This window comes from Zea mays, chromosome 10 (assembly GCF_902167145.1).
Source record: "Zea mays cultivar B73 chromosome 10, Zm-B73-REFERENCE-NAM-5.0, whole genome shotgun sequence".
Taxonomy (NCBI): Eukaryota; Viridiplantae; Streptophyta; class Magnoliopsida; order Poales; family Poaceae; genus Zea; species Zea mays.
The window spans coordinates 10,311,574-10,448,478 of NC_050105.1; the positions used below are offsets into that span (position 1 = coordinate 10,311,574).

A 136,905-nucleotide genomic window follows, 5' to 3' on the forward strand; every position below is an offset into this window, starting at 1 on the left:
CCCGGGAGCCCGACAGGTAGAGGCCTTCCGAAGCCCAGATGCGGTGGCCCCGGGGCGCGCTTGGTGGTTGTTGGATGCAGGGTTCATAGGTCTCCCAAGGGGTTGGGGTCCCAGTGGGGCCTCGAGAGTGAGAGCACCTAGAGGGGGGTGAATAGGTGATCCTGTAAACTTGAAACTTAATGCCACAAAACTTGATTAGTAGTTAGCACAGTAAAGCCAAGTGGCTAGAGAGGAGTTCTTGCAAGATACGATAACCACAAGAAGATCAATCACAGATAGACACAATGGTTTATCCCGTTGACGACGAACAATCCGAGTCTCACTCCTTTCCAAGGTGTGCCTTGCCCTTAGCCTTCTTGTAAGCCTTCTTCTTTTCCCTCTTGTTCCCTTGTTCCTGGTCACTATCATTATCGGGACAATTAGCGATAAAATGACCAATCTTACCACATTTGAAGCATGAGCGCTTCCCCTTCGTCTTGGTCTTGTTGGGGTGCTCCTTGCGACCCCTTAGCGCCATCTTGAAACACTTAATGATGAGGGCCATCTGAAAGGGAATTAGGCTTACACCTAGTCCCTAATTAATTTTGGTGGTTGAATTGCCCAACACAAATCTTTGGACTAACTTGTTTGCCCAAGTGTATAGATTATACAGGTGTAAAAGGTTCACACTCAGTCAATAAAAAGACCAAGTTTTGGATTCAACAAAGGAGCAAAGGGGCAACCGAAGGCACCCCTGGTCTGGCGCACCGGACTGTCCGGTGTGCCACCGGACATGTCCGGTGCACCAGGGGGACTCAGACTCAAACTCGCCACCTTCGGGAATTTCCAGGGGCAACTCGGCTATAATTCACCGGACTGTCCGGTGTACACCGGACAGTGTCCGGTGCGCCAAGGGAGGTCGGCCTCAGGAACTCGCCAGCTTCGGGAAACTCCAACGGCTAGTCCACTATAATTCACCGGACTGTCCGGTGTGCACCGGACTGTCCGGTGCGACTCCGGAGCAACGGCTATCTCCGCGCCAACGGCTCTCTACCGCGCATTTAATGCGCGCTCTGCGCGCGCAGAAGACAGGCGCGCCCATACTGGCACACCGGACAGCAAACAGTACCTGTCCGGTGTGCACCGGACACCCAGGCGGGCCCACAAGTCAGAAGCTCCAACGGTCAGAATCCAACGGCAGTGATGACGTGGCAGGGGCACCGGACTGTCCGGTGTGCACCGGACTGTCCGGTGTGCACCGGACTGTCCGGTGCGCCATCGAACAGACAGCCTCCCAACGGCCACATTTGGTGGTTGGGGCTATAAATACCCCAACCACCCCACCATTCATTGCATCCAAGTTTTCTATTTCTCAACTACTACAAGAGCTCTAGCATTCAATTCTAGACACACTAAAGAGATCAAATCCTCTCCAATTCCACACAAAGCCCTAGTGACTAGTGAGAGTGATTTGTCGTGTTCATTTGAGCTCTTGCGCTTGGATTGCTTCTTTTCTTTCTCACTTGTTCTTGAGATCACAACTCCATTGTAATCAAGGCAAGAGGCACCAATTGTGTGGTGGCCCTTGCGGGGAAGTTTTGTTCCCGGCTTTGATTTGAGAAGAGAAGCTCACTCGGTCCGTGGGACCGTTTGAGAGAGGGAAGGGTTGAAAGAGACCCGACCTTTGTGGCCTCCTCAACGGGGAGTAGGTTTGCAAGAACCGAACCTCGGTAAAACAAATCTCCGTGTCTCACTTGCTTATTCGCTTGGGATTTGTTTTGCGCCCTCTCTCTCGGACTCGTTTATATTTCTAACGCTAACCCGGCTTGTAGTTGTGTTTATATTTGTAAATTTCAGTTTCGCCCTATTCACCCCCCCTCTAGGCGACTATCAATTGGTATCAGAGCCCGGTGCTTCATTAGAGCCTAACCGCTCGAAGTGATGTCGGGAGATCACGCCAAGAAGGAGATGGAGACCGGCGAAAAGCCCACTACAAGCCATGGGAGCACTTCATCAGAAGAGTCCCGCACCAAGAGGAAGGAGAAGAAGAAGGACTCCTCCAAACGGAAGGAGAAAAAGTCTTCCTCCTCTCACCACAAAGAGAAGAAGGAAAAGTCTTCTTCTCACAAGCCGCATCGGAGAGGAGACAAGCACAAAAGGATGAGGAAGGTGGTCTACTACGAGACCGACACTTCATCAACATCGACCTCCGACTCCGATGCGCCCTCCGTCACTTCTAAGCGCCAAGAGCACAAGAAGTATAGTAAGATCCCCCTACACTACCCTCGCATTTCCAAACATACACCTTTACTTTCCGTCCCATTAGGCAAACCACCAACTTTTGATGGTGAAGATTACGCTAGGTGGAGCGATTTAATGCGATTTCATCTAACCTCGCTCCACAAAAGTATATGGGATGTTGTTGAGTTTGGTGCACAGGTACCGTCAGTAGGGGATGAGAACTATGATGAGGATGAGGTGGCCCAAATCGAGCACTTCAACTCTCAAGCAACAACAATACTCCTAGCCTCTTTAAGTAGAGAGGAGTATAACAAAGTTCAAGGGTTGAAGAACGCAAAGGAGATTTGGGATTTACTCAAGACCGCGCATGAAGGTGATGAGCTCACCAAGATCACCAAGCGGGAAACGATTGAGGGGGAGCTCGGTCGGTTCCGGCTTCGCAAAGGGGAGGAGCCACAACACATGTACAATCGGCTCAAGACCTTGGTGAACCAAGCGCGCAACCTCGGGAGCGTAAAGTGGGATGACCACGAGGTGGTTAAGGTTATTCTAAGATCACTTATTTTCCTTAACCCTACTCAAGTTCAATTAATTCGTGGTAATCCTAGATATACTAAAATGACCCCCGAGGAAGTTATCGGGAATTTTGTAAGTTTTGAGTGCATGATCGAAGGCTCGAGGAAGATCAACGAGCTTGATGATGCCACCACATCCGAAGCTCAACCCGTTGCATTCAAGGCAACGGAGGAGAAGAAGGAGGAGTCTACACCAAGTCGACAACCCATAGACGCCTCCAAGCTCGACAATGAGGAAATGGCGCTCGTCATCAAGAGCTTCCGCCAAATCCTCAAGCAAAGGAGGGGGAAGGATTACAAGTCCCGCTCCAAGAAAGTTTGCTACAAGTGTGGTAAGCCCGGTCATTTTATTGCTAAATGTCCTATATCTAGTGACAGTGACCGAGGCGACGACAAGAAGGGGAGAAGAAAGGAGAAGAAGAGGTATTACAAGAAGAAGGGCGGCGATGCCCATGTTTGTCGCGAGTGGGACTCCGACGAGAGCTCAAGCGACTCCTCCGACGACGAGGACGCCGCCAACATCGCCGTCACCAAGGGGCTTCTCTTCCCCAACGTCGGCCACAAGTGCCTCATGGCAAAAGACGGCAAAAAGAAGGTTAAATCTAAATCCTCCACTAAATATGAATCCTCTAGTGATGACAATGCTAGTAATGAGGAAGATAATTTGCGTTCCCTTTTTGCCGACCTTAACATAGCTCAAAAGGAAAAATTAAATGAATTGGTTAGTGCTATTCATGAAAAGGATGACCTTTTGGATTCCCAAGAGGATTGTCTAATTAAAGAAAACAAAAAACATGTTAAGGTTAAAAAGGCTTATGCTCTAGAAATTGAGAAATGTGAAAAATTATCTAGTGAGCTAAGCACTTGCCGTGAGATGATTGACAACCTTAGACATGAAAATGCTAGTTTAAATGCTAAGGTTGATTCACATGTTTGTAATGTTTCAATTCCCAATCCTAGAGATAATAATGATTTGCTTGCTAGGATTGAAGAATTAAACATTTCACTTGCTAGCCTTAGAGTAGAAAATGAGAATTTAATTGCTAAGGCTAAAGAACTAGATGTTTGCAATGCTACCATTTCCAATCTTAGAGATAAAAATGATATTCTTCATGCTAAGATTGTTGAACTTAATTCTTGCAAACCTTCTACATCTATTGTTGAGCATGTATCTATTTGTACTAGATGTAGAGATGTTGATGTTAATGCTATTCATGATCATATGGCTTTAATTAAACAACAAAATGATCATATAGCAAAATTAGATGCTACAATTGCTGAGCACAACTTAGAAAATGAGAAATTTAAATTTGCTCGTAGCATGCTTTATAATGGGAGACGCCCGGGCATTAAGGATGGCATTGGCTTCCAAAGGGGAAACAATGTCAAAATTAGTGCCCCTCCTAAGAGATTGTCCAACTTTGTTAAAGGCAAAGCTCCCATGCCTCAGGATAACGAGGGTTACATTTTATACCCTGCCGGTTATCCCGAGGACAAAATTAGGAAAATTCATTCTAGGAAGTCTCACTCTGGCCCTAATCATGCTTTTATGTATAAGGGTGAGACATCTAGTTCTAGGCAACCAACCCGTGCCAAGTTGCCTAAGAAGAAAATTCCTAATGCATCAAATGAACATAGCATTTCATTTAAGACTTTTGATGCATCATATGTTTTGACTAACAAATCCGGCAAGGTCGTTGCCAAGTTTGTTGGGGGCAAACACAAGGGCTCCAAGACTTGTGTTTGGGTACCCAAAGTTCTTGTTTCTAATGCCAAAGGACCCAAAACCGTTTGGGTACCTAAAGTCAAGAACTAAAATTGTTTTGTAGGTTTATGCATCCGGGGGCTCAAGTTGGATACTCGACAGCGGGTGCACAAACCACATGACAGGGGAGAAAAGGATGTTCTCCTCATATGAGAAAAACCAAGATCCTCAAAGAGCGATTACATTCGGGGATGGAAATCAAGGTTTGGTCAAAGGTTTGGGTAAAATTGCTATATCTCCTGACCACTCTATTTCCAATGTTTTTCTTGTTGATTCTTTAGATTACAACTTGCTTTCTGTTTCCCAATTATGTCAAATGGGCTACAACTGTCTTTTTACTGATGTAGGTGTCACTGTCTTTAGAAGAAGTGATGACTCAATAGCATTTAAGGGTGTGTTAGAGGGTCAGCTATACTTAGTAGACTTTGATAGAGCTGAACTCGACACATGCTTAATTGCTAAGACTAACATGGGTTGGCTCTGGCACCGCCGACTAGCCCATGTTGGGATGAAGAATCTTCACAAGCTTCTAAAGGGAGAACACATTTTAGGATTAACGAATGTTCATTTTGAGAAAGACAGGATTTGTAGCGCATGTCAGGCAGGGAAGCAAGTTGGAGTCCATCATCCGCACAAGAACATCATGACGACCGACAGGCCACTTGAGCTACTCCACATGGATCTATTCGGCCCGATTGCTTACATAAGCATCGGCGGGAGTAAGTATTGTCTTGTAATAGTGGATGATTATTCTCGCTTCACTTGGGTATTCTTTTTACAGGAAAAATCTCAAACCCAAGAGACCTTAAAGGGATTCTTGAGACGGGCTCAAAATGAGTTCGGCTTAAGGATCAAGAAAATAAGAAGCGACAACGGGACGGAGTTCAAGAACTCTCAAATTGAAAGCTTTCTTGAGGAAGAGGGCATCAAGCATGAGTTCTCCTCTCCCTACACCCCTCAACAAAATGGTGTAGTAGAGAGGAAGAATCGAACTCTATTGGACATGGCAAGAACCATGCTTGATGAGTACAAGACACCGGACCGGTTTTGGGCCGAAGCAGTCAACACCGCCTGCTACGCCATCAACCGGTTATATCTTCACCGAATCCTCAAGAAGACATCCTATGAACTCCTAATCGGTAAAAAGCCCAACATTTCATACTTTAGAGTTTTTGGTAGCAAATGCTTTATTCTTGTTAAAAGAGGTAGAAAATCTAAATTTGCTCCTAAAACTGTAGAAGGCTTTTTACTTGGTTATGACTCAAACACAAGGGCATATAGGGTCTTTAACAAGTCCACTGGACTAGTTGAAGTCTCATGTGACGTTGTGTTTGATGAAACTAACGGCTCTCAAGTAGAGCAAGTTGATCTTGATGAAATAGGTAATGAAGAGGCTCCATGCATAGCGCTAAGGAACATGTCCATTGGGGATGTGTGTCCTAAGGAATCCGAAAAGCCTCCAAGTGCACAAGATCAACCGTCCTCCACCACGCAAGCATCTCCACCAACTCAAAATGAGGATGAGGCTCAAGTTGATGAAGGGCAAAATCAAGAAGATGAGCCACCTCAAGATAATGGCAATGATCAAGGGGGAGATGAAAATAATCAAGAAAAGGAGGATGAGGAAGAACCAAGGCCGCCACACCCAAGAGTCCACCAAGCAATACAACGAGATCACCCCGTCGACACCATCCTCGGCGACATTCATAAGGGGGTAACCACTCGATCTCGTGTTGCACATTTTTGTGAACATTACTCTTTTGTTTCCTCTATTGAGCCACACAGGGTAGAGGAAGCACTTCAAGATTCGGATTGGGTGGTGGCGATGCAAGAGGAGCTCAACAACTTCACTAGAAATGAGGTATGGCACTTAGTTCCACGTCCTAATCAAAATGTTGTAGGAACCAAATGGGTCTTCCGCAACAAGCAAGATGAGCATGGTGTGGTGACAAGGAACAAAGCACGACTTGCGGCCAAGGGATATTCCCAAGTCGAAGGTTTGGATTTCGGTGAAACCTATGCACCCGTAGCTAGGCTTGAGTCAATTCGCATATTATTGGCCTATGCTACTTACCATGGCTTTAAGCTTTATCAAATGGACGTGAAAAGTGCCTTCCTCAACGGACCAATCAAGGAAGAGGTCTATGTTGAGCAACCTCCCGGCTTTGAAGACAGTGAGTATCCTAACCATGTTTATAGGCTCTCTAAGGCGCTTTATGGGCTCAAGCAAGCCCCAAGAGCATGGTATGAATGCCTAAGAGATTTCCTTATCGCTAATGGCTTCAAAGTCGGCAAGGCCGATCCTACACTCTTTACTAAAACTCTTGAAAATGACTTGTTTGTATGCCAAATTTATGTTGATGATATTATATTTGGGTCTACTAACGAGTCTACATGTGAAGAGTTTAGTAGGATCATGACACAGAAATTCGAGATGTCGATGATGGGGGAGTTGAAGTATTTTCTAGGATTCCAAGTCAAGCAACTCCAAGAGGGCGCCTTCATTAGCCAAACGAAGTACACTCAAGACATTCTAACCAAGTTTGGGATGAAGGATGCCAAACCCATCAAGACACCCATGGGAACTAATGGACATCTCGACCTCGACACGGGAGGTAAGTCCGTGGATCAAAAGGTATACCGGTCGATGATTGGTTCATTGCTTTATTTATGTGCATCTCGACCGGACATTATGCTTTCCGTTTGCATGTGTGCAAGATTCCAATCCGACCCTAAGGAATCCCACCTTACGGCCGTAAAACGAATCTTGAGATATTTGGCTTACATACCTAAGTTTGGGCTTTGGTTCCCTCGGGGATCCACGTTTGATTTGGTTGGTTATTCGGATGCCGATTGGGCGGGGTGTAAAATCAATAGGAAGAGCACATCGGGGACTTGCCAGTTCTTGGGAAGATCCTTGGTGTCTTGGGCTTCAAAGAAGCAAAATTCGGTCGCTCTGTCCACCGCCGAAGCCGAGTACATTGCCGCAGGTCATTGTTGCGCGCAATTGCTTTGGATGAGGCAAACCCTGCGGGACTACGGTTACAAATTAACCAAAGTCCCTTTGCTATGTGATAATGAGAGTGCAATCAAAATGGCCGACAATCCCGTCGAGCATAGCCGCACTAAGCACATAGCCATTCGGTATCATTTTCTTAGGGATCACCAACAAAAGGGAGTTATCGAGATTTCTTACATTAACACTAAAGATCAATTAGCCGATATCTTTACCAAGCCTCTTGATGAACAATCTTTTACCAGACTTAGGCATGAGCTCAATATTCTTGATTCTAGAAATTTCTTTTGCTAGCTTGCACACATAGCTCATTTGAATACCTTTGATCATATCTCTTTTATATGCTATGACTAATGTGTTTTCAAGTCTATTTCAAACCAAGTCACAGGTATATTGAAAGGGAATTGGAGTCTTCGGCGAAGACAAAGGCTTCCACTCCGTAACTCATACTTCGCCATCACTCCAAGCATCTCTCTATTCTTTGGGGGAGAAATAAGCATCAAAGAAAAGGACCTCGTCTTTGGTATAATCTTAACTCATTTACTTATGACCAAAGGGGAAGAAATTACTTCGTGGGCTCTAATGATTCCGTTTTTGGCGATTCATGCCAAAGGGGGAGAAAGTATGAGCCCAAAGCAAAAGGACCGCACCACCACCAATTTCAAAACTTAGTGTTTTCCAAGAAGGTATTTATCAATTGAGATCCTGTTGTGTTCAAAAGGGGGAGAAAGTAGTATTTCAAAATGGTATATCAAAACTCTCTTGAACACTAAGAGGAGGATTTAATTTTAGGGGGAGTTTTGTTAAGTCAAAAGAAAAGCATTTGAAACAGGGGGAGAAAATTTCAAATCTTGAAAATGCTTTACAAACTCTTATTCATTTACCTTTGACTATTTGCAAAAGATCTTTGAAATGGATTTACAAAAAGAATTTGCAAAAACAAAACTCGTGGTGCAAACGTGGTCCAAAATGTTATATAAGAAAGAAACATTCCATGCATATCTTGTAAGTAGCTATATTGGCTCAATTCCAAGCAACCTTTACACTTACATTAGGCAAACTAGTTCAATTATGCACTTTTATATTTGCTTTGGTTTGTGTTGGCATCAATCACCAAAAAGGGGGAGATTGAAAGGGAATTAGGCTTACACCTAGTCCCTAATTAATTTTGGTGGTTGAATTGCCCAACACAAATCTTTGGACTAACTTGTTTGCCCAAGTGTATAGATTATACAGGTGTAAAAGGTTCACACTCAGCCAATAAAAAGACCAAGTTTTGGATTCAACAAAGGAGCAAAGGGGCAACCAAAGGCACCCCTGGTCTGGCGCACCGGACTGTCCGGTGTGCCACCGGACATGTCCGGTGCACCAGGGGGACTCAGACTCAAACTCGCCACCTTCGGGAATTTCCAGGGGCAACTCGGCTATAATTCACCGGACTGTCCGGTGTACACCGGACAGTGTCCGGTGCGCCAAGGGAGGTCGGCCTCAGGAACTCGCCAGCTTCGGGAAACTCCAACGGCTAGTCCACTATAATTCACCGGACTGTCCGGTGTGCACCGGACTGTCCGGTGCGACTCCGGAGCAACGGCTATCTCCGCGCCAACAGCTCTCTACCGCGCATTTAATGCGCGCTCTGCGCGCGCAGAAGACAGGCGCGCCCATACTGGCACACCGGACAGCAAACAGTACCTGTCCGGTGTGCACCGGACACCCAGGCGGGCCCACAAGTCAGAAGCTCCAACGGTCAGAATCCAACGGCAGTGATGACGTGGCAGGGGCACCGGACTGTCCGGTGTGCACCGGACTGTCCGGTGCGCCATCGAACAGACAGCCTCCCAACGGCCACATTTGGTGGTTGGGGCTATAAATACCCCAACCACCCCACCATTCATTGCATCCAAGTTTTCTATTTCTCAACTACTACAAGAGCTCTAGCATTCAATTCTAGACACACTAAAGAGATCAAATCCTCTCCAATTCCACACAAAGCCCTAGTGACTAGTGAGAGTGATTTGCCGTGTTCATTTGAGCTCTTGCGCTTGGATTGCTTCTTTTCTTTCTCACTTGTTCTTGAGATCACAACTCCATTGTAATCAAGGCAAGAGGCACCAATTGTGTGGTGGCCCTTGCGGGGAAGTTTTGTTCCCGGCTTTGATTTGAGAAGAGAAGCTCACTCGGTCCGTGGGACCGTTTGAGAGAGGGAAGGGTTGAAAGAGACCCGGCCTTTGTGGCCTCCTCAACGGGGAGTAGGTTTGCAAGAACCGAACCTCGGTAAAACAAATCTCCGTGTCTCACTTGCTTATTCGCTTGGGATTTGTTTTGCGCCCTCTCTCTCGGACTCGTTTATATTTCTAACGCTAACCCGGCTTGTAGTTGTGTTTATATTTGTAAATTTCAGTTTCGCCCTATTCACCCCCCCTCTAGGCGACTATCACCATCTCTTCCTCATTGAGTCCCGCCACCTCAACTTGTGCCACCTTGCTAGGTAGCACTTCCTTGCTCCTCGTTGCTTTGAGAGCAACGGTCTGAGGCTCGTGGATTGGGCCGTTTAACGCATCATCAACGTATCTTGCCTCCTTGATCATCATCCGCCCGCTTACAAACTTTCCAAGTATCTCCTCGGGCGTCATCTTGGTGTACCTAGGATTCTCGCGAATATTGTTCACAACATGTGGATCAAGGACAGTAAAAGACCTTAGCATTAGGCGGACGACGTCGTGGTCCGTCCATCGCGTGCTTCCATAGCTCCTTATTTTGTTGACGAGGGTCTTGAGCTGGTTGTACGTTTGGGTTGGCTCCTCACCCCTGATCATTGCGAATTCCCAAGTTCGCCCTCCACCAACTCCATCTTGGTGAGCATGGTGACGTCGTTCCCCTCATGTGAGATTTTGAGGGTGTCCCAAATCTGCTTGGCGTTATCTAAGCCGCTCACCTTATGGTATTCATCCCTGCACAATGAAGCTAGAAGAACAGTAGTAGCTTGTGCATTTTTGTGAATTTGCTCATTAATGAACATGGGACTATCCGTACTATCAAAGTGCATTCCATTTTCTACTATCTCCCATATACTTGGATGGAGAGAGAACAAGTGGCTACGCATTTTGTGACTCCAAAATCCGTAGTCCTCTCCATCAAAGTGGGGGGGGGGGTTTACCGAGGGGAATGGAAAGCAAATGAGCATTGGAACTTTGCGGAATACGAGAATAATCAAAGGAAAAGTTTGAATTAACCGTCTTCTTTTTCTCGTAGTCGTTGTCGTCGTCCTTTTGGGAAGAGGAAGATTCGTCGCTGTCGTAGTAGACTATCTCCTTGATGCACCTTGTTTTCTTCTTCCTCCCGTCTTTTCTTTTTGTGACCCGAGCCTGAGTCAGTAGGCTTGTCATCCTTTGGATCATTGACGAAGGACTCCTTCTCTTTATCATTGACCACCATCCCCTTGCCCTTAGGATCCATCTCTTCGGGCGATTAGTCCCTTTCTTGAAGAGAACGACTCTGATACCAATTGAGAGCACCTAGAGGGGGGTGAATAGGTGATCCTGTAAAACTTGAAACTTAATGCCACAAAACTTTATTAGTAGTTAGCACAGTAAAGCCAAGTGGCTAGAGAGGAGTTCTTGCAAGACACGATAACCACAAGAAGATCAATCACAGATAGACACAGTGGTTTATCCCGTGGTTCGGCCAAGTTCAACACTTGCCTACTCCACGTTGTGGCGTCCCAACGGACGAGGGTTGCAATCAACCCCTCTCAAGCGGTCCAAAGACCCACTTGAATACCACGATGTTTTGCTTTGTTTACTATATCCCGCTTGCGAGGTATCTCCACAACTTGGAGCCTCTCGCCCTTACACTTTGATGTTCACAAAGAAGCACGGAAGTAAGGCTGAGATGAGCAACACACACAAGACGCAAAATCAGAGCACAACCACGCACACAAGTCACAACTCGAGCTCACAACACAACACAAAGAGTTCTCTACTCAAATGGAGCTCTAGTTGCTATCACAAAGAATCGAATGCGCGGAATTGGAGTCTTGGTGCTTAGGAATGCTTAGAGAATGCTTGGTGTATTCCTCCATGCGCCTAGGGGTCCCTTTTATAGCCTCAAGGCAGCTAGGAGCCGTTGAGAGCATTCCAGGAAGGCAATTCTTGCCTTCTGTCGCCTGGCGCACCGGACAGTCCGGTGCACCACCGGACACTGTCCGGTGCGGATTTCTTTCCTTCTTTGGCGAAGCCGACCGTTGGAGATTCAGAGCCGTTGGCGCACCAGACACTATCCGGTGCACACCGGACAGTCCGGTGCCCCCTTCTGACCGTTGGCTCTGCCACGCGTCACGCGCGGATTACGCGGCCGACCGTTGGCTGGGCCGACTGTTGGCTCACCGGACAGTCCGGTGCACCACCGGACAGTCCGGTGATTTATAGCCGTACACCGCCGTCGAAGTCCCGTGAGCAGCCAATTGACAGACGCCAGCCTGGCGCATCGGACACTGTCCGGTGCCCCACCGGACAGTCCGGTGCACCCAGACCGAGCAACCTTTTGGCTATACACAACCAACTTCTCCATAATTGTTTCTCCTGTTTCTAGCACTTAGACCCAATACATTAGTCTTCAAAACAATGTACTAAGTCTAGAAACATACCTTTAATCTTGATTTGCACTTCTTGAGTCCTTGGCACAATTTAACACTTAGGCACTTGTGTTGGACACTTAATCACCAAAATACTTAGAAATGGCCCAAGGGCACATTTCCCTTTCAGAGAGCAGATGGAATCATTGGGTGGAAAAGGCCCTTTGGGGTCCGGGGCCCTCCTGGAAGAGGTCCGAGGCCCCTAGAGGGATCGTGAGAACAAGTGGCAGTGTTAGACCCCATCATGCGCATGGGGCGATCGAGCCACGTGGCACATCCAGACCCTGCCAACAGGTTGGCGAGAGCTATTCAGGAGGCAAACCAAGTGAAGTCTTACGTGACAATGGGCCTTGCGATGACGCTTGCATGTCCCTTTAAGGTTGTCTTGTCTACCTGGCCTACCTTGAAGGCGGTACCCATAGTCCGCCCTTTCCGCGCAGGCCTAGTTTGGTGGTAGCATCTAGGGTACTCGTACCCAAGGGAACTGACAATGGCCGAGGAGGCACATGCATCAACAGACGCAAATACAAAGAAATGTGAAGAAGTGAAGAGACAGTTGGAGGAAAAAGAAACAACGAAGAAGAATCTCGAGTGCGCCCTATGTACGTTAATTTTCGGTGGCTTGTCCCGACCGCCAAAAAAAAGTCAGCTATTTTCGACAGCTAGCACATAGACATCAAAAGTAAATTAATTTTTGACGGCTAGCACATGGTCGTCAATTATTTTTGACGGCTAGCACATGGTCGTCCAACATATGGCCGAGAAAGGAACTGGCCGGAATAGTTCAGTGCATCCATCCTTACCTGCCAAGTCACGTTCACGTGTAGTAACATGCGCCAACATGAACCAACCTTGGCGACATGCCAGTGCCATCGCATGCTGCCTTTATTTGTAACCGACTATTAACTGTCGCTCTGTATATATCCAGTTGGTTTCACGGCGTTCATGTAACATTAGCTACAAGAAATTTTTTTCTGTCAGAAAAAAAGGAAGGGCGGTAACGAACGAAGAATCATGGAATGCAGCAGAGGTACGGTCCAGAGAGACATGCGCGCGGCACAGAGAAGACGAAGAGCAACCGCCACGCCACGGTCGTCGGTCGATCCAACCGCCACGTACGTGCTGGCGAGCAGCGACTGCTGCTGCTGCGAGCGTAAACGAACGACAGAAAACATAGTAACACATATTGACGCACCGTACAAATGAATACATTTGTAATTTGGAGTGAGGAATGTGGCTTAGAGTTAGCAGCAAAGAAAGCAAGGTCATTTACGTAAACCAATAAATTATAATGAATTTTGGTTGAGAAGTATCTCATGCATTCATTTGTAACTAGAGTGGACAATGAGGGGGGCTATGGGCAAAACACCGGGCCTGTTTGGTTCAATTTTTGTCTAATAATCTTTTCTGAGATGCAGAATCTGAGTTGATTTTTTGAGGATATAGAAAGTGGTGGTTTTCTACTATCGTAACGACTCGGCCGGTTATATGGCCACGTTGATTTTGGTCAGTTTTAACTAAAGTGATTCTTATAGAAACAGACTGAAAATCTAGTTGGTAGTCTGCAACAGCTTATGGTGGCCAGAAGCTAAAAAAGGCCGAAACAAACATGATCATTATAGGAGCACATCTTCATATCATCCCAAATGTCACATCCGTAACCGAGCATATACCAGTCACATTCTTACCCAACACGAGCACCATGGCACCGGTCTTGTCCCTAACCCTAGCCACCTGATGTCTGGCACCCACACTTCCTATCAGTTGTCGTTGTATGGCCGACGATTGTCCTGCATTTCTTCTATGGCGCGCCCACGGTCGATAGTCACCCACGCCCAAGGTCTAGGTCGATAGGCAGTGTAGCTTGAAAGGGAATTAGGCTTACACCTAGTCCGTAATTAATTTTGGTGGTTGAATTGCCCAACACAAACAATTGGACTAACTAGTTTGCTCCAGTGTATAAGTTATACAGGTGTCAAAGGTTCACAACAAGCCAATTAAAAAGACCAAAGTTGGGTTTAAATTAGAAAGCTAAAGGCATCCCGAAAGGCTCCCTGGTCTGGCGCACCGGACTGTCCGGTGGCGCACCGGACAGTGTCCGGTGCACCAGGGAACCGCGCACAGAACTCCTCAGCCTCGGGAATTTCTAGGAGCTGGCGCACTATAATTCACCGGACTGTCCGGTGTACACCGGATAGTGTCCGGTGCTCCAAAGGGACGCGACTCTGGAACTTGGCAGCCTCGGGATTTTGCAGTGGGCGCTTCGCTATAATTCACCGGACATGTCCGGTGTACACCGGACTGTCCGGTGTAACAGCGGGGCAACAGCTACTTCGCGCCAACGGTCACCTGCAGGCGCATTCAATGCGCGCCAGAAGCGCGCAGAAGTCAGGCACGCCCATTCTGGTGCACCGGACATTGAACAGTACATGTTCGGTGTGCACCGGACATCCAGGCGGGCCCAGAAGTCAGAACTCCAACGGTCAAATTGCAACGGCTTTGGTGACGTGGCTGTCGCACCGGACATGTCCGGTGTGCACCGGACTGTCCGGTGCGCCATCGAACAGACAGCCTCACCAAACGGCTAGTTTGGTGGTTGGGGCTATAAATACCCCCAACCACCCACCATTCATGGATCCAAGTTTTCCACTTCCCAACTACTTACAAGAGCTCTAGCATTCAATTCTAGACACACCAAAGAGATCAAATCCTCTCCAAATTCCACACAACGCCCTAGTGATTAGAGAGAGTGATTTGCTTGTGTTCTTTCGAGTTCTTGCGCTTGGATTGCTTTCTTCTTTCTTGATTCTTTCTTGTGATCAAACACTCACTTGTAATTGAGGCAAGAGACACCAATCGTGTGGTGGTCCTTGCGGGAACTTTGTGTTCCAAGTGATTGAGAAGAGAAAGCTCACTCGGTCCGTGGGACCGTTTGAGAGAGGGTAAGGGTTGAAAGAGACCCGGCCTTTGTGGCCTCCTCAACGGGGAGTAGGTTTGAGAGAACCGAACCTCGGTAAAACAAATCCGCGTGTCTCACTTCATTATTCGCTTGCGATTTGTTTTGCGCCCTCTCTCGCGGACTCGATTATATTTCTAACGCTAACCTGGCTTGTAGTTGTGATTATTTTTGAGAATTTCAGTTTCGCCCTATTCACCCCCCCTCTAGGCGACTTTCAATTGGTATCAGAGGCCGATGCTTCATTAGAGCCTAACCGCTCGAAGTGATGTCGGGAGATCACACCAAGAGGGAGATGGAGACCGGCGACAAGCCCACTACGAGCCAAGGGAGCACTTCATCGGAAGAGTCCCGCACCAAGAGGAAGGAGAAGAAGAAGGACTCCTCCAAACGGAAGGAGAAAAGATCTTCTTCCTCACACCACAAGGAGAAGAAGGAAAAATCTTCTTCCCACAAGTCGCATCGGAAAGGCGACAAGCACAAGAGGATGAGGAAGGTGGTCTACTACGAGACCGACACTTCATCAACATCCACCTCCGACTCCGATGCACCGTCCGTAACTTCTAAGCGCCAAGAGCGCAAGAAGTTTAGTAAGATCCCCTTACACTATCCCCGTACATCTAGACATACTCCATTACTTTCCGTTCCATTAGGCAAACCGCCAACCTTTGATGGCGAAGATTATGCTAGGTGGAGTGATTTAATGAAATTTCATCTAACCTCACTCCACAAAAGTATATGGAATGTTGTTGAGTTTGGAGCACAAGTACCATACATAGGGGATGAGGATTATGATACGGACGAAGTGGCCCAAATCGAGCACTTCAACTACCAAGCCACAACCATACTCCTCGCCTCTTTAAGCAAGGAGGAATACAACAAAGTGCAAGGGTTGAAGAATGCAAAGGAGATTTGGGATCTACTCAAGACCGCGCACGAGTGTGATGAACTCACTAAGATCACCAAGCGGGAAACGATCGAGGGGGAGCTCGGTCGCTTCCGTCTTCGCCAAGGGGAGGAGCCACAAGATATGTACAACCGGCTCAAAACCTTGGTGAACCAAGTGCGCAACCTCGGGAGCAAAAAGTGGGACGACCACGAGGTGGTTAAGGTTATTCTAAGAGCTCTCATTTTCCTTAACCCCACTCAAGTTCAATTAATTCGTGGTAATCCTAGGTACCCACTAATGACCCCCGAGGAAGTTATCGGGAATTTTGTGAGCTTTGAATGTATGATTAAAGGATCAAAGAAGATCAACGAGCTTGACGAACCCTCCACGTCTGAGGCGCAACCGGTGGCCTTCAAGGCGACGGAGGAGAAGAAGGAGGAGTCTACACCGAGTAGACAACCAATTGACGCCTTCAAGCTCGACAATGAGGAGATGGCATTAATCATCAAAAGCTTTCGCCAAATCCTCAAGCAACGGAGGGGGAAGGACTACAAACCCCGCTCCAAGAAAGTGTGCTACAAATGTGGTAAGCCCGGTCATTTTATTGCAAAATGTCCTATGTCTAGTGACAGTGACAGGGGCGACGACAAGAAGGGAAAGAGGAGAGAAAAGAAGAAGTACTACAAGAAGAAGGGCGGCGATGCCCATGTTTGCCGGGAGTGGAACTCCGACGAGAGCTCCACCGACTCCTTCTCCGACGACGAGGACGCCGCCAACATCGCCATCACCAAGGGACTCCTCTTCCCCAACGTCGGCCACAAGTGCCTCATGGCAAAGGACGGCAAAAGGAAGAAGGTTAAATCTAAATCCTCCACTAAATATGAATCCTCTAGTGATGATAATGCTAGTGATGAGGAAAATAATTTGCGTACCCTTTTTGCCGATCTTAACATGCAACAAAAGGAAAAATTAAATAAATTGATTAGTGCTATTCATGAGAAGGATGATCTCTTGGACTCTCAAGAGGACTTCCTTATTAAGGAAAACAAAAAGCATGTTAAGGTTAAAAATGCTTATGCTCTAGAGGTAGAAAAATGTGAAAAATTGTCTAGTGAGCTAAGCACTTGCCATGAGACCATTAACAACCTTAGAAATGAAAATGCTAGATTAATTGCTAAGGTTGATTCTCATGTTTGTATTAATTCAACTTCCAATCCTAGAAATGATAATGTTGAATTACTATCTAGGATTGATGAATTGAATGATTCTCTTGCTAGCCTTAGAATAGAAAATGAAAATTTGATTGCTAAGGCTAAAGATTTTGATATTTGCAATACTACTATTTCCGACCTTAGAACTAAGAATGATATGTTGCATGCTAAGGTTGTAGAACTAAAATCTTGCAAACCCTCTACATCTAATGTTGAGCATGTTTCTATTTGTACTAGATGTAGAGATGTTGATATCAATGCTATTCATGATCACATGGCTTTAATTAAACAACAAAATGATCATATAGCATTATTAGATGCCAAAATTGTCGAGCATAACTTAGAAAATGAAATGTTTAAATTTGCTAAAAGTATGCTCTATAATGGGAGACGCCCTGACATCAAGGATGGCATTGGCTTCCAAAGGGGAGACAATGTCAAACTTAATGCCCCTCCTAAAAACTTGTCTAACTTTGTTAAGGGCAAGGCTCCCATGCCTCAGGATAACGAGGGTTACATTTTGTACCCTGCCGGTTATCCCGAGAGCAAAATTAGGAGAACTCATTCTAGGAAGTCTCACTCTGGCCCTAACCATGCTTTTATGTATAAGGGTGAGACATCTAGGTCTAGGCAACCAACCCGTGCCAAGTTGCCTAGAAAGAAAACTCCAAATGCATCAAATGATCATGTTATTTCATTCAAAACTTTTGATGCATCATATGTGCTTACTAACAAATCCGGCAAGGTAGTTGCCAAGTTTGTTGGGGGCAAACACAAGGGCTCCAAGACTTGTGTTTGGGTACCCAAAGTTCTTGTTTCTAATGCCAAAGGACCCAAAACCGTTTGGGTACCTAAAGTCAAGAACTAAAATTGTTTTGTAGGTTTACGCATCCGGGGGCTCAAGTTGGATACTCGACAGCGGGTGCACAAACCACATGACAGGGGAGAAGAAGATGTTCTCCTCATATGAGAAAAACCAAGATCCCCAACGAGCTATCACATTCGGGGATGGAAATCAAGGTTTGGTCAAAGGATTGGGTAAAATTGCTATATCACCTGACCATACTATTTCCAATGTTTTTCTTGTAGATTCTTTATATTACAATTTGCTTTCCGTATCCCAATTATGTCAAATGGGCTACAACTGTCTATTTACTGATGTAGGTGTTACTGTCTTTAGAAGAAGTGATGATTCAATAGCATTTAAGGGAGTGTTAGAGGGTCAGCTATACTTGGTAGATTTTGATAGAGCTGAACTCGACACTTGCTTGGTTGCTAAGACTAACTTGGGTTGGCTCTGGCACCGCCGACTAGCCCATGTTGGAATGAAGAATCTTCATAAGCTTCTAAAAGGGGAACACATTTTAGGACTAACCAATGTTCATTTTGAGAAAGACAGGATTTGTAGCGCATGCCAAGCCGGGAAGCAAGTTGGCACTCATCATCCACACAAGAACATCATGACTAGTGACAGGCCACTGGAGCTCCTACACATGGATTTATTCGGTCCGATTGCTTACATAAGCATCGGCGGGAGTAAGTACTGTCTAGTTATTGTGGATGATTATTCTCGCTTCACTTGGGTGTTCTTTTTGCAGGAAAAATCTCATACCCAAGAGACCTTAAAGGGATTCTTGAGACGGGCTCAAAATGAGTTCAGCTTAAGGATCAAGAAAATTAGAAGCGACAACGGAACGGAGTTCAAGAACTCACAAATAGAAGGCTTCCTTGAGGAGGAGGGCATCAAGCATGAGTTCTCTTCTCCCTACACTCCACAACAAAATGGTGTAGTGGAGAGGAAGAATCGAACTCTATTGGACATGGCAAGAACCATGCTTGATGAGTACAAGACACCGGATCGGTTTTGGGCCGAGGCGGTCAACACCGCCTGCTACGCCATCAACCGGTTATATCTACACCGAATCCTCAAGAAGACATCCTATGAACTCCTAACCGGTAAAAAGCTCAATATTTCATATTTTAGAGTTTTTGGTAGCAAATGCTTTATTCTTGTTAAGAGAGGTAGAAAATCTAAATTTGCTCCTAAAACTGTAGAAGGCTTTTTACTAGGATATGACTCAAACACAAGGGCATATAGAGTCTTTAATAAGTCCTCAGGACTTGTTGAAGTTTCTTGTGACGTTGTGTTTGATGAGACTAACGGCTCTCAAGTAGAGCAAGTTGATCTTGATGAGATAGGTGAAGAACAGGCTCCATGCATAGCGTTAAGGAACATGTCCATTGGGGATGTGTGCTCTAAGGAATCCGAAGAGCCTCCACATGCACAAGATCAACCATCCTCCTCCACGCAAGCATCTCCACCAACCCAAGATGAGGACGAGGCTCAAGTTGATAAAGATGAAGAACACCATGATGAGCCACCTCAAGACGACGGCAATGATCAAGGGGGAGACGCAAATGATGAAGACAAGGGGGATGAACAACCAAGGCCGCCACACCCAAGAGTCCACCAAGCAATCCAACGAGATCACCCCGTCGACACCATCCTCGGCGACATTCATAAGGGGGTAACCACTCGATCTCGTGTTGCACATTTTTGTGAGCACTACTCTTTTATTTCTTCTATTGAGCCACACAGGGTAGAGGAAGCACTACAAGATTCGGATTGGGTGATGGCGATGCAAGAAGAGCTCAACAATTTCACAAGGAACGAGGTATGGCACTTAGTTCCACGTCCTAACCAAAATGTTGTAGGAACCAAGTGGGTCTTCCGCAACAAACAAGACGAGCATGGTGTGGTGACAAGGAACAAAGCTCGACTCGTGGCCAAAGGATATTCACAAGTCGAAGGTTTGGATTTTGGTGAAACCTATGCACCCGTAGCTAGGCTTGAGTCCATTCGCATATTATTAGCCTATGCTACTTACCATGGCTTCAAGCTTTATCAAATGGACGTGAAGAGTGCCTTCCTCAATGGACCGATCAAGGAGGAGGTCTATGTTGAGCAACCTCCCGGCTTTGAAGACAGTGAGTACCCTAACCATGTTTATAGGCTCTCTAAGGCGCTTTATGGGCTCAAGCAAGCCCCAAGAGCATGGTATGAATGCCTTAGAGATTTCCTTATTGCTAATGGCTTCAAAGTCGGCAAAGTCGATCCTACTTTATTCACTAAAACTCTTGACAATGATTTGTTTGTATGCCAAATTTATGTTGATGATATTATATTTAGGTCTACTAACGAATCTACATGTGAAGAATTTAGTAGGATCATGACAAAGAAATTCGAGATGTCGATGATGGGGGAGTTGAAATATTTCTTAGGATTTCAAGTCAAGCAACTCCAAGAGGGCACTTTCATTAGCCAAACGAAGTATACTCAAGACATTCTAAGCAAGTTTGGAATGAAGGATGCCAAGCCCATCAAGACTCCCATGGGAACAAATGGGCATCTCGACCTCGACACGGGAGGTAAGTCCGTGGATCAAAAGGTATACCGGTCGATGATTGGTTCATTGCTCTACTTATGTGCATCTCGACCGGACATTATGCTTTCCGTTTGCATGTGTGCAAGATTCCAAGCCGACCCTAAGGAATCACACCTTACGGCCGTAAAACGAATCTTGAGATATTTGGCTTATACACCTAAGTTTGGGCTTTGGTACCCTCGGGGATCCACATTTGATTTAATTGGTTATTCGGATGCCGATCGGGCGGGGTGTAAGATTAATAGAAAGAGCACATCGGGGACTTGCCAGTTCTTGGGAAGATCCTTGGTGTCTTGGGCTTCAAAGAAGCAAAATTCGGTCGCTCTTTCTACCGCCGAAGCCGAGTACATTGCCGCAGGCCATTGTTGCGCGCAATTGCTTTGGATGAGGAAAACCCTGCGGGACTACGGTTACAAACTAACCAAAGTTCCTCTTCTATGTGATAATGAGAGTGCAATCCGCATGGCGGATAATCCCGTTGAGCATAGCCGCACTAAACACATAGCCATTCGGTATCATTTTCTTAGGGATCACCAACAAAAGAGGGATATCGAGATTTCACACATTAACACTAAAGACCAATTAGCCGATATCTTTACCAAGCCTCTTGATGAACAAACTTTTACCAAACTTAGGCATGAGCTCAATATTCTTGATTCTAGGAATTTCTTTTGCTAATTTGCACACATAGCTCATAAATATACCTTTGATCATGTCTCTTTTATATATGCTATGACTACTGTGTTTTCAAGTGTATTTCAAACCAAGTCATAGGTATATTGAAAGGGAATTGGAGTCTTCGGCGAAGACAAGGCTTCCACTCCACTCTACTACTCATCCTTCGCCGTCGCTCCGCTCTACTCTCCAACTTTGGTATAATCTTCACTCATTCATTTTATGACCAAAGGAGGAGAAAGTACTTCGTTGGGCTCTAATGATTCCGTTTTTGGCGATTCATGCCAAAGGGGGAGAAAGTATGAGCCCAAAGCAAAAAGACCGCACCACCACCCTAATTTTAAAATTGATGATTTTCAATTGGTAAATTTCAAAAATGGTATCTCTTTGTGTTCTAAAGGGGGAGCAAGTAGTATTTTCAAAATTGATGTCTTAAAACCCTCTTGAACACTAAGAGGAGAATTTATTTGAGGGGGAGTTTTGTTTAGTCAAAGGAAAAGCATCTCAAACAAAAGGAGAAAATTTCAAATCTTGAAAATGCTTTTCAAAATCCTATTCATTCACCTTTGACTATCTTGCAAAGGGACTTTGAAAAGAATTTACAAAAGAATTTGCAAAAACAAAGCATGTGGTGCAAATATGGTCCAATATGTTAAAAACAAAGAAACAACCCATGCACATCATGTAAGTATTTTTATTGGCTCAATTCCAAGCAATCTTTGCACTTACATTATGCAAACTAGTTCAATTTATGCACATTTATCTTTGCTTTGGTTTGTGTTGGCATCAATCACCAAAAAGGGGGAGATTGAAAGGGAATTAGGCTTACACCTAGTCCCTAATTAATTTTGGTGGTTGAATTGCCCAACACAAACAATTGGACTAACTAGTTTGCTCCAGTGTATAAGTTATACAGGTGTCAAAGGTTCACAACAAGCCAATTAAAAAGACCAAAGTTGGGTTCAAATTAGAAAGCTAAAGGCATCCCGAAAGGCTCCCTAGTCTGGCGCACCGGACTGTCCGGTGGCGCACCGGACAGTGTTCGGTGCACCAGGGAGCCGCGCACAGAACTCCTCAGCCTCGGGAATTTCTAGGAGCCGGCGCACTATAATTCACCGGACTGTCCGGTGCTCCAAAGGGACGCGGCTCTGGAACTTGGCAGCCTCGGGATTTTGCAGTGGGCGCTTCGCTATAATTCACCGGACATGTCCGGTGTACACCGGACTATCCGGTGTAACAGCGGGGCAACGACTACTTCGCGCCAACGGTCACCTGCAGGCGCATTCAATGCGCGCCAGAAGCGCGCAGAAGTCAGGCACGCCCATTCTGGTGCACCGGACATTGAACAGTACATGTCCGGTGTGCACCGGACATCCAGGCGGGCCCAGAAGTCAGAACTCCAACGGTCAAATTGCAACGGCTTTGGTGACGTGGCTGTCGCACCGGACTGTCCGGTGCGCCATCGAACAGACAGCCTCACCAAACGGCTAGTTTGGTGGTTGGGGCTATAAATACCCCCAACCACCCACCATTCATGGATCCAAGTTTTCCACTTTCCAACTACTTACAAGAGCTCTAGCATTCAATTCTAGACACACCAAAGAGATCAAATCCTCTCCAAATTCCACACAACGCCCTAGTGATTAGAGAGAGTGATTTGCTTGTGTTCTTTCGAGTTCTTGCGCTTGGATTGCTTTCTTCTTTCTTGATTCTTTCTTGTGATCAAACACTCACTTGTAATTGAGGCAAGAGACACCAATCGTGTGGTGGTCCTTGCGGGAACTTTGTGTTCCAAGTGATTGAGAAGAGAAAGCTCACTCGGTCCGTGGGACCGTTTGAGAGAGGGTAAGGGTTGAAAGAGACCCGGCCTTTGTGGCCTCCTCAACGGGGAGTAGGTTTGAGAGAACCGAACCTCGGTAAAACAAATCCGCGTGTCTCACTTCATTATTCGCTTGCGATTTGTTTTGTGCCCTCTCTCGCGGACTCGATTATATTTCTAACGCTAACCCGACTTGTAGTTGTGATTATTTTTGAGAATTTCAGTTTCGCCCTATTCACCCCCCCTCTAGGCGACTTTCATAGCTAGCTAGCCAGGTTGCCCACTATAAGTAGGGATGGCAACGGGGATTTCCCCGTCGGGGAATGGCTTCCCATCCCCGTTTCCGCGGGGACAAAAATTCCCTGTCCCCGTCCCCACGAATGCTTATGGGGGAGCTTTTTCTCCCGTCCCCGTCCCCATCGGGAAATTTATCCCCGTGGAGAACCCCGCGGGGAATCTGTTCCCGCTAGAAGTATAATATTTAAAGATAAATTTAAATTGATTGTATCAAATTAATACAAATTTAACAAACAAGATTGAAAATTACAAGAGACATCTACTTTAGAGTTTAGTTTTCTATTTTACAACATGCCATGCACTGAGTTCTTACTATAATTTTAACAAGTAAATTAACTAACTTGGATAAAATAGTTTCGTGGGTTGGGTACACGGGGAACGGGGATGGGGGATGGTTCCCCGTCCCCGTCCCCGCGAACCCAACGGGGATTAAATTTCCCCTATTTAGATCCCCGCGGGGACTAAATTAGTCACATACCCGTCCCTTAATAGGGGAATTCCCCGCGGGGAATCGGAGATTGGGTCCCCATTGCCATATCTAACTATAAGGTACCAATCACCTCTCGCCAGGCCACCAGCACCACGATTGGTCGGCTACGGGTTGTCGCTGCCTTTTGCTCTTGGCTTTCTCTGTTACGAAGATTATCAAAACCGAAAGAAGGGATAAAATGGGTGATGAGTGGATGAATAATAGCATCATATGCTATATTGAGCGGGATATGTCTGTAGACGCTGAAGACGAAAAGATTTTTGAAGCATTTTTAAGACATAAGAACTTGGAAGTTAAATTTGCCTCGCAACTGCAACTCATGAGCTGTATGTATTGAGTATTGTAATTATAGATTACATACCTAGTTATTTACTCTACATGTTTCTTAAATATTTAAACTTTACTGTATTTTGTTACTTTGACCTATTAAACATCGGTGAAAGGGCCTCTAGCTGAGTTAGTTAGACATTTTGAGTAGCACTCAGATCCCGAGTTTGACTCCCCGTGGGTGCAAATTTTAGGGTATAGTTAAAAAATATCTTCGTCTGTCCCAAATCAAAGCACATGTCTAAGGCCCGACCCGATTGTGGTCGCTCTTACATGGGCTACGATACTGTGTATGGTTAGAGGAGGGAGTTCGGTGTTTTTATCGACCTATCATATTAAACATCAATTTTATCATTTAGCATGCTAAAAAAATTAGTCTTATCTTATTAGCCCTCCTTTATCCATTTCTGGACCTGCCACTATTTGTAACTAGTCTCTTCAGAGCAACTCCAAGAGATTTTACATAACAAGTATAGGCTAATCCAACAGACTCGTTAAACCTACAGATTGAATAGAGAGTGAAGCAGACTATCAAAAATGGAGAACGAAGGTGGAGGGATAGAGTGCCACTAAATTTGAAGAGTATTTTATCGAGTCTATTAGATACGCTTTTCTTCTGATATTAGCTAAATTTAATTTTATAAAACCATATACCTAGTCTCTTGAAGTTGCTCTTAGGAAACTAAAACATTGTCATCAAAATTTTATCAAATTAAAAAAAATAGCCGGGACCAAATAATTCAAAAAAAATTGGCTAACAACGTAAAAAATATGAATGCAAATATAAAGGCCTTTATGCAAAAAAAAACCTCCAACGGTATTTATTTATCGACGGACACAACTAGAGCAAACTCTGTTTCCGGGCTTTCGGCACTCTCATCCGTGTATCGCTCAACACAAGCCAAGTCATGCGGGCATCTCAGCACCACGCACCACCGCAGCCACTGCCGCTCCCTCCGCCTCCGCTGTCTCTCCCGTCACCGTCCGCGGCGCCTCGGCGTGGGCGCCACAGCAGCACCCACTCATCCTCCTCGTCGTCCTCCTCCTGCATCTCCGGCCCGTCGCCGTCCTCGGCTCCGTTCCCGCACGCCAGCACCACCTCCTCGCTCGTGCCATTCTCGTGGGAGCGCCACGCGGGCGTGCCCAAGAACTCGTCCCGTCACCCGTGGCGGGCCGCCTCGCCCACGTGCACCCCGCTGCCGCCGCCGCCGCCGCTCCGCCCGGCCCCTCGACGCCGGCGCGCCAAGGCCCCGGCCACGTCGTCCTCCGACGCCAAGGAGGACCCCTTCGTCGCCGCCTTCGCCGAGTGCACCAGGGACGACGACTACGCTGCCGACGTCGACGGCGACAGCAACAAGCTCGCGCCGGTGCCGGCGAAGAAGGCAGCGGTGGTGTCACCAGGCCGCGCCGAGCGCCGGAGGTGGATGGCCGGCGGCGGCGGGCTCGTGGCCTTCCTCGACATGCACGGGTGCAAGAGCGCCATGGATGTCGTCGTCGCTGACGGCACCTTCCAGCCCCGCGCCGGCTCGTCGCTGCTGCGAATCATCGATCCCAGGCCGCGCCGGCCCGGGGAGCCCCAACCCCAAGCTAAGTAACATAACAGAGGCGCCAATCTGATCAAACTTTATTATATTACAGTGATTATTGTAGCATCATTCAAGGCATATAGGACTATAGATATGTTATGGATCAGACGAATTGAAGGATTGAGAACGCTCTGCTGAAGGAGGATTGGATTGGGAATCGGATCAACCTCCAGGCTCAGCTCCATCTCCTGAACTGGTGTTAATTCCGCTGTTGACGTTCTTGGGAAGTGGGAACACTGGAATTCGTGATCAGACTGAGACGGCAGAAGATATGTATGTGCTCCATCTTTTGAGCATGCACCATGCGGAACCGGAGCGCACAATCTGGCATTTGTATTGTACTCCTACTCCTACAGAAGGATGGAGCTCTTTCCTACCATCGACGACGTCACCAGTATAGGTGCCATGTACATGTCACTCCATAACTCGGCAACAGTTTTGGCGCGCATTGTACCATATGAATAGTGGCCGTCTCGTCTCACTGAATAGTAGGAGTACGTTGTTGTACGTCGTCGTCGTGTAGTAATCATTTAGAAATGCATGCCTGTTGGCTGTTGCTGCTGCTTGGCCGGCCGGGCTGCATCAGCATGATGATGGTGGGCTGGTGGCTGTGGTCTGTGGATGCTGGTGCCTGCCATGCATGTTCCCAGGCCGGGCCTTGTGTGGCTGCCTCCTCCATGCGTGTCCCTATAGATGTCCAAACAGTATGGGTCGTCCGGTTTTACCTGTGGCCTGTCACGTTTTTGGTCCCGTCCGATCAGCATGCTGGGTTTGGGCGGCGTATGAGGCCCACGTGCTATGCATGGCACGGCCCGACACGAACAATGGGTTGGCCCGTTAATGGCACGATGGCTAATAAGTCACAACCGCCATCAGCCCCCACCCCACATTCCACATTTCCACAACCCTAATCCCTCGACCCCTGGCTCAGTGTACTAGCGATTGGCGATTTCTCCCTCCCCGTCGCCTCGGTGCCTCCTCTCGAATCTCGACGTCGACGACGACTCGAGATCGATCTCAGCCGACGGCTCGCCATCACCGACGTCTCTGGTGCTCCCTGCCTGCTTGCAGAGTTTGGGGTTCTTTCCTCTCGTCCCTCCCTCTGTCTCCCTGTGCCTAACCCTAACCCTTATCCCATCCGGATCTGGTGACTGGAGGTCCTCATTCCTCGGTGTGTCGATTGTGCAAGGTTAGTTCACTGGTGTCTCCTCGGCTCCTCGCTGGTGCTCCTCGAATTGGGTTATAGCTTGTAGGCACATGCTTGCCTTCTTCACTGTCCGTGGTCTCCGCCTATTCAAGATCCAGTTGCTGGTCTGATGCCCTGCTTGAACATCTATATTTTTTGTTCTGTGCTCATCCTCCTCCCATTCTCACCCTCCTTCTATCATGTCTTGTTGTTCGACTGTCTCTGGCGCTCCCATTCTCTGCTCCTCGGCTCCATACCGTTGTCTCTGGTGCTCCATCTTGAAAAGGTGTGTTTAATCGCTTGCCCTTATTCCTGTTATCGTCTTAGATCTAAGTTTAATTCCATTTTTGGTGCCTTGAACCTTACAACCATTGAGGAGCTAGAGGCGACAGTCCGTTGTAGCTAGAGGAGCTAACCAAGCTCCTCGGGCTCGTGGTTGCAATCAAGTTCATGGACCTTGACGCGACTGCAGAGGAGGAGGAGCGCCGATTTGAGGACCACAATGAGGCAGAGGATGCTAGGTTCTTCATTGGTTTCGATGACACCCATGGAGATTCTATTGAGATCGATATTGTCGTCGGCTCCGGAATAGGTACTGGCACAGGCTCTATGAGCCCACCAGATTCAGTCCCTAATCCTGATGCCGGTGGTAGCAATTCAAACTCGAACTCGAAGAAAAGGTCTAAGGACTGGAATGACTTTGATGTATTGACTAAGATTGTGATTGGTAAGAAAATCAGGTATGCTGCTTGTTGCAAGCACTGTAAGCAAACACTTAGTGTTCGATCTACTTCTGGTACTGGACATTTGCTTCGCCATAATTGCCTTGCTAGGAAAGCACATGAACGCACTGGGCAAGCCCAATCTGTGCTTAAGTACAATGCTGATGGTACTTTGTAGCGTTGGGAGTACTCTGCTTGTGTTGCTAGGACTGAACTGTGTCGTTTGATTGCTAGGGATGATCTTCCTTTATGGCATGTCTCTACTGATGCTTTTCAATGTTATATCGATCGTGCTCATAACCCTAGATTTGTGCATGTTTCTAGACATACCACTACTAGAGATATGGTTAAATTTTATAATGAACGTCTGGTGAACTTAATTGGAACTTTTAAAATGCTGCTGGTTTTGTTTCTCTTACTTCTGATATTTGGTCTCGCAAGGCAAAGGAGGACTAATTGAGTGTAGTTGCCCATTTTGTTAATTCTAAGTGGGAATTAGAAAAAAGGTTAGTTGCACTTAGGCTAATTGATGGTAAACATAGTGGTGTTAACATTGTTAATCTTGTTGCTACTATGATGATTTTGCTTTATCTAATAAAGACTTTGTCATCATTTTAGACAATGCTTCCTCAAATAATGTTGCATGCAATGAAATATCGTAGGTCTTTCTTAACTGGTTACCTTGGTGCACCTGTTCCTACTTTGCATAATACTAACCTTGATGCACCTAATGATGACTTATTTACCATGTTTTTTTGCATCAACGCTGTTCATGTCATGTGATTAATCTAGTGGTTAAAGCTGGTCTGGATCCTATTAGAACTTATCTTGATGATTTTAGAACCGCTATATCATTTTTAAATGCTTCCAACCAACATATAGCTGCATGCAAAAGGTATTGTATGAGTATATTTGGTGCAATAGCTTGTAATCTGGTGTAATAGCTTGTGATCTTGTATCTGATATGTTCTTATGGCTTAATATGATGTAATAGCCTGTAATCTAGTATAATCTTGTGATCTGATGAATTCTGCTAAATATATGTATTTCTATTTTGTTGCTTGTCGGTTCGTTCTAGTGGGCGGTCCGGTTTGTTCAAGCCCATCATGCCATCGGGCTGACCCGACACGTTCTAGCCCTAGTCGTGCTGTGTCTGGGCAGATCCTTAGGCACGTAGGCTAGCATGTCCCGGTCCGAAGCGTCAAGCCGTCAACGAGCCGTGCCTGGCCCGGCACTATTTAGATGGTCTTAAGCAGGCTTGGACCATGCTCGTGCCGGATGGTCCATTTGGACATCTATATGTGCGCGCCACTAGTAATATAAACGATATCGATATTATTCGCTCATATTTAAACTTGATCTGCCTAAGAAGCCCGAGATCCGATCCGTATTTGAGTCTTGGTATTTAGTATCTGATCCGTATTATATTTGTTTTACATCCGTATTATATTTGTTTTACATCCGTATCGGTATACATAAAATTAGATATTTAAGATGTGGGTATATATTTGAATCTTATCTAACGCAACTCGATAATATCGGTATCTAATTCAAATCAGAAGAAAAAATAAAAAAACATAGAACAAGTAATATACATTTGTATCTGGTCCGATTACGTACTGCTAGTTCTGACGGCGTTGAAAATTTGCACTAGTACAATTTGGCTCTATACAAGCGGTAGGCTTTTTATATCACAGGCGGTTCGGTTAGAAAACCGCCTGGGATGTCTAGGCTATTCGAACCGCCTGTGATGTATTAGTATCACAAGCGGTTTTTGTTTAGGACCGCCTGTGGTGCTCTATTCTTTTCACAAATGGACCCTAATGAAAAACTGCCTGTGATTGCGATTTGATTTACATATTATTAATATTTTAACCATATTAATATTTTAATTTTTAACAGAAATATGCAAATACAATTTAAATGAATTAATATTTAATTTTTAACATAAATATGCAAATACAATTTAAATGAATTAATATTTTAATTTTTAACAGAAATATGCAAATACAATTTAAATGAATTTTAATAGCACACATAGATAACTAGAGAGATTTTAAATTAATTGGCAACCACAATGCATATAGTCGATCATACATGATAACAAATACAATTTGATTCATACAATTTTTCATGAACTACCATTTTTCCGCATGTATGGCTTTAAGTTCTTATTAATTTTCTTTTCCACACGCTTGATTCTCTCTGGACCGTTAAAGACGAACATCTCTTCATACTTATTGTATTCCTCATCTCCGTCTCCCACATTCTCAACTCCAACAATTTTTTGCTTTCCAGAAATAACTACATGCATCTTCTCATCTGCTGGATCGAGTACATAGAACACTTGTGCAACACATTCGGCGAGAACCCACGGGTCATCTTTATATCCTACTTTCTTTAAGTCTACCAGTGTGAGTCCGTAGTTATCCACTGTCACCCCCACAGGATGTTGTACCCATTGGCACTTAAATAAGGGTATTTTCATGCTTGGGCCATAATCAAGTTCCTATATTTCCTCTATGAATCCAAAATATGTGGTCTTCTGTCCATGTAGGTCAAAAGCATCGATACGAACACCGCTATTTTGTGCAACACTTTTCATGTCTTTTGATTTAGTGTAGAATAATGTGTACCCATTGATGTCATATGCTTGCCATGATGTCACAAAACACGATGGCCCAGAAGCTAAATTCTTCATTGTTTTCTCTTCCATAGAGTCTCCGAATGGGATGTTTTTGTCCATTAACCATTCGCTGAAACGATGTTTGTGCTCCCTCATGATCCAGTCCTCTGTGCGGTTCTGATTTTCTTTACGAAGCTCATCCAGGTGTTCCTCTATGTAAGGCTTGGCTATCGTGAGATGTTGTAGTACACTACCATGAGCACAATGTACTAGCTTGTAATCCTCAACGCGAAAAGTTTTCCTGCCCATTCTCCCTCTCCCACATAGTTTACCCTCATGTTTAGGTACAGGCACACCTATCATTGTTCTGTCACTGATGTAATCTATACAGCTCTCAATCACTTCTTCTGTAGTGTATCCCTCCATGATTGAACCCTCTGGGTGAGCGCGATTTCGCACATAACCTTTTAATACTCCCAGGTATCGCTCCAACTGAAACATATGATGTAAATATAGTGGCCCTAATATTTTTATATGATCCACGAGATGTATGATTGGGTGTACTTGCATATCAAAAAATGATGGAGGAAAACACATTTCAAGCTTGCACATAATCTCGATGATGTATGCCTTTAGATAGTCCAAGTCTTCTAAAGCTATTACTTTTTGTGAAACCGCATTGAAAAAGTAACACAAGCGTGTGATGACAACTTTGACATGCTCTATTTCGAGGGCTCTTACCACAATTGGGAGGAACACCGTCATCATCACATGGCAGTCATGAGAGTTGTAGCCAAATAGAGACAAGTCCTTCATCCTGACTAGTTTGCTGATATTGGATGAGAAACCTGTGGGCACTTTGACCCCACGCAAACATTTGCAAATCTTTGTTCTCTCCTCAACTGACAAGTTGTAGCTAGCTGGGGGGAGGTAAGGCTTCCCTTTGCCACTATCCACTGGATGAAGTTTCGGTCTGATTTGAAGATCTACTAGATCATTGCGTGATTTAAGTCCGTCCTTTGTCTTATTCGGCATGCCCAGCAAGGTTCCAATGTTGCTGTCAAAAACATTCTTTGTTACATGCATCAAATCAATGCTGTGGCAAATTTCCATATCCTTCCAGTATGGGAGGTACTTGAAAAAAATTGATTGCTTCTTGAAAGTTGTGTAAGTTGAAGGGTCAGTTCTCTTTCTCTTTTCTCCTTTGTTTTTTCCCTTTCCGAATAAAACATGAATGTTCTGTACAATTTCAAAAACAACTTTCCCACTATAAGGCTTTGGTGCACCTTCACTTTCCAGTTCATTGTTAAATTCCTCTTTCATCTTTTGGTACTTATGCTGCTTCATCAAGAACCGTCTGTGTCCCATGAACACCAACTTCTTGGATGATTTAAGGTACATGGAAGCAGTTCCATCGACGCACACTACACAACCATTCTTTCCTTTAGTCTTTTGCCATGATAGTGTGGCGCCACCGGGAGAATCATGGATGGTAACAAATATAATTGCTCTTAAGTTGAAATACTCATGGCAATACTCATCCCATATTCTAACTCCTTCATTCCAGAGCTTTGTCATATCTTCCATAAGAGGTTCTAGGAACACATCAATATCAATACCAGCTGATTTCGGACCTTGAATAAGAATAGTCAACATAATGTACTTTCTTTTGTGACACAGCCAAGATGGAAGGTTGTACATCGTTAAAGTCACGGGCCAGGTGCTATGTACACTTCTTTTTTTCACCAAATGGATTCATTCCGTCTGTACCCAAAGCAAATCTTACATTTCTGGTTTCTTTGGCAAACTCAGGATACATAAGATCGAAATTTTTCCATTGTGATGCATCAGCAAGGTGTCGAATCTGTTTGTTATTCTGCTTGCGATTTTCAGCATGCCAACGCAATAAGCTCAGCCTCCCTAGGATTTGAGAACAAACGTTTTAAGCGATCAATTACTGGAAGATACCACATCACCAAAGCTGGGATCTTTGACTTGTTTTTCCCATCCATGTCATCAAAAGTGTTATCGTCACTTTCAGGTCCAGTAGTGGATTTCTTGTTTTTATTTTCCTCGGGAATTTTTTTACACAGTCTTGATTGTAGCTCTTCTTGTATCGACTGACATTGCAAACTGGGCATCTTGATGCGTTCTCAAAATCGCCACGATACAGAATACAATGGTTCGGACATGCATGAATTTTTTGCACAACCACTGCTATGGGAGATATAAGCTTCTTCGCTTTATAAGTGCTTGTTGGTAGTTTGTTGGGTTTTGGTAGTAACTGGGACAAAAAATTCAAAAGATCTGTGAAGCTACTATCAGACCATCCGGCGCTAGCCTTCAACTTAAGAAGTTCTAGAACTATACACAGTGTAGTAAACTCTTTGTCACAACCCTTTGATTCATCATATAAAGGTTCTTTTGAGGCACTTTCCAGTCCCTCCATTTTAGATAGCCCTTTCTGCGATCCCACAGGACTCAACATTTCTGGTTCCATATGGCGCAACATCTCTTCGCAATCAAATTCTTCAAAATCTTGATTAGCATCCACATAATCCACTTTACCATCAACTTTAAGATCTAAAATTCCGACAACTCTCTCGTCATTACCAGGCACTTCACACGGATCCAACTCACCATGTTCTGACCATATCGTGTAATTGTCTTTAAACCCTCTTTTTAGTAGATGTGATTGGATTACTCCTGTACCTCTCTAAGCTATCTTATTATCACAATCGATGCACGGACATAATATCTCCTTACTCTTTCGCAAATTCGCGTGCTTGTTGGCCGCTTCAATAAAGCTTCTCAAATTTCGAATGTACGACGGATGTGGTCTTGGCACATTGTACATCCAACCTCGGTCCATTACCTATCCCTATAAAGATTAACATCAATAAAATCATCAATTAATTGAATTCATCCATAAAACATGAAACGAATTGATGTGCATGAAAATGAAACAAACATTGCAGCAATAGGTACCTTGAGGTGAGACAACTGTGTTTCTAAATAATCTTTAAATTAGATCAACTACTACAAGTCCAAATCTTGGAATTCCTAAGCTTTTCTTCAAATCCGATCTATATTACAAAATTGAGGCAAAAAATTGCATCAAAATGAGAAAGAAAACAAACGGAGATCATATATATGCATAAACTATTGAAATCAATCAATAAATTCAAAAACAAAACCTTCTCCCTGTAGATCTCAAAAAACACCCGCCACCGCTACAGTGCTGCGACTGTTCTGGGAGTTAGGGTTCTGGAACCCGTGGGCTAGTCCTTTTATAGTGTACACACATCGCAGGCAGATTTTTAGAAAAACCGCTTGTGATATATAACATCACAGGCGCTTTTTTATTCCGACCGCCTGTGAAGTTAATCTATCACAGGCGATCGGAATAAAAAAGCGCCTGTGATGTTATATATCACAAGCGGTTTTTCTTAAAATCCGCATGTGATGTGTGTACACTATAAAAGGCTTTGGTTCCGGCAGGAACCCTAACTCGTCCCGCTCGAGCTGACACAGTGAAAGGGAAATGTGCCCTTGGGCCATTTCTAAGTATTTTGGTGATTGAGTGCCAACACAAGTGCTTAAATGTGAATATATACCCATGGATGGACAAAGTGCAAATCAAGAGTAAAGGTATGTTTCTAAGCCTTAGTACATTGTTTTGAAGACTAATGTGTTGTGTCTAAGTGCTTGAAACAGGAGAAATCGAGTCAGAGAAAAGTTGGCTGTGTACAGCCAAAAGGCTGTTCGGTCTGGAGCACCGGACTGTCCGGTGGTGCACCGGACAGTGTCCGGTGCGCCAGACTGACTCGGGCGAACTGGCAGCTCTCGGGAATTTACCGGCGACGTGCGGCTATAATTCACCGGACTGTCCGGTGTGCACCGGACTGTCCAGTGAGCCAACGGTCGGCCGGGCCAACGGTCGGCCGCGCGATCTGCGCGGGACACGTGGCCGAGCCAACGGCTAGAAGGGGGCACCGGACTGTCCGGTGTGCACCGGACATGTCCGGTGCGCCAACGGCTCTCTGGCGGCCAACGGTCGGCTGCGCCGTTTAAGGAAAGAAATCAGGCACCGGACAGTGTCCGGTGTGCACCGGACTGTCCGGTGCACCAGTCGACAGAAGGCAAGATCAGCCTTCTAGATTTGCTCTCAACGGCTCCTAGCTTCCTTGGGGCTATAAAAGGGACCCCTAGGCGCATGGAGGAACACACCAAGCATTCCTACAACATTCCTAAGCACCAAGACATCGATTCCGCGCATTTGGTTCATTGTGATAGCATCTAGAGCTCTTGTTGAGTTGTGAACTCATTGAGTTGTGTTGTGAGCTCTTGTTGCGACTTGTGTGCGTGCTGTTGCTCTGATTTTGAGTCTTGTGTGCGTTGCTAGTTCCTCCCTTACTCCGTATTTCTTTGTGAATCTCAAGTGTAAGGGCAAGAGGCTCCAAGTTGTGGAGATTCCTCGCAAACGGGATATTGAAAGGCAAAGCAAAACACTGTGGTATTCAAGTTGGTCTTTGGACCGCTTGAGAGGGGTTGATTGCAACCCTCGTCCGTTGGGACGCCACAACGTGGAGTAGGCAAGCGTTGGTCTTGGCCGAACCACGGGATAAACCACGGTGTCATCTCTGTGTTTGATCTCTTGTGGTATTGTGTTTTGTTGAGACTCCTCTCTAGCCACTTGGCGTTTATTGTGCTAACACTTAACAAGTTTTTGTGGCTATAAGTTTAAGTTTCACAGGATCACCTATTCACCCCCCCTCTAGGTGCTCTCAATTGGTATCGGAGCCGTTCTCTTCACAAAGGGACTAACCGCCCGAAGAGATGGATCCTAAAGGGAAGGGAATCGTGATCAACGACAAGGAGAAGGAGTCCTTCGTCAACGAGCCAAGGGATGACAAGTCCAACGACTCAGGCTCGGGCCACAGACGCAAAGATGGGAAGAAGAAGAAGACAAGACGCATCAAGGAGATCGTCTACTACGACAGCGATGAGTCTACTTCCTCCCAAAAGGACGACGACGACTACGAGAAAAAGAAAACGGTCAATTCGAACTTTTCTTTTGATTATTCTCGTATTCCTCAAAGTACTAATGCTCATTTATTATCTATTCCACTTGGTAAACCTCCTCATTTTGATGGAGAGGACTACAGATTTTGGAGTCACAAAATGCGTAGTCACTTGTTCTCTCTCCATCCTAGTATATGGGAGATTGTAGAGAGTGGAATGCACTTTGATAGTACGGATAGTCCCATGCTTATTAATGAACAGATTCATAAAAATGCACAAGCTACTACTGTGTTGCTAGCCTCTTTGTGCAGGGACGAGTACCATAAGGTGAGCGGCTTGGACAATGCCAAGCAGATCTGGGACACCCTCAAGATCTCTCATGAGGGGAATGATGTCACCTTGCTCACCAAGATGGAGTTGGTGGAGGGCGAGCTTGGACGATTCGCGATGATAAGGGGCGAGGAGCCAACCCAAACATACAACAGGCTCAAGACCCTTATCAACAAAATAAGGAGCTACGGAAGCACGCGATGGACGGACCACGACGTCGTCCGCCTAATGCTAAGGTCCTTTACCATTCTTGATCCTCATTGGGTGAACAATATTCGTGAAAATCCTAGGTACACCAAGATGTCGCCCGAAGAAATTCTTGGGAAGTTCGTAAGCGGACGAATGATGATCAAGGAGGCGAGATACGTGGACGACGCGTTGAACGGTCCTATTCATGAGCCTCAACCCATTGCTCTCAAGGCAACGAGGAGCAAGGAGGCGCTACCGAGCAAGGTGGCGCAAGTTGAGGCAGTCGGGCTAAATAATGAGGAGATGGCCCTCATCATTAAGCGCTTCAAGACGGCGCTTAAAGGTCGCAAGGGACAGCCGAGCAAGACCAAGACAAAGGAGAAGCGCTCGTGCTTCAAATGTGGTAAGATTGGTCATTTCATTGCTAACTGTCCCGATAATGAAAGTGACCAGGAAAAGGGGAACAAAAGGGAGAAGAAGAAGTATTACAAGAAGGCCAAGGGCGAGGCACATATCGGAAAGGAGTGGGATTCGGATTGCTCTTCCTCCGACTCCGACAATGAAGGACTCGCCGCCACCGCCTTCAACAAGTCATCCCTCTTCCCCAACGAGCATCACACTTGCCTCATGGCAAGGGAGAAGAAAGTAAGCACTCATGATACTAGTACTTATGCTTCTTCAAGTGAGGATGAGTCTAGTGATGATGATGAGATAGATTACTCATGCTTATTCAAGGGATTAGATAGATCTAAAATTAATAAGATTAATGAGTTGATTGATGCTTTGAATGACAAGAATAGATTACTAGAAAAACAAGAGGATCTTTTATATGAGGAGCATGATAAATTTGTTAGTGCACAAAATTCTCTTGCTCTAGTGTCGGGGACCATAATTAGGGGTACCCTCAAGACGCCTAATTCTCAGCTGGTAACCCCCATCAGCATAAAGCTGCAAAGGCCTGATGGGTACGATTAAGTCAGGGATCAGTCCACACGAGTGACTCGATCACGCTTCACCCGAGCCTAGCCTCGGCCAAGGGCAGCCGACCTCGAGAGACTTCCGTCTCGCCCGAGGCCCCCCTTTTTACGGCGGACACATCACCGGCTCGCCCGAGGCCTTGGCTTCGCTCAGAAGCAACCCTGACTAAATCGCCACACCGACTGACCAAGTTGTAGGAGCATTTAACGCAAAGGTGGCCTGACACCTTTATCCTGACACGCGCCCCCCGGCAGAGCCGAAGTGACCGCCGTCACTCCACCGCTCCACTGACCAGTCTGACAGAAGGACAGCGCCGCCTGCGCCACTCCGACTGCGGTGCCACTCGACAGAGTGAGTCTGACAGGCAGTCAGGCCTTGCCAAAGGCGCCACGGCGAACTCCGCTCCGCCCGACCCCAGGGCTCGGACTCGGGCTAAGACCCGGAAGACGGCGAACTCCGCTCCGCCCGACCCCAGGGCTCGGACTCGGGCTAAGACCCGGAAGACGGCGAACTCCGCTCCGCCCGACCCCAGGGCTCGGACTCGGGCTAAGACCCGGAAGACGGCGAACTCCGCTCCGCCCGACCCCAGGGCTCGGACTCGGGCTAAAGACCCGGAAGACGGCGAACTCCGCTCCGCCCGACCCCAGGGCTCGGACTCGGGCTAAGACCCGCAAGACGACGAAACTCCGCCTCGCCCGACCCCAGGGCTCGGACTCCGCCCTGGCCTCGGCCGAACGACCTCCGCCTCGCCCGACCCCATGGCTCGGACTCGGCCTCGGCAACAGAAGACAGACTCAACCTCGGCTTCGGAGGAGCCCCCACGTCACCCTGCCTAGGGCACAGACCCGCCACATCAACAGGGAGCGCCATCATCGTCCTACCCCGAATCGACTCGGGTCACGGAGAACAAGACCGGCGTCCCATCCGGCCAGCTCCGCCAGATGGGCAATGATGGCGCTCCACAAGCTCTATGACGACGGCGGCCCCCAGCTCTCTTACGGAAGCAGGGCGACGTCAGCAAGGACTCGACCGCTCCAACAGCTGTCCCTCCGCCAGGCTCCGTCGCACCTCCGACAGCCACGACATCACGCCAGCAAGGTGCCAAGACCTCTCCGGCTGCCACATTGGCATGTACCTAGGGCGCTAGCTCTCTCTCCGCTAGACACGTAGCACTCTGCTACACCCCCCTTTTTTGTACACCTGGATCCTCTCCTTACGACTATAAAAGGGAGGACCAGGGCCTTCTTAGAGAAGGTTGGCCGCGCGGGACCGAGGACGGGACAGGCGCTCTCTTGGGGCCGCTCGCTTCCCTCACCCGCGTGGACGCTTGTAACCCCCCTACTGCAAGCGCACCCGACCTGGGCGCAGGACGAACACGAAGGCCGCGGGACTTCCACCTCTCTCACGCTCGGCTCCGGCCACCTCGCCTCTCCCCCCTTCGCGCTCGCCCACGCGCTCGACCCATCTGGGCTGGGGCACGCAGCACACTCACTCGTCGGCTTAGGGACCCCCTGTCTCGAAACGCCGACAGTTGGCGCGCCAGGTAGGGGCCTGCTGCGTGCTGACGAACAGCTCCCCGTCAAGCTCCAGATGGGCAGTCTCCAGCAATCTCTCCGGCCCGGGACGGTGCTTCGTTTCGGGACTCTTGAGTTCATGTCCTTTGACGGCAGCTACGACATGATACTTCTTCCACCGCCGCGCGACAACGACAATGGCGGCCAACAACCCGCCCGCCGGCGGCGGAATCGACGACATCTTCCCCGCGTGGTGGAAGAGCAACATTCGAGCTCGCTCCGTTCTCTCCCCCGCCAACGGAGGAGGAGGCGGGGCCATCAAGGCCAAGCGGGAGGCCGCGCTTCGTTGGCCGTCGAGCGAATCGACGCCCCCGACGCCCCGACGGAAGGCACGCCGGACGTCGACCTCGCGTTCAAGACGAAGGCAAGCGCCGTCCCCCCGCGACACGCTGACCCCGAGCAAGAAGACAACGCCGGCGCGCTCGCGGAAAGCCTGCAGGACGTCGCCCTCGTACCTGAGATGACGGTGCAACCAGTCCCCGATGTGACTACGTCGCTCCTCGTCGACCAAAAGGTACCGACTAACTCCCATCTTGCGTCATTTCGACTCGGCCTCAACCCGCCAAACGACCTCGTTTTGGCGGGCGCTCTCATTGAGGCGAGTGCAACCCCACTGGGGTTTCGTATGCGGTCGCCTTGGGACCGGCTGACGGACGTCTCGACCTACGGGCCCTCTGGGTCCGAGGAAGATGACGATCCCAGCATCTGTTGGGATTTCTCCGGACTTGGCAACCCCAGTGCCGTGCGGGACTTCATGACCGCATGCGACTACTGCCTCTCCGACTGTTCCGACGGAAGCCGCAGCCTTGGCAACGAGAGCTGCGGCCCAAGCCGCGAATGTTTCCACATCGAGCTAGGGGATCCCTCCGAAGGCAACCATCTCGGCATGCCGGAGGACGGTGATCTTCCTAGGCCGGTGCCTCGCGCCGACATCCCACGGGAGCTAGCTGTGGTCCTCGCTCCGGCGGGGGGTTACGACCCACAACTCGAGCAAGTCCGTGAGGCGCAGGCCAGGCTCAACGAGGGAACAGGAGCGCTTGAGCCGATCCGTCGGGACGTCGGGCAGGTATGGGCGGGCCAACCCTTGGCCGGAGAAATACGTCACCTGCCCCAAGGTCTCCAGCACCGCGTCGCCAACGATGCCGGGGTCAGGCCGCCGCCCGCATCCAGCGGGGTTGGTCAGAACCTGGCAGCCGCAGCGATGCTCCTCCGCGCGATGCCGGAGCCATCAACCACCGAGGGTCGGCGAATCCAGGGAGAGCTCAAGAATCTCCTGGAAGGCGCTGCGGCCCGACGGGCCGAGAGCACTGCCTCCCGAAGGCAGGGATATCCCTCGGAACCTCACGCCGCGACTTCCCGATTCATGCGGGAAGCCTCGGTCTACACCGGGCGCACGCGCAACACCGCGCCTGCGGCCCCGGGCCACCTCGGCAACGAGCACCATCGACGCGACCGTCGGGCCCACCTCGACGAAAGGGTGCGCCGAGGCTACCAACCCAGGCGTGGGGGGCGCTACGACAGTGGGGAGGATCGGAGTCCCTCGCCCGAACCACCCGGTCCGCAGGCCTTCAGTCGGGCCATCCGACGGGCGCCATTCCCGACCCGGTTCCGACCCCCGACTACTATCACGAAGTACTCGGGGAAACGAGACCGGAACTGTGGCTCGCGGACTACCGCCTTGCCTGCCAACTGGGTGGGACGGACGACGACAACCTCATCATCCGTAACCTCCCCCTGTTCCTCTCCGACACTGCTCGTGCCTGGTTGGAGCACCTGCCTCCGGGGCAGATCTCCAACTGGGACGACTTGGTCCAAGCCTTCGCTGGCAATTTCCAGGGCACATACGTGTGCCCCGGGAATTCCTGGGACCTTCGAAGCTGCCGGCAACAGCCGGGGGAGTCGCTCCGGGACTACATCCGGCGATTCTCGAAGCAGCGCACCGAGCTGCCCAACATCACCGACTCGGATGTCATCGGCGCGTTCCTCGCCGGCACCACTTGCCGCGACCTGGTGAGCAAGCTGGGTCGCAAGACCCCCACCAGGGCGAGCGAGCTGATGGACATCGCCACCAAGTTCGCCTCTGGCCAGGAGGCGGTCGAGGCTATCTTCCGAAAGGACAAGCAGCCCCAGGGTCGCCCATCGGAAGAGGCTCCCGAGGCGTCTGCTCCGCGCGGCGCCAAGAAGAAAGGCAAGAAGAAGTCGCAATCGAAACGCGACGCCGCTGACGCGGACCTTGTCGCCGCCGCCGAGTACAAGAACCCTCGGAAGCCCCCCGGAGGTGCAAACCTCTTCGACAAGATGCTCAAGGAGCCGTGCCCCTACCATTAGGGGCCCGTCAAGCACACCCTCGAGGAGTGCGTTATGCTTCGGCGTCACTTCCACAGGGCCGGGCCACCCGCCGAGGGTGGCAGGGCCCGCGACGACGACAAGAACGAAGATCACCAAGCAGGAGAGTTCCCCGAGGTCCGCGACTGCTTCATGATCTATGGAGGGCATGCGGCGAACGCCTCGGCTCGGCATCGCAAGCAAGAGCGCCGGGAGGTCTGCTCGGTGAAGGTGGCGGCGCCAGTCTACCTAGACTGGTCCGACAAGCCCATCACCTTCGACCAAGCCGACCACCCCGACCATGTGCCGAGCCCGGGGAAATACCCGCTCGTCGTCGACCCCGTTGTCGGCAATGTCAGGCTCACCAAGGTCCTGATGGATGGGGGCAGCTGCCTCAACATCATCTACACCGAGACCCTCAAGCTCCTGCGCGTCGATCTGTCCTCCGTCCGAGCAGGCGCTGCGCCCTTCCACGAGATCATCCCTGGGAAGCGCGTCCAGCCCCTCGGGCGACTTGACCTCCCCGTCTGCTTTGGGACGCCCTCCAACTTCCGAAGGGAGACCCAGACGTTCGAGGTGGTCGGGTTCCGAGGAACCTACCACGCCGTACTAGGGAGGCCATGCTACGCGAAGTTCATGGCCGTCCCCAACTACACCTACCTGAAGCTCAAGATGCCGGCCCCCAACGGGGTCATCACTGTCGGCCCCACGTACAAACACGCGTTCGAATGCGACGTGGAGTGCGTGGAGTACGCCGAGGCCCTGGCCGAGTCCGAGGCCCTCATCGCCGACCTGGAGAACCTCTCCAAGGAGGTGCCAGACGTGAAGCGCCGTGCCGGCAACTTCGAGCCAGCGGAGACGGTTAAGGCCGTCCCTCTTGACCCCAGTGGCGACACCACCAAGCAGATCCGGATCGGTTCCGGGCTCGACCCCAAATAGGAAGCAGTGCTCGTCGACTTTCTCCGCTCAAACGCCGACGTCTTTGCGTGGAGTCCCTCGGACATGCCCGGCATACCGAGGGATGTCGCCGAGCACTCGCTGGATATTCGGGCCGGAGCCCGACCCATCAGGCAGCCTCTGCGCCGATTCGACGAGGAGAAGCGCAGAGTGATTGGCGAAGAGATCCACAAGCTAATGGCAGCAGGGTTCATCAAAGAGGTATTCCATCCCGAATGGCTTGCCAACCCTGTGCTTGTGAGGAAGAAAGGGGGGAAATGGCGGATGTGTGTAGACTACACTGGTCTCAACAAAGCATGTCCGAAGGTTCCCTACCCTCTGCCTCGCATCGATCAAATCGTGGATTCCACCGCTGGGTGCGAAACCCTGTCCTTCCTCGATGCCTACTCAGGGTATCACCAGATCCGAATGAAAGAGTCCGACCAGCTCGCGACTTCTTTCATCACGCCGTTCGGCATATACTGCTATGTCACCATGCCGTTCGGTTTGAGGAATGCGGGCGCGACGTACCAGCGGTGCATGAACCATGTGTTCGGCGAACACATCGGTCGCACAGTCGAGGCCTACGTCGATGACATCGTAGTCAAGACAAGGAAGGCTTCCGACCTCCTCTCCGACCTTGAAGTGACATTCCGATGTCTCAAGGCGAAAGGAGTCAGGCTCAATCCTGAGAAGTGTGTCTTCGGGGTGCCCCGAGGCATGCTCCTAGGGTTCATCGTCTCCGAGCGAGGCATTGAAGCCAACCCGGAGAAGATCGCGGCCATCACCAGCATGGGACCCATCAAGGACTTAAAAGGTGTACAGAGGGTCATGGGATGCCTCGCGGCCCTGAGCCGCTTCATCTCACGCCTCGGCGAAAGAGGTCTGCCTCTGTACCGCCTCTTAAGGAAGGCCGAGTGTTTCGCTTGGACCCCTGAGGCCGAGGAAGCCCTCGGGAACCTGAAGGCGCTCCTTACAAAGGCGCCTGTCTTGGTGCCCCCGGCGGATGGAGAAGCCCTCTTGGTCTACGTCGCCGCGACCACTCAGGTGGTTAGCGTCGCGATTGTGGTCGAGAGGCAAGAGGAAGGGCATGCATTGCCCGTTCAGAGGCCGGTCTACTTCGTCAGCGAAGTACTGTCCGAGACCAAGATCCGCTACCCACAAGTTCAAAAGCTGCTGTATGCTGTGATCCTGACAAGGCGGAAGCTGCGACACTACTTCGAGTCTCATCCGGTAACTGTGGTGTCATCCTTCCCCCTGGGGGAGATCATCCAGTGCCGAGAGGCCTCGGGCAGGATCGCAAAGTGGGCGGTGGAAATCATGGGCGAAACGATCTCGTTCGCCCCTCGGAAGGCCATCAAGTCCCTGGTGTTGGCGGACTTCGTGGCCGAATGGGTTGACACCCAGTTGCCGACGGCTCCGATCCAACCGGAGCTCTGGATCATGTTTTTCGACGGGTCGCTGATGAAGACAGGAGCCGGCGTGGGCCTGCTCTTCATCTCGCCCCTCGGAAAGCACTTGCGCTACGTGCTGCGCCTCCATTTCCCGGCGTCCAACAATGTGGCCGAGTACGAAGCTCTGGTCAACGGGTTGCGGATCGCCATCGAGCTAGGGGTCATACGCCTCGACGCCCGCGGTGATTCGCAGCTCGTCATCGACCAAGTCATGAAGAACTCCCACTGCCGCGACCCGAAGATGGAGGCCTACTGCGACGAGGTTCGGCGCCTGGAAGACAAGTTCTTCGGGCTCGAGCTCAACCACATCGCTCGGCGCTACAACGAAACCGCAGACGAGCTGGCCAAAATAGCCTCGGGGCGAACGACGGTCCCCCCGGATGTCTTCTCCCGGGATCTGCATCAACCCTCTGTCAAGATCGACGACGCGCCCGAGCCCGAGGTACCCTCGGCTCAGCCCGAGGCACCCTCGGCACAGCCCGAGGTACCCTCGGCCCCCGAGGGCGAGGCACTGGACGTCGAGGAAGAGCAGAGCGGGGCCACACCAGATTGAGATTGGCAGGCCCCGTACCTGCAATATCTCCGTCGAGGAGAGCTACCCCCCGACCAAGTCGAGGCTCGGCGGGTAGCGCGACGCGCCAAGTCGTTCGTCCTGCTGGGCGATGAAGAGGAGCTCTACCATCGCAGCCCCTCGGGCATCCTCCAGCGATGCATCTCCATCGCCGAAGGTCGGGAACTGCTGCAAGAAATACACTCGGGGGCTTGCGGCCATCACGCAGCGCCCCGAGCCCTTGTCGGGAATGCTTTCCGACAAGGCTTCTACTGGCCAACGGCGGTGGCTGACGCCACTAGAATTGTCCGCACCTGCGAAGGGTGCCAATTCTATGCGAAGCAGACCCACCTGCCCGCTCAGGCTCTGCGGACGATACCCATCACCTGGCCCTTCGCTGTATGGGGTCTGGACCTCGTCGGTCCCTTGAAGAAGGCGCCCGGGGGCTACACGCACCTGCTGGTCGCCATCGACAAATTCTCCAAGTGGATCGAGGTCCGACCTCTGAACAGCATCAAGTCCGAGCAGGCGGTGGCGTTCTTCACCAACATCATCCATCGCTTCGGGGTCCCGAACTCCATCATCACCGACAACGGCACCCAGTTCACCGGCAAAAAATTCTTGGATTTTTGCGAGGATCACCATATCCGGGTGGACTGGGCCGCCGTGGCTCATCCCATGACAAATGGGCAAGTAGAGCGTGCCAACGGCATGATTCTACAAGGGCTCAAGCCTCGGATCTACAACGACCTCAACAAGTTCGACAAGCGGTGGATGAAGGAACTCCCCTCGGTGGTCTGGAGCCTAAGGACGACGCCGAGTCGTGCCACGGGTTTCACGCCGTTTTTCCTGGTCTACGGGGCTGAAGCTATCTTGCCCACTGACCTGGAATACGGCTCCTCGAGGACGAGGGCCTACACCGATCAAAGCAACCAAGCTAGCCGAGAAGAATCGCTGGACCAGCTGGAGGAGGCTCGGGACAGGGCCTTACTACACTCGGCGCGGTACCAGTAGTCCCTGCGACGCTACCACGCCCGAGGGGTCCGGTCCCGAGACCTCCAGGTGGGCGATCTGGTGCTTCGGCTGCAGCAAGACGCCCGAGGGAGGCACAAGCTCACGCCCCCCTGGGAAGGGCCATTCGTCATCGCCAAAGTTCTGAAGCCCGGAACGTACAAGCTGGCCAACAATCAAGGCGAGATCTACAGCAACGCTTGGAACATCAAACAGCTACGTCGCTTCTACCCTTAAGATGTTTCCAAGTTGTTCATATACCTCGCACCTACGCAAAGTTTAGTCGTCAAGGAAGGGTCGGCCTAGCCTCGGCAAAGCCCGACCCTCCCTCGGGGGCTAAAAGGGGGGAGACCCCCTCTGCGTCGAATTTTTCCTCGAAAAAGGATCTCTTTTTAGCAGGATTACTTTCGTGCTTCTTGACTACTTCGGAAAGCGGATCCTGGAAACGACGGAGTACACGTAAGCGGCCAAGGCTGACCGAGCCGAGGGACTCCTACGCCTCCGGGATACGGATACCTCACTCATCACCTTCTGCGATAAGTAACTCGCGCTCGGATAAAGCGACTCCGTGGACCGAACAAGTCTTCACGTTCGGAAGCTCTCCTGCCGAAGTAGTCCTTCAAGCTTTCTCGACTAAGTCGAGGACAGGGCCTCATGAACGGGTGAAAGTACGCGTAAGCGGCAAGGCCGACCGAGCCGAGGGATTCCCACGCCTCTGGGATACGGATACCTCACTCGTCCCTTCCGCGAGAAGCAACTCTCGCTCACACAAACATCCCTGTTACCGACAGAGTCCAGATGCTCGAAACAAGAGGAAAAAAGACGCAGCTTCGCGAGCACGGCGAGGGTGTGTTTTCTGGCCTCGGCGGCCGCAGAAGGCACACGCTACAAGACGATCTGATCCTGCAGGCTCGGGTCTTCACGCTGAAGGGAGCCGTAGCACCCTCGGCATCGACGACGTCTTCAGCAAAGTCCGACCAGGCCTCGGACGGCGACGCGGTCCAGGAACTCCTCCGGGAATCCGGCCCGAGCAGGCGGCTCGGCCGGTTACCCCTGGGGCCTCGGCCAACCGGCCTCCAAGGGCGCCAGCCCGACCCGAGGCCTCGGCTGATCGACTTTGGCGTCGGCTCCGCTGACGGACAACACGGCTAGGCTCCGGCCAACCAGGTTCCCATTCTCGAGCCAACTCCGCCTCTGTTCATACTGATATCGCTACCCCTGGCCTCGGCTCATCGAAGGGCGGCCGAGGGGTCTCTTTAACTAAGCTAGAGGAGCCCCAGACAACAAGGCCGATCGGGCCGAGGGATTCCTACGCCTCCGGGATACGGATACCTCACTCGTCACCTTGACACGGGGCGACTCATGCTCGGTAAAGCGGTTCAGATAATCAACAGACGAGACTTAGTGCTCGAAAATGAGGAAAAAACACGGCTCCGTGCCGAAATTACATACATGTTCAGGCCCCGACAGCCACAATGAACAAACACACCGGCATTCGAGATGCCATTACAAACGGAACTCCGGTTCCCCCTCCGCAGGTACGAACGACCCCACTCCATGGGGGAGGCCTGCGGAGCAACAGAAGACTGACGAGCGGCTCGCCGCCGCCCGTTCTGACTACGGCGACAGTGGACCGGCGTTGCTGCGATCTTGCCCTCGCCCCCGCCGACGCTCGAGGGGCGAGGACAAGTACGCCGGCGCGATGGCCCGGGGCGCGGGTGGTGGCAGTGACCCCGTCGGCGACGAGGACTTCTCGAGCCGCCTCCGCCTCGGCGCCGATGGCAGGGGACACCAGCCCCCCGGCAGATCCCCACTCAAATCCTCCCGGACAAGTGGGGCACCGGCCTCTGCGCGAGGGCGCCGTCCCAGTGCAAAAGCAGGACCACCCCAGAACACGAACGCCGCCCTAACGGCGCGCGACATCGTGGGTGGTCCTCCCGTGCACGCGGCGCGGCGGTCGCCCTCCGGTAGGAGGGGCCGCCGGAAGCCCGACCGACGACTCCGACACGCTGGAGGTGACGACGCCCGCCGTCGATCAGCCCCACGTTGTCTAAGTCCGCGCCGTCCGCAGGGCCAGCGAGCGCCTCCACCCCCGAACGCCGCGGAAAAGGGTGACCCGCAGACCCGCGCGGGAGGTAGGGCGCCGGCTCAGCGTGGCCCCCACCTCAGCGAGGATGATGAACATCCTTGAAGCTGAGGGTGGGACCATGATCGCAGCCCGGCTTGCTCTTCCCCACCCAGAAACTGGTGGTCACCATCCTGGGTGATCGCCGGCGTAGGGGTGCAGCCGGGCCGGCTGATGAAAATCCTTGAAGCCGAACGATGGCTGAAAGGTACCCACTCCCATGGAGTTGCGTTCCTCCAACGAGGAGGCGGAAAGGCGGCGGATACCCCCCATCCGGGGGCCTGGAAGATGGAAAGACACGACGCATAAGGGAGGAAGAAGACACGGTTGCCTTCTGAAAGGAGTCTCCCTCCTTTTAAAGGCAACTCTCCCTACGTGCGCTCCCAGACGCCACGGGCTGAGTCTTCTCCAACACGCTCCAAGGCCCTCCCCTGCGACTCGGGGGCTGGGTCCCGCATGTCATGCAAACCAGCTCAGGGCAGAAGAAGCCAAACCGCCGCGTGTGGTGCGCACGACCGTCCAGCGGTTACAAGCGACCCCTCACTTTTGCCTAGACCAACGGGCGGAAGGGGCGGGCAGCCATGCAGGCGGCATGCAACCGCGCCTGGTGGACGCGCTTCTCCGACTTCTGACACGCCAGCTTGGAAGCCCAGGCCCACGCGTCAAGCAACCGGCGCGCCAGTTGCTGCATGCAAGCAACCGCACCACCACTTGTGCCGCCGTCGCGCCTCTTCGGTTGCGGAGCCTATGCCTCAACTCGAGGCGACCCAGCAGCGCCAGCCTGGCGCGTTGGTCAAAGCGACCAAAAGTGGGCCGGCAGTAATGGCGGTGGCAGGCGGGCGGGCGCAGCAGTCACGTCGTCAGCCAGGCTCACGTCTCCTCCTGGGACAGCAAGAGAGCCTCCTCCCACGGCGTGAAGACGGTGCACCCGTGACCCGTTCCTTGAACGGATCGCGCACGCGCAACGGCCGCCCCGCCAACCACTCGCCCCGTCGCATTAACTCCGCGGCGGGACAGGCGGCGCCTCTGACGGGAGGAGCGCGCGACGCTTCACCTTCGCCGTAATAACCGCGTCAGAGAAGGTACGCCACGTCGTTCGATTTCGTATCCTTTTCCTTTTTCCTCTTTCTCTATCTCTTGCAACAGGGACCGGGAAAGGGGGATACCCCAAAAAGGATCCTTCTCCGCGAAGGAACCGGGCTCCGAGCCCCCCCTACTGATCAGGGGTTCGAAGACTGGCCCTCCGAAGGGTTCAACAGTCGCCTCAGATCGCGTGGGCCCGACACCCACTACTGGTCAGGGGTTCGAAGGCCAGCCCCCCGAAGGGTTCCATGGCCGCCTCAGGCTACTCGGGCTCCGCGCCCATTACTGATCAGGGGTTCGAAGGCTGGCCCCCGAAGGGTTCACAGTCGCCTCAGACACCGAGCGAGGGATGACCAGGGGTACGTTCGATACATAACCGAGGCTCGGGCTGCGCTCCTGAGGTACCCTAGGACATTTCCGAGACCAGCGGGAACGATCTTGTAACGGAATCCCATCGGAGGGAGGCATCGAGCCCTCGGACCCCGTCGCCAGGGGACCGGGTCCGGCAAATCACCCACAGGTACTTTTGGGCGTGCCTCTGGGCCCCTAGCCGACCCCCAACGAACGGGCACGGACGTCCACTCGGATTACCCGCTTGCAGCTCACCGGAGACACCATGTTCGGTGCCCATCGAGGGTAACATGGCGCACTCCCCCCCTCCTCCTTGCGGAAAGGCGACGTAGGGGCGTATGTAAAAAGTCGAGTCTGTCCCTGATCGTCCTCTCGCCCTGTGCAGAGGCTCGGGGGCTGCTCTCGCAAAAATCGGCTCCGGCCAAACCGTTGACAGCGTCAACATACCAGCCCGAGAGCTTGGGCCCCGACCGTGCACCCGGGCTACGGCCAGTTCGCATGAGGGAACGACCAGACCAGCCGAAGCATTACGCGAGGTATTAAGACCTCGAAGGAGTGTAACCACTCCTCCGAGGCCTCGGGGGCTACACCCGGCGGGTGCGCTCGCGCGCACCCACCGGAACAAAATGCAACCGAGAAAGGCTGGTCCCCTTGCAAAAAAGTGCGACGAAAGCCTCCAAGCGAGTGCTATCACTCCCTTCGAGGCTCGGGGGCTACTGTCGGGGACCATAATTAGGGGTACCCTCAAGACGCCTAATTCTCAGCTGGTAACCCCCATCAGCATAAAGCTGCAAAGGCCTGATGGGTACGATTAAGTCAGGGATCAGTCCACACGAGTGACTCGATCACGCTTCACCCGAGCCTAGCCTCGGCCAAGGGCAGCCGACCTCGAGAGACTTCTGTCTCGCCCGAGGCCCCCCTTTTTACGGCGGACACATCACCGGCTCGCCCGAGGCCTTGGCTTCGCTCAGAAGCAACCCTGACTAAATCGCCACACCGACTGACCAAGTTGCAGGAGCATTTAACGCAAAGGTGGCCTGACACCTTTATCCTGACACGCGCCCCCCGGCAGAGCCGAAGTGACCGCTGTCACTCCACCGCTCCACTGACCAGTCTGACAGAAGGACAGCGCCGCCTGCGCCACTCCGACTGCGGTGCCACTCGACAGAGTGAGTCTGACAGGCAGTCAGGCCTTGCCAAAGGCACCACGGTGAACTCCGCTCCGCCCGACCCCAGGGCTCGGACTCGGGCTAAGACCCGGAAGACGGCGAACTCCGCTCCGCCCGACCCCAGGGCTCGGACTCGGGCTAAGACCCGGAAGACGGCGAACTCCGCTCCGCCCGACCCCAGGGCTCGGACTGGGGCTAAAGACCCGGAAGACGGCGAACTCCGCTCCGCCCGACCCCAGGGCTCGGACTCGGGCTAAGACCCGCAAGACGACGAAACTCCGCCTCGCCCGACCCCAGGGCTCGGACTCCGCCCTGGCCTCGGCCGAACGACCTCCGCCTCGCCCGACCCCATGGCTCGGACTCGGCCTCGGCAACAGAAGACAGACTCAACCTTGGCTTCGGAGGAGCCCCCACGTCACCCTGCCTAGGGCACAGACCCGCCACGTCAACAGGGAGCGCCATCATCGTCCTACCCCGAATCGACTCGGGTCACGGAGAACAAGACCGGCGTCCCATCCGGCCAGCTCCGCAGGATGGGCAATGATGGCGCTCCACAAGCTCTGTGACGACGGTGGCCCCCAGCTCTCTTACGGAAGCAGGGCGACGTCAGCAAGGACTCGACCGCTCCAACAGTTGTCCCTCCGCCAGGCTCCGTCGCACCTCCGACAGCCACGACATCACGCCAGCAAGGTGCCAAGACCTCTCCGGCTGCCACATTGGCATGTACCTAGGGCGCTAGCTCTCTCTCCGCTAGACACGTAGCACTCTGCTACACCCCCCTTTTTTGTACACCTGGATCCTCTCCTTACGACTATAAAAGGGAGGACCAGGGCCTTCTTAGAGAAGGTTGGCCGCGCGGGACCGAGGACGGGACAGGCGCTCTCTTGGGGCCGCTCGCTTCCCTCACCCGCGTGGACGCTTGTAACCCCCCTACTGCAAGCGCACCCGACCTGGGCGCGGGACGAACACGAAGGCCGCGGGACTTCCACCTCTCTCACGCTCGGCTCCGGCCACCTCGCCTCTCCCCCCTTCGCGCTCGCCCACGCGCTCGACCCATCTGGGCTGGGGAACGCAGCACACTCACTCGTCGGCTTAGGGACCCCCCCTGTCTCGAAACGCCGACATCTAGAAATTAAAAGGAATGAAATGCACTCTAGTGAATTATCTACTTGTCATGAATCCATCTCTAAATTAAAAAGTGTTAATGATGATTTGAATGCTAAATTAGAAATAGCTAGTAGATCAACATCTTGTGTAGAAATTGTTGAAACTTGCAATAGGTGTAAAGATTTTGACATTGATGCTTGTAGTGAACACCTAGTTTCAATTTCCAAACTTAATGATGAATTGGCTAGTCTTAATGCTCAACTTAAGACTAGCAAGAGTAATTTTGATAAGCTAAAATTTGCAAGGGATGCCTACACAATTGGTAGACACCCCTCAATTAAGGATGGACTTGGCTACAAGAAGGAAGCCAAGAACTTGACAAGCCATAAGGCTCCCATCTCCGCCAAGGAGAAAGGGAAGGCCCCTATGGCTAGTAGTGTGCAAAAGAACCATGCCTTTATGTACCATGATAGGAGACAATCTAGAAATGCTTATAGGAGATGTAACGCATATGATGCTTTTGATTCTCATGACATGTTTGCTTCTAGTTCTTCTTATGTGCATGATAGAAATGTTGGTAGGAGAAATGTTGTTCATAATATGCCTAGGAGAAATGTTGTTAATAGGAAAATAATGAATGAACCCTCTACAATTTATCATGCTTTAAATGCTTCCTTTGCTATTTGTAGAAAGGATAGGAAAATAGTTGCTAGGAAGTTAGGGGCAAAATGCAAGGGAGACAAAACTTGCATTTGGGTCCCTAAGGATATTTGCACTAACCTTGTAGGACCCAACATGAGTTGGGTACCTAAGACCCAAGCCTAAATTTGCCTTGCAGGTTTATGCATCCGGGGGTTCAAGCTGGATTATCGACAGCGGATGCACAAACCATATGACGGGGGAGAAGAAGATGTTCACCTCCTACGTCAAGAATAAGGATTCCCAAGATTCAATTATATTCGGTGATGGGAATCAAGGCAAGGTAAAAGGGTTAGGTAAAATTGCAATTTCTAATGAGCACTCTATCTCCAATGTGTTTTTAGTTGAGTCTCTTGGTTACAATTTGCTATCTGTTAGTCAACTATGCAATATGGGATATAATTGTCTTTTTACAAATGTAGACGTGTTTGTCTTTAGAAGAAGTGATGGTTCATTAGCCTTTAAGGGTGTATTAGACGGCAAGCTTTACTTAGTGAATTTTGCAAAAGAAGAGGCCGGTCTAGATGCATGCTTAATTGCTAAGACTAGCATGGGCTGGTTGTGGCATCGCCGCTTAGCACATGTGGGGATGAAGAACCTTCACAAGCTTCTAAAGGGAGAACACGTGATAGGTTTGACTAACGTACAATTCGAAAAAGATAGACCTTGTGCAGCTTGTCAGGCAGGTAAACAGGTGGGAGGAGCGCATCACAGCAAGAATGTGATGACCACATCAAGACCCCTGGAGCTGCTACATATGGACCTCTTCGGACCCGTCGCCTATCTAAGCATAGGAGGAAGTAAGTATGGTTTAGTTGTTGTTGATGACTTTTCCCGCTTCACTTGGGTGTTCTTTTTGCAGGATAAGTCTGAAACCCAAGGGACCCTCAAGCGCTTCCTCAGGAGAGCTCAAAATGAGTTTGAGCTCAAGGTGAAGAAGATAAGGAGCGACAACGGGTCCGAGTTCAAGAACCTTCATGTGGAGGAGTTCCTTGAGGAGGAAGGGACAAGCACGAGTTCTCCGCTCCCTACACACCACAGCAAAATGGTGTGGTAGAGAGGAAGAACAGGACGCTAATCGATATGGCGAGGACGATGCTTGGAGAATTCAAGACCCCCGAGCGTTTTTGGTTGGAAGCCGTGAACACGGCTTGCCACGCCATCAACAGGGTCTACCTTCATCGCCTCCTCAAGAAGACTTCGTATGAGCTACTCACCGGTAACAAACCCTATGTATCTTACTTTCGTGTATTTGGGAGCAGGTGCTATATTCTAGTGAAGAAGGGTAGAAATTCTAAATTTGCTCCCAAAGCTGTAGAAGGGTTTTTGTTAGGTTATGACTCAAATACAAAGGCGTATAGAGTCTTCAACAAATCATCGGGTTTGGTTGAAGTCTCTAGCGACGTTGTATTTGATGAGACTAATGGCTCTCCAAGAGAGCAAGTTGTTGATTGTGATGATGTAGATGAAGAAGATGTTCCGACGACAGCTATACGAACCATGGCGATTGGAGAAGTGCGGCCACAGGAACAAGATGAACGAGATCAACCTTCCTCCTCAACAACAGTGCATCCCCCAACTCAAGACGATGAACAGGTTCATCAAAAGGAGGCGTGTGATCAAGGGGGAGCACAAGATGATCACGTGATGGAGGAAGAAGCGCAACCGGCACCTCCAACCCAAGTTCGAGCGGTGATTCAAATGGATCATCCCGTCGACCAAATTTTGGGTGACATTAGTAAGGGAGTAACTACTCGATCTCGATTAGTTAATTTTTGTGAGCATTACTCCTTTGTCTCTTCTATTGAGCCTTTCAGGGTAGAGGAGGCCTTGCTTGATCCGGATTGGGTATTGGCCATGCAGGAGGAACTCAACAACTTCAAGCACAATGAAGTTTGGACACTGGTGCCTCGTCCCAAGCAAAATGTTGTGGGAACCAAGTGGGTGTTCCGCAACAAACAGGACGAGCACGGGGTGGTGACGAGGAACAAGGCTCGACTTGTGGCAAAAGGTTATGCCCAAGTCGCAGGTTTGGACTTTGAGGAGACTTTTGCTCCTGTGGCTAGGCTAGAATCAATTCGTATCTTGCTAGCATATGCCGCTCACCATTCTTTCAGGTTGTACCAAATGGATGTGAAGAGCGCGTTCCTCAACGGGCCGATCAAGGAGGAGGTGTACGTAGAGCAACCCCCTGGCTTCGAGGATGAACGGTACCCCGACCATGTGTGTAAGCTCTCTAAGGCGCTCTATGGACTTAAGCAAGCCCCAAGAGCATGGTATGAATGCCTTAGAGACTTTTTAATTGCTAATGCTTTCAAGGTTGGGAAAGCCGATCCAACTCTTTTTACTAAGACTTGCGATGATGATCTTTTTGTGTGCCAAATCTATGTCGATGACATAATATTTGGTTCTACTAACCAAAAGTCTTGTGAAGAGTTTAGCAGGGTGATGACGCAGAAATTCGAGATGTCGATGATGGGCGAGTTGACCTACTTCCTTGGGTTCCAAGTGAAGCAACTCAAGGACGACACCTTCATCTCCCAAACAAAGTACACGCAAGACTTGCTGAAGCGGTTTGGGATGAAGGACGCCAAGCCCGCAAAGACTCCGATGGGGACCGACGGACACACCGACCTCAACAAAGGAGGTAAGTCCGTTGATCAAAAAGCATACCGGTCAATGATAGGGTCTTTACTTTATTTATGTGCTAGTAGACCGGATATTATGCTTAGCGTATGCATGTGTGCTAGATTTCAATCCGATCCTAAGGAGTGTCACTTAGTGGCGGTGAAGCGAATTCTTAGATATTTGGTTGCTACGCCTTGCTTCGGGCTCTGGTATCCAAAGGGGTCTACCTTTGACTTGGTTGGATACTCAGATTCCGACTATGCTGGATGTAAGGTCGATAGGAAGAGTACATCAGGGACGTGCCAATTCTTAGGAAGGTCCCTGGTGTCGTGGAACTCTAAGAAAGAAACCTCCGTTGCCCTATCCACCGCTGAGGCCGAGTATGTTGCCGCAGGGCAGTGTTGCGCGCAACTACTTTGGATGAGGCAAACCCTTCGGGACTTTGGCTACAATCTGAGCAAAGTCCCACTCCTATGTGACAATGAGAGTGCTATCCGCATGGCGGAAAATCCTGTTGAACACAGCCGCACAAAGCACATAGACATCCGGCATCACTTTTTGAGAGACCACCAGCAAAAGGGAGATATCGAAGTGTTTCATGTTAGCACCGAGAACCAGCTAGCCGATATCTTTACCAAGCCTCTAGATGAGAAGACCTTTTGCAGGTTGCGTAGTGAGCTAAATGTCTTAGATTCGCGGAACTTGGATTGATTTATAGCATACATGTGTTTATGCCCTTGATCATGTTCCTTATGCATTTCGACGCTTACTTATGGTGCTCAAGTTGTACAAACACTCCCCGGATCTCACAAGTCCTTTGTGCAAGTGATGCACATATTTAGGGGGAGCTGTGCTACAACTTGACCCTTTGAGACTAACCATGTGCTTGAGTTTGCTTGTTTTAGTCTCAAAGGAGGATTGGAAGGGAAAAGGTGGACTTGGACCATGAAAGACTTCCACTGCACTCCGTTGAGAGGGTAACTTATTCCAAGTTCATCTCATGTACTCTCATTGCCTTTGTATTCTTATTGAAGATTTTGGTGAGGCAATGGGGTTAAAAGGGCCAACATTAATCCCGTTTTGGTGCTTGATGCCAAAGGGGGAGAAAATAAAGGCCAAAGTGATAAATGGATCAGCTACCACTTGAGAGATTTTGAAAATAGTAGAATAGAGTTTTTGTTTGTCAAAACTCTTTTATTGTCTCTCGTGTCAAAAGTTGGCTTCTTGTGAATGTTGATTATAGGAAAAAGGGGGAGTTTTTGGAATCCTGAATCAAATACTCCTGAAATGACTCTCTTTATGACTTAACATGTGTGTTTGACTTAGAGATAGAAATTGGAGTTTTGATTTGCAAAAACAAACCAAGTGGTGGCAAAGGATGATCCATATATGCCAAAATTGAATCAAAATAATTTTGAGTTTTATTTGAAGTGATATTGCACTTGTTCTAGTTGCTTTATGTTGTGTTGGCATAAATCACCAAAAAGGGGGAGATTGAAAGGGAAATGTGCCCTTGGGCCATTTCTAAGTATTTTGGTGATTGAGTGCCAACACAAGTGCTTAAATGTGAATATATACCCATGGATGGACAAAGTGCAAATCAAGAGTAAAGGTATGTTTCTAAGCCTTAGTACATTGTTTTGAAGACTAATGTGTTGTGTCTAAGTGCTTGAAACAGGAGAAATCGAGTCAGAGAAAAGTTGGCTGTGTACAGCCAAAAGGCTGTTCGGTCTGGAGCACCGGACTGTCCGGTGGTGCACCGGACAGTGTCCGGTGCGCCAGACTGACTCGGGCGAACTGGCAGCTCTCGGGAATTTACCGGCGACGTACGGCTATAATTCACCGGACTGTCCGGTGTGCACCGGACTGTCCGGTGAGCCAACGGTCGGCCGGGCCAACGGTCGGCCGCGCGATCTGCGCGGGACACGTGGCCGAGCCAACGGCTAGAAGGGGGCACCGGACTGTCCGGTGTGCACCGGACATGTCCGGTGCGCCAACGGCTCTCTGGCGGCCAACGGTCGGCTGCGCCGTTTAAGGAAAGAAATCAGGCACCGGACAGTGTCCGGTGTGCACCGGACTGTCCGGTGCACCAGTCGACAGAAGGCAAGATCAGCCTTCTAGATTTGCTCTCAACGGCTCCTAGCTTCCTTGGGGCTATAAAAGGGACCCCTAGGCGCATGGAGGAACACACCAAGCATTCCTACAACATTCCTAAGCACCAAGACATCGATTCCGCGCATTTGGTTCATTGTGATAGCATCTAGAGCTCTTGTTGAGTTGTGAACTCATTGAGTTGTGTTTTGAGCTCTTGTTGCGACCTGTGTGCGTGCTGTTGCTCTGATTTTGAGTCTTGTGTGCGTTGCTAGTTCCTCCCTTACTCCGTATTTCTTTGTGAATCTCAAGTGTAAGGGCGAGAGGCTCCAAGTTGTGGAGATTCCTCGCAAACGGGATATTGAAAGGCAAAGCAAAACACTGTGGTATTCAAGTTGGTCTTTGGACCACTTGAGAGGGGTTGATTGCAACCCTCGTCCGTTGGGACGCCACAACGTGGAGTAGGCAAGCGTTGGTCTTGGCCGAACCACGGGATAAACCACTGTGTCATCTCTGTGTTTGATCTCTTGTGGTATTGTGTTTTGTTGAGACTCCTCTCTAGCCACTTGGCGTTTATTGTGCTAACACTTAACAAGTTTTTGTGGCTATAAGTTTAAGTTTCACAGGATCACCTATTCACCCCCCCTCTAGGTGCTCTCACACAGTTGCGCCGCCAGGCTGCCGTGCCCGTCCACGAGCCCAAGCGCCGCGCCGTCCCCGTCCCCGAGCCCGAGCGCCGCCGAGCCCCAGCGCCGAGTGCGCCGCCGTCCCCATCTCCGAGCCTGAGCGCCGCCGTCCCCGTCCTCGAGCCCGAGCGCCGCCGTCCCCGTCCCCGAGCCCGAGCGCCGCCGAGCCCGAGCGCCGAGTGCGCCGCCGTCCCCATCTCCGAGCCCACATGTAATGTCTTGTTTATTATAATCTGCTTGAACACACCTACAACTACAAGAAAAATATGTGTCTTGTTACCTCTTCTGAAAGCAAGTGATGAATCATCCATTGGAGAAAATGATGATGATGTTATTATTCATCAGCAGCATTTTAATTGCCCTTCATCATCCACATTTGTCTTGATTTAGTTAGCCTTTTTCTTAGTTCAACTTATATTAAGTTACTTTTACTGTTCGTGCTAGCTAATTGAGTTTTTGTACTAAAAAAGTATGTTACATTAGCTGCTTCAGATTCTTTTTCTTCGGATTTAAACATGTTGATTTATACTGAAAGTGCTCCTGTCTCCAACTTGTTTCTCTCAGTTGTGTGTTGTATCCAACTTTTACTGGTTTTAAAATAATAAATATGGCAAATGACTTTTCTAAATCAAGTGGTAATTTCTCAGGTGTGGCGACAACAAAAATAAAAACTTGATATTGTCTTGTTTATTGCAGGCCTTGAAAGTTTATAAGCGCCGAGTGCTTGTTGCCATCAATTTGTAGATTACTTGTTAATTGATGGCCCTTCAACACATCATGTCCAAAAGCCTCTTGATGGCAGATTACTTGTTAATTGATGGCAGATTACTTGATGGCAGATTAATTGACTTGCTAGAATCAGTGGATTACTTGTTAGAATCAGTAGATTAATTACTTGTTAGAATCAGTGGATTAATTGAATCATAGCTTTCCAAATTTCAGAAGTTAATTGATGGCAGATTACTTGTTACAGACTTTGTGTTGTTACTGTATTGTTCCCCTGATTATCAGTGCTTAGATTAATTATTGTTAATCTTATATTGTTACTGTTGGTCATTATGCTCATATTGTTGGTGTTTTCACTTACATATTTTGTTAAGGTCACCATTTTTGCTTTAGTAGCTTGTTGCCAGTCAGTTATAAGATACTTGCTAGCTGTGTATGCTTATTGCTTGGTTGTCAATTACTTCTCATGTATCAGTTTTTTATTTCTTTTATCCCTTCTGATTAAATGTTTGTATACAATTAAGGTGTTAGTATCCTTCGAATGAAGAATTTTGTGTCCCTCCATCGATGTCAGTTGTTTGATCTTATCATGGATAGTTGATGCAACTACTAGGACCCCTTCTTGGTAGAAAATCTCCATAGTGATTGGGGCAACAAGTCTATTTTTAGTGTTTTTTGACTACCTATCTTTGTTTGATAATAATTAGGGCAAATGTGCTTATGGCCACATACATCATGGAACCCCTTATCGAGCACTGAGTATGTGCATTGTTGGCACACATGAATTCCCTGTGCTTCCCAACCCTATGTTATATATAAGCCACATGACAGTGTTATTTGGACCCCTCTTTTTCTTATCTCCCTTCTTTGACTTGTTCATAGCCATGACAGTGTTATTTGGACCCCTCTTTTTGCCCTATAAGCCACATCCTTGTTTTCCCTCTGATCCCTGCCTTTGTTGCAATCTCAATTTTGATTGTGAGACTTGGTCATTTTCAGTTTCAGAGATGGAAAAAGAGCCACTTGACATGGTTGAGAGCTCAGTTCGAGTCATCGAGACACATGTTGACATCATTCGCAGTCTAGTGACTGATGGGGTTGTGGATACTAGTGAACCGGAATCAGTGTACACACTTAAGACCACTTTGTTTCAAATTGGAGATGTATGCGACATGCTTGAGAAGTGTGCTTTGTCCATCAAAAAGTATGCTGACTCCAAGAGGGCTAAAATTATTCAAGATGAAGCCCTGCAATATGCTGAAGATGATGAAGCTGCAGATGATTTGGAGGAACTCCCAAGCCTAGATCTCCTTACTCAAGCCGACATATTGGAAAAATATTTTGGAATTGAGTATGATAGCGACCAGTCAAGGGGTTGTTGATGTTTAGTCCTAAACAACACGATATGAGTATCGTAGGTTTCACTCTTTGAGATAATGTATTTTGTATGAACCTCTTAGAGAGTGTCAAGTCAATGAACTATCTTCGAGTAGCACCAAATTTGGACTTGTGTCCATATCTATATATGCTAGTAGTTGAGCACTAGCGCCTATAATCTTGACTACCTCATCCCTATTCTCTGTTTGGGACTTATATGGAGAATGGCATCGGCTGAATGCCTGTATCGGGTCGGGAAGCACGGAGCAGATAGAAGTGCACTTTCCAATGCAGTTAGGCAGAGAAGGCATGGTTGTGATGTTATAATGCTGAAGGACCCCAAGAAGAGATTATGGCCTATCGTCCACCACCACTGCCCGTTATTTGTGGGCTTCACCGAGGGCTGGAAACATTTGGTGGCAGCAAACGACCTTCGGGCTGGGGACGTCTGCGAGCTTGTTAAGGGGCCAGACGATGGTGAGCCAGTGTACTATGTCCGGATGTGTGGTCACAAAATTTAAAGCCGCTCCGGCTTCATGTGTGCGCTTCTCTTCTCTTAGGTGGGCTGCTAAGTGATCTTAGCAGCCGACATAAGAGAAGAGAAGCGCACAGATGAAACCGGGGCGACTTTAAATTTTGTGACCACACATCCAGATAGAGTACACCGGCTCACCATCGTCTGGCCCCTTAACAATCTCGCAGACATCCCCAGTCCGAAGGTCGTTTGCTGCCACCAAATGTTTCCAGCCCTCGGTGAAGCCCACAAATAACGGGCAGTGGTCGTGGACGACAGACCATGATCTCTTCTTGGGGTCCTTCAGCATTATAACATCACAGCCATGCCTTCTCTGTCTAACTGCATTAGAAAGTGCACTTCTATCTGCTCCATGCTTCTCGGCCCAATCCTGCTCCGGAGGCGGGTTTGGGCTTTCTGTTTGGGGAGGAAAGGAGGGACACGGAGGCGGATTTGGGCTCGATTTCTTTTGAATCACCTTTTCTCCAAGTTCCCTTATTGATGGAACCAGTATATCAGACTAACAGTATATCCTACTAGGTACCTACTAGGATGGATGTGGTCTGCACCGGTGCGTCTAACAAAGTTGATGAAGACGCGACCAAACTTGAATGGCAGACAACGAGCAGCTCCGGTGAAGGGAGCGGTGAGGATAGTTCTAGTGACAACAATCCTTGTCCTCCTATACCTCCAAGGAAGAAAAAAACATCAGATGAGCTTGATGCCAACTATATTCCCAATGATGAAGAGGTAAATAGAAATATGCCGACTATATTCTAAAATAATGTTCATATATGAAAGGCCATTAATTGTTTCAATACATAGATTTCAAATGAAGAGAAGAAAGAGGATGCATGTTCTACACGAAACATAAAGGATGCTCCGATGCCTGAATCATCTGTTTCACATAAGCGGAAACGAGGGCGACGAGGTCCGAATCAGATGAAAGAAGGTGCAGTCATGTACGTAACAAAACTAAATGCAGAGGGGTTTCCTGAAGAACCACTTGACGTGGTTACAAAGTTTCGAAATTCCTGCGGGTCTACTGTTAGAGATATAGTGCCAATCACACTTCAAAAATGGAAGGATTTAGATGAAGACACCCACAATAAGCTATGGGCTAAGTTGTCTGAGTCATTCAAGGTCCCAAAAGGCACAGAGGATGCAGTAAGGAAGTCGATGCTCTCTGCTATGGCCAAGATGTTTCGTGGGTGGAAGGCTGAGATGAATAGGGAATTTGTTAAGAAGAATAAGGTTCCTCTGCCCAAGAAAATGGGGAAAACCACTCAAGCTCAGTGGGAGGAATTTGTTCGTTAGAAGACCGAACTGAAGGCCAAAGAACTAGGCGAAACTAATTCTTAGAGAGCGAAGATGAACAAACACCCCCATCGCCTGGGGTCAACCGGATATCACCATAAAGTTGTGCAGTGGAACAGGATAATCGAGGAATCTATAGCTAACGACACTTTGGACCCGATATTAAAAGATATCGATGAGTGAGCTATTCGTTGGATCTTAGGTTGGGCAGGTTTGAGTGAGGACGGCAAACTTTTGCATCCAGAATTGGTAGGCAAAGTTTCGACAAAAATTCAAGAATATGCAGATAAGAGAAAGAAGGGCGAATTTAAGCCTCGGAGGGAGAATGACATACTAACTGCAGCACTAGGCAATCCTGAACACACTGGACGGGCTCAGGGAATCTCTTCTAAGATTTCCTGGAGAGAGGCGTTTCCAGAGTATGCGGCGTCATATAGGTAACGCGAGAAGTCAAAAAGGACCCTTGAAGAGACTATTGATGAAAGGGTACAAAAGGCTATTAATGACGTGATGAACAAAATGAAGAAAACAGAATGCATATCATTTGAACTTAAGCCAGGCCACATGAGTCCACCTATAGTCCCTAGCAGCGTAGGATCTGTGCAAGACTTCACCAAGTACCCTGTAGACGATATTGTTGAGGACAAGCCTTGCTTTCTTCATATTCCAATCAATCGATCTGGGACAAAAACAAAACAAGCTGCTACTGGTTTGGTAAAACCAGGACTTGTTAACTACAAGGATAATCCTGTCCCACCATACTATGCTGTGGTCCAAGTTCTAGAGATCACAGACAGTGGTTGTGAAGATTGGGAGATAGATTTTCCAGTTGAGGCGATCATAACTTTGCAGGAGGCAATGAACGAGTTGGTCCTTTGGCATCGACGCGACATCAAGTTGGGTGATGAGCCGATCTTAAGCCGTGTATTGCGTCATAAGTCACCAACGCCGAATTCAACACCAATGCAACAGAAAGATAGTTCGATCATTCCATACCCCATGGTGCAGGAAAATATGACACCGACCTCCAAAAAAATCGTTGAAACAATCATATCACCTCTTGCGAAGGAACTCGACGAGGGGGACGCAAACATCAAAAAGGAAGCAAAGGTTGACACCAATGTTGAAGGGCCAACTATTTCAAAGAAAATTCATCAGCGAATCGCCACTGACGATGTCAAGAAACCGTTAGAATCAGTGGCACGCTACCTGCATAAATTGCAGAGAGTTATGACAAATCAATCAAAAGCGGAATCAACATCTCATGGAGTAGACACACGGTCCCAAATAGACAATTTCGAAGTATGGGAAGAAGATGGAATGATTCATACTCGAGAATCATTACATCTTAAAACCAATATCTCGATATACAAGAAGGAGGATGTTCCTCCTAAATTTGTGAATGGGAGGCCGTTCTTGACGACGGTGCAACTTTCTAAGTTGTCGACTCCGGAGATTAGAATGCATGAGTGGTACATGGTGGCTAGCAACAAATACAAACTCGAGGACTTCACGATTGTTGTGCCAGAAGATGCATTTTGGAGCAAAGATAATATAGATCCTGTGCGACATTTATTCTTTGACGATCTCTGGTCGTTGTACCACCGACAAAGGATGGAAACCAACTACTTAACCCTCTTTTGCTTGTAAGTACCTCTAAACTTTCATATTTGTTAGTTTTGTACACGCACACATAAACGAGAGTCTAACGATTAACACTTTTACACGTAGGATGCAATACATGGATGATAAGAAGAAACAACTTAAGACAGGGTTTCTTGACCCGTTGATGATATCCCAAGCTCGCTACAAAGAAGTTGCTCGGAGACATGGAGAAGAATACAAAGACTTGGATGATGCTGAATTTGAGAAAGCCGTCAAACAGAATCAGAGAAAGAAAATGAAGGTAATGGCGGCATACATTGGACGAGCCATGTATAATCATGTACAACATGGCAAGGACTTAATAATAGCTCCGCACCACTTTAAGTAAGTTCTCGACATGGTTTTGAACTATAAATTATGGCAATCGTGATCTTAACATGTGTTTTCGTCTATGTCTATATAGTGACCACTACATTTGTATCATGATCTTTCCAAAGCATGGTAAAGTCATGGTCTTCGACTCACTGAGAATGGAAAAGACTACATATAATGACTTCTTGAAGATTTTAGAGAAGTATGATTATTATTGCACACTTGTACTTATTACAACTTAACAAATGTATTCTTAATCTCACAATGCTATTCTTATATGCAGTGCATACCGTTTTTATTGGAAAGATCTTGGCGGCGAACATCCAGAGGACAAGCCTAATTTGTCAATATCATTATTTCCATATGGTGACAAACAACCTCCGGGTACTGTCCTGTGCGGTTATTATGTATGCGAATGGTGTCGTGTCACCTTCCATTACATGGTCAATCGTGAGGATGTAAGTTCGCTATCATTGTCTATGTTACAATTTTTATGTTATATTGTTGCTCATCACATTACTCTTAGCACTGCTTGCTTTTTGCTTTCATTGCAGGTTCCTAAATCCAAGATCAATGCTGAATGGTTAGAAAGAGATATGGTTTCCGTCGGCGTGGCTAAGGTTGTAAAAGACTTGCTTTACTTTATGCGCCGTGAATTTCTTCATCAACAAGGGCTATTCTACAATACAAATGGAAATTTGCAACAATTCCCAGAACTAAGTTTGTATACGATATCACACAATGTTTAGATCTTTAGTTAGGAACTTTAGATGTTTAGTTGTCTATGGAACTTTGAGATGTTGAGTTGTTATGCAACTTGATATGTGTATAAATCTGTGTATGATGGAACTTGATATGTGGATGAATCTGTGTATGGAATCTGTTATGGAACTTGATATGTATAAATCTTTGTATGGAATCTGTGTATAATCTGTGTATGGAATCTGTGTTGAATCTGTGTTTGAAAATTCTGTATATTGAAAACCGCCTATGATTTATATTGAATACAGACGGACTTATATTAAAAACCGTCTGTGATGTGTGGCTAACACAAGCGGCTAAGATTAGAAACCGCCTGTGATGTGTGTTTATCACAGGCGGTTCCTTTAAACTGGAACGCCTGTAATGTGTGTCTATCACAAGCGGTTTTTGATTGACCGCCTGTGATGTTGTTCCACAAGCGGTTCCGGGAACCGCCTGTGTAGAGGCTAACCGGACCGCATGTACAGAGGTTTATTGTAGTAGTGTTGAATAAGAAGGCGATCGATGGCCCCAGGCCCGTCCAATCAGGCCACCCCGCAGAAAGTGTTCGGCGTGTCCATCATTCCATGTGACCCTCGATTCGTCTCCTTCCACATGGTACGTCCTCATAATATTTTTTTCCAGATAGCAAAACTTTTGCGCGTCATTATGCTAGCAGCATAGCTTCGATAGTAGAAGCACCGCGCGTCTTGCTCGTACAAGTAGGGATGAAAACGAACGGGAACGGACGGGAAACATCATCAACCGTTTTCGTTACCATATTTTTTTCATCGGGAACGGGAGCGGGACAATCGGAAGTGGGAACGGGAGCAGGTTATATGGGTATACGAAAACGAATAAATACGAACGAAAATTAAACGAAAACGGACGGTAACCGAAATATCTTCTAGGACTTAGCGAAGAAAGGAAGCTATATGTTATTGTTTAGTGTTTACAATCAATCAACCAAAGAGTTACTGGCTTTCTGAACTGCACGGGCACACAACAGGCCAAATGATCAACAGACAACAACCAACGAAGCGAAGCTTCAACGTTACACAACCACATACGACCACACTGACCAACAGCTGGAGCAGCAACACAGGCACGTATCCTCAGCCCAAGTGTACAAGTACAGCAGCAACAGCGACACAACCCATAGGCCAACAACAATACAATAGCAGTATGTGCATCCGTAAGGCAGTAACAGCATAGGCGGATTGCTTCGTGCTTGGGCCTGGCTACCTGGGAGGCTAAGTGGGCCAATCGGGCCATGCCAAATAGATTTTCCGGTCTACTGTAAAGCGGGATAATACGGGAAAATACCGGATCCAAACGGGATACCGGAAATACGGGCGGGAAACTACCTTAACTGTTTTCGCACCCGTTTTCGGTTGGTCCCATCCCGTTTTCGTATTTTCCCGGAAATACGAAAATAGTCGGGACAAAATGGGAATACGGAGTGGGTCGGGACGGGAAATTTCCCGTTCGTTTTCATCCCTACGTACAAGTGCTCTAGATTGTTGTTGCTTCCTTATATTTCTACATATAAGATATTAATAAGACGTTTGGTTTGAGGAATAAGCTAGTTCATCATCTTCTCATTTCTCATTTTTTTTGGTTTGCAAAATAGAATAAGTTGATCCATCACCTCCTCATTTAATCATTTCTCATAATTAATATGAGAAATAAGGTCATCCAACTAAATTTATGGTGTGTTTGGTTTGTGAAGTCAACTTATGCTTCATAAGTTGATGCATCATGGGTTCATCCTGTTAGAAAATAAAATAGACACAAAGATTTACGTGGAAAAATTCCTTGCAATATAGATAAGCAAACAACTACGAGGAAACAGATCCACTATCAAACGCAGAGTACAAGTTAAAGTGAGGGCCTATATTTATAGACAGGAAAACATATTCCAAGATATATTCCAAGTATATAAAAGAAATTAGAGGCATATTCCAACGCATCCTATAAATTTTGGTGGAATCAACTTATTCCTCGTGTATGTACTAATTATTAACTTATTAGAAATGAGGTGGTGATGGATCAACTTATTCTATTCCACAACTAAATATAAAACTGATGAGTGAGAAGAAGTTGGACCACTCCATTCCTCAAACCAAACACACTCTTAAGAAACGGACTTATACTGCGTGATTGGTTGTCCTGTATGGCCACGGCCATACTCGCTGCGTGTGTTGCCCACACGAGAGCACATGATTGGCTTCCTGCGCGTGTAGAAGTTGGGCTGCACGCGCGGGTGCGATGTAGAATATTTTTTCATCCATTCGCTGTATCCGTGGAGAAGCCAGGGAGGGACGTTCCCCACCGGCCAGGATGGCGCGTGCCTGGCGACGGTGAGCGTGCGAACCAATCACGCGTATAATGCACCACCTAATCTTGGATGAAGTGTTTTCTCAAACCAAACAACCTCTAAGTGGTCTACTCCGTCCGCCCTAAAACAATGTTAGTACTATTTTTTGATGAATAAAACAATCTCAAGTTTAATTGTATTTACATAAAAAATATACGTACCATCAAATAGATTTAATATAAATTTATTTCACAAGCATAATAATAATAATAATAATAATAATAATAGTAATAATAATAATAGTAATAATAATAATAATAATAATAATAATAATAATAATAATAATAATAATAATAATAATAATAATAATAATAATAATAATTGTTACGTACCAAAACATAATAAATGTTTTAGGAACAGCAGTCAGGCACTTCATACAATGTGACACACCAAAAGCATGTTTTAGGGGCCTGATTCAAAACACTATTGTGAAATATCTGTTGGCCATTTCTGTCGTCAGCACAGCACTCTTATTTGACTGTTCTTGTAACATTCTACTTTGTTTCTTCTGATAACTGTATGCATTGCAATGTGTGGTTTTGAGTTGGCACAATCCAGACTATATATATATATATATATATATATATATATATATATATATATATATATATATATATATATATATATATATATATATATATATATATATATATATATCTTTACTACTCTATTAAGAGTACAACGAAGGCGTCCACACCCCTTGCCCCCGCCTACTGCCGCCCGCCTGCCCCTGCTCACGCGTCCGCCAGCTCGCCCACAGGGCGAGGCAATGCCTCCGCCCCGATGCCCCCCGCCCTCGTCTTCACCCTCAGCCACGCAATACCCACCCCTAGCCTTCGCCCCAACAGATGACGCGCGACTGCCGCGCCCCGCCCGCTTGTGGTTACCTCCCCCCTCCCCCGCTCGCGACACATGCCCCTTGCACCGCGTGCGTCGTCTCCCGTCACACCACCCCCTCGGCCGCCTCGACGTCGGCGCGAGGCTCCAGGCCATCGGGGACGGGCCCGGGACGGGGCAGCCCGAGCAGGCCATGGTCTACGACGGTGCCTACGATCCCTGGACCCTAGAGGACACCAACGTGTGTGAGGTCCTACCCTGCCCCCGCCCGTGTGCGTCGTCTCCCCTTGTGAACTTGTGATCTATTTTGTTTAGATACTCTATGATTTGAATTTTCCCTCTTTTTTTGTTATTTGTCTTCCTTAACTATAATGATTGTGATGAAACTTTATTGTTGTGGAATTTCTCATCTATGTTACAAGATAGCTATTCACCACTTTGAGGTCTGAAATAAAACATAACAACACTCTTAGGCTCACTTTGAGGTCTGAAATAAAACATAATAGCACTCTTACATGATTACCACATAGCTATTCACCACTTTGAGGTCTACAGGTCTCAGGCTCACTTTGAGAGGCTAGCAGATTTGCTTACTTCAGATATTTTGAAGCCTTGTACCAAGCCACCAAGGAGCAGGGTTGCATCGGTCTTACTGCCAATGATGATCCATATAATGCTAATGAAATGAGCCCAAGTGACCAAAGACAAAACCATGTTTCAGCATCGAGAAAAAAGCCTATTTCCCTCCCAAAAAGTGAAGAAGCAAAAACTGGTAAACCTACATTTGTAGAAATAAATTTGATACTGGAATGTTATTGTTTATCCATATCAGTTAAGTTTGTCAAGATAGTTATTACTTATTCTCCACTTTTCCCTTTTATTGGTTGATGCTTGACATATCTCCTGTTCTAACACATTTTATCACATTTTTCCATGCACAAAATTTTCTTTTTCAGGGAAGAGACAGAGAGAGAATGACGATGATATGATCCCAACACTAGAGAACTATAGACCTGAAGATGTTGTAGCTATTCACCACTTTGCGGTCTGCAGGTCTCAGGCTCACTTTGAGAGGCTAGCAGATTTGCTTACTTCAGATATTTTGGAGCCTTGTACCAAGCCACCAAGGAGCTGGGTTGCATCGGTCTTACTGCCAATGATGATCCATATAATGCTAATGAAATGAGCCCAAGTGACCAAAGACAAAACCATGTTTCAGCATCGAGAAAAAAGCCTATTTCCCTCCCAAAAAGTGAAGAAGCAAAAACTGGTAAACCAACATTTCTAGAAATAAATTTGATACTGGAATGTTATTGTTTATCCATATCAGTTAAGTCTGTCAAGATAGTTATTACTTATTCTCCACTTTTCCCTCTTATTGGTTGATGCTTGACATATCTCCTGTTCTAACACATTTTATCACATTTTTCCATACACAAAATTTTCTTTTTCAGGGAAGAGACTGAGAGAGAATGACGATGATATGATCCCAACGCTAGAGAACTATAGACCTGAAGATGTTGTAGCAAGGGAACTGATCGACCAGAATCATTTACAGGAAAGAAGTTAAGGGAGGGTGACTACGATGATGAAGGAAACATTGTCTCTTCAAGCAATATTTTTGCGTATAGGGTGATACGTCTGCCTTGTGTGAACTCATTTAGCGAAATTGTGTATAATCATCTATTAAATATAGCATGATCTGTTGCCTCATTATGTTATTAGATGTTCTATTTAGTGCTCTTTGTTATCCTACATCTTCTATTTAGTGCTCTTTGTTATCCTACATCTACTGTAGTTCTGTAAATGAGTGAACCTTACCATACATGTCTCAACTTGTATTGTCTCTCTGTTTGTATATGGAGAGATTTCTGAATGTGAATCCAGTGTCTGAACAGACTTAATTAATCGTTGTCTGCACAGGACTATGTTTAAACAAGATTTAGCTTTATGATATATATAGAAACCGTAGTAACGCACGGGCAACTAACTAGTATATATATATATATATATATACAGCAGTCAGTCACAGCCATACGTGGGCCTTACAGGAAATTATCAGCCTCGTACGTCGGCTAGATCTCGGTTACAGATCTCCGTGTGACGACGTGCTGATGAGTGTGATGCGTCGTCTTCACTAATCAGGTGCGAAAAAAGTGTGCTTATGTTGTCAACTATAGTACTAATAGGTCAACGAGGAAGATATTGTCATGCCAAAGTGGCTTGTTTGAAGTCAGGGTAAAAGTGGCGATGCAGCTAGCACGCCTGGGAAAATACTTTGGGTAGTGCCGTAGTGGTAGACGTGGACTAGCGCTCTGCCTTTTCTTGCTTGCACGGTCATTGCATTTCTAGCTCCTTTTGATGCCATCTTTTGGTTTCCTAATTCTGCATTAATCTATCCGACACAACCGGCAAAGCGTATAAAACTTTCGACAAAGTCTTCGCCGAGTGTAATTCTCGACAAAGTGACTAGAAACCCCCTTTTTTATTTGTTTTTATTATTCAATCCAAACAAATAAAACATAAATCACATAATCATCACATATACATCACAGAGTTCATAGAATCATCACATCATAGAGATAGATCACATACCTCACAAAAACCATAAATTTCACAAGTTTTTTACAAACATAAGTATCGCGGCCACAAATCTCACAAGTTCGGGCCAAGTTTCACAACACATAAGTATTGTTGGACCCACACAAACATAAGTGAGGATAGGTCCTAATCCCACTCACAGTTAAGTAGATGGGGTTAATTTCCATGCTCTACTCCAATCTGAGACAGAATTTCGGCAGCACATCCCTGCTGCTCTCCGGATACACGTCCTAGAAATGAGAGTGTGTATCCGGAGAACAACAAGTAGGTGACGCATAAACTCTGTTTCGGATTGGAGTAAAGCATGAAAACTAACCCTATCTACGTATGCAACCACGGGTTGTTCAAAAACATGGACAATTCGAAACAGATACATTTGTAGATATGCAAAGATTTGTATATGTACACCATATTTCTTTCGAACGGGAGACACCTAACTTTGTTACGTGATCTACGACCATGATACGGAAATTGAGGTTATACCTAAGGTGGCGGTGGAGTCAGGCTAGCGAGGCTGTGTCGGGTCAGTGAAGTGGCGACGCGACGCGGTGCAAGCAGACATCCAGTGGTTAAGAAGACCTCTGCAAAAAAAGAACACAAGCATGTCAACAAAATAATTCGGCAGCACCTCCCCCGTACGGAGAGGTTTCCCAAACCTGCAAATAAAACTAACAGCATGATGGCTGACATCCACAGATATATCACGACATATATTCTATGCTCGTGTTGACACGATGGGTTTCGTCTTGCAATCGCCATAATCGCCTCACTCTGTGGTTTTCGAAATCGCAATCCTCGATGCATTAGTCTTGGATTTATATATGCATTTTTATCTTAACTATCAAGGTAAGTTGGGATAGTTAACGACCGTCAACTATAGACGGCTGCTGACGACCCTTTGCCGAGGGTCACATTTCGCCGAGAGCCTGACACTCGCCAAAGACGCCTTCGCCGAGCGTTTAACGCTCGACAAAGGTTGTCTGTACCGAGTGTCATTTTTCGCGGAGAGTGACACTCAGCAAAGCGTGTTCTGCCGAGTGCTCGATAAATTATACTCGGTAAAGACCTTGACACTCGAGAAAGAGCCAGATTCCGATAGTGTATACTACCACGAATCTATATCTATACAAATCTAAAAAAGGTTCCCGCGCAACACAATCCTAAATAATGAAATGCGGCAGTCAGACACGAGCCAAACGTTTCCTTTTCAGAACTGAACGTAAGCCAAATACTAGGAGTTGTTTGGTAGCAAGTGGTTGTTTGGAAAATTCTTAATTTTAAATTTTAGAACCAAAGAACTCGAAACATAAATGTAGGACTCTACAACTACAAATTGTAGTGTGTGTTGAATACCGCAACGAACTGTGGTATGTACCATGTTAACATCTGAGGTTGTTCAAATTTATTTTTTGAATTATAGATTTCAAAATCCGAGAACTTAAAAAATATTTCCGGTCTCAGAAAAGTATCAAAATATATTGTGCGGAGAGCTATAGTTTCCATATAAAGTTTGTCTTCGTATAAATTCTATAGAAAAGGTTATGAATTATTTTTCAGAGGCATACTTATCTCTTAAGATATCTGCATTTGTTAATCAATTTGTAGCGGTAAACCCTTAGAACACTAGCCGTTGTTAACAGCGATGAATTTTCAGAGGCGGGCATTAAAGTGGAGGCTAGTTAAGTGACCATTTAACATTTACAGCCGGCCGGTCGCTTAACATGCCCTCCCCTCGTCTGTTAGTAAGAAAAGGGTTGTCTTCTAAAACCATTTTCGTAGCAGTGACATATGGAAGAAGTAAACTTTATTATTATCGAGTAACTGGCCGGGAAGACTTTACGTGAATTAAACTGATACTCCCTCCGTTTCCTTTTACAAATCGTTTCCAACAGTCAATTTATGAATAGCGGCGACATCTAAAACGAAACGAAAGGAGTAACAAATTATATGGATAAAAACAGCGGTTCTTTGTGAGTTTACATCTATCTCACGTTTTCAAACTGAGCAGTGAGCGGTACCACACCAACAGCGCAAGCACGCATGGTGTAGATGGCGATGGGACGATTATTATATGCACTGCGGCTTGCTATTAATTGCTGCAGTTTGGAGGTGCCATGCCAACGCAAGCAAATCAAGCGAGCGCTTACTTGATTTGACAACCAGGATCGTCCTGCATCCCCGTGCTACACGCCCGTTGACTCTGCAGCTGCAGTTTTCTTCTTCTTCTTCCGACGAGCTTTAAACAGCAGCTCATCAGATTTGCATCCGTTTCCGCGCGCCATGCATGCTTGGTCTGGTCTCTCTGCCGTGTTTTACCGTGGGTCTTGGAGTGAGACCAGATCAAATTGGTCGCACGTCTCTGCCACGTTACGTACTCCCTACAAGACCTGTAGTACTACAGCAGATAGAGTCGAGCTACTGACCAGCGATCAGACCGGTCACCAAGCAAACCAACCCCACAACAACACCAACACGCCTCTGACTTCACGTCTGCACGTCACGCGAGGACACGCCCATACAAATATCGTCGTCCTCACGTTCCTTTGCGGCTTTGCCTCATTTTGCCCACACGATACGTGAAGATATTAGGCCATCTCCAGTCACGTAAATTCCATCACCTGAAGTAATATTACCTAGCTATTCTTTACAACACATTTTAAAAGATTTTGTCTTCTATATCTTCTCAGTCTCCATCATCATCCTCTAAATTTGATCCTCTAAAGCTACAGTATCAACGGATTTTCTTTTTTCCATTGGTCACATTTAGTATGGAATTAACCAACAAAATATAATAAAAGAAGGACACGACATGAGCTAGTATCAGCCAAAAGAAGCATCACGTACATTTACCGAACGCACAATACACCTCTACCTCTAGCGGCTGCTAGAGACGTCCGCTATTTTAAAGAACACGGTAGCCGACCTTGTTGGAGCGCTTACAGACAGCAAGAAACGCTAAATATACGATAACGGCTCCTTTAGCGCGTGCTGCTGGAGACAAGGCAGCCTTATCAATTCATATTAGACGTCATCTACAGTTCACCCATATGAGTAGTTATTACTTAATAGAGTAGTTTATTTACTTTAGAGTTTGGTATTCCACCACTTTCCAAAGTTTAGTTAAAAGTCTATCTCAAATTCATAGGATGAGGGAGTGAAAATCTATTTTATGTATTACTAGTCTATATTTCTACTCTATAACTTGTAGCACGCTCTTCGATTTGCTTTCCTATCGTAAAATATAACATATAAATATATTTCATATAAAAACTATATTACCTTAATTGATCTATGTCTAAATCACAGTTATTAGAATGGAATTCAATTCTAAGCATCTAAACGGGGCTACAAAATCTAAACCCACATCGGACTGATAATAATTAATTCCTAGATTTTTTTTAAAGAACCACGTGGGCCACGACAGGCCTAATTGGAATCACCTAACGAAGATGATGATACTGCAAGATTAATGACCATTGGAGAAAGCATAGGTTTTTCCGGTATGCTTGATTCAATTGGTCGTTTATTTGCATTGGAGGTGGAAACGTTGTCCTTCGACTTGGTAATTATACTTGATGTTCCAGATAAAGATATTTGGATTTGGCATACTTTTCTAGGATACCTAGTTCCCACAACGGTATCAATGTTTTGCATCGATCATCTTTATTCGCAAGGCTAGCAGATGATCAAGCTCCAAAGGTGAATTATACAATAAATAACAACAATTTTACAATGGGTTATTATGTTGCCGATGACATGTACCCCTCATGGTCTACTTTTGTGAAGACCATTCCTGAACCACAAGGTAACAAGCAGAAATATTTCGCTACTACACTAGAAGCTTATAGGAGGGACGTGGAACGAGTGTTTGGAGTTCTACAATCTCAATTCATAATATTTAGGGGTCTAGCTTGGTTTTGGGATGAAGACACCCTCAGAAAAATTGTAAGAGCTTGTATCATTATTCACGATATGATCATTGAGGATGAGCGAGATGATGAACATGATATAAGTTACGAGGGGGTCAAAGAAAAGTTCAATATTTCACACGAAGGAACAGCGGAACTTTAGGAGTTTACTAAAAACTACAAGAGTATAAAAGATAAAGATATTCACAATCAGACCACTACATATGATTTCGTTTACTTTATTTTTTGTTACTTATAATAATTTTGAATTCTTTGTAAAGTTTGAAATTGGCACAACGATGTTTTCTAGACATAGACTTCTTTACAGAGACCGGCTTATCGGCAAGGACACTTTTCAAATGATCTAACATTTATTTCGCTTGTGAAATTTATAAGTTACAATACAAAACTAATTGACAAGTACCTAGTGACTAACTACCAGCTACAACGATATATCATGTAAAAATTACAATACAAAACTAATTGACAAGTACCTAGTGACTGGCTCAAAATGTGTTTTCTTCCCTATAAATCTTTTTTGGGTTGGTTTACAAGTTTTCTTAGAGCTGCTCTAACATACTATTACTGAGATTTCAATCAGAATTTCTATGTTAACTTCCATTATATTTATATATAAAAAGAAAAGATAAATTCTAAAAATGCTCATAAAAATAGTATGGTTCAGTCAGCCGACTAGAGTGGACATTGGTAATAACAACCATCGTAAGTGTTTTACTTTTCCTAAAACTCCCATTATAAAAACAACATATACTAACCTCTAAACCAGTATATATGAAGATTACCTACCTATACCATTATATAGATAGATACAACAAGTACAAGAATTCTAATTTAATTTTAGGACAAAAAGTCAAAGTAACTAATATTATATGCTCAGGATTAAAACTTAAAATCTATACCATGATGCCATAAGATATATATGAACCCACTATAACTTATAAAAAGAAGGTTTCAACAAAATGTATATTGAAGACAAGCAGAGTGGTGCCATGTATAAACATAGATGTGTAGTTGGCAAGTTTGTTGAAATAGGGATCACAGGAGATTTCAACAAAATGTATATTGAAACAGTAGGATTATGGCATCTCACCGAATATTTCAGCGAAAGCAACCACCCTAACACGCCAAGCACATTCTCCGGCCACTTAACAAAACTGTGGTCTTCCGAGAGCATTCTCGCTAGCACCATTACCCCCTCCATCTCGCGCGTGCATAAAAAGCCGCGTGCGTACACGCCATGAGCACACACACCACACACGTACGCCCACACCAGAGAATACACAGCACAGCACCGACAACACCTCTCAAGTAACCCAGCAGGCACCATGGCCGCCGCCGTGCCCCTCGTCCTCCTGCTACTGCCAACGACCCTGATGGCCGCGTCGGCGGCGTCCGGCGGCGAGAAGAGCACGCACATCAAGCTGTACTGGCACGACGTGGTGAGCGGGCCGAGCCCGACGGCGGTGCCGGTGGCGCAGGCGGCGGTGACCAACACCTCCAAGACCGCCTTCGGCATGGTGGTGGTGATCGACGACCCGCTGACCGAGGGCCCCGACCTCAAGTCCTCCAAGCCGCTCGGCCGCGCGCAGGGCACCTACGTCGGCGCCGGCAAGGACGAGCTCTCCCTGATGATGAACATGAACTTCGTGTTCCAGGCCGGCGAGTACAACGGCAGCACCGTCGCCATCATGGGCCGGAACGCCGTGTTCGACGCCGTCCGCGAGATGGCCGTCGTGGGCGGCACCGGCGCGTTCAGGATGGCGCGCGGGTACGCGCAGGCCCGCACGCACACCTTCGACCTCAACACCGGCGACGCCACCGTCGAGTACAACCTCTACATCAAGCACTAGCTAGCTAGCCCATCGGCTTTGTGTTTCTGATTGTTGGTGCTCATATATGAACACGATCGAACTCCATAATTGTCTTGTGAGCTTAATTTGTGCCACTAGCTTTTGCAGTTTTGGTGAAAAAGAAGGGGGTAATTAAAGGACGATAGCTTCGGTCGTTGTAATGTAAGCTGACTTCGATTTAACTTGCACAATAATTGAGGACTTAAAGAATAACTAGGTGTGTGTCTGTGCGTTGCCACATGAGTTAAAAATTAGTGTATATATATATATATATGGAGAAACAGATTGTAAAGTTTATATCAGGCACATCTGCAAGGAGAAGGCCTCCCATTTAGTTGCTACATGTAGAATTGCATCATAAACTGTATTATAAAACAAATAAAGAATTATACCGTGACAACAAAAACATCGCATGTCTTGCATATATAGAAATGCTGAATGGTAGTGGTTGACTTGCATCTAAAACATATTGGATGAATGGAGAAGGGAAAGGAAGATCGAAGTCTAGAACCCAAACAAAATCAAGAACTTCTCATTTGCTTCGCCTAGACTTCCATATGCACATCAAAAAGTATAACGAAACATTACATGATACAAAATGCATTGCTTTTATGTAAGAAAGACAAGCCCTCAGCTTAAGCAGAAAAAAAACACCTACACTTTGCTCATGACATCACAAGACTTCCTTACCAATTCAATGCCGAATATTAGGACAACAAATCACAGGCTTCAAAGGACCAAGCAACATCACATGTACTGTCAACAACAGAATTCACAGGTACTGTCAACAACAGAAGTAGACAGTAAACTAAATACTACATATGATAGCCAAACAGGGCCCTCCCAGACGAGCAAGCCCACGCCGCCGCCTCCTGAAGCCTCTACAGCGTCATCCCTGACGGAGGATAATTAACCGAAGCATATTTCTTGGCGATGATATACCATATCTTTCTAGTAGTTTCATTGTTGTTGCTTCATATAATACATCTTTGTTGTCACTGAGAAAAGCACAGAATTCACTTACTACCTAACAATATTCCGAGCTATTAGGCTCTGCTACTCAATTTATGATGGTGACAGTGGTATCCTCCATTAGGTGATTAATCTACAAAATTACACAAATAATGAATAAGATCTGGAAAGGCAGTTACTCAACCCAATATTGAAGCTGGGAAACAAAATGGCAGGCACCTTGTCTAAGTACAGCTCAATAGCCCAAGTTGATATCATCGTTATCTGCATCTTGTCCTCTTTGGTGAGGTTATCGAGCCTTCTCAATAAGAAAGTTCTGAGAGCATCCTCTCAAGTAGACATGATCGATAAATAAATTTATATACCATTGTACTACTATTTGATAAAAAAAATATCAAGCATAGATAACGACAACATGATTACAATATTTGTACACAGCCATGACATGTTCATAGTAATATAAAATAGCAATGACGGAAAGCTCCAAACATCGTCATGATAAAACAAAATTCAAATAAATAGTAAAACAAAATTCAAATAAATAGGAAGGACTAAACCTACTAACTGAAAGTAACATCATCTGATGACTTAGCTAATTAAACAGATAAATCATATCCACATCATCTGTCAGTTTTTAGATAGCAGTGACCAGTAAAACTGAATCACCTGTATTGAGCAATAACTCTAGAGTTTCAGAGAGAGAGAAAGGGAGAACTAAAATCATGATCGGTGCTCCTTTTCATACGGCGTTTATTCAGACAATCAATGTAACAGACTTTGTACCATGATAAAAAAAATAGAAACCAATAAATCTTGCAAAATTATTCAAACACATGTAGAAGCTCTAGGATTAAGCTGCGTGAACTTTGGTTTAGTGATTCATGTCGATGGTGCAATATTTTGGCTAACTGAAGATGATGGAGCTACTGGGAAGCATGTGAAGCTACTGGAGGCCACATATGAAGAGAAAAAAGTACAAACATGGGTATTTTTATTTCATATGTGGAGAAGAGGTTTGACCTTAGCTTCTATGAGTTTCTGGTAAATAAAAATAGAGAGAAATAAAGGAATCTAGAAAGAAATTAATTAAAGGTTGTACAACCTTAACTTCTATGGGTTTCTGAACTGAAAAAATTTAAAAACAGAGACATAATAATTAAAATGAAATTTGTGAAGCATGAACATGGGATTTAAACGCAAAATTGTGTTTTACCTCAAAAAAGGAAATCAGAGACACAATAATGAAAATGATCCAGTTAGAAATTTGGTTACTTATAAATTTTAAACAAAACTCAGAGAGGAGAATAACCTGAAAAATTCACCCTTGAATCTGGCACCACCATGAGCAATGTTGTAGTGTTCTGTAATCTATACACTTCCTTTGTAACTGAAAAAGGGCTGTTGTTCTCAAAATGCACAATCACATGTACGTAGGAGAACAGTGGGAGATCATGAAATGGTCCATATTTCAGTTCTAAATTTACAAGTTCTGCTTTGGATGTCTTGTGTATGATTCAACCTTCCCACCAAGTAACCTGATAGCAAGTGTCTGTGCCTTAACAGGGTAAAGTGACAGATAGTGAGCACTACCGTGAATTCGTGATAGACAACATCACACCGTGCAGATCACAAGGACTCAAGCGTAGGAAATACAAAGTGTAGTTGGTTGTCGGACCATTATTAAAAGACAATCAGATGCCGCCTTTCCTAAAAAAGGGCAACTATAGATTTTTAAATAAATCATCGAGCTCGTAGAAAAAACATCAACATCTATGTTTTTAATTAAATTTTGTTATTAAATTTTGTTCTGTAATGAATCTAATAATACCTATTTATTATTCTAAATGTTAGCAAATTTCTATAAATTTTGTAAAACTTAAAACGGTTTGACTCACCAAGAAAGTGATATTTGGGATGGAGGGGGCAAGTGCTATGCGTTCCACCAGTAAAAGCTACATTCTAGCTTCCTAAGAATGTAGCAGGCACGTTTACGGTTGATTCGTGGCGAGCAGCGCCACCGGTGGATAGCGAGAGGGGTGCTTGTGAGGTGACGTCGCACCCGGGCGAGGGACGCACGACGGGGGCGATGTGATGCACGAAAGTGAGATTGCGGGGAGAGTGATGTATATTGACATGCCGAGTTGGGTGACTGGGGAGAGTGGAGATGGTCTTGGGACAGGCGCATGACCGAGTTGACTGCGAGACGTGGAGGAGAGACTGGTTGGAGGGAAGCGGTGAGAAGAGACGGATCTAAGAAAGCCTAGAAATAAACGAAAGCTCCTTTGTGTAACAGAGAAGAATATGGGTGCTATTGGTTAGGAGTGGCGAGTTGTGTCTCCTTCGTTTTGGTCAGGGTTCGATTCCCATGTGGTGTCCCTTTTGGTCATTTTATTATCAGCCGCATGGCTGGTGGGAGAAGCAGGGAATGGCAATGGCAGTGTGGGCCTAAGAAAGAGGACCGGGAATGGGAATGACAACCGGCGTGAGAGAAGGGAATGGCAGGGAACGAAACGACATGGGAATGGCAGGATAGGAATGGCAGAACAGGGAATGGCAGGCTACTCTTAGAGCCTTAATAAGTAGTAGAGATATATATGATGATGATGATATATAAGCAGTGCCTTCCGCACCTCCTGTACCTAGGACACCTCTAGTGCATCAGCTAGCGAGGCGCACGGGGACGCACGGGAGTCTTCGAGGGGCTCGCCCTGAAAATAAAAACAGCGAGATGCAGCAGTAGGCCGGCTCTGTTATATACACTGTCCACTAATACCACTACAGAGTGAGTGTGCCTAATGGTCAGAGTTTTTACCTTATTGGCAAGGATCCCAGTATCACGCCACTGCAGTTCAGGGCAGCGGTAGCACTTTCTGCCTGAAATATTAAGAAGCAAATGTCTCTTACCATCGGGGTTTGTTTCTTGAAAAAAAAGAGAGAGGTAACAGTTATGTTACAACAAAAGGGGGCCCAGCAGATTTTTACAAATACATTGAATTGAGCCCCTGCCATCACAAGTTACTGGGAAATGTCTTAATTAGAAGAAAAAGGAACACAGTGACAAGGCGCGGGTATTAACATTTCTACCAGAGTTAGGACCACTAAAAAGGCTCAGTCTTAGACAGTCAGCGTAGATTAGCACGCAGACTTAGACATTTGAACAACAGACCTTCACTTGGAGGCACTGACCAACCAAACTTGATCCACTCGAATCTCAAGCAACGTATTCTTATCATTTTTAAACCGCTGAAAACATAACGCTAAAAACATATTTAAATCGCGCACTGCAGGCGATTTCTACGCAAAGTATTTCCCTCAAAATAAATGCACAAATATGAAGAAGGTTTGCTAGCTAACCATCACAAATTCCACAAAAGCGATGCGAGTAGAATGATGGTAGTCACCAAGCAACCTCAGCCGAAAGACCTGTAGCAGTCATTGCGATGAGCCAATTATACTGTGATGGTTGAATTGTCATTTTCTGCAAACATTTAAGCAACACAAACTGTACACCAGGGAAAGGAAGTTTGAAGTAAAGAATGACCAACCTCTCCACATATAGACTCAAAGAACAATTTTAGATCTGCCTGAGTGACCTGTAGCAAGTGCATATATTAAAACAGAACAATGACAGAATGAACACCTAGTGGTATAGCATGAGTGTAGGTAGGGAACCTTCTTGTCAATGTTTGTGCAGTAAATAGTCCTCGCACACATTTCCCGTTCATCATCAGACTGCAGATCACAGAAAAATGGCAAACTTTTTTTTAAAGAGCATACCAGAAACAAGCATGAACCTTGAGCCATGAACTTAAAACAAAGTATGTTGATTCCTGAAGGTTGCATACCCTGGGTAGGAATGTTGGATTGACTGGTGCAATGGCAGTTTTTGATGGCAGAACCCTGACAGGATAATATCCGAGCATAGTTCCTGACAGATTTAGAGCAGCCCTTGCACCCTCTGGAACATGGATGTTCATTACCCAATGAACAGTAGATTCATTACACAAAGTAAGCAAATTGAAATCTGGTTGGATATGGATATATTACCCTCATCAGTGAACTCTATGAAGGTGAACCGAAGGACTGAGTTTGGGTCTCCACACATGTGACAGTCCACAACCTTCAAACAACGTATCCAAATATTACACACGGTTGCAACAAAAACAAATGGGGAATGTAATGGGATTTACAAGTGTTCCACAAATTTGTACCTGTCCACAATTTATAAATAGTGCTGCCAGGTTTTCTTCAGTAACCTGAACAACAGAAGACAAATTAGCACCCAAACTACATATAATTGCTAGTTAGCAACTCAACATTATGTGACCTGGAGACACTAATTTTGAAGTGTGGTGGATACAGTGCAACATGATGGTCGGTGCGCAGAGCAGTAAGGGTCTCAACTCTTTGATCATGTTAGGCACTTGGACTATTTGGAAGCATCGTAATAACTGTGTGTTTCAGGACAGGCTCCCAATGTGTCCTCTGCCTTTCATGTGGCTAAAGATGAAATTTTCCTTTGCCGTGTAGCTGGAGCCAAGGGCATTGCTGCCCTGCGGGTTGTGGTTGTAGGTTGAGCTGATCCTTGTTATGGATCCCTTTATGTATGTTAGGTTATGGCCACCGTGAGGTGGCTTTGTATACTGTCTTGGTCCATTTTGGACCTTTTTTCCTCCTTAATATAATGATGTGCAGTTCTCCTGCGCGTTCGAGAGAAAAAAATGTGTACTACATAGTACATACATAAGCTAACATATAGAATATAACAGTTAGATAAAGAATTAAAGATTGCCCTAATACATTACCCAACCTTTTCAACTTCAATTGGAAAAAAGTAACACAATCATGTATGACAGAAAAGAAAGAAAAGGGCACAACAATTAAAAAAATATGGCAACAACTGCATGTACTAAGAAACGTTGACTATTCATAATCACTTTGTATTTCACATAAATCAGTAGTATGATTAACTACATCAGCAAACACTATCTTAGTAGTCAAGCAGTGAGCCAGACTTAAATATGTGCACTGCAAAAGGTTTCTATGCTCTGCATCCACAACAATGACAAAAGCCTTTTGTCTCAAACTCCCAATGCAAGGTAGTGTAGGCCTTTTCATGTTCCATATGTTGAGAAAGAACAGGGCATATGCCCATTAACGTTTTACACCAGGAGCAATACCATAGGTGCAAGATCAAAGACAAGACACGGTGTTGATCATCTAAGTGGCCAAGAGCCAAGTGCAACAAATCAATATACTATTAAGGCCTTAACATAACAATGACTTTAAAACAACATTAGAGATCCATAATGTGCGTCCTACAAGCTAAAGCTCAAGCAAACCTATGAACAGGTTGTAGAAAACAAGATAGTATTGTTTCCATAAGTTGCGAAGCAACAAGGGTATGGTGAAACACAGGGCAGGGCCTGTTAGTACCAAACAACTTTCTCCCAGGCATAATCACAATCAAATACAACCTAGTTATGACAATGAAGAAGACATTGACTTATACTAACTTGCATCATATACATTTTCCTCAACAGAATTAATTTAAGACTGAAATGGTGACCATGCTTCAGTGAAGTTGCTTACATGTGTATAATGGAGTACGTAACAATTAACAACTATTCTGATAATGTAAATTCATTATACAGATGCAATAAAGTGTATGAACAGCCAGCCTATAAATGTCAATGAGGTAGAAAATTACTTCGCAAGGTGTTGCACTTGTTGTACTATAATGCCAAAGAGCAATCAACTTTATCTGTTCCTATATAAACTATCAGATTGCATTCTGCAATATAGAAGTGTTGCTATTCTAGAAAATACATGCACTGAAGACTACAACACTGCATATCTAAATCTTGCAACAGCAATACTCATGCACAACTAAGCATATCAGCATTCCTTCCCAGCACGCATGTTCACTCAAAGCTTATGACTGTAAGCACTGATGCCAACTACAGATAGTCAAACAGATATTAAGTGTACAATGACAAGCAGGAGTGTCAGCATGACTGGCATACTTGTAAAGTCAAGATGTCCCATGGCATACATGAAAGGAATGGAGACAAATGTGCCTAGAGTTTGACAGGAATCAACCAAACATGGTCCCCTAGGTATTTCACAGAACAGAACATGTTACTTGCACCCAAAAATATATGGAATTTTGAGATAAATGAAGGAATTCAGAAAGCAGAGGCACCCAGTATTTCTAGCAGTGCCTACAACAGAGCATGGTCTAGTTACTTATTGTCCTTTACTGGTGGCACTACACAGAAGGAACCACAAAACAGTTCTCTTGAAGGTCACACATCCTAGTAAGGAACCCTTGCTCCGTAGGTGATCAGACAGTCCATACACATCTTTGATGAAACCAGCAACATGATATTTTAGATCCTACCCCAACATAAGATGCCATGACACAAAACACACGAACAAAAGGAGAGATGCCACACTGCAGCGGACAGAAGCACATGGCAGGTGAACCCAAGAAAGATGAACCACATCACCAGAGAAGAACAATACTAAAGGCTCGCTGCAGCGCAGGCATCCAAGCACATAAAAGGCACAAAAGGCAAAAGCATATTGAAGAAAGTTTTGACTAAACTCACCTTGAGAAATTGAAGGCCGATCAGCAAAAGCGCGGGGAGGGGGAAGAGGCGGTCTTGTCCCTATCTTACACCGCAGAGGAGCAACCCAGCACCATCTCCTGAACCTTGAACACGATCTGCTGGTCCGGGATGTTGGTGTGGTCCTCGGTGACGGTGAAGTCCCACATCATGGTGGCGCGTCGATAGGGATCTCGGCGTCGGGAGACTTGCGGCCATCGGCGGTGAAGTCATCCAGCTTGGGGTGCATGACGGTCTCGAGGTCGCCGTCGGCGGTGACGCGCACTTGGTACGGGAGGTCGTTCTCCGAGGCTCCAACACGGCGAGGAGGCGACCCCGATCTCTTGCGACGCGTCGAGTATGCCTCAGAGGGAGCGGACCCCGAAGAGGAGCAGGCGCTGCAGCCGAGAGGGAGCAGACCCCGAAGAGGAGCAGGCACTGCAGCCGAGCTGAGGGGCGCGCGGTGGCTTATTGGGGGCGCACAGGGGTGAGCTCCGAAACGTCGAGAGGAGAGACGAGGTGGGGCGAGGGGTTTCGGCCATGGGCGGCGGCAGTTGCGAATTGCAAGACGGCGGTGAGTCAGTGGTTTTCGACGTGTGCGAGCCTTGGGTTCCTCTCCCTCGTGTGCGCTGAATCGGGCGAGGTTGAGGTCGTGCACAGGGAGCGTGCGGAAGTGGCAGAGCTAGCAGAGCGGTTGAGGTCGTGGGGGAGGAGGTCACAGGAGTGGAGCTCGTGCGTGCGGCGCCGTCGCAGAGGCAAAGGTTGCTGAAGAGGATGACATGCGTCGTTCGCATAGGGAAGCTGGGCTGCATGAAACCACAAATCGTTGTGCGAGGGACACTGGGCCGCACCAATCGCTGGGCCACACGAATCGTTGGGCCGCACAAATCGTAGGACACATGCGCTGTTATGGGTTTGTTTAATTAGTGTCATACCGGCTATTGAGAGAGATGGAACGTGTCTTATAAGCGTTTTTGTGGATTGACTATTGCTCACTCCGACTCCTCCTGCTCTGGTGCTGCACCAAGATAAGTTTTTTGCCGTCGCGCGTACGGCTCTGGGGCAGAACGGCAGAACACATCCTTGGCAGAACATGTCAGAGGCAGGCTACTATTGCTTATTTAATAAGTAGTAGAGAAGATAGCAATAGACTTTGTTTATCTGATCATCGAGCGCTCGATCTAAAAATTAAGAGGGTGTTTGGTTTGAGGAATGGAGTGATTTATCTTCTTCTTACTCCTCAGTTTTTTATTTGGTTTGTGAAATAGAATGAGTTGATCCATCACCACCTCATTCCTCATAAACTAATAATCTTTACTATTCTATAAGAGACTAGTGTAGGCGTGCACAGTTCACATGTTCTGCCCTCCGCGACCCTCTTCCCTTGCTCCGCCTGACCGTGATTCTCGCCGGCAAACCCGACTGTCATCCTCCTCCCCCGCCTCCCTTCCATCTTCGGCCGCCCTTCCTTACTCCTCCCCGCGCCCCTTCCATGCCTTCGCCTCCCGCCCCCGTCCTCTCTGTCGAAACAGATGAAGCAGACAACCTCCTCCTCGTCCTCCCTCTGCCTGGCGGGCCAGGCCGGTACCACCGCGCCCGCCCCGTCTTTCCTCTTGGGCGGCATCCCCCTTCCGCTTCTGCGCGAGCGGCGGCATCGGCGAGGGCGGGGGAGGGGCGGCCGCGTCCCCGATGATCGAGCTGAGGAACTATGGATCGTCCGTCCCCGCAGCTGGCGGCGACGCGAGGAGGCAGAGCTCGGGCGGCCAGTCGGGCTCCTCGGGGGTCGGGGATGCCTTGCCGGCCCCGTCGGGCGCGGCGGCCTCCATGGCCCTGAGACTCCTGAGGAAGCTGCAAGAGCTAGGCGAAAGAACTGCATCTACATTGAGAATCAGTACTTCCTTGGAAGTTCATACGGCTGGAAGCACGAAGGCATCAAGGCGGAAGAAATCGGTGCTCTCCAATTGATTCCGAAGGAGCTCTCGCTGAAGATTATCAGCAAGATTGAAGCTGGGGAGCGGTTTACTGTTTATGTTGTGGTGCCAATGTGGCCTGAGGGTGTTCCAGAAAGCGCTTCTGTTCAGGTAATTCTTGACTGGCAAAGGAGAACGATGGAGATGATGTACACTGACATCGCACAAGCTCTCAAAGCCAACGAGATTGAAGCAAACCCCAATGACTATCTCACTTTCTTCTGCTTAGGTAACCGCGAGGTGAAGCAGGATGGAGAATATGAACCAGAGGAGCACCCAGAACCTGACACTGATTACATCTGGGCTCAAGAGGCTAGGAGGTTTATGATCTATGTTCATACCAAAATGATGATAGGTTTATGATCCGCAGTTCCCCCCGACCTGCTCTAATTTACGTTTACTAATTCTTTAAACGCAGAGGTGAAGCAGGATGGAGAATATGAACCAGAGGAGCACGCAGAACCTGACACTGATTACATCTGGGCTCAACAGGCTAGGAGGTTTATGATCTATGTTCATACCAAAATGATGATAGGTTTATGATCTGCAGTTCCCCCCGACCTGCTCTAATTTACGTTTACTAATTCTTTAAACGCAGTTAAATTTACTGATACAGAATATATTTTGTGTTATATGTTCACATCTGAAGATAATTCATTCACTTTCCGGATTTTGCTTATGTTGGTTTAACAGTAATGCTTCTATTTTATTGTCTTGAAGTGAAATGGTAATGTACATTCTCCTATTGTGTGGGCAATGCAGATGCGCCAACAGAGAGACCCTAGGAAAACATGACATGCACTTTCTTGCTGATTATATTTCCATGTTTTCTGGACAGGGTCCTTTTCAGACAGGGATAACACGGTATGTTGTCTTTTATATTCAAGTCTAGGCTTTAGTTTTAGTTATTTCAATGGGCGCATTCTTTTATATTCATGTGGAGCAGACCGTCTTGTCTATGGCATTCAGCAAGTGCACTTAGACCAAAATCTGACACCTTCAGGTTACTATTCTCATCGAACAAAATATTTTTTGGCTTCAAATCTCGATGATAGACACCCCTGCTGTGATTTGCCTGTTCGGGATGAGAACTGACGTGCACTAGATCTCTGTCGCCAAAGCAGGGCTGGTGAAGAAGTTGTGTTTCCCTCCCGGATTGTCACTGCTTTTATATTTGTGCATTTATTTTGAGGGAAACATTTTGCCCAAAAAAGACCTGCAGTGCACGTTTTAAACATGTTTTTACCGTTTTTTATGGGTGAGGACACATTATATCGTCTCCAAATGCTGAAGTGCTAAGATTATGCTACTTGAGAAGCATGCTGAATTTTGATGGGTGATGGGTGAGAAGCATGCTAAAATCTCTCAAAATAAACTGGACTGATATACAACAAGCAAATCACTCAAAAGAATTCAGTTTGGGCGTGCCTGTTCTGTTTATAATTCTGTTTATAATTAATGATTGTTGAGTGAATTTAGGATAGCAATTTAGTATAGCAAGATTAGCCTTGGACTTAATCCAGATAAGATGGTTGAGATGGATAAGATAAATCTTATCAACTCAGTCTAGGTTGTTCTTCTAAATAAAAATCAGATTGTATGTTTCGGCCTGGACTTAATCCGGGGCTGAGCAGCAAAATGATGGGTATGTGAGTCCCCGCTCCCCTTCGGTGCTCACTCGCTCGACTCCGTTTCGTCCCCATTGCTCTTGTATTAGATTGTCTGTTCCCTAGGTGTGATGGTGGTATGGTCCTCTGATTTTCTTCGATTTTGGTTGTTCTAATAACCTGAATTTCTGCTATTGGTTATTTCGTTTAGGATGATGGCCTCGGTTCATTTGTGGAACTTGGAACTGAGATGCCTAGACAACAGTTCATGCTTCACTTCTTTTAGACTTGCTCATGAGTCATGCTGCCCATACATCTCATCCAGTATTTCATTATATTGTCAACGAAACATGCTAGAGTTATATAGTGGATGACTCTGTTTAATTATATTGTAAATAGTTTCATGTTTCTTTTTTGTTGAACAAGGCGAACTCTTACTTCAGGAATGCTTCTGTGCCAATATGAGTGTCTTTGTTTTAACAATATGTTTTTTGGTTACTTTAGTTGGCAAACAGATTGAACAATGCTTCTGTGCCAATATGAGTGTCTTTGTTTCCGACGTCTCTCTTGTGTTTTGCTGACAGATTCTTTGTTCCTTCAGGAATGTTGTGTCTGTCTCTCATCATACGAAGATGGAGCTGAGTTATCTGCTCTCCCTTGCAGACATCACTTCCACTGGAGTTGTATTACCACATGATGCACAAACGAAAGGTTCATTTAGGAACCATACATGCGCATGCCGGCCAGGTTATCTGAAGAACAACAACACTATTTTATTTGCCCATTTTTTTTGTTATGCCTAACTGACTGGGTTACTTGTCTTATAATGATGAAACCATCAGTTCTCAATACTGCTTCAAAGTGTCCAAAATCTTTTAAAGTAGTAATTCATACACTAATGGAAGAGGTAATTCAATTTAGCATATGCAAGGAGCAGACCCCTGTTCTGTTCATAATTCGTGCATGTACAGTGAGCCAATCAGGATCAAAGTTTCGTAGTTTGTACTAGACACAAGGAACAAAATTTCGTAGTTTGCCTAAATGTTGAACATACAAAAGAATGGGAAGGACTGACATAGTTGTATTTTATGGGATGGGAAGCACGTAGGTCCAGGTTGTTGGTGTGGTTGGGTCAGGGTAAGCAACACGCCCAGAATCTCAGCACTTGCGCAACCTCAGTCCTCCTCCACCATGAGTATATTATAATCCATGAGTATATTATAATCCCAAACAAACGGGTCCGTACTTCTCTTGAATCCATAATTTTCTATAGTGAACAGCAACCTTGTTTGCTCATCAAGGATATCATAGTGTTCAGACTTCACATCTGGCCATTCATGGCGTCCCATAGAAGCTTTGACACTCCATCGGATGCGTGCTGTGAGCTCGATACATATAAGTTGTGCTGCCACTAAACCTGCGTGTTGGCTTATGAATGAGGAACGCTATGACAGACGGAGGATCAGATATTATAATCCTACTACTTAAGTGTCTACTTTGGAGAACAAGTCCAAGGAAATCTGAACAAGTTCTGCCATACACATACCCTTGGACTAAACTGACGGCAAAATAGTAGCTTTAGATAGACACATGAATAAATAGCTCAAAGAGTCTCCTTTACTTTCATTTTCTGCTTGAATGAGAATAGCAGTCACTTTGAGCAACAACTACCTCATACGTTTCCCCCCTAACAGGCTAAACAACAACAGAAGTGGAGCAATTGTACTCTTTTCACTTATTTTAAGTTACACTATCTGAACAAACAATAGAATCAACCTAATCTGTGGCATCTATTGGGCAAGACAATATCTCATGCCAGATCCCCTAATGAGCCCCCAAACAATCAGGATAAGGTGGTGCCATTCATGCCACAGATTTCAACCCATCCATCCAATTTCAACCTCGTGCCGACTTCTGCAACACCACAGACAAGTACATCGCTGCCTTCGTGCTCCCTGTGCCGGCCTTCTCTCCTGTTGCCCACCGGAGCTTCTTGTAACCATACCTGCCAATGAGCCTGGCAAGCGCCTGCCTCCGTTCATCAGCGTGGCACATGTGGCTGTCAATCCAAAGCAGCCCACCGGCGCGCAGCACCCGGTCGACGTCAAACATGAAGAACTCCAGCGCCTCCTCCGTCCCTGCCTATCCCAGCACCGACGACCCGCCTTCGGCCAATGCGGTGGCCCCGACGTGCACGAGGTCGAACACCCCGTCGTAGAACGGGAACCGGTGCGCCGGTGAGAGCAGCAGCGGGAACAGTCCCCGGGCCGCCACGAACTCGTTCATGGGTTTCCCGGCGTTGTCGAGCACCGTGGTGAAGATGGTGACCCCGCGCTCCCTCATCCGGGCCGCGAAGTTGGCGGCACCGCCGGAGACGTCGAGGCCGGTCCGTATCTTGCCGGCGGCGAGGCGCAGGACGTCGTCGACGAGGAACTCGTGGTCGTGGCGCGACCTCACCCAGCGGCGACCGTCGACGCCCATGTTTGACGCCGAGAGCGCGGCGCGCGGGCCCTGGGAGAGGTAGCGGCGGCGTGGCAGCGGCTCGCAGGCCTTGGAAACGAGGCGGTGTGCGAGCGTGGCGTCGCGCGGGCAGGCAGCGTGGGGCGCGTAGGTGGCGAACGCGGCGAGGAGCGCGAGCGTGGAGGGGGAGCGGAAGCAGGCGTGTGCGACGGAGGTCGGCATGTGGGTGTGCCCCATGCGCGCGTCGCGCCCCAGCGGTAGCGCGTGCGGGGAGAGGAAGAGGAGCAGCTCCGAGGGCAGGGTGGTGCCGGTGCCGTCGCCCGCCGACACGCAGTGTGGGACGAGGCGGGTCGCGTCCAGCTCATGCGCGATGGCGGCCACCTGCGCGGAGATGGCAGCGGCGGCAGAGGAGGAGAGGTTGGAGGTGGCGGCGGGGACGGGGACGGGGTGCACGCGGGGGGAGAGGAAGGCCAGCAGCGCGAGGAGGTTGGTGGAGAGGAGGGAGAGCAGTTCACTACTCATGAAAACTAAAAAATCATCTTACCAGTTCACCACAGATTTCTGTTAGACATAAAGAGTTGTTAGATGATCTTGTTTGGATTACCTGCTCATTTCTTTGCTCTGGATGAAGATGTCACAAATAACTCTAACTTCTTCAAGGAGAAGCTTACTCAAGCCCTTCGGTACTTCAAGGATTTCATCTTTTGATTTATTTTCTTATATTCATCTTGAGTCCATGGAGTTCGACAGAGCACACGATATTCAAGCATTCTTTGCCAGTGATAGGAACAAGGAGCTAGCAACAAACTACCTTCTTGAGCATGCTGGTGAGGAAGATTAAGCCGGTGTAGTTTTTATACGGTGAGAACTCTGCCATCCTCTGGTTGGTTATCTTTCTAAACATATATGGCAAGTGGCTCACATGTGGGGTGATTTGCTTTTTTCTGCAATTTCTTGCACGACGCTCGACATCGGATGCTGGGTGTGTGCTCACATCGCATCGGAGAGGGACGATCTGCATAGCGATTGTTGGTCGAGTGAATCGTGCGGCGGGGTCAGGTGATAAGCTATTCTAAATCGTGGTTCATTTGGTTGATTTACAGGGAGTACTGCTTATTACATAACATGTATAACTCTTTCACTTGTGGAGCAGTGGGCCACCGAGAAGAAGTCCATGGAGAGCTGCAAGCTCATCTTCACCCGAGAAAAACAGTATGCTAAGGAATACGATACCCAGGTCAGATGCTCTTCACTCGCTCTACACATGTTGCTCTCAAATTCGTATCGCTCGCCGGGTGTGTGACGATTTCAGCGCGTGCACATTTGATTGGTGTAGGGTTGGGATCGAGATGCCCACGATCAATGTGCGATCGGCAACAGTAGCTTCCCCACCGTCCTCAATTGTGTCGTCAACAGTCAACACGCCTGAGGTGCACATATTTACTTGTGGTATTTATTTGTTCCATAATTTACCTGCAGATGCAAGATATGGTTGCAACATTAAATATAACTGATTGTTCAATTTTTTATTCATTATTGTAGACTCAGAGACCTTGGACGAGATTGTATCTTCTGTGAGACAAATATTAAGTATTGATGATGAAAAAAGAAGCAGTTCAACTCTTGGTAAGATCAACCGACTTTAGCCTTAGAATGGTCTTGTGATTTAGTAGGCATACAAAGCATTTAACTTCCAAATATTGTGAAGGTCCACTATGATATTTATTAGATGCATAATATTGATGAAAATAACTATTTTCGTTATACTTTAAGAGCTTAAGCTATCATTTGTGTGACCATGTTTTTGCATCACCATGGGTGATGGTATAAATGGTTTTTAGTCATCATTCTACCAACTAAAAGATGATTTGTATTTGCTTGCACTAGCCAACTTGATTTGTTCTGTGTAGTACGAAGATGATGAAGGTGACAGATTGTTGTTGACAATATATGTCGATGTAGCCGCTTTCAGTGGTGCAGCAGTGATCGTTTACTTGAAACGATATCAGCTGCGATTTCCAAAATCAGAGGATTTTTTTTTGAGGAGCGTGATTTGTGGCATATGAAACAAGCATTGCCATCAGCCAACGCATTCTGAAGCTTTGCCTTCATTTGCCGCCATTTGCAAGCTAGGAGCTAAAGAAAGTATAGTACATGTACATGTAAGCTAACTTTCGGCCGGTGCATTGCTTTCTAAGTAGGTTCTTAAGTAGGTTCTAAATGCTTTGCAAGAACTAAACCTTTTCTCTTGGAAATCATGGAAATGGAGGGGTGTCTTACCAAATGAATTTCAGCTGGATGAATTTGAGATAATATGTAAGTACATGACATTATTCAATCAGCATGTAATTAGTTCAGTTAGAGGTGAAGTCTCTAAGATTTTACATTTATATGCTAAGGAGTTTCGATTTATTATGTGCCTACAAGATTTTTTATGTGCCTGAGGATGGAGATTGTAACAATAATATTTTTTACCCCAACCCAGTTACACATGAGATGTGCATCATGGTTTTGTTTCTGAATTTTGGTGGAAGGGCTCTATTTTTATTATTAGCTTGTGAGGACGGCACATCAAACTATTCCACTTCATAAACCAAACAAAAAAAAGTGAGAAATGAGCAGATAATAAACTAAATCATTTCTCATATCATTGATTAACAACATATGGTTATACATATGTTATTGGTGCACTATTTTTTTCGTTGCAACGCACGGGCATTCACCTAGTTAGTATACATATGAGGAGTGAGTTGATTCCACCAAAATTGATGGAATGAACTTATGATGCATCACTTCATGAAGCATGGAGTGACTCCACAAACCAAACGCACCATAAGTTTCTATGCAAATTAAATCCATGGACATATAATCCGGTTTGTATTTTGAATGCACTAGAGCTAATAGTTAGTTGACTACAAAATTTCTATTGAAATTAACCGACTAACAAATATCTAGCTCATTGTTAGCTAATTTGCTAAAAGTAGCTAACAGCTGAATTATTAGTTAGACTGTTTGAATGTCTTTAACTAATTTTGACTAATTTTAACATCTAACTATTAGCTCTATATTGTATTTAAATATGACCTTAGTCGAGAAGAAGTCATCAATACAGAATAATGTTGTTGTAACCACTGCACCGTTGACATTCGAATTGATATACAATAAATGAACTCGAACGAATAAAACCTTATGATTGTTGTCATGGTGGTTGGTGGGAACGACTAGTTGTTCACACGCTTGTGTCCATCTACAGTGCTGGTGTCAAATGTGTGTCACACCACACCTGTACGGTTGGTTGTACGGCTAGGTGCCGTTATTCTCACCGAACCAAAGAAAACCAGGCGTCGATATGACTATTTGTTTGACACCAAAATTCAGTAACGGTCGGACGGTATATTGACGGTCATATATGAACACCATCGAATTCGAGCATTGTTTTGTGAGTTTAATTTGCAGTACTTGCTTTTGGATTTTTTGGTGGAAAAGAAGGGGGCAGGGGTAAAGGATGATAGCGTCGTTGTAAACTGACTTTGATTCGACTTGCACAATTGAGGATTTAGAGAATAATAATAATCACGGTAATAATAGCCATGATCACTACTGCTGCTTTAGGTTGTTGTCAGGTTTCTGTCAAGTGTCAACCATGCCATATATTGATTGGGATTATATAATGCCGCGTTGAGACGGCACAAAAATAGATTTTTTTAAAAAAAAAAAACTCAAAAGGCGTTGCACGATAAGTACCTCGAGGAGGACACGGGCAGGCTTCAACGGGATTTCGACTTGTTTTGGTGCACTTCTCTCTCACTCCAACATCTTCTTAGGCTAATCATAATGGAGGTTTCATAAGTTGTTTAATGTATTAATTAGTCTGCCATATCAGCTATTTGGATGACATGTCACATCATTTAACAAGGAAGAGTTTTATGGAGTTTCATGGGGATGAAACCATGTTAACTCGTTTCCAAGGTCTTGGAAACTGTGTGAAACCTCCACTAAAAGTGTTTTATTTCATCTTCATATAATTGAGTAAATCATATTGGTTATTTATATGCAGAATTTAAAAAGTATGTTGACATATAAAATAATGAGATGAAACTCTTTATTGAGAGAGGGTGTTTCATTCATCCATAAAGCTGATGTGACATTTTTGGAAATAGGGACATGAAATCCTCACTGTGATTAGCCTTATTTCTTAACATCGTGACCTCAAAATCATCGCAACTGCCGATTCGAGATGAATCCTTAGGGCTTCTTCGTTTCAACATTAAATTCATGTGGATTGAGTGATATTGATTCAGTTTAAATTCATAGCAAGTATAAATCCATCCAAATTCATTCTAATACAGTCTAATTTACATGAAATTGTAATAACCAAACAAGGCCTTATAGAATATGAGAGCCGATCTGATAGAAGAAATGGCTAAATACATGGGTCAAATCATCAGTATTTTCAGCTAAGTTAGACATACAAACCCACAAAACTATATGGAAAAAGATAAAACATCCAAAGGATACAGATAACTAATTTGTGTATCCCAACGTTACGAGAGATCAAAGACCGTGGACCTATGAAATGAAAATAGCAAACCATCCACGCCTCCCAACATTATGAGAGATCAAGCATAGTGGGCTTGTAAAGTGAACCCACCAATTCATCCACGCATACCAACATTAGGAGTAGCCGAGTAGGGATGAAAACATATACTTATTTAAACATTATTTTTTTGTCTTTTTCTTTGATTGCAAATAAATAGGATATAGAATCTGGTATGTAAATTTGTATTCTTGTTTTTTTAGTATTAAGCTTGTAAGGATTCATAAAAGGTAAACTTAGAATTTATCATATATCCTTTCAAATGATGGATGTAAAATTCGGTTACGAGTTCAAATATTTTTCACCTTTTTGCCTTGAGCAAATAATGTGTACAACAATTTATGCAAAATTTTATTCTTATTTGTAATAATGTGCTTGATGACATAAGAAATGTTTAGGATCAAATTTAATACATATCTATTTTAAATTATTAAATTTATCCTAATAATTCGAATATCCAATTTCATCCCTAATTAGGAGAGACAAAGATAGAGGGTTGTGAATTGAACCCACCAATTCATCCACATTATATGCAACTTAGACAAGAAAACAGATCGAACTACATTGCGACCAACAAACTAAGTCACAACAAAATTGAGGATGGAAGCATATTGAAGAAAAAACATCCAAACTAACTAACCAATCTGCGGATGGAGAGAGAGCAGACAGGTTATAGTACCTACTGAACTCCTCTCCGCCTCGTGGCCACTCGAGATCTCGTCGTTTCAGTTACTTTCAGTTACTTAGTATACTTAGTAGTGTGTGGTTTATCAAACAAACATTGTTTTACTGAATTTATATTGTTTAGATGTCTATTTGTAGATGTAGACATCAAATTGATTATTTAGGTATTAAGATGCCTTCAATGGAAAATATTATAAACTAAAAATATATAGAGATATGAGGTATCTATAAATATTATATGAACATTGTAACCTATACGATGTTACATGAAATAAAACCCATGATTTTTATAGAATATTTATATAAATCAAGGAAAATTAGTCATATAGGAAGATATAATTTATATAAGAATTATATTTAATGATAAAATCTCCATTCTTTTAGTTCCAAGTGTTTTCTTGAAGTAATTTTGGTACTAAAATAGAAAATTATAAGTCTAAATATAAACATTGGATCAATTTTTAAGTATCAAGACAATCTCAAATGAAGAATTCCTAACTATAAAGTTGAAAAATATCTTCTCTCTCTATAAATTTTATATAAATTATATATTTATCTGAGTTCAAATATAAAAGATATAATATTTTCCAGATCCACCGATAGTACTTTCCGTCGATTCAAAGTTTTAAATTTTGTAGTTTGAGAAGTCAACCAATCTTAAATTTGACTACATTTATATCTCCAATAGTTTTAATATTTATATCTTCTAATAGGTCTATTATAGAAATGTATGATGCTTATATAGTATTACAAATACAAATATTCTTTAATATATATTTGATATGAGATACAGACTTATTTTAGGACATGAGAAGTAGCTGTATACTTTTTTTTACTTAGACAACTATTTTTCTCTACCTTGCATCAAACGATTTCTCATATTTACACAACAAATCCATATGTTTCAACAGATAATCTCTCATGCTGTTGCAACCGAAACCAACATATTATATGTTACATGGATATCTGATGATCTCTAACGCTGAAACAGAATATATCTCCTTTTTTTTTGCAGTATCTTGCTGTTGGATGGTGTGCCTCGTTAGTTAATGGACTGAGATGTTTCGATAGATGATTTCTCGTGTTGCAGTTGCAGCAAAAAAAAACGAAGAAGAGATGTTCCTCTATATCTATACTATACTTAAAAACAGTGTCTTTCTACTTTTTTCTCTCTCCCCTCATGTCTCTACCTTCGCGCTACCCGATTCTCGGCACAGGGCGTAGGAGCAGGCGCCTCCTCCCCGTATTCATCCGACACCAGTCCCGACACCGACTCACGCAGTGGCTATTGCACGTCCAGGAGGATGTTTCACATCATACGCACACCATCGTTTTCGCCGTCGTCGGACGTCCCATTCGTCTTCTCGGCCTTCGCCCTGTTCTTTCTCCCCAACCTGCTGCCTCCATCCATGGTCGCAGCCACGAGCCGACCGACGCTCGTCGACGCGGGTACGGGGCGAGTCGGTCATGCTCCTGGCCTTTCTCTGTGCATGCCGTCGAGGAGGACATGGTGACGCCTGCCACGCTTAGGTTATCTGGGCGATGAGGAGTCCAGGTCTGAGATATTGGACAACCAAGGCTCGTAGCATGGCAGCATTCGGCATATGCTACGGAGTTGGTGGTGGTGTTGTGTCGCTTCGGCGGGTCCAGGGCTGGGAAGACACTCGCATTCTATCGCCCTTCTCAAATTGACGCCTGGTGCGGGTGTCTTTCGGTTTGGAACTGCTCTGGCTGGGCTTCTTTCTCCGCTTGCGTGCTCTCTCCCTATAGATCTAGCGGTATACTATCTATGTCGCCTCCAGATGCCCAGGTCTTCGTCGTGTCCTTCTCCGGCAACGAACAGGTATGCACATCTCTTTTCTTCCCCTCCTACTCTACGAAACTTTGGAAGTGGGAGATGCGGGGGATGGGGGTCTCTGATTTGCTGCCTATGGTACCCGTGCGTTCATAAAAAATATTATGTAAAGACCAGAGACAATCAATAAAAAATCTTGAGATCTTTTTGGTGGATAATTTATGTAGGTATTGTTGTGAGCCATCGCAGGCTCGCAGCGCACAGGCAACCAACTAGTTTTGTTTGATGTTTCAGTGATCGATGATTGCTCATGTTGGTCAGAGACACGTCTAAGGGTGGTAATGGATCAGGATCTAGTTTCTTCACAATTTGTTTAAACCTTTAATTAATTTTAGTTAAAATTGATCCTAATACGGTCCGGTCCTTACATTTTATGTTAGTGTAAAGTTATCAGAGCCCAATACCACCCCTAGATACGTCTCATCTCCTTTATCTTGATGTTTCCGAAGTGATCATTGGATGTTGCACTTGATTTCCCATGCTTCAACAGCATATCGAGATATTTCAGTTGTTGTTTTCCTATGCTGCAGGTAATGCAAATAATGGGATGTTCCACTACATGACGTTGCAAATATATAATAGATGATTATTCCTTCTGTAATTTGAGCTGTTTCGTGTTTTTGGGTATCCTTTTTATGAAGTAATTGATGACCGCTTGATGGCCCGTGACTGCCCAGTATAACTGGGCCGACGGCACAGGGCCCCCAAATTTTTGGGGCCCAAATTTTTAAGTTTTCTAGTAGCATAGCAAGAATTGTTTGATGTTTTACAAAATAAGCAGAAAATCTTAGCCTTACAATCTATACTACTATATTAAGTTAGTAACGTCAGCGTCCACACTCCATACCCCCGCTCGCGTGCCTCCGTCTGCCTTCGCCCACGTCAGCGTCCACACCTAGGCTCCGCCACCGCCGCGCCCCTGTGCCCGCGTATCTCGCCCCCGCGCCCGCGTATCTCGCCCAACACACACCGTGCCCCTGCCCACGCTCGAGCAGGTAGCCGCGGCTCCCGCCGGATCCTGCCCCACGCCTGAGCAGGCAACCACGGATCTCGCCCACTCCTGGGCAGTCATCGCGGATCTCGCCCCCATCGTGCCCCCGATGCATGGCTCCTCGTTCTCCTCTCGGAATCGCTCCCTCCCTCTGCGTTCGCCACCGTGCACCCCCTCGCCTCGCTCCGCACAGGGTCATGGCCGCCACGGGGTCAGCCGAGGCTGGCGGGACTACATGGGCCGTGTCTGGCATGCGGCTGAGGAGCTCTGCTTCCGCATCCTCACCTCCTCTACCATCAGCCTCCTCTTCGTGTTGCTCCTGCCTCCACCTCTGAATGTAAAGGTGAGGTACCCTGGATGATCTCACCCGAAACAGTCTGATTCTTCACATGATCTGGGCGCCGATCTCACCTCACGCTGGTCATTTGATGTGATGCCAAGTAATTGGTCCGCGTGTAATTCCTGCTATTCAACTTTGGTTAAGGGAAGGGATACTATAAATCACTAGAATATTATATGGGCAAAAATTTCATATTTTTGGGTGACTCCTAAAGTAGCATAAGATGGATGACCGACCTGAAATCTGCCGTTGGAGTTGTCTTGGTATCCAATTGGCATGGCAATACATTATACAAGGGACATGACCTGTACGGAATATTTGTGTCCTCTGTGGTTTGTGCGAGAGCTATACTATGCATCTATTATTTTCATGTGTCAATCCTAATGGTCTATTTGCATGATGTTGAACAGTTTACTATCTAATTATTTGATCCATTGTGGCTCTGCCCGATCGAAATTTGGTGATTGGTTACAAAAGTTTGATCATTTGTTGTTCCCATGCTTTTATGATTTGGTTCTATCACAAAAAAAACGATTTAGTTCTAAGTTGAACTATTTTAGTAATAGTAACAAACTACTGCAGCCTACTTTGTAGTTTCAAATGTACTGTATGATACAGACTTGGAATTTAAGGTGAAGCTAATGTGTGTGCTTTGTGTTTTCATGTGCTTCAAGGTGCTAGGTAAGAATGTAGACGAGGAAACCATAAAAAGACAGCCTACAGCCAAGTTCTATCACCCTGATGGTTGGTTTATTCACCTTTCTGAATTTTTCTAATATTAATCAATTCTCTCTATTGTGTTCAAGGAACTATTTGATTTTTATTATGTTTATGGAACTGGTCTTTGATATTTGATTGATATGCGTGCAGGCCCAGAACATTTGCAATTCATGTTTTGCTAAGTCTTTTCCACCTAAGTCCTCAAAAATTTGGTTAGTGCCTTCACGTTTTCATTTTTTCCTTTTAATACGTAGTATTGTTTTGTTCATATTGTATTATTTACCAAAAACTCACTGCTTTGTTAATTCAAGTATACATCACATCATGCATGCTAAAATGTGACACACACACAGTAAAATAGAGTGTCCTATCTTCACATGTTTAAACAGTTCAACAGAATTGGTACAAACATTACCATTGGTAAAAAAAATTGTAAAGACCATGCCCTTACATTTCAGTTATTCAAATGAAGTTCCCTAGGCTGCTTAGCTGTCCTCCCAGCTTTGCCTTTCCCTGCATGCCCGAGCTGCTACAACTGACATGATTCAGTATACCCTCTGAAGCAATCAATTATTTGCATCACTGGAGAGCAGACGTTAGTAATGGATTTAAAATGTTACAGACTTCTATGGTATTGAAATAGCAATGGATTTTTAAAGGTAAGATTACTGAAATTTTGAAAAACAGGAAACTTAAGTTGCTTTGTCGAATGTGTTGTGTTTGCATGCAAGCAACGTCCAAAAGGTTCTTAAAACATGGCAGCAATCGACATGAATTCATTAATTTCTATTGGGAAAACAATGATGTGTAACCAAAGAAAATAACAAGGAAGTTAGTATCACCTTCTAGAGACGTCAACTAATGCATTGTTCAGTTAAGAGGTAATTTTAGTCTTTTACACAAAGTTTATTGCAATTTAATGGAACAACGGTGCTAATAATAAATCATAAGATACTTTGCTTGCAATTTATGGTCTTTTCTGACTATCAGTACACTCAAACTTTTATATGGTGCATTTTGTCACCAAGCATTGCCTCCAATGTTTTTCCTTACAAAGTAATGCACCATTTTGTATGGAATGGATCAGTGCTACCTAGATTTGGATAAGAAAAATGAAACAATGTATTGGTTAATATGATAATTATATATATTAGATAAAAATAAATATCAATACCTTCACTTTCTACAATCAGTTTTCTACTTTTCTTTTTGTATGCGTGGAAAGCAACTGAAGATTTTTCAATTTCTATTCCTCAGTATCAGTTACTGAACTTCATGCTGACGTGCATGTTCATTATTTCTAGAACAAGGCCATATCAGATAAAAGCATATGTAGCTTTCATAGGACTTAGTTCCAGCAAAGCAAAGGTTGGCACTGCACCAAACAATAGCATCTATACTTCATTCTTATGGCTTGGAGAAGCCTATGCAACATGACAAGCCAGATGACATGCAGATGAGAAGGTTCTGCATCAAGAGAAACCGGAGAAAAATCTTTGCATCAAGAGAGCACCGATGAAAAGCTGATGGAGAGGCCAGTTGACAAACTTATGGAAGACCAGCTGACCAAATAATTGAAAATCTATTGAACTATGTATCAAGTTCATTAATTTGTGTAATTCTGAATGAGACCTTTTATGCTACTGCAACGTCTGTGACCATAAATGACTGTTGCAATAAGACCATACTCCATGAGTGGAACTGTTTATATGAAGAGTGTAGGTAGATGCAATTGGCTAATATTGTACAGGTCCAGTTTGCAGGATCGTAGCAACAGGGTTCAAAGATGTGTGTTTGAAAGGGCAGTTGCTGATGATCAGCATGATGGAAGGTGGGGAGTTCCATTGCTGGTTTAAGCTGGAGCTAGCTTCTGAAGTCCGGTCAGGTGTCTGCATGTGTTTCCCTTTTTGATTTCATTTCATTTTAAGGATTGTTATTTGTTCCTTGAACTGTACTTGGTCGTACTTGTGAATAAATGTTTTTGCATGGCTGTTCGACTTCTTATAATGTTTGTTCGACATCAGTTCATGATATTTGAGTTATCGTATTTATAATATTATTATATATTTATACCGTCAATATAATATTAGTGTTACGTGATATTTTTTCATATGAATTTTGCATATCATAGTGATGTTTGTCGTTCCGTATCTATACTGTATACTAATCTTTAACTCTCGTGGCAACGCACGGGCACACATCTAGTAGATAAAATAAGAGGACAAAGATATCACAATAGATCAAATATGAAAGAGCGTAATTTAGGTCATTTTTATCTCACACTATGGGTTATATGGTCTATTTTTATGTTTAGGGAAAGCTGTTGTTGTTGCACCTACACGTATACGATCGACCTGTGTTGCGTGTCCTGTCCAATATATGGGTACGGTGTAGTTGGCGGGCAACCTTTGCCGCAGAGGTGATTGGAAGAGAAATGTGACCATAGCGAAGAAAACAAAGGTGCATAAGAGCATCTCCAACAATGCCTCAAACTAATGCCTCAAATCGAAATATAAGGCTCTACATAGGAAAAACCACTCCAACAGTGTCTCAATTCAACAAATTTTGTCAAAAAACTATAGGGCACCCTCTCAAGTGCCTCAAATATACTACACCGTATTGGGCTGCCCTATAATCTAGATTTGGGGCTTTACTGTTGGAGCGAGGTGTTTTGTTGGTGTCCTAAATTCTATAAAATTTACTTATTTTTAAATTATAAGGCATTTTTATAGGTCACGTTGTTGGAGATGCTCTAACAAGGGCACTTTTTTTAATAGGAACTAAGGCCACTTTTGGAGATACGTTCGCTTGTCGGACGATAGACGACGAAACGTCGGGTGCATCTGTTCTAGACTTCTAGTGCATGGTGTTTCAGATCAAAACGGAAAAATTCTAAAAAACGTTTGGATCATGTCGTATCAGTCCAAATAATAGAATCTCATACATTTGAATCATTTAAATTCTAAATATTACAACCAACTATAGCTTACTAAATTGAATAAATTAATTAATATGAGCTTTATTAGGTTGTGCCCCTCAAGTCCACCACATACATGTGGTCAGTTCTAGTCCGATCCACATTATTTTATGCTGAACTACATTTTACACTTATGTTTTTAGATCATGCTCGTACTGATCTAAAAAGGCCGTCCCATATTCCTAAAAAAAAATCATCAGGTTATTCTTTACGTAGTGTTACCGCAACATGATCCAAAAACCACTGTAGATCGACACAAGCGTGGGAACAACTGGTCCGTCCCAAGCAAAAACCAACTGGATGGTCAGTCAGTTCAGTGCTTGATGTAGAGGTTGTACTCGACGGTGGCGTCGCCGGTGTTGAGGTCGAGGGCGTGCGTGCGGGCCTGCGCGTAGCCGCGCGCCATCCTGAACGCGCCGGTGCCGCCCACCACGGCCATCTCGCGGACGGCGTCGAACACCGCGTTCCGGCCCATGATGGCCACGGTGCTGCCGTTGTACTTGCCGGCCTGGAACACGAAGTTCATGCTCATCATGAGGGACAGCTCGTCCTTGCCGGCGCCGATGTAGGTGCCCTGAGCGCGGCCGAGGGGCTTCGAGGACTTGAGGTCCGGGCCCTCCGTCAGCGGGTCGTCGATCACCACCACGGCGCCGAAGGCGGTCTTGGAGGTGTTGGTCACCGCCGCCCGCGCCACCTGCACCGCCGTCGGGCTCGGCCCGCTCACCACGTCGTGCCAGTACAGCTTCATGTGCGTGCTCTTCTCGCCGCCGCCGCCGCCGCCCGCCGCTGACGCGACCAGGAGCGGCAGTATTAGCAGCTGGAGGAGGGGCACGGCGGCGGCCATGGTGCTTGCTGGGTTCTGGGTTGAGACTTGAGAGGTCTATTCCGCGGTGTGGGCGTGTGGTGTGCTCACGGTGTGTGGGCGCGCACGACGCTTTTTATGCACGCGCGAGATGGAGGGCGGCCAGATGGTAGCGATGGCCGGAGAATTACGTGCTTGGCGTGGTAGGGTGGTTGCTTTCGCTGAAATATTTGGTGACATGCAATAATCCTGCTGTGGAGGGTCCGGGACGATGGGATGCCGCTGAGGGAGGTGTAGACTACAGGTCTTGCCATTCACAAAAGGCGTGCATAAATAATGCTGGTTATTATCAAGAAGTGCAATCGAAGCGTTGATCGAACTAACTGTTGAGCATTAGATTTGGTATCGGTACAGTTGGACGGCCAGCCATGTGGTCTAGATGGTCCGTGCCCAAAACTATCCGCGCGTGTGATCTGGACGGTCCACGATTAGATTAATTCAGACGAATCATTATCCTACACGTGTTTATCCGTCTAATCACGCGGAATTCTATTAGAACAGGGCCGTACCTCCACCCTTATATATATATATAGGGTAGGTATAACGGGAGCCCTGAGCTTCCAATAGTTAAAGGAAGCCCAGACCGACCACTCTACAAACTGGTTTAACTCGGTGCGCCCAACCAGCCTGTCGGGTGCGCCACCTGCCCCACGTCTGTTAGCGCAAAAAAAGGAATGCATGCATAAATCAAACACGATCCAATGCATGCGCGTAAATTTAGGAAAAATGTGTGGCAGTTTATATTTTTAAATGTTTTATTTCCTCCATAAATTTAGAATCGCTGCAACAACCATGCAGCTAGACACGTAAGGACCATTTTATGATATATATTGAGACTAAATATGATACACTGTGTAGATAATTATGCAATTCGGTATACTGCGTAAAAATCTGTTACCAGCTGCATGCGGACGAATTTATGATAAAAACAATGTGCAATTAAAGGAAATGAATTGCATACATAGAAACAAAAAATCATATTTAATGTTTAATTTGCTTCATAAATATAGTATCCCTCCAACAACCATGCAGCTAAAACACATTAGAACTAGTTTATGATTTACACTTATACTAATTATATTACACGGTGTAGGTATTTATACAATTCGGTACACTGCGTAAAAAAATCTAGTATGTTGTTCACTGGTGGACGCATCTCCAGGCTGGAGTGTAAAAACCTTAAGTTTTAAGTATAAAATCTCTCAATTATAAGCGTAAATACCTGGCCAATGTGAGAGATTGATAGCTCTGCTAGGTTATTATTACGATCCTATTTTTATGGCAGATTCGAAAAATATGGCAGTCGCATGCATGCAGTTTCTATTTTTATACAGATCCAAAAATTATGGCAAAATGCATGCATGAGTCAAACACGTTCCCTTGCATGCGCGTAAATTTAGGAAAGATATGTGTGTCAGTTTCTATTTTAAATGCTTTATTTCCTCCATAAATTTAGGATCGCTGCAACAGACATGCAACTAAACTCGTAATGACCATGTTATGATATAAACTGATACTAAATATGCTACACTGTGTAGATAATTATGCAATTCGGTGTACTGCGTAAAAATCTGCTACCAGCTACATGCACACGAATTTATGATGGAAAGAATATGCAATAAAAAGAAATGAATTGCATGCATAGAAACAAAAAATCGCATTTAATGTTTTATTTCCTTCATAAATATAGGATCCCTCCAACAGCCATGCAGCTAAACGCATTAGAACTAGTTTATGATGTATACTGAAACAAATTATACTACACGCTGTAGGTATTTATGCAATTCCTTACACTGCGTAAAAAATCTGACATGTTGTTCACTGGTGGACGCATCTTCGGGTGGAGCGTAAAAACCTTAAGTTTTTAGCATAAAATCCCTCAATTATGAGCGTAAATACCGAGTCAATGAGAGGTTGATAGCTTTATTAGGTTGTTATTACGATCCTATTTTTATGACAGATCCTAAAAACATGGCAACCGCATGTATGCAGTTTCTATTTTTACAGAGATCCAAAAATTATGGTAAAAATCGTGGGAGTTTTCATTGCGTGCACGTAAATTACAAACAGCATAAATCAAGGAATTGCCTTTCCAATGTGCATGCAGTAAACTGATATATGAACTATGTGTTCAAGCATAAAATCGTACAGTTTTTATCGTAAATAATACATGTGGTAGGCATAAAACACAATAATCGAAAAGAAAACTACGCCGGATCAGAGGATGTCACGCGCGATAATCGTTGCACGCATCTCGCGCCTTCCGTGACGTCGCTCGCTCGAACATCGCGCCTCATGCGTCGTCGTCGCTACTCGCACGTCGACGGGCGTCGCTTGCTCGCCGGCCTTGGAAGTGCCGCCTCCTCGAGGCTTCGGGGACGCCGTCGCTTGCCCGCACAAGGGCCCCGCTGTCGCTCGCCCTCTGGATCGGGGAACCGCCGCCACTACTCCGGATCGAGGAACCTCCGCCACCGCGCGTCGAGGTAATGGAGTTGCGGCCACCGGCCTAGGAACCGCCGCCACCGCACTGCCGTCGCTCGCCCTCTGGATCGGGGGTCGCCGCCGCCGCTGGCCTATAAACCACCGCCACCGCATGTCGAGGTCGGGGATCCGCGGCCACCGCAGCCACCGGCCGACGGTCCACCGCCGTGCACGCTATCAGGCAACCGCCGTCGCTAATGAATCGAGATGGGACGTGAAAAACTGATGCCCAGCACTACGGATTTTCTTTTATAGACGTCTGGACCTGGTCCGGCTCGACCAGATTGCACTGTCTGGCATGGGCTTTCTTTAGTTATTGGAAGCACAGGGCTCCTAATATACAATATATATATATATATATATATATATATATATAGTCAGTTACTCGTGCTTTTACTACGGAGCTTAAACATGCCATATAAATAGATATTGAGATATTTATTCAAATATAGGTATTGTTTATTTCTAAACACTAAGTTACGTGTAGTCTTATGGTTAGTCCCGAATTTCTAGATTACGAGACTTGTGTTCAAATACTCACTTTGCATTATTTTTATATAATTATTATTTATTTCTAAACATTAAGACACGTGTGCTCTGATGATAGCTGCGCGGGTGCTGGGGTCCATATATAGGGCAGTAGTCAAGAGCGTGCTGAACGTGAGGCCAATAGGGCACGACCCCGAGGCGGAGGGCGCGTGGGGCGAACCCAGTGTGTCAGCGCGGAATGAAGCCGTAGTAGCACTAGGTACTCAAATTCCGTTCTTAATAGTAGTAGGGATGAGCACGTACAGCCAATTGAGACATCATCGCAGTCTCTACACGCGTGCGAACGGTACATACGCCTTGAGTGGATGTCTGCCGTCCTACAGAGAAGAGCGGAGCCTTTTGCGCAAGTCGTGAACGATCTAGCCGCCTGGAGCGGAGGTCCGCGCTCATGTAGAGAATATCACCGGTCCTCGCTCCGCGCGAGTAGTATCAGTGTGCGATAGATGATTGACCTAAAAGAGCGCCAACTAACCCATCACCTCCGCCATATATATGTCGATACCTATATAAGTAATCTTCAATCCCCATTTCAACAGCCTTGCCACTTATAAACCTAGGAGTATATATAACTTTATACATGCATGGCACCACCCTGGTGTGTCTTCAATATACAGTTTGTTGATTTTTTTTCAAGTTATAGTGGCTCATATCTTATGGCTATATGGCATCATGATATAGATTTTGAGTTTTAATTCTGACCATATAATGTTCGTTACTATAAACTTTTTTTATTCTAAAATTAAACTACAACACTTGTACTTATTATATTTATACAATGGTATAGGTAGGTAATCTGTTTATAGGTTAGCATATGCTACCTCTGTTCTTAAATATTTTTTCATCCTCTAGTTTATTTTTGAACTAAACCGTGACGAATAAAAAAGAACGGAGAGAGTATTATTTTTATATTAGTCGATTTAGAAAAATTAGAACACGCTATGACTGTTATTATCAACATATGTCCAAAAGAACTGAGAATATATTTGCTCCACGTATCCGTGTGGGCAAAATGAGCCAAAAGAACAGCTTGCACACTGTGTCCTCGTAACGTGAAGTCACAGGCAGGCAGCTGAATGCGCACCGACCCTGCCAAGCACCACATGTTTTTTTTTTTCCGCGTGTTGTTGGGGGGTTGGTTTGCTTGGTGGCCGCTGGTTGGTCGCTACCTAGATCTGCTGTACTCATCATCACAGGCCACAGGCCTTGTAGGAACAATGGCAGAGAGTAGACGACCGACCGGCGTCGTCATGTCAATACCCCCGTCCCGGGCGAGACGTGCTCAGCAGGTCCAGTTTGATTGTAAAACACGGCAGAGAGCGAGGCCAAGCATGGCGGAAACGGATGCAAATCTGAGCTGCTGTTTAAAGCTCGTCGAAGAAGAAGAAGAAAACGGTCGTAAATTCGAGCACATAGCCCGTGGAACGGCACTACGGCTGGACAAAATATCTGTGGCTTGCCAACTCGCTCGGCTTGTTGTCAGCTTAGTTTGACTCGATTCAGGTCGTTTTCAATTTTATCGCGAGCCGAGCTAGTATCTCATCTCGATTTGTTAACGAGCGACTGAGCTCGAGCCAGCTCGTCGTTTGCTCGAACGAGCTAGTATTTATTAGCAAAAACAAAGACTTGACTTATGTTAGATGAACAGATAAGTGACTTTTGAGCACCATATTGAGCGGCCGGACGGTCCGGCCCTGAGGCCGGACGGTCCGCGGTCCGGACAGTCCGCGCCTGTGGGCCGGACGGTCCGCGCTTGCGCAGAGTAGTTTAGGGTTCCGAGTTTTGTGATATGTTTGTTGGCTAGATTTGCGGAATTAACCCGAAATCCAGTTGTGTAAAGGGTCCAGCCCCCCTCCTCTATATAAAGAGAGGTCTACGGCCGATTTGTAGGCATCAATCGAATCAATACAACTTCTATTTGCATTTATTTCCAGTACAATTAGGAGTAGTTCTAGTCTAGTTCTAGTTTAGCCTCTCAATCCTCAAATTCTTCGCCTCTCTTCGACTCTACGCCGATTAGAGGAGTCTAGGTCGGCCGGCCCGAGCCTAGACAACCCCTAGGATCTCTCCTCCCCGATGGGGTCCCTCCCGGGAGCGAGATCCAGGCGCCGCCGGTGATCTTCCGCCGCCCCTGCGCACGCGCGGACCGTACGGCCCCAGGGCGCGGACCGTCCGGCCGTCAGGCAGGAAACCCTAGCCCCTGTGCCAGGTCGCGGACCGTCCGGCCCCAGGCCGCGGACCGTTCGCGCCTGACCAGAGAGCACTGCCGCCGGTTCTTCTTGAGTATTTGGCGCTCCAAAAAAGCGTCAACATACTTTTTGGCGACTCCGCTGGGGAAATACATATCTAAGCTTATCAAATCGACCCTCAATGGCCGGTTCAAGGGATAGCTCTGATATTTCTCCAAGCAACATCATAGAGCCGACTTGGGAAACCTTGCCGGCTGACGAGCAGCTCCAGTTCGAGGAGCACAAGGAGCGGATGATCCAGGAGGCGAAAGCAAAGTTCTTGGCCAACTTCAAAGTGGACAGGAACAACAAGGTCGTCCGACATCGGGCGACGGATCCGGCTTCGCTCCAACCCACGCCAGATATCCCCAATGTAAGTAATACCAACGATCTGCAATCTCTTAGAAATTATGTAGAAGATCAGCGTGAACAAATGCAGAACATCATAGGGGGTATGCAAAGCGATCTTAAGAGACTAGTACGTGCATTTGATAAATCTAGTATCATAAATTTTCCTTCACACGAGGTTGAGTTAGGAGGTAACACGCGTAACACATCGGCTACAGGTTGTCACGACCAGTCACAACCCCTTTATGGGATGCCGATGGACACATACCCTGAGCAACCGCAAATCAGCAGCAAATCAGCCGATCTGCACATGCCCGGACCGTCCGCACGAGAGCGCGGACCGTCCGGACCAACAACAGTCGGGCCGATTTTTAATGAGTTACCTAGATATGCGCCCGAACCACCACACACGACACAGAATCTAAACTACCCAGTCGGACCGTCCGCGTACAACAACGGACGGTCCGCACATAATCACGGACGGTCCGGGCCAATGTCCGGACAGTCCGCACATGACCTTTTTGAGGAGGATTGTTACCGAAATCCTCACCCGTCCCAGCAGCACTTCTCATCGCACTATACAATGCATCAACCCATTAATTCAAGATCCAGAGCCCAGGAAAGCTTTCCGGCCCCACCCAGGAGGCCGGAAAGAAACGATCAAACCTATGACCCATATAGGGCAAATGAAAATGCACCACGTAACTCAAACCAATGGGGAGAAAGACAACATGCTAATATCCAGCCAATCCCACCTATGTTTGACCAGAGAGCCGATGGTCTCGCACCGGATGCCATTGATATAGTAAGGGAAGAAATAGCCGGGGCGTTCCGAGATAAGCTCGGAGTAAGCATGGTCCCTGGGGGGCAATCATATCGGAAACCTTATGACAGCCGATTTGATCACCACCCATACCCACAGGGAACCAGGATACCCGAATTCGCAAAATTTTCGGGTGATCAAGGGAAAAACACACGCGAACATATAGGCCAGTTCTTAGCACAATTGGGAGAATTGGCCGACACAGAGGCATTTTGCGTACGTTTATTTTCATTGTCGCTAACAGGAACCGCGTTTGCATGGTACGCCACTTTACCTCCTAATTCCATTTCATCGTGGGGGGATCTAGAACAAAAATTTCATGATCATTTTTTCTCCGGTGACTATGAGTTGGATTTGGTAGATTTAGTGTCATTACGACAAACAAAGGACGAATCGGTTAATGATTACATCCGGAGATTCCGCAATACAAGAAACCGATGCTTTCAAATTCATTTAGCAGAAAACAGCTAGTAGGATTAGCCTTTAATGGTCTGCGATATTATTTAAAAGAAAGATTAGAAGGCATCCAATTTTTTACACTAGCACAGTTACACCAGAGGGCTTTGGCTTGCGAAAGCCGGAGCAAAGAAACTGCTAAAACAATGCGTCACAACGTACACATAGTAGAATGCGACCAAAGTAGCTCGGATGACGAATCAGCGGAAGTGTACGCTGCTGAAATGGTTTGGCCAAAACAGGCCAAATCTTCGGCTTGTTCCTCCTTACAGCCGGTTCAAAAGAAACGGCAAGAGGAGGTTAAGTTTACGTTTAATGTTGGTAAGTGTGATAGAATATTTGACGAATTACTCAAAAATGACAATATTAAAATAAATCACACTGTTCCATCCGCCGACGAGCTAAAACGTCGAGCATACTGCAAGTGGCATAACTCATTTTCTCATGCCACTAATGATTGTAATGTATTTCGGCGACAGATTCAATCGGCCATTAACAAAGGACGATTGAAATTTCAGGAAATGCAGGTGGATACAGAGCCCTTTCCGATGAACATGATTGACTTCGAGGGCAAGAAAGTCCTGGTTCGGCCAAATACAGCCGATAAAGGCAAAGGCAAGGAAACAATCATCGGCAATGCTAAAAGGGCCGATGGGGATTGTAAAGTTTCTTGCAGGAAAGTGGTGGCTGAGAAGACTCCCGATGGAGGGGAGACCCTGAAGGTGACCATCACAGCCTCTAGCACTGGGGGGCAAGCGCAGACAGGGAGACAAATGCGGGAACCCGTGCTGCGCATCACGGACAGTCCGCCGTCCCGACGCGGACGGTCCGAAGGACTCTGGCGGACGGTCCGGTCATGCTCAGGACTCGCAGCGACCTCGTACCTTCAAACCACGACGACCAGAGATAGGTACGTGGAAAACAAATACATTTAAAGCAGCTGGTCGGCTGATCAAGCCTGGCCCGACTTTCGATCAATTGTTGTCTAAATATGTGAAAAAGAAGGCCGGCCCTAGTGACCGGCCACCGAAGCGACCTCGCTTACCCATTCATGAGCAACGTCAGGTCAGGCCGATTGGACCACCTCACCAATCGGAAGAAATGAAAGGTCCTATTGTACAATTGAGACCTAACATGCCGACATGGACCCCTCCACCTCCTCATCCATCTATGCCATATCCATACACATACTTACCTCCACCATATGTCCCAAATCAAATGTGGGGCATGCCACCATATCCATTTGGAATGCCACAGTACCCCGCCTGGGGGGCACCCCAAACATCCGTTTTTGATAGGTTGGCGCCACCAGTACAAGACCGATTGAGCGCTGCTGAATCCGGTCACCAGGCACAGGCCCAACAAGATTGCCGGACTACTCGGCCTCCTAGGCCGACCAATCCGGCAGGGGGGCATATGCCTGCAGCAACTCAAAAAACAAAAAAGGACATCATCAAAATAGGCACTGCAGATGTTGTCATACAAGAAGATAATAAAGGGCCGATGATTTTCGGCGAATCGGCCAACACAACCGAAAAGGATACGGCTACCATCAAAACAGCCGATCCAAAATACTCCATGCCTCGATGGTGCCCAGCGGGATTGACACGATCCCAAAAAAGAAAATTACAGCGTCTAAGAGCAAAGGAGAGCCAGGAGAAGGAGGCGGAAAAGACATTTAATGACACACATCCATTATACCCACCACCGCAAAAGAAATGGAGACCGAAGGCCGTTGAGAAAAAACAAATGGCCACAGAAATAGAAAGTCAATCTGCACCAGGCGCGGACCGTCCGGCCCCTGCGCGCGGACCGTCCGCCGTTCACCAGGAAGTCTCAGGACAACCTGCATCAGGCGCGGACCGTCCGGCCCCCGCACGCGGACCGTCCGCCGTTCACCAGGAAGCCTCCAACGACACGACAACATCAATGGAAGAGGACGACCTGCTGGGAGAAGACCTGGTCGACTACGAGGCTTCTCCAGAACGCCCAGGTATGGATGTAAATATTATTACATTTTCTGCCGATTGTACTATTATCGGCGACGATGAACCTGTTGTTGCCCAGTTTGATTTTGGTCCTAAAGAAGCCGCCTTTACTAAACCAAAAGAATCAGTAAATCATTTAAAGCCGCTCTTCGTGCGCGGCCACATTGATGGGATACCGATTGCTAAGATGTTGGTAGATGGAGGGGCGACTGTAAATCTAATGCCTTATTCATTATACAGAAAATTAGGTAAACAAGATGACGAACTTGTCAAGACCAACATGACCCTCAGCGGTGTTGGAACTGATAGTTCGATCAAAGCCAGGGGAGTCACGTCCGTTGAATTAACCATCGGGACTAAGACCCTTGCTGCTGCATTCTTTGTCGCTGATGTAGAAAGAAATTACAGTTTAATCCTAGGCAGAGATTGGATTCACGCCAATCAATGTATACCTTCTACATTACATCAAATGCTAATACAATGGGTAGGCGATGACATAGAACAAGTACATGCTGATGTATCGGCCTGCATCGCTGTGGCCGATGCCCCTGTACTTTGGACTTATGAGACTGCTACATGTCTCACAGGAGTAGATTTTTCTGATTATCAATTCATAAGTATAGATAAGAAAGGTTTCATTCCTGTAATGCTAGAGCCGATGGAGAATCGGCTAAATCCTAAATAAAGTTTAAATGATGAATACACACAAAGTTCATGAGTCTCTGATCACGGACAGTTCGGCTTCCAAGGCCGGATGGTCTGGTCTTTCACAAAAGGGTTCGGACTTTAAGACCGAACATGTATCACAGCAAAAGGATAGTATTACGGATGATCCGGTCCCCGAGACCGGAAAGTCCACCGTCACACAAAGACCTTCTAATTCCTCTGTGGGGAACATGATAGAGGAATTCAGAGATCTTGATAAACTAGGACAGGGATTTACATCGGCCGATCCTTTGGAGGAGATTGACATAGGAGATGGTAAAACTCCAAGGCCGACTTTTGTAAACAAGACCCTGGAGACCGATTCTAGAGATGAGATGATCGGTCTATTGAAGGAATATTCAGATTGCTTTGCTTGGAATTACACTGAGATGCCTGGATTAAGCCGAGAGATCATAGAGCATCGGCTGCCTATTAAATCTGGTTTCAGACCTTTCAAGCAAAGAGCTAGAACATTTCGTCCAGATCTTCTCCCACGCATCAAGGACGAAATCCACCGGCTGCTAGAAGCTGATTTTATCAGACCTTGCAGATACGCAGAGTGGGTCTCCAATATTGTGCCGGTGGAGAAGAAGGAGTCAGGTAAACTTAGAGTATGCATTGATTTTCGCAATTTAAATAGAGCAACTCCTAAAGACGAATATCCCATGCCCATAGCCGACACATTAATCAATAATGCATCAGGAAATAGAATTATTAGCTTCCTTGATGGTAATGCCGGATATAATCAGATTTTCATGGCCGAAGAAGATGCGTCTAAAACGGCCTTTATATGTCCAGGCTTCATTGGTTTATGTGAGTGGGTTGTCATGACATTTGGTCTGAAAAATGCTGGTGCCACTTATCAGAGGGCTATGAATTTGATCTTCCATGAATTGTTAGGAAACACTGTGGAAGTTTACATTGATGATATTGTAGTCAAATCGGCTGAGTTTAGTTCTCATATAGCTGATTTGCGCAAAGCCTTTGATAAAATGCGTCAGTATGGTTTGAAAATGAACCCACGTAAATGTGCTTTTGGAGTGTCGGCTGGTAAGTTTTTAGGATTTGTCATACATGAACATGGTATAGAGATAGACCCTGACCGAATCAAGTCTATTCGGAATGTGGGGCCTCCGACCTGTAAGGTCGAGGTACAGAGGTTCCTCGGCAAGGTGAATTATTTACGAAGGTTTATTTCTAACCTAGCCGGGAAGATTAATGCGTTTACCCCTATTCTTCGGCTTAAGAATGATGCCGAATTCGCTTGGGGGCGGAACAACAAGAAGCATTTGATCTCATCAAAAAATACTTATCTTCGGCTCCCGTATTAAAAGCACCACAAGCAGGAGTGCCATTTCGATTATACATTGCAGCTGAGGATAAGGTCATTGGGGCTGTTCTGACACAAGAAACTGAGGGGAAGGAGCATGTGGTGACATATCTAAGCCGAAGGTTGGTGGATGCTGAAACAAGGTACACTTTTATTGAAAAGTTATGCTTATGCTTGTTTTATGCCTGCACCAAATGTAGATGTTATTTACTGTCTAGTCATTGCACTGTTTCTAGTCAAGCCGATGTGATCAAATACATGTTGCATAACCCAATTATGAGTGGTAGAATTGGTAAGTGGGCTTATGCACTAATAGAATATGACTTGGCCTATGAACCATTGAAATCTATGAAAGGCCAAGTCGTAGCGGATTTCATTGTAGAACATCGGGTTGATGATATTCATGAGCTAGACATGTCATACCTCACTATTACTCCTTGGACTTTATATTTTGATGGATCGGTTTGCAATAAAGGGCAAGGAATTGGCATTGTACTTGTTTCACCAAGTAATGTCTCCTTTGACTTCTCTAGCCGATTGAAAACTTATTGCACTAATAATCAAGCTGAATATGAGGCCCTCCTATTCGGTTTAGAACTTTTAAATGGTATGGGAGTAAAACATGTGATGGTATTTGGTGATTCTCAGCTGGTTGTCCAACAAGTGTTAGAAGAATATCAATGTTTTGATGGTACTCTAAATAGTTACCTTGAGAAATGTTGGAGCATAATCCATTCTTTTGACGAATTCAGTATTCGGCATATCTCTAGAGTTGAGAATCATAGAGCTAATGATTTGGCACAAGATGCATCACGTTATCGGATAAAGAGAGGGAAGTTTCACAAAACTGAAAATCTGATAACCAGTGCAAAGCCAAATTCCCAGGTCGCGGACCGTCCACGTGATGACGCCGGACCGTCCGGGGTTACCAGAAATGTTCTTTTCATTAATTCGGCTGACAATGAAGCCGATGCAAGTGATTGGAGGACACCTATACTTAATTATTTACGAAATCCCAATATCAGGACAGATAAGAACATTCGGTGAACAACTTTCAAGTATGTTTTGATGAGTGATGAACTTTACCGCCGAACAGTCAATGACATCCTGCTTAAGTGCTTGGGCCCAGATGACGCTATATTAGCCATGGCCGAAGTACATGAGGGAATTTGTGGTACTCATCAATCAGCTCCAAAGATGAAGTGGTTGTTGCGAAGGTCTGGTTTTTATTGGCCTAGTATGATAGCTGATTGTTTCAAGTACTACAAGGGTTGCCAAGTGTGTCAAAAATTCGGCGACCTACAGTTGGTCCCTGCAGCCGAATTACATCCTATCATCAAGCCTTGGCCGTTCAGAGGATGGGGATTAGACTTTATTGGAGAAATTCATCCTTCTTCATCAAAGGGGCATCAGTTTGTGTTAGTTGCCACTGACTACTTCACCAAATGGACTGAAGCCGTTGCTCTAAAGAACATGACACACAAGGAGGTAATTGAGTTTATAACTGAGCATATCATTCATAGATTCGGCATTCCCCAGACCTTAACTACAGATCAAGGTACTTCTTTTATGTCAAAGGAGGTACGTGAATTTGCTGAATTATATAGAATTAAGCTGCTTAATTCATCTCCATATTATGCTCAGGCCAATGGTTAGGCCGAGTCTAGCAATAGGACATTGATTAATTTGATAAAAAAGAAAATATCTGATAATCCTAAACATTGGCATAAGATTTTGTCTGAGGCTTTATGGGCTCATAGAATATCTAAACATAGGGCTACTAAAGTATCTCCTTTTGAGCTTGTCTATTGGCAGGAAGCAGTGTTGCCTCTGGAAATAAGTTTGAATGCTATCAGGTTCGCCAGACAAAATGATCTAACTATTACCGATTATTATGATTCAATGATGGATAATATTGATGAGGTGACTGACAAAAGGATGATAGCTTTGGGAGCAATAGAAAATGACAAAATCATGGTAGCCAGGGCCTACAACAAGAAGGTCAAAGCAAAATCATTTCAAGTAGGGGACCTGGTGTGGAAGACCATTCTGCCTCTAAGGAATAAAGACCGGAAGTTCGGGAAATGGTCACCAAGCTGGGAAGGCCCTTATAAAGTAAAACAGGTGATGTCTGGCAACGCCTATTTGCTACAAACATTACAAGGCAAGGACTTGCCTAAGGCTTTGAATGGGCGTTTCCTCAAACAGTACCATCCTAGTATGTGGCAGGATGCCCAAGAGAACCGATGTAATCACATCGAGTTAGTTGCTTTTGGTTTGCTCAGCTCCACCAAAAGGCAGGGGGACATATGTTGAGCACCATATTGAGCGGCCGGACGGTCCGGCCCTGAGGCCGGACGGTCCGCGGTCCGGACAGTCCGCGCCTGTGGGCCGGACGGTCCGCGCATGCGCAGAGTAGTTTAGGGTTCCGAGTTTTGTGCTATGTTTGTTGGCTAGATTTGCGGAATTAACCCGGAATCCAGTCGTGTAAAGGGTCCAGCCCCCCTCCTCTATATAAAGAGAGGTCTACGACCGATTTGTAGGCATCAATCGAATCAATACAACTTCTATTCGCATTTATTTCCAGTACAATTAGGAGTAGTTCTAGTCTAGTTCTAGTTTAGCCTCTCAATCCCCAAATTCTTCGCCTCTATTCGACTCTACGCCGATTAGAGGAGTCTAGGTCAGCCGGCCCGAGCCTAGACAACCCCTAGGATCTCTCCTCCCCGACGGGTCCCCCCCAAAAGCGAGATCCAGGCGCCGCCGGTGATCTTCCGCCGCCCCTGCGCACGCGCGGACCGTCCGGCCCCAGGGCGCGGACCGTCCGGCCGTCAGGCAGGAAACCCTAGCCCCTGTGCCAGGTCGCGGACCGTCCGGCCCCAGGCCGCGGACCGTCCGCGCCTGACCAGAGAGCACCGCCGCCGGTTCTTCTTGAGTATTTGGCGCTCCAAAAAAACGTCAACAGTGACGAACCGGGTTAATTTGATGTGTTTAGTTTATGTGGTGTGTGAAATCGTGACTATTATTACTCTTTTCTGATGTTAAATATTGGTCTACAATTAATTATCAATCGGCTAGAGTCAACAGGCGTGTAGCACGGAGCCGCGGGATCCTGGTTGCTGTGCGCCTGTCAAATCAGGTAAAGCGCTCGCTTGATTTGGCACGTCCAAAGTGCAGCAATAGGAAGCGCTGCTTGTTGACAACTGATCGAGAGCTAGCTGCCTGTTTGAAGCCAATTAGATTGAGGACTGAATTATACGACCGTACCGAGACCACAGCGAACACCGTATCTAGCTTCCTTGCAACATGCATATGTTGGATATAAATAAACTGGAACATATCTGGAATAATAATAAATTATATCTGTACAACTTTGCAATCAAGCCGTGCGTGCAATCAAAACCTAACGATGACGGTAATTTTATGCGCAAGGAGATAAATGTAAAATAACTACTATGTTTCACGTGAAAGGGTTAGATATAAAAATAACAGTCATTGTTGGATTTTGATTGGATACACTGGGTCGCTTGATTGCACGATTACACCGACTGCAAATGATATGTTTCTAAATAAACTGGAACGTATATAATGATGGCTCACAAGTGGACCCAATACCATCTACCACGCGTGATTGCACTGATAGGGTATATACAACCTGAATTAACATGGGATCTTTTGAGAGGCCTTTAGGTGGTTAAATGAAAAAAAAATATCAAAAGGTCTGTTTGGATCCCATGACCTAGCTAAAGCAAGGTGACTAAAATTTAGTCACTTTAAGAATATTTGAATGCAATAGAGGTAATATTTAGCTGCTAAAATTAGCTAAAGACATCTAAACAATTTAGCTAATAGTTTAGTTATTAGCTATTTTTAGCAAATTGGATAATAGTTAGCTAGATATTTGTCAACTAGTTAAACACTAGCAATTTTTAGGCAATTACCTATTAGCTCTATCGCGTTCAAACACCTCCTCTTTAGGAGCTAAAGATCTAAACTCAAAGAGCTAAAAAATAACTAAAATGATAAAAAAAATCCTTTTAGTCACTTTTAGCTCTCTGTTTAGATTTTAGCTCCTGAAATGACTAAACCTTATTAGTCACTTTAGTTTAGCTCATAACGTCCAAAAAAAGCTCCAAAGTTGCAATTTTCAATACACTCTATAATTTTATAGTTCATTTTTTTATTACAGTTATTTAGATCCCTAAATTTTTGTTTTAAGTTCTTTGATTTTTTTAAAAAATTTTAGAATTTAGAATTTTCAAACAACCAGGTTACTACGAAACAACAACTCCTTCTAGCATTTGGGGTCATGTTTATTTCTCACGAGGAAACGTTCGGCTCACGTCTGCAGAGTGCCCAATGTGTGTTTTTCCCTGGCGTGCTAGCTGCATCGCCACTTTTACCCTGACTTCAAACAAGCCACTTTGGCACGTGACGGCCGAGCAGGACAATATTTTCCCTCGTTTGACTTCTTAGTACTATAGTTGACAACATAAGCACACTTTTTCGCACTTGATTAGTGAAGACGACGCATCACACTCATCATCAACACGTCGTCACACATAGATCTGTAACCGAGACCTAGCCAACGTTCTGGGCCGAGCGTCGGCGCCGCCTACTGCAGAGACAATGCTGACGAGCCGTTCGACTTTGAGACACAGAGAAGTTCAAGTTCTCACCTGACATTATAGCAAGCCCTAAAGTTGTTTTAGCGGGTGTTTGGTTTATAGAGACTAGTTTTTAGTCTCTCAATTTTATTTATGTTTAGTCTATAAATTGTCAAATACGGAAACTAAATAATTTAGAGACTAAAATGAAATAAAATGGAGGGACTAAAAATTAGTCCCTATAAACCAAACACTCCCTTAACCTATCAGATGTATTATATTCCTTAGACACGTTTTGTCTGGCTCAAATTTGCCATCAGTAAATTTTATCAGTGCAAATATTCAGCAGAACAGAAAAATATATAGCTAGACAAAACACAAAACTAAGAAAACAAGAAAGATTATATACATGAAGCTTGAATAGCATGTGGGTTGTACAAAAAAACCCCACCTCCATCTAGACCATTTTTACCTACAAACACCTAATAATATATCATGTACACAGCTGACCGGATTCCTAGAAGAACCGGTACATGTCTGAAACTCTGAATTCAAAAAAGAAAAAGGTAGAGTTTTGCACTTTGAACTGAATAAACCTGCAAGCCTCTCTCTCTCTCTCTATATATATATAAAATTCAATCAACTAGTTTCCTAATCAACCTGTTGCAATGAACATCGAGAGCATGACACAGAACACACGACAGAGGGGGCATAAAACATTTCATGTCATTCATCCTTTCAATTTTTGCCCCCTCAATTTATTATCATGGGAGCCACCTAGAATGGGCCAATATCAAGAGTAAGTAGTTATTGCCTGCACTTCCTCACTAACAAACAGCTTCAGGTGACGATCCTTGATCCACCAGGGTTACCAAGCCTATCCAAACATCTCATCCATCAAAATTATCTGCAATAATACAGGCTGCTTACAGCAAAAAATAAGGGAAACCATGTCTTCAAGCAATAATTTGTGCAAAAGCTGAAGTATCTTACCCAGTGACTTGAACTGAGAAAAAAACAATAAACATGTAATTAAACACCTCTTTTGACAGAGCCACATAGATGACATTTGTGTGTTCTCATTCTACATGAAGAGCCTTTTTATTTTTTGAAGAACCACTTTCAAATTTCAATTAACCCTCTAAGAAAATAAAGATGTGTTGCCTTACATTGCTATTCACTACATTAAGAGCCTTTTTATTTTAGTTTCGATGATAATGTATCAAAACATGCAAGCTAAAATTGGTGGTATTAAAAGACATTTTGGACAATTAATGCTTTGGCATTTAATCCTTGGTTGGAGGTAATATTTTCAATCTGATAGTGGCTATCATTTTAGTCATTGTTATTAGTATCAACATTTAGCTACTCATTGTCTAAGGTTATGCCCATATTTAGTGCCTTTTATTGTACATGTTCAATGATTCAACCATGGTAATATATGCTATTCTGATCTACACAAGGATACCATCAATATTTATGAGAGCGGGATTTTTGTTGCTATGCGTAATTTTTTACTCTGCGAGTATGATTCATACCAATTTTTGTTAATCCTGTCGCAACGCACGGGCATGTACCTAGTAAACTTTGAAGATAAAACATGCTTTTGCTGCTAGTTCATCTTCAGCATCTTCTTCCCTAAAATATATACAAACTAATGATGCTCATGCTCTTCTAGCCTAATCTAGTCCTATCTGTAATAGCCTTCGTTGGCTTTCCTCTTTTCCATTGACGTCAAATTAATCATAAATTCTTTTGTGGCATCTTCTAGATCAGTGTTTGGAAAAAGCAACATAACACCTACAAGTCACTATAGCCTTTGGCGGCTACCGATTTATTTTCGACATAGGCCTTCAGCCTTCGCTGAAAGTTTGTCGCTAAAAATAAAGCTTATTTTCAATAACGGTCATTGAAAATAAGTTATTTTATGGCCAGAAGACCGATAAAAATAAACCTGACACGTCTAGTTTTGACAATTATAGCCGACCGTCGAAAATAAAGTCTACTATTCTCGGCAGTTGGTTGTGGCTGTCGAAAATAAATTGGGTTTATTTTAAGTGGCCCGTCAAGCCGCCTAAAATAAGACATTTCTAGGGTCTAGAATTCCCCTGCATATCCATATAAAAATCACATAGCATACGTTCATCATTCAATATCACATACACAAATTCAGATCATTTAATATTCATTACATATCATTCATCCATCACATTTAAATAACCAAGTCTATCACATACTATCCATTTAACGTCATTCGACATTTATCACATATCATTCATCCATCACATTAAAACGATCAAATCTCATATCAATAAAGACAACGCCAAAGCAAAGTTCAACAAAAAAAACCAAGTCTCACACAAACTTTTTTCTTGAATACGCAGGAGATCTGCGTATTTTTGTATTAAGAAGAAGAAAAGGGGTGAAACCCCAAAACACAAACAACAGACTTACAGACACACACCACCAATTACACCACTCCTAAAACAACTCCTCTAGATGGAAAGAAGAGAGAGCTTTAGCGCCAGCCAAACGCATGCACAACATCTCCTCCCTTACAGCCGAGAGGGCGAGCCATCAAACACACACCTATTTCTATGCTTCCAAATCGACCACGCACCCAAAATGACCAGCGAGTTGAAACCCTTCGACAAAGGCTTGCCCACCATCTCAACACTCTTTTCCCACCAAGAGTCAAAACAGCTATCCCCTTTAGAAGGACAGAGCACCTGGAAGTCCCCTGACCGAAGGAGAAGAAACCAAAACTGCTTTGCAAAGCTGCACTCGACCAACAAATGATTAATGGTCTCATTGGCCTGGTCACAGAGCGGACAGCAGACGGGATGGTCCAGCCCCCTCAAAGCCAACCTGTCAGCTGTCCAACATCTATTATGCTCCACGAGCCACAGAAAAAATTTGCATTTACCCGGAGCCCAAGACTTCCAAATCCGCTCAGCCGGGCCAAAATCAACCGCTCCAAGGAGAAGAACTTTGTAGGCAAAACTAGAATAGTAGTCCCCAGAAGCATTGAATTTCCAAATATGCCTATCTGGAATACCAGGTTGAAGAACAAGACCCTCCAGCAGGTCACAAAGGTCTAGAACTTGCGCAAGCGCCCTAACTGAAAGCGCACCCCTTATGTCAGCCACCCAATTTAGATCAGTTAGAGCATCTTTAACCAGTCTTTTGGAAGCAATACGCCTAGGAACATGCTCAAGAACCTCAGGTGCCACCTCTCCGATGCATCTACCATTCAGCCATCGATCCTTCCAAAAAAGGATATCATTTCCATCACCCAAATCAGACACAACTGCAATATTGATCAAAGCATGCACCGTTCCACAAGCCTGAACAGGGAGGACCGACCAAGGCTTAGAGTGGTCGGTTTTCTGGAGCCAGGGCCACCTAGCCCGAAGAGCCACGCTCAACAGCCGCAAATCAGTGATCCCTAGCCCACCCAAGTCTTTAGGCCTAGTAACCTTGCCCCACGCCACCAAACAGTGACCCCCATTGGCTTGTCTTCTTCCTTTCCAAAGGAAGCCTCTTCTTATCTTGTCAATAGCTTTAACAGTCCAGCTAGGGAGGTCCAAAGCCATGGCATCATAGATCATTTTCGTTGTAAGAACAGACTGAACATACACAACACGACCTGCTTTTGTCATAAGGTCGGCCTTCCAACCCGGAAGCACATTAGCCGCTTTGTCCACCAATGCCTGCAACTGAACCTTTGAAAGCTTTCCCAAAGACAGAGGTACCTCTGAAAGCAAATGTATTATTGATAAAGTTAGTACCCATTCATCATGTAATTAAGAGCAAAGTCCACCATTACATAATAAATTATGAGTTGTAGCATTATAAATAACAAAATAAATATACCTAACGAAAACTAATAACCTAACATCATCTCTAGATGTTGCTACCACTACGGAGGAGTTTGGTATACATTTACCAAATTTACTCATGATCCCTAGTATATACAAAGTTGAAATAGATTAAATAGCTAGGATTGAGTATGTTCAATAGAACAGAACAAATATACTTACATTCACTAAATTTGTACAGATGAAACTAAAATTTACTAAGTTCACCTAGATTGACTAAATGTGTCTAGACTCTACTAAGTTGAACTGCATTAACTAAATTGAACTGAATTTGAGCAAGTTCATCGAACTTCAACTCTATGAGGTCCTTGAGGATAGAACTACAGTAACATCAGCGATGGTGATGGTGGTAGCAGTGACTGGCACTATGACAAGACACTTATATGGTCATATAGATGTTGCAATATTGACTGTAATTGCAAATTGTTAGTAACCGGAAGTGTTAAATGGTCAAAATATTATTTGTTATAAAATCGTACTTATAGTAATTCAAATTTATTGTTGAGCGATGTAGTTAGCAAAGTATTCTTGTTGTTTTCTATAGTATTCTTGTTGTTTCATGTTGTACTCATTTTGCGCCCTCGGTGCTAGGGAGGAATGTGGATATCCGAATTGTTAGGACAAATTTTATATTTTAAAATAGATATGTATAAAACTTGATGTTGACCTTTTCTTATATTATCAAACAATTTATTACAAATAAGAATAAAACTTTGCATAAATTATTTTATGCATTATTTTCTCCTTACAACAAAAAATATGAAAAAATATTTGAATCCATATTTGTATTGTATCCAAATTTTATATCTATCATTTGAGAAGATATATGATAAATTTGAGGTTTACCTTTTGTGAATTTTTACAAGCTCAATGCTAAAAACATGATATAGATTTGCATATCAGATTTTCTATTTATTTCCTATCAAAGAAAAAAAAGACAAAAAATGATATTCGAACAAATATTCGTTTCATTCCGTTTTCATCCCTACTCGGTGCCTCTTGCATATTCTAGATGACAATATCTTACTATGTATTGCAACATCGACTACTACTACCACATGTACTCTAAGAGGACGATCCCCCTATGATCGGACATCTCTCGAATAGATTACCTCGGTAAATATAGTACCTTTAAATTTTAAAATATATAAATTTTAGTTCAACGTAATAGTAAATTTTAGGAAATTATGATCTCACTATCCATGTATCTTTCCACCACCAATGGATCAACCGGTCCATTCTACCAATCAAAATTTTTGCCATGGTGTCTAACCATCTTGTGCCTATTGAAAGGATCACGATGCCCAAGAGGGGGGGTGAATTGGGCTTTTCTAAAAATCAACACTAATTAAAACCTAAGCAAGAGCTAAGCAAGAGCCCAACTTCACCCAACAACTAGCACTAAGAATATAATACTAGAAATGCAACAATGCTAAGACAATACTTCAAATACTTGCTAAACAAATACACAATGTAAAGTGCTTGAATTAAGTGTGGAATGTAAAGCAAGGTTTAGAAGACTCCTCCAATTTTTCCCGAGGTATCGAAGAGTCGGCACTCTCCACTAGTCCTCGTTGGAGCACCCGCGCAAGGGTATCGCTCCCCCTTGGTCCTCGCAAGAACCAAGTGCTCACTATGAGATGATCCTTTGCCACTCCGACGCGGTGGATCCCTCGAGACCGCTTACAAACTTGAGTCGGGTCACCAACAAGATCTTCACGGTGATCACCGAGCTCCCAACGCCACCAAGCCGTCTAGGTGATGCCGATCACCAAGAGTAACAAGTCGTAGACTTTCGCTTGACCAAGAGAAGCCTAATGCAAGTGGTGTGTGCTCTAGGTGGCTCTCGCTAGCGCTAATGAGGAACAAACGCGGATTAAGATTCTCTAATCTCCTCACTAGGCTTTTGGTGCTTGCAATGCTCTAGCAATGTGCTGGAATAAATGTGGAGTGCAAGACATTGAATATGGTGGGTGGAGGGGGTATAAATAGCCCTCACCCACCAACTAGTCGTTACATGCATCTCATTGCGCAATGGCACACCGGACAGTCCGGTGCGCCACCGGTGCGCCAACAGTCATTTCCAATGGCTAGTTCTGACAGTTAGCCGTTGGACTCATGGCGCACCGGACAGTCCGGTGCGTTGTCCGGTGCGCCACTAAAATTCAACTCTGAAACCTGCGCTCTCGGGTTTCTGCGTGGGAAAGCCTCTTCCCCGGGCCAGCCTGGCCCCACCTAGCAGAGGGTGCACCGGACAGTCCGGTGCACACCGGACAGTCCGGTGCCCCAGGGCCAGAAACCCTACTTCATGTTTTTCAGCTGTTTTTCAAATCGGTTTTCGTTCTAACTTGTGAGTGAGTTCTAGAGTGACACCTAGCACTATATGTGAGTGTGATTGTGCACCAACACTACACTAGAACTCTCTTGGTCAAACTACTCATCGACAACCCCTCTTTATAGTACGGCTAAAAGAGAATAAAAGACCTAACTAAATCACGAGTGTCCACATCTCCTTGACACTCGGACTCCGTAGTCCTTCACCTTTTGTTTCGCCGTTTTAGCCGTCGCTTCGAGTTCTTATCTCTGGGATTGTTTTCACCGTTGTAGTACTTCTACCTGTAATGCGACCTAACTTACCATTTGTCTCTACAAAACACACGTTAGTCACATATAATATTACGTTGTCATTAATCACTAAAACCAACCAGAGGCCTAGATGCTTTCAATCTCCCCCTTTTTGGTGATTGATGACAACCTTACAAGATTTGTGAGAGTAGTTTGTTTTGAAGTTTCTGTCAATAGAGAGGATGGTTAGTTATACTCAGTAATCTTTGACAGAAAGAACGTGTACCATAATAATAAGAGTGAGCGCATACACATCGTAATATTCTTGTTCATATAAAAGTGAAGTTAAATCAATGAATCAAGAACTAGAAGACTGGTGATAAAATATAAGGTGAAAACATAATACACACAGTCAATCATAAACAACGAGAGTATATATAGATTTTGTGAGCCAAAAACATCAAGCTAGTACAGAGAGTAGCAAGCACATATATTACATCAAAATGACTCTCTACTAACTCTCTAACTCCCCCTAGCTCTCACAACTCATATCTCTCCCCCTTTGGCGTCAAACACCAAAAGGGTACCCGAACCTAAACATCTGAAGCGGGAGGAGGCGGCGGGGGCACATCCGGTCGCGGTCGAGGCAGCAGAGCGAACGCCAGCGGAGGGTCAGAGTCAGTCTCGGATCCAGGATCTGTTGTAGAAGGTGGAGCTGGTACTGACTCGGACTGAGGCCGCGCTGCAGAAGCTGCCGGAACAGAAGTGGTCACAGATACTGCCACAGTAGTAGTGGTAACAGCAGATGCTGGTGGCACTGGCGGCTGAGGGCAGACTGAGCTGAAAATCGGTGACGTGAAAGCCAGAGTCACCGGCCGGAGCGGAGAAGAAGGACCAACAGTAGGAACAGGGGGCCCTGACTGAATCGCTGGCACAACAGGAGCGTGAAGCGGAGGAGGTGGAGCAGACTGAACCGGAGGAACTGAGACACCATAATGTTGTAGCATAAGAGCCTTGAATGCCCTGCTCTCAGCCCGATCTTGGAGTAGCTGCTGCTGAAGCGAATCCTGCCTGTCCTGTATGGTCTGAAACATCGAGAGCATCCTCTCGGATAACCGGGTCTGCTCGGCTGCCAGGTGAGCCTGCTGCTGAGTGAGAGACTGGAGAATCGAAGCAATAGCAGGGTCAATAGCCGGAGGGGCAGCAGGGGTAGCACTAGAACTCCCAGCCTCATGATCATGTGAGCGTGGAGGCATAGGAGGCGGAGGAGGAACCCCAAAATCATCATCATCATCATCATCATCAACTGTTGTATCCTGAGTGTCGAACTGACGAAGAGCAGCATCCTCGGCCTGAGAGTCAAAAACAGGAGCAGAAGCTGGCACAGGAGCCTCAGGCGCAGGACGGTAGGATCCAAAAACAAGGCGTGAGGCCTCAAGCGTGCCCTAAAACTATGGAGGCCGAATCAGCTGCGCAAAGATGTGGCACAAGTAGTGAGCATATGGCAACTGTCGACGAGCACGAATGCCATCCAAAACGGTGTCCTCGATCTCACAAATAAGGAAATCCACGACGTCAAACTCAGAGTGAGAGACCAGGGCACCAAGGAGCCAGAGTTGGATATGTGTGGTAGCCTCCCTGTATCCCATCCTCGACAGAAGAGTCTGTCTGATGAGCTCAAATAAGTACTTGGCTGCTGTAGTAAAATCTGCCGGTGAACATCGCGACCCATCTGAGAAGGGCGGGCGGAACAGAGCCGCGACGTGAGCTGTACCCAGAGCCACACCGCCGTGAGGGCGACGAGGAGGGTCAGAAGTGTCGTAGCATAGGTTGTGAAGTCGAGTCGTCGACTCGGGAAATCCAAAGAGCTGACGAATCTGACTGGCAGTAATGGTGACATCCTCTCGCTCAAAACGAAACCTCATCCAGTTAGGGATGGCAATCGGGTGGGTAGTACGCGGATATATAGTTCGCGAATCCATACCCGCGAGAAAAAACTCAACCCATACCCGTACCCATAAACGTTCGTGGGTATGGATCTCTACCCATACCCGTACCCGTCGGGTATCCGCTATCCAGCGGATACCCGTTACCCGCCCGCCCACTAAATTTTAGCATTCAACATCAAACAATAATTTTATCATATTTCAAAAACAATTATCATTCCATCATCATCAAATAATAATTTCAGCACCAATCAACATGTCATAGGTAAAAATTGAAAATTAAAATTTAGGATAACATATTAAATCTAGATGGCCCACATGTCATATATCCATTGGGTAACGGGTATGGATACTGGATATCCATACCCGCGAAAAAATTATCCGCGGATACCTTATTATATCCATAACCGTACCCGCGGATACCAAATTCCACCATATCCATATCCAATGGATAATTATCCGCGGTTATTTACCCATACCCGTACCCATTGCCATCCCTACATCCAGTGATGATCCGGGTCTATCCATACAGACGCGTAGAAGACTCGGACCCACTCCTCAACATACCTGCCGCCGGTAGTCAAAAGGGTCAGAAGGCCAGGCAGATATGTGAGGTGCGCCTCAGAGTCAGCACCGGCGGCGAGCAGAAAAGCTGGAAGGTCCAAGAGCCGGTGCACTCACAGAGCTATCTGTGCAGACATCTGAGCTCTGAAAAAAGACTCCTGAATACGGGTGCTGAATAGGTCAACTGCTGCAGGGCCCTCTGAGCTGGTAACCAAGACTCCACGGGTACGTATCTGAACCTACGTACTCGTGTCGCTGTAGCACGCTGAAGGTCAAAAAGTCTGGTATCCGCAGTAAGTGGTCGTACCTCAGTCTCATCGCGCTCCCGGAATCGAGGTGGAGGGACAGGAGGAGCTGAAGCGGGAGCGGGAGGAGGAGCAGTGGAAGCTGGCGTAGTGGAGGTAGCGGGTATGGCTGTGGTGGTGGATGGCGCAACAGGGGTGACGGGAGCAGGCAGAGTGGGTGGTGGAGTGGAAGCAGTGGTGTGAGTGGAGGAGCGAGGCCGGGAGGCGAGACGACGAACATGGTATGCAATCTGATCTGACAGAGTCTGTGGCTGATCTCCAAGCTCGGCCTGCGCAGCGGCTGCTGCCGCTGCACGGGCTGCTCTGTCTGTACGCCGCTTCTTGCGGCCTTCCTGCTGCTCCAAGTAAACTGTCTTGCCCTTGACCTGCCTGAAGGGGCGACGAGGATCCTCATCATCGCCTCCCCCTGGCGCCGACACATTCTTCGTGCGCGGCATCCTGAACTGATGACTGCAAATGAGAGAGAGAGAGACTAAGCACAGATCGATAATATCCGATAGAATAGCAAAGGATGAGATGACTACCTGGAAAGCTCACACGAGAGGTGACGATCCAGGCAGGACAGGAGACGGCACACGGGCAATCAAGGTCACTGAAATGACAGAAGAGGTGAGCACATATTAGTCACATAGTCATAAGTATATGAAATGTGAATAAATACATACACAGAGAAATATGGCACAGAAAACAGGAGATGAGACGATCGAGAGGTCAAACGACGTGAAAACGACGTTTGAACGATAAACAGTGCCATAGGAGGTTTGGAATTTTAATTGAGGCACGAAACGACATGGAATTGAGCCGATACTTCACGAATAGGTTTATATAGGTGAATATGAGTGAAGTGTGTGCTTGGTTTGAATTTAGGCGAAGAAAAAGAGATTTGGGCACTCGGCTCGAAAACGATCGCTCGAAATGGGGAATTTGGTGAAATTAAAGCCTGGAATCTCGGATTGGCGTGAAATTTGGCAAATATGTTACTGGAAGTGTTGTGAAGGTGCCTGAAAAATTTGGGTTCAATTGGAGCATTTTTGGCTGGTTTGGGCATTTCACCGAACACGTGGTGGGCGGAGTTTTAGGGTTTCGGGGAAATGGCTATTTGAGGTGGAAAAACCCTCCCGAAGGAGCTAGGAACCTTGCAAGAATACTCAAGACACACAGAGGAACACAAATGACCACTTGGTTTCACTGGATTTCACAGAAATTGGAATTGAACTCAAAGGGTGGAAAAGGGGTGCTCAGCCTAGAGAAACAGAGAGAGAGAGAGAGAAGACAGAGGAAGAAAGTGCAGGGTAGCTCACCAGAGGAGGGAAAGGGAGAAGCACTAGCGCTGGTGGTCGCCGAAGAGATCACCGCCGGCAGGAGATCGCCGGAGGGGGGGTATGATCGCCAGAAACCGAGAGCAGACGCTGGCAGGGGAGAAACTGAGCCAGGCCTCGGGCTCGGGCAGAGAAGGATTTTTTTAAAAACGGAGTATGGGCGCACCGGACAGTCTACAGTGCCTGTCCGGTGCACACCGGACAGCGCACGGTAGTTGTCCGATGAACCACCGGACAGCGCACAGGAAAATGGATTTTGAGCGCGCGGCTGCCGGTGCACCGGACATTGCACAGTGCAGTGTCCGGTGCACACCGGACTGTCCGGTGAGCCCAGACAGAGGGAAAATTTGAATTTTTTGAAATTTTCTATCTAGTTCCCAACCAAACCAAATCCCAACTTATAAACACACAAAATAACACTTGTTGGGACAGGTATTGGCACCCTCATATATTTTCTTATATTTTTCAAAATATTTTGCCATAGGCTAGATAATTTTTAGAGAAAATAGGCAAATGGTGAAATTTGCATTTTGGCTTGCACTAGGGGTTTTCATGAGTGATTTGAGTTTTGAACACTCCCCCTAAGTGCAGTACCTCATGCATATTTCAAGAACCAACAATTGCATAAAAAGTAAGAATTTAAGTGCTAAAAGCTTAAAACTAAGACTTGTCAAGTTTGATCCGAGTTAAGCTTTTTCACTCGCTTTGTTGGCGGTTATCTCAACTAGGTTAGACAAGCCCTAGATGGAATACAAGAAATTTAAACATGCAATGCAAGCTTGACAACACCATTTGACATTTTACATAAAATTTCTGAGATCAAGAATATTTAGTTCATTCCTCAACATGCAAAAGCGGGTCTTATCAAGTGGCTTAGTGAAAATATCCGCTAATTGATCTTCCGACCTCACTCCTTCTAAAATGATATCTCCTTTAGCAACATGATCTCTAAGGAAGTGATGACGGATATCAATGTGCTTGGTGCGAGAGTGTTGTACAGGGTTATTAGCAATTTTAACAGCACTCTCATTATCACACAACAAAGGTACCTTTTCTAGAACTACGCCATAGTCTAGAAGAGTTTGTTTCATATATAAAATTTGTGTGCAACAGGCACCTACGGCAATGTATTCCGCTTCGGCAGTTGACAAGGCAACACTGTTTTGCTTTTTGGATGTCCATGAAACTAGTGATCTACCAAGCAGATGGAATCCCCCAGAAGTACTTTTCCTATCAATTTTGCAACCGGCATAATCCGAATCGGAATAGCCAATTAAATCAAAAGTAGCTCCTTTGGGATACCACAGACCAACGCTTGTGGTGTGCCTGAGATACCTAAGAATTCTCTTAACAGCACGAAGATGAGCTTTCTTAGGATTAGATTGAAATCTAGCACACATGCAGACACTAAACATAATATCGGGCCTAGATGCGGTAAGGTACAATAAACTACCAATCATAGAACGGTAGAGAGTTTGATTAACCGGGTTACCTCCCTCATCTAAATCGAGATGTCCATTTGTAGGCATGGGGGTCTTGATTGGTTTGCACTTCTCCATGTTGAACCTTTTCAACAAGTCTTTGGTATACTTCTATTGTGAGAGAAAGTTACCATCTTTCATTTGCTTGACTTGAAAGCCGAGGAAGTACGTTAGCTCACCAATCATTGACATCTCGAACTCCTTCGACATCAACTCACCAAATTCCTTGCAATGATAGTCATTTGTCGAGCCAAAGATTATATCATCAACATATACTTGACAAATGAAAATATCACCGTTATGTTTCTTTGTGAATAGAGTTGTGTCGACGGTCCCGATCTTGAAGCCCTTTTCGATGAGGAAGTCGCGAAGGCGCTCATACCAAGCCCTTGGAGCTTGCTTTAGCCCATATAGCGCCTTGGACAACCTGTAAGCATGGTTAGGATATCTAGGGTCTTCAAATCCAGGTGGTTGCTCAACATATACAAGTTCATTTATGAAGCCATTTAAAAATGCACTTTTTACATCCATTTGATAAAGTTTTATATCATAACATGATGCATATGCAAGTAGGATACGGATGGCTTCCATCGAGCAACCGGTGCAAAGGTCTCTCCAAAATCTAAGCCTTCAACTTGAGAGAATCCCTTTGCAACAAGTCTTGCCTTGTTTCTTACAATCACACCTTGATCATCTTGTTTGTTTCTGAACACCCACTTTGTTCCAATGATTCTTGCATCTTGTGGGGGCTTCTCCAGGGTCCAAACTTCGTTACGGGTGAAGTTGTTAAGTTCTTCATGCATGGCATTCACCCAGTCCGGATCCTGTAGCGCCTCATCTATACAAGTAGGCTCAACACAAGAAACAAAGGAGTGATGTTTAAAAAAGAAGCATGTCTATGTGATCGAGTAATAACCCCTTGTGAAGGACTCCCGATGATTTGGTTTTGAGGATGAGCTTGAAGTAGTGATGAGTTTCTCCTATCAACCACTTGGGAAGAAGATCCTGGAGCATCAACATCTTCGGCTTGTACCCTTGCTTGTTCATGAGAGACAAATGTATCTTCATTTGCATGCCTCTCATCTTTTTCATCATCTTGTGGTACATTTGATGAAGAAGGTCTGTCAATGATTTGCACCTCTTCTTCATCTTCTTTTGGTTTGATAGCTCCAATAGGCATGTTCTTCATTGCTTCCCTAAGTGGCTCATCACCTACATCATCAAGATTTTCAAGTGCTCCTTGGGAGCCATTAGTCTCATCAAATTCCACATCATATGTTTCTTCTACCACGCCAGTGGCATGGTTGAATACTCGATATGCTTTGGACTTTAATGAATAACCCAAAAGAAAACCAATATCACAACGTCTTTGAAACTTCCCTAGGTGATGGTGTTTCTTGTAGATGTAGCATTTGCACCCAAACACCCGGAAGAAGGAGACGTCTGGCTTTTTCCCATTTAGCAGTTCATAGGGAGTCTTCGCAAGTAGCCGGTGAGGAAATAGCCTGTTTGATGCATAACAAGCAGTGTTGACAGCTTCGGCCCAAAACCTCTCCGGTGTGTTATACTCATCAATCATTGTTCTTGCAAGTGTGATCAAGGTCCTGTTTTTCCTTTCAACGACTCCATTTTGTTGAGGTGTGTATGTTGCAGATACTTCATGCTTGATCCCAATTTCATCACAGTACTCATGAATGTTGGTGTTGTCAAATTCTTTGCCATTATCACTTCTAATCTTCTTGATCTTGCAATCAAATTCATTTTGTGCTTTCTTGGCAAACTTCTTGAATATAGATGCAACTTCAGATTTGTCATGGAGAAAGAACACCCAAGTGTATCTTGAGAAGTCATCAACAATCACTAGACAGTAGAGGTTGCCACTGGCACTTACATAATTTGTAGGTCCAAATAAATCCATATGAAGTAGTTCCAGTGGCCTTGATGTTGACATGAAAGCTTTAGTAGGATGTGTATTAGCAACTTGCTTTCCAGCTTGACATGCACTACATGGCTTGTCTTTTTCAAACACCACATCCTTTAATCCTCTAACCATGTCTTTCTTTAATACCTTCTTGAGTGTGCTCATCCCAACATGTGCAAGCCTCCTATGCCAAAGCCATCCAAGTGAAGCTTTGGTGAAGAGGCAAGTTCTTAAGTCTGCATCTTCTGAAGTGAAATCCACTAAGTAGAGGTTGTTGTATCTAAATCCCTTGAACACCATTGATTCATCATCCATCTTTGTTACAATAACCTCTGTTGGAGTGAATAAGCATTGAAGTCCAAGATCACAGAGTTGACCCACTGATAATAAATTGAAGCTCAAAGGTGCAACTAAGAGAACATTTGATATTGATAAATCATTTGAAATTGCCACCTTGCCAAGTCCTTACACTTTTCCTTTTGAATTGTCCCCAAATGTGATTTTATCTTGTCCATCAACATTCTCATCAAGTGAGGTGAACATTCGTGGGTTGCCTGTCATATGTTGTGTGCATCCACTGTCAATAACCCAATGGCTCCCACCGGTCTTGTAGTTCACCTACATCCACAGACAACTCAAGCTTGAGTTTTGAGGGCCCTATATTGCATAGGACCAACGACTCTCTCAATCAAGGACTTTGCAACCCAGATTTGTCTAGGTCTACTCTTGTTTGGTGGACCTAGGAATGTTATTTTGACCTTTCCATTTGCAACCTTTCTTAGAACATAATGAGCATTGAAAGCAAATGGTCTTGAGTGCTTAGGCAAGGGAGTTGGTGGTTTGGCTTTGCAGTTGTGGGCAAAATGACCTTCATTTCCACACTCAAAGCATTTGATGGGCTTGTGAGTCTGCTTTGGCTTGTATTGAGTGGTAGCTTTCTTTTGCACAAAAACATTGTATCCAATACCACTCTTGTTGTTTTTCATGACAGTGTTCATAAGCAGCTCATTTTGGAGGTATTGACCCTTGTTGAACTTTTGCACACTTGTTGCAAGATGTTCATTTTCACTTTTTAGTTTCTTGACCTCATTTTTAAGCCTTTGATTATCCACTACCAACTCATTGTTGAAATCATTGTTCTCAATAGCAACCTTTCCTCTAGTAGTTGCATCAGTCAAGTATTTCTTCAATTTTTGGTTGTCTAAAGTCAGGACTTCAACTTTTTCAGTCAATTCAGCATGTAGACTAGTTTGCTCTTCTTGACTCAAATCATCACATGAGGTTGCTACATCAATCTTAACAACAGGGTTAATAGCCTCATGTGTTTTGCAAGATAAAAGTTCATTTTCAACAAGAAGATTGTCATGATCAAATTTAATTTGAGTATAGTCTTCCTTGATTTTTACTAGTCTATTTTGCAACTCCTTATTAGCTTCATTTAATTTGTCACATTTATCCTTAGCATCTTTTAGGGAGATTGTGAGCTCATTTACAGTTGATGACATAGTTTTATTTTCTTCTTTTATTTCATCACTAGTGTTCATAACTATGTCATATTTGGCATTTAAAGATTCATTTTCATTTTTCAACATATCACATTTAGCTTTTGACTTTCTAATAATTTGAGTATATTCTTTAAGCAAGTCAGCTAGTTCATCATATGAAGGTGAAGCAAATTCCTCATCACTATCACTATCACTATCATCAGTAATATTAATATCATTTTGTACCTTCCATTCACCTATAGCCATGAGGCATAGGTGAGAAGTCGATGATGGCGATGGTGGTGGTGAAGAGAAGTCCCTAACGATGGCGGCAACTTTTTCATCATTCTCTTCTTCACTTGAAGAAGATCCACTTGATGATTCAATATCGGTGAGCCAGTCACCAACAATATATGCCTTTCCATTCTTCTTCTTGTGGAACCTCTTTTGCTTTCTATCCTTCCTCTTGAAGAATTTCTTTTCCTTCTTTTCATCATCGTTGTCATCTTCTTTCTTGCCCTTGAACTTATTCTTCTTGGGCTTGTTACATTGATGAGCAAGATGACCGAGCTCACCACAGTTGTAGCAGTCCATCTCAGAAATGGGCTTTCTTTTGTTTGAAAAGAATTTCTTCTTTCTTGAATCAAATTTGATGCCTTCTCTATTTAGCTTCTTCAACATCTTGGTGGTCTTCCTTACCATCAAGGCAATGTTTGCATCAAGGTCATCATCACTTGAGGATTCTTCCTCAACTTGTATATTTGCTTTTCCTTTTCTTTCATGATTTGCTTTGAGAGCCAATCCTTTCTTTTGGAAGATGATTCTTCTTTGTCGTTGATGTGCATGTACATCTCATGGGCATTGATCTTTCCCAAAATCTGTGTAGGTGTGGTAACTGAAAGATCCATTTGATGTAGCACAGTGACAATGTGTCCATATTTGTCTATTGGGAGGACACTGAGAATCTTCCTCACAACATCCGGTTGTGAGATTTGAGTAAGCCCCAATCCATTAACTTCCTCTACAAGAATATTGAGACGTGAGTACATAGCATTTGCATTTTCATTAGCAAGCATTTCAAAAGAATTTAACTTTCTCATGGCTATGTGATATCTCTCCTCACGCTCACTTCTAGTTCCTTCGTGTAGAGCACAAATTTCATCCACAAATCATGAGCATTTTTATGATTTCTTACTCTATTGAACACATCTTTGCAAAGGCCTCTAAAAAGGGTGTTTTTGGCCTTAGCATTCCATTTCTCATAATTGAACTCATCACCTACAAGATTTGTGGGATCTCTAGGTTCGGGGAATCCTTGTGCGGCGGCTTTATAGACACCAATGTCTATAGCCTCTAAATATGCTTCCATACGAATTTTCCAATAAGGAAAATCGTCACCATCAAAAACGGGAGGAGGTTCATCCCCACCGGACATCGTAACTCTAGCGGTTAAGCTAATCTACGAGCAACAAGGCTCTGATACCAATTTAAAGGATCACGATGCCCAAGAGGGGGGGTGAATTGGGCTTTTTCTAAAAATCAACACTAATTAAAACCTAAGCAAGAGCTAAGCAAGAGCTCAACTTCACCCCAACAACTAGCACTAAGAATATAATACTAGAAATGCAACAATGCTAAGACAATACTTCAAATACTTGCTAAACAAATACAGAATGTAAAGTGCTTGAATTAAGTGTGGAATGTAAAGCAAGGTTTAGAAGACTCCTCCAATTTTTCCCGAGGTATCGAAGAGTCGGCACTCTCCACTAGTCCTCGTTGGAGCACCCGCGCAAGGGTATCGCCTCCCCCTTGGTCCTCGCAAGAACCAAGTGCTCACTACGAGATGATCCTTTGCCACTCCGGCGCGGTGGATCCCTCGAGACCGCTTACAAACTTGAGTCGGGTCACCAACAAGATCTTCACGGTGATCACCGAGCTCCCAACGCCACCAAGCCGTCTAGGTGATGCCGATCACCAAGAGTAACAAGCCGTAGACTTTCGCTTGACCAAAAGAAGCCTAATGCAAGTGGTGTGTGCTCTAGGTGGCTCTCGCTAGCGCTAATGAGGAACAAACGCGAATTAAGATTCTCTAATCTCCTCACTAGGCTTTTGGTGCTTGCAATGCTCTAGCAATGTGCTGGAATAAATGTGGAGTGCAAGACATTGAATATGGTGGGTGGAGGGGGTATAAATAGCCCTCACCCACCAACTAGTCGTTACAGGCATCTCACTGCGCAATGGCGCACCGGACAGTCCGGTGCGCCACCGGTGCGCCAACGCTAGTTCTGACAGTTAGCCGTTGGACTCATGGCGCACCGGACAGTGAACAATCACTGTTTGGTGCGATGTCCGGTGCGCCACTAAAATTCAACTCTGAAACCTGCGCTCTCGGGTTTCTGCGTGGGAAAGCCTCTTCCCCGGGCCAGCCTGGCCCCACCTGGCAGAGGGTGCACCGGACAGTCCGGTGCACACCGGACAGTCCGGTGCCCCAGGGCCAGAAACCCTACTTCATGTTTTTCAGCTGTTTTTCAAATCGGTTTTCGTTCTAACTTGTGAGTGAGTTCTAGAGTGACACCTAGCACTGTATGTGAGTGTGATTGTGCACCAACACTACACTAGAACTCTCTTGGTCAAACTACTCATCGACAACCTCTCTTTATAGTACGGCTAAAAGAGAATAAAAGACCTAACTAAATCACGAGTGTCCACATCTCCTTGACACTCGGACTCCGTAGTCCTTCACCTTTTGTTTCGCCGTTTTAGCCGTCGCTTCGAGTTCTTATCTCTGGGATTGGTTGTAGTACTTCTACCTGTAATGCGACCTAACTTACCATTTGTCTCTGCAAAACACACGTTAGTCACATATAATATTACGTTGTCATTAATCACTAAAACCAACCAGGGGCCTAGATGCTTTCACCTATTTTTAGATAATGGAACAAAAATAAGGTCCCAGCCTCTACGCCATCCAAGACAGCGTACACAGCGTATCGATACATCCAAAAAACGCTTAGGCTCACAAACAGACTCATAAACCTAGTTTACCAAAGACAGCTAGACGACTAGGCCGCAATTCTATTTGAGAACTTCCACCCAAACTTAGTGAACACCTCCATAACGACCGACTCCAATAAGCGGCATGCCTTGTTCAGATCGGTCCTCGCGTCCTCGTCTCTAAGCAGCAGCGACCAAGAACGTGCCCAATATGTCGCCCTGAAAATAACCTGCATGAAAGTGTTAGCCTTGGCGCAATTAAACACCATATCATTTCTATTCAACCATATAGATCGGTCAGTTTGGCGCTTGCTGACTACACAGAACCTTGGGGCTATACATGGCCAAATGGGCGGCCCGGCACGGCACCGCCAGGTACGGCACGGTTAGGGCACGGCCCGTTTGGCCCGTTTAATAGTCGTGTCGTGCCGGCACGGCACTAGTGCCTAAGACCAGGCCCAAGCACGGCACTAAGCCTGTTTAGTCGTGCCGTGCCGGCACGGTAGGCTCGTTTAGCCCGTTTAGCCCATTTAGCCCGTTTAGCACTACACCACAGAATTTTAGTCAGACATTCACAAACACAGTTAAAACATACTAAAATAGCTAATATTGAGTTGTTTAGTGCAATGGCTGACTCATTAAAAACATATCTAGTTAAAAACTCACTCTTGTGAGAAAACCCTAGATAGGAAAAAAAGAGTACAACACACAGCTAACTAGTCGTGCTTGGATCTAATCATGCATAATCGTGCCTAACCGTGCCTAGGGGCTAATCGGACTGTGCCCGTGCCGGCCCAGCGTGCCCGGTGCTCGGCCCAGACACGGCACTACCCATCGGGTCATGCCGACACGGGCCCGGCTTCAGCCGTGTCGTGCCGTGCGCAGGCACTACGGGTCGGCCCGATTAGCCCGGCACTATTGGTCATCTATACTTGGGGCTATGACAGGACCTGGGGCTATGACGGGACCGGTCCCCTATGCACCCAAAAATACACATTAATGGATGACGCCTCGACACTAGTTTAAGCTTCTTGTATATAGCAATTAGTAGTATATAATCATATATATTTTTATAAAAATAGTCTTTACGGTGTCTTATCATTTGTTTAGTCGTACGAATGTATCTATCACCTCCAAACGTATGTTTTACACCCTTGATCCCATAGCTTTTCTTTGTTGCCTTCTCTTGAAATTCTTTAGAAGCTCATAAATGACAAAGGGCCTGATGAGCATCTGGATAGTCTACCAACGATGGAAGTTGAACCTACAAGTATAACATGTATAAAAA

General features: G+C 45.8%; 5 protein-coding genes and 3 pseudogenes across 5 annotated transcripts; 5 read left to right on the plus strand and 3 right to left on the minus strand.

Moving 5' to 3' along the window:
• The first annotated feature begins 25,134 nt into the window (after nt 1–25,134).
• Nucleotides 25,135–26,442, plus strand: LOC103640845 (WAS/WASL-interacting protein family member 3). Its single transcript, XM_008664308.2, has one exon. It carries the CDS (start codon nt 25,228–25,230, stop codon nt 25,912–25,914), a length of 687 nt encoding a protein of 228 aa, XP_008662530.1. The 5' UTR covers nt 25,135–25,227; the 3' UTR covers nt 25,915–26,442.
• A 1,099-nt stretch (nt 26,443–27,541) lies between these two features.
• LOC103640846 (uncharacterized) lies at nt 27,542–68,369 on the plus strand (annotated as a pseudogene).
• A 5,967-nt stretch (nt 68,370–74,336) lies between these two features.
• On the plus strand, nt 74,337–75,296 carry LOC100283195 (dirigent protein 22). Its single transcript, XM_020545727.3, has one exon. The coding sequence runs from the start codon at nt 74,475–74,477 to the stop codon at nt 74,997–74,999; it is 525 nt and encodes a 174-aa protein (XP_020401316.1). The 5' UTR covers nt 74,337–74,474; the 3' UTR covers nt 75,000–75,296.
• Nucleotides 75,297–78,767: 3,471 nt separating this feature from the next.
• Nucleotides 78,768–79,963, minus strand: LOC103640848 (polyadenylate-binding protein-interacting protein 12). The gene is made up of 5 exons (XM_020545773.1): nt 79,817–79,963; nt 79,644–79,703; nt 79,517–79,564; nt 79,326–79,394; nt 78,768–78,845 (listed from the first exon to the last, which is right to left on the minus strand). Exons 1-5 carry the CDS (start codon nt 79,946–79,948, stop codon nt 78,780–78,782), a joined length of 375 nt encoding a protein of 124 aa, XP_020401362.1. The 5' UTR covers nt 79,949–79,963; the 3' UTR covers nt 78,768–78,779.
• Nucleotides 79,964–84,114: 4,151 nt separating this feature from the next.
• Nucleotides 84,115–84,872, plus strand: LOC103640849 (uncharacterized). The gene is made up of 2 exons (XM_020545277.2): nt 84,115–84,663; nt 84,782–84,872. The coding sequence occupies exons 1-2, from the start codon at nt 84,115–84,117 to the stop codon at nt 84,794–84,796; spliced, it is 564 nt and encodes a 187-aa protein (XP_020400866.1). The 3' UTR covers nt 84,797–84,872.
• Nucleotides 84,873–88,055: 3,183 nt separating this feature from the next.
• LOC103642295 (uncharacterized) lies at nt 88,056–89,141 on the minus strand (annotated as a pseudogene).
• An 11,670-nt stretch (nt 89,142–100,811) lies between these two features.
• LOC100382329 (disease resistance response protein 206) lies at nt 100,812–101,673 on the minus strand. Its single transcript, NM_001175078.1, has one exon. It carries the CDS (start codon nt 101,625–101,627, stop codon nt 101,097–101,099), a length of 531 nt encoding a protein of 176 aa, NP_001168549.1. The 5' UTR covers nt 101,628–101,673; the 3' UTR covers nt 100,812–101,096.
• Nucleotides 101,674–118,571: 16,898 nt separating this feature from the next.
• Nucleotides 118,572–118,645, plus strand: LOC111590362 (uncharacterized; annotated as a pseudogene).
• The last annotated feature ends 18,260 nt before the right edge of the window (nt 118,646–136,905 follow it).

What these genes read in the sequence shown, in the direction of transcription:
- LOC103640845 (XM_008664308.2), top strand. Translation starts at nt 25,228, where the DNA reads ATGCGGGCATCTCAGCACCACGCACCACCGCAGCCACTGCCGCTCCCT.
- LOC100283195 (XM_020545727.3), top strand. Translation starts at nt 74,475, where the DNA reads ATGGCCGCCGCCGTGCCCCTCGTCCTCCTGCTACTGCCAACGACCCTG.
- LOC103640848 (XM_020545773.1), bottom strand. Translation starts at nt 79,948, where the DNA reads ATGAACATCCATGTTCCAGAGGGTGCAAGGGCTGCTCTAAATCTGTCA. An exon ending in ATCCAACATTCCTACCCAGG is followed by an intron (nt 79,704 to 79,816) that starts GTATGCAACCTT and finishes TGTGATCTGCAG; the next exon opens with TCTGATGATGAACGGGAAAT. An exon ending in GCACAAACATTGACAAGAAG is followed by an intron (nt 79,565 to 79,643) that starts GTTCCCTACCTA and finishes CACTTGCTACAG; the next exon opens with GTCACTCAGGCAGATCTAAA.
- LOC103640849 (XM_020545277.2), top strand. Translation starts at nt 84,115, where the DNA reads ATGAAGCAGACAACCTCCTCCTCGTCCTCCCTCTGCCTGGCGGGCCAG.
- LOC100382329 (NM_001175078.1), bottom strand. Translation starts at nt 101,627, where the DNA reads ATGGCCGCCGCCGTGCCCCTCCTCCAGCTGCTAATACTGCCGCTCCTG.